This window comes from Anastrepha obliqua, chromosome 3 (assembly GCF_027943255.1).
Source record: "Anastrepha obliqua isolate idAnaObli1 chromosome 3, idAnaObli1_1.0, whole genome shotgun sequence".
In the NCBI taxonomy this organism is placed as follows: Eukaryota; Metazoa; Arthropoda; class Insecta; order Diptera; family Tephritidae; genus Anastrepha; species Anastrepha obliqua.
This window is the reverse complement of record NC_072894.1, coordinates 144,989,093-145,133,271: the sequence shown is the minus strand read 5'-3', so window position 1 is coordinate 145,133,271 and position 144,179 is coordinate 144,989,093. Positions and strand designations below refer to the sequence as shown.

The 144,179-nt window shown below is 36.0% G+C and overlaps 1 protein-coding gene across 5 annotated transcripts; it reads right to left on the bottom strand.

The window, feature by feature from the left end:
* Nucleotides 1–27,784: 27,784 nt before the first annotated feature.
* LOC129243092 (ecdysone-inducible protein E75) lies at nucleotides 27,785–140,317 on the bottom strand. Of its 5 annotated transcripts, XM_054880208.1 has the most exons (8): nucleotides 140,240–140,317; nucleotides 138,533–139,249; nucleotides 137,776–137,890; nucleotides 135,590–137,710; nucleotides 70,548–70,636; nucleotides 52,683–52,827; nucleotides 37,614–37,852; nucleotides 27,785–32,251 (listed from the first exon to the last, which is right to left on the bottom strand). In XM_054880208.1, the coding sequence occupies exons 4-8, from the start codon at nucleotides 137,265–137,267 to the stop codon at nucleotides 29,705–29,707; spliced, it is 4,698 nt and encodes a 1,565-aa protein (XP_054736183.1). In that variant the 5' UTR covers nucleotides 137,268–137,710; nucleotides 137,776–137,890; nucleotides 138,533–139,249; nucleotides 140,240–140,317; the 3' UTR covers nucleotides 27,785–29,704. The 5 variants fall into 5 exon arrangements, with proteins under 5 accessions (XP_054736183.1, XP_054736186.1, XP_054736185.1 ...); XM_054880211.1 differs by lacking the exons at nucleotides 135,590–137,710; nucleotides 137,776–137,890; nucleotides 138,533–139,249; nucleotides 140,240–140,317 and adding an exon at nucleotides 118,739–119,404; XM_054880210.1 differs by lacking the exons at nucleotides 135,590–137,710; nucleotides 137,776–137,890; nucleotides 138,533–139,249; nucleotides 140,240–140,317 and adding an exon at nucleotides 84,060–85,235.
* Nucleotides 140,318–144,179: the final 3,862 nt, after the last annotated feature.

Here is a 144,179-nt window from a genome sequence, read left to right as displayed (position 1 = left end):
CCTTGCGCCTTATTAATTGTCATAGCGAAGGCAAGGCGAATAGGGAACTGCAAACATTTGTAATCAAATGGTAAACCCGTCGGAATCAGTGATCTTCTCCTTTGTACTTCCCTTTCAAAATTGTTGCTTCGATAACGTTACCCATTACCTTCTTCAAAGCGAGTCTGGTACCGTCGCAAAGTCGTGGCACATTACTGTTGCGCAGCAATAATCGGTGCTGCAATTTTTAATCGTAAATTATAAGGTGGTAGGCCTGGCAAATCGAGTGAGTTTAAGAATCCAGTTGGATAATTTACGACATCATCTTGATCAGTAATAGAGTCCATTGACTTATATGCAACTATGTCACCAGGTATTTGATCCAAAATAGCTGCATTTATATCATTGACGTCCTTATTTTTCCCAGCTAAAATTGCTCTTTCGCTGAGCCAATCATGGTTTTTGTAATGTTGAACTATGTTTGGAAATACACTCTGTATCAATGCCTCTTTAGACAGTGCAAAAGTGCAGAAGTTGTTAGGCAATGTAATCATTCCTGTTGGATCGACAGACATTTGGCCATTTCCGATTTTCAGTAATTGGTTTGAAAATTCAGCTACTGATGGATCGTTCTGTAGTTGAACACGTACGTTTGTAGCAAGTGTAAGCGTGTTTACATGTCTCCATAAATACGATGATTTTAAGCATGCATTGATTTCATCTGCAGCCGTAGATTTTGGGATCACAGGTAATGTTTGCCTGAAATCTCCAGCCAATAAAATTATGGCACCTCCAAAGACTGATTGGCTTCCTCGTAGATCTTTCAAAGTTCTATCAAGTGCTTCCAATGGTTTCTTGTGTGCCATAGTACACTCGTCCCATACGATGAGCTTACATACTTTAAGAACTTTTGCCATTCCAGATGTTTTCGAAATATTACATGTTGGTGTTTCATTTACCTGCATATTCAAAGGCAACTTTAATGCAAAGTGTGCTGTGCGACCGCCTTCCAGTAATGTAGCCGCAGTTCCGGAAGAAGCGAGTGCCAATGCAACGTTATTATCTGATCGAAGTGTTGCTAATATCAATGAAATCAAAAAGGTCTTTCCTATTCCCCCAGAAGCATCCAAGAAAAACAATCCATCAGTTCCATGGCTAACATTATTCATGACTGTATCATAAACATGTTGTTGTTTATGTTTACTCCCCGTCGAAAAAAATTTACAACTTAGCAACACGACACAAATCGTTTCACAATAACGAAAAATTCGCATATTTATTCAAAAAAAGTTGTACATATAAAATGAATGTTAATTCGAAACTTAATCTAAGAATCGAGCAAGTTCTGCGGCAATTTTCACTAAAAACACAATTTGTACAATATTTTAATTTTTTCTTTTTTTTATATGAAGAAATTATTAAAAAAAAAATTTTTTTGCTAAAAACCTTCTCCTAGTGGATCCCTATAATATGAAAAAAGAACGAATAAAATTGGCCTCGTATCGGCCCAAAAAAATGCGTACAAACGAACATCATTTCATTTTTATATATATATAGATGTATGTGTATATAATAATTGACGGTTATACCTTTTCTAGGTGTTTGGCCGAGCTCCGCGTCCCATCGGTGGCGGGGTTTTTCGTGGGGCGACCGCTATTATAAAAACTTTCTATCATTTGGTATTTCATGCATTGATTATCGAATCTGCGCGCTCTGAACTTACTCGTTTTGAATAAATCAATTTTCAGAAAAAATAAAGATTAGTCCAAAATACAGGGATGCCTTGGTATGTAATCGATCTGCTGTACACAGTCAAAGTGAGAGTGCACCTATTGAAACCCCCTTTAAGTGTGTGTCTGGGTGTTTATTGAAGAATGCATTTATTTCTACCGCATGAAACTGTTGTAACCCTTTTTTGAGTAATGATTTCTTTTCTTTTCTAGCTTCCATAACACTTCATAAGCAGGATAACTGTGTGTTGAAATAACTTTGGTTAACCATGCGTTAAAGTGTGCATCAGATATGTTTGCAGTTTTGTGGCAGCGGAGCAGTTTCTTTATTATACTACATCGACTCTTTTACTGCCGGTACTTGCCGTTCGTGTATTTTCAGTAGAGAAATACGTATTTTTCTATGAAAATTATTCGTTTCCAGTAATCCTTACCGTTTTTTTGTTTGTTATGCAAGTAAAAAGTAGCGTCAAGTATTTGCCTTCCTTTTGCTATCGCTTCCGAATACTACTTTATAAGAATAACAAACTCAATTTAAAATATTTTCAAAATTTTTCTTTTGCAAATGCAGCGTAGCTCCAACACAACACACGAAAATGAAGTAAACGAAAGTGAAGAAAACAAATCAACAAATTAACTAAAACTCATTCAAAGAGAAAACTATAAATTTGCAAACGCATTTCCGCGCTTTCGTGCGCACACGCTCAACAAAACCTCTGAAAACTTATCGGTAACTATCATCCTCCAGCCGCCTCCCGCTGCTTTCCTTGCGCATAGACATTTTCAAATGGCGCACCACTGCCACTGCCACTGCCACATCTTTGTTAATAGTTGAAAATGAAATGTTTTGAAAAACTATAAAATTTTTTTCATTATATTTTTGTACACATAAAATGAATGTCGATTCGAAACTTACTATAATCTAAGAATCGAGCAAGTTTTGTTTTGCACAATATTTTGATTTTTTCTTTTTTTTTATATGAAGAAAATATTTAAAAGAAATTTTTTTTTGCTAAAAACCTTCCTCTAGTGGATCCCTATAATATGAAAAAAGAACGAATAAAATTGGCCTCGTATCGGCCCAAAAAAATGCGTACAAACGAACATCATTTCATTTTTATATATATAGAAGATAGATGATATCACATTAAAACAATTTACCCTAATCTAAGTTGTTCCAAAAAATATATATTTCTTTTATGTGCTTTATTTTCACTTCATTTAATAATGAATAACATTTTATTGAGTTTTGAGACGTAACATACATTTTTACGCTAAATGCGATAGGATTAGGAAAGTCAACAAAGTAATTAATTTTCTATACAAAAAAGCAATAGTTGCAACTCCGTTAGGAGTTGCCTGATCTCCCATCGGGCGCGTCCCAGGTGGTGGATAGGGAAGCCCTGGCATCACAAGAGTGGCCTTCCCTGATGGGGTGGGTTCAGCACTCGTGTGATGACTCAAAGTTGGCATAGAATCAGGGTGCCATCCGCGAACCAAACTGGCTAGGTAAATGGAAAACAATGGTTTTATTACTCCAGGTGGAATCCACACAAGTGGCAATCCACCCGCTTCGGCGGCAGGGGCATGGATTCTGGAGGCCCCAACCATTACCCAAGTCTCTCAGCTCTACGAGCGAGAGCGCATCCTGGAGGAGACGGGGGTTGCTATCGCAATCTCCTCTCCTTCAGAGTCTGAGAAACGTTTCCCTGCTTCGGAGGGCCTGAGTTGTGAGGTCTCTTCGGTGGCTGCACGACCTCCCAAAGAAGCAGGGAAATCGAAAAGCGTGGCAAGGAGGAAGAGAAGAAAGCGGCGGGCAAGGCTCATGCGGGAGAAATCCTCATGTGGCTCTGCCGGCCCTTCTGCGTCTGTGTCTTCCAAAAGACCTCGGTCAGCGGAAGTGACACCCACGGAAGCTATCGAATCCTCGGTGGGCACAGGCACTCCCAAGTTGTCTCGCTCCCGAGGTAAGCGGAGAAAGACGGTGGCTGAAAGCAGCACACCTTCCTGCCCTGCGGTTGCCGCCAATGGCCGAGCCACGACCCCCAAGGTACGAGCGCGGTCTTGGCGCCAGTCAATGTGGCGGGAAAAGGTTCTGCTGAGCCACGTCCCTATCGGCGCCTCAACAAAATGTCCAGCACAGTTGTCTGCCCGGCGAAATCTTCGTCAGTGGAGGATCGGGAGCTGGACCTTCGCCCAAGCACATCCAAGGGTGCGGCCAAGCCATCCTATAGCGAGAAGGCTGCTGGCCCACGACCTGTGGCTGTGATTGGAAAACTGGGGTCTGACCATCAGCTGACGGATGCAGAAATCAAATACTGCAAAAGTCAACTCATGCGTCGGGTTATTGCCTCCGGTCCGGAAGCCAACGCGAAGGGCTATGAGACAAAGGACGGCACCATAAAGGTGACGTGCGCTTCTCTGGCCAACTTCGAGTAGATCAGGACCGTGGTCAATAAAGTGCCTCCCATGGGGACCACTCGCTTCGCAGTCTACAGCGAGGAGAGTGTACCCCTCAGGAAGGCCATCTGCTGGATTCCGGATCCAGACCTGTCTACGGCGGATGTCCTATCCTGTCTACGTGCCCAGAATCCGGGCATCAACACGAGGCTTTGGCGAGTCGTCTCGTACACCAAGAGCAAAAACCGGGAAGGGAAGGAAGGGGCTGCTCTTGTGGTGCGAGTGGATGAGGCCAGTGTTGATGTCATGGGCTCACGGCACGGGAACCGTCTGAGTCTCTTCTTTGGGACGGTCAGTTTCCATGTCTTTCCCAAATGATTGGCTCGGACGATTCCTGTAGCTACCGTCCCTTACCGTAAAGTAATGCACTGCACTACTAAGTAGAAGGCTTTCCCAGCTGCACACATTACCCCACATAACAGCAGTGCAAGAGCCCTGGGTCTTTAGGGGCCGTCTCTTGGCTTAAGTGCGCTGAAAGGGGCCACGATATTATATGACAAGAGTTCTAGTAGACCTAGGACCGGTCTTATAGTATCATCCCATCTCACTGTGACGGGTCTTGAGCAATTCTGTTGTCAAGACCTGGTAGCGGCTGAGGTGGGTTACAGAGGTAGACGCGGATAGTCGAAGTTTGTGATTGCATCTGCTTATTTTCCTTACGATGCTCTGGAAAAGCCACCACCCCGCAAGGCCACTAGTCTCGTGAGGTTCTGTGAGCGGCGCAGTCTGGGCCTCATCCTATGTTGCGATGCTAATGCCCAGCATACAATCTGGGGCAGCAGCAAGTGCAATGGACGGGGCTCTCGACTATTCGAATTTATCGCGTCCTCCTGCCTAGACATACATAACAAGGGCTCACAGCCAACGTTTGTAACGGCTAGAAGGCAGCTTGCTGATGGAATCTCACTTTCCTGGTAATCAGATAAGCATCAGCCGGCAACAGCCCTTATTGATAGAGGCAGTTGTCAGAGCTGTTACACCTTCTCGGCATGACTGGTTCGTTGCCAGATCTGTGGTGAATGAAGCCGTCATTCGATTTGCCATCAAATCTTTTGGCGGCTACAAGTCGCCCGGACCAGATGGCATATATCCTGCCATGCTGAAGGAGGGTGCAGAGTTCGTGACAGCAGCCCTGAAGAAAATCTTCTCGGCATGCCTGGCACTGGCTTACATACCACGCTCTTGGAGGATGGTGAGGGTCGCTTTCATCCCAAAGGTTGGAAAAGACGACTACACCAGTCCCAAAAGCTTTAGACCCATCAGCATGACCTCTTTCATGCTGAAAAGTCTCGAACGACTGGTGGAACTGCGCGTACGTCAGAAGTCGCTGAAGGCTCACCCTCTGTCTCTATTTCAGCATGCCTATCAGAGTGGAAAATTCTGCGAGTCGGCACTGCAAAACCTTATTGCTAGGGTAGAGCTGGCCATCGACAGGAGGGACTACGCTATGGGCATTTTTTTAGACATAGAGGGGGCGTTTGATAATGCCACTTTTGATAGTATGTGTAACTCTGCTAGTAGGCACGCGGTAGACCGGGTGCTAGTAAATTGGATTCGTTCGATACTGGCCCAAAGAATCGTTTCGGTGCGAGCAGAGGAAGATCTGTTGGTGTCATCTGGGGTTAATAGAGGCTGCCCCCAAGGCGATGTGCTGTCTCCATTGCTCTGGTGCATGGTAATCGATCCTCTTCTCACCACCTTAAACGATTCGGGAGTCTACGCACAAGCATATGCGGACGATGTTGCTTGTTTGGTAACAAGCCCTTCGCTTATGAACATCTGTAGGAAAGTGCAGAAAACTCTGGATCATATTGACACTTGGTGCTGTGCGAATGGGCTATCGGCAAATCCCGCCAAGACTGGTATTGTCCTCCTTACCATAAAGAGGAAGCTTGATGGACTCGTTCTGCCAAAGCTAAAAGGGATCACAATCCAGCTATCCAAGGAAATTAAATATCTTGGAGTAATCCTCGATAGTAAGATCCTATGGAAATCACACGTTGAAACAAAGACATCCAAAGCACTGACAGCTTTCTGGCAGTGCAAAGGTGTCTTTGGGAAAACGTGGGGTCTCTCTCCTAGCAAGGTCCTATGGATCTACACGGCTATGATAAGACCCATTATCACCTATGCATCAGTGGTCTGGATGAGTAGACTCTCTGTAGTGGGAGTCAGGAGGACCTTATCCAGACTACAACGCACTGTGGCCATCTGTTGTACCGGAGCTTTTCCGACTACTTCAGGCCCGGCACTAGATGCTCTGATTGGTTTACCACCACTTGATGCTTTCATCCAAGGAGAGGCCTTGAAGGCCATCTGCAGACTGAAACACAGTGGGAATTGGTACGGCCCTTGTCCGGCATTGGAACACAGAGAAGGCATGGACATCGATCCAACGATTCTCTCCATGCCCCTTGACTCCATGCCATCAAGAGTCGTACTTGAAAAGAGATACAGTGTAGTGCTACCAGAGGCTCAGTTGTGGGGAGACTCATAAAATGAGCCCGGTAAACACTGTTTTCGCATTTTTACGGATGGCTCCAGGACCGAGCATGGCTCTGGCTCTGGGGTCTACATGGAATCCAGCGGGACAAAACTGCACTTTGCTCTTGGAATGCATGCATCTGTGTTTCAAGCGGAGGTGTATGCAGTTCAAGAAGCAATGAACTTTGTTGTGGAAAAACGATGGAGAGGCAGATCTATATGTGTCTGCAGCGACAGCCAAGCTGCGCTTATGGCCTTAGACAGCCCTCCAACCACATCAGGGGTAGTGAAGTCCTGTAAATCAAGGCTGAACTATGTCGGTAAACATAATAGCGTGATGCTAACATGGGTCCCGGGACACGTGGGTATCGCGGGTAACGAGACCTCTGACTCCTTAGCTAAGATGGGCTCTGAGGCCAACTTCTTTGGCCCAGAGCCCGCTTTGCCACTCCCCTCTGCGGCCATCACGGCCACGGTTAGCAAATGGGTAACTACCACCCACAAGCGAGCTTGACAGGCTGAGAGAGGCTGCAGATGGACAAAACTGATGTTACCTGTCATGTCCGATCGACTGTCGCAAACCCTTCTGTCATTAGGCAGAGGGGAGTGTAGACGGCTGGTTGGACTGATGACGGGCCACTTTCTGTGGGCAAAGCACATGGAAAGGTTGGGCATCTCAGACAGTGCACTCTGCCCAGCTTGTGAAGAGGAGGATGAGACGGCGGACCACTTCCTGTGTGTCTGCCCCGCCTTCGCTCGAATCAGGTTTGAGGTCTTTGGCACTGATGTGTTAAAAAGCGACCATCTTGGCTCCTTGGCACCACAAGATCTACTCAGATTTCTTCGGAGATCGGGTAGATTTAAAGAAAATTAAAAGGGAATCCAAGTGTAGTACAATGGACTCAATTAATGGCTGAGTGCTGCACTTGCTGTTGTCCCGACAAAAAAAAAAAAAAAAATAGTTGCAAGAATTAAAATGCGGTTGATGAGTAAAAAAAATCATCTTCGCGGGTGAAAAGTGATCTGCACAAGCAAAGGATTGCATCCGGCAATGACTCCCCAACAAATGTTAACAGTCGTCGATTGGAACTTGAATTAACGGTCCCGTTCCTCATTCTGCCCTCTAATAGCATATAACATACTTTCCCATGTTTTTAATATTAATACACTTAATCATGAAAAAGCACAAAACACCACTTCGATCAAACATTTCATTTTGCCAATAAGAACAATTAAATTTGACATTATGCATTCGCCTTTGGTTCGACATTACACCCAACAGGCCGAAAAAATAAATAAAAAGTCTCGTGACATGTAATACCACCTTGATACAATAGATTCGCCCTGGGTTATTCTTTACTAAATCAGTGTTCTCTGCCGCTCTTTCTTAAGTGCATGAAAGTAGTTTCTGCCGATGTTTTTGATTATGACAAATTGTTGAGTACTTATAGTACTTAGTACAGATCCTTAGTTCGACCCATTTTTAACACGATTTTATTAGCTCGGGTTGTATGTATGTATGTATGTATGTACGTATGAATGAATGTAACGGAATCTTTGAGCTTAATTTTCACTGGCTTCTAAAAATGCCGATGACAATGCAATAATTTGATAAAAGTTTTCCATTATCCTTATTAGGATTGCCAAGATTAATATTTTCTTTTTTAGATCTTCTGTAGAAGAGTAAGAAAGACAGAGCTAACGCGCGGTCCGCGCATGCCTGCACTCTCCGAGTTACCCTTCCTGATTTCGGGAGTCTACGACTTACTTTTTCGAATTCGAACTTGCTCGGGCACGCGGCACTGCAGTACGAATAGAAGGCTAAAACGTTTTCAGGGTAATTGCATTCTTACTTTGTATAGTCTTTACACATGCGTAGATACTACAAGTCTCATACACGCAAATTTACTCTATTCAATTTTCATATAAGATGTAATTTTGTTAATTACAATCAAATAATCAAAACATAAATTTTGAAATTATTTTACGGAACAAAATTTTGGCAAGTAAAGAAGGAGTTTATCATGACCATAATTTCATTTATAAAATTTTATCGATGAAAGTACAATTCAGAACAAAAATTAACTAAAAAACCAAACTGGAACTTTACATCTCGTTTTGATTGTGTCAATATAATCCACGGTCTCCTTTTTCTGTGCTGAGAGTATCTATTCTGTGTCAAGGCCAATGCTGACCTATCTTTGGACATATAGTCGGCAAAGAAGGAATTAAATATAACACAATTAAATCGGACTATAAATCACTGACTAAATGAAAACAATAATTTTCATTCAGAAAAACAAGGCTCGACCCTTAATCAATGATCTATATGGGAATAAAAAATAGTTAAAAAAAAATCTAAAAAACACGCTTTTATTGTTAATCGAACTAAAAAGTAGAAAATAAATTTTAATTACAAAGAGACCTATAATGAAGTAATAGCAAATCGAACGATCAGTCATAGTCAACTACCTCAGAACAGAATTATAACAAAAATTAAGATGCAAATAAAATAATTCAAATTAGAGTTAAAAGCGTGGGATGCATTTTGCTTCACTTTCATAACCTTCTGTACATAGGTAGTTGCCAATAGAATGATTGCAATATTTACTAATATATATCAAGCATCCCACGCTTTTAACTCTAATAGCACATATGTATTCCTAATCCAATTACGTGTTTTATTACCCTACCTCAAAAAAGAACTGTCCGAACACCGACTGCACCAATTGTTTCGGATAATCGGCACTCTACTGTATATATACAATATATATATATTAGGGCGGGTCGATTTAAAAATCCCTCATTGCTCTGTGAAAATCGTATTCTAGGGATCAAAATAAGAAACTTTGCCGAAGGAACCATACCTCTAAAATGAATTCTGATGTCCCCCAATTAGGGTCGAACGAAAAATTCCACTTTGACCCATTTAGAGTGCTCCAATCGAGTCCAAATGTAAGACCAACCCCCACTAACTTTGGACGCTGATCCACCCATGCCAGTGGCACACCCCCTGGAACTTCCCTGGGGGGTTTCCCATACAATCATTTCAAAATATCATCATTTTTGGCCTTTACATGAGAAAAGAAACTAAAAAGTTCGACCCAAATTGGGGGACATCAGAATTCGTTTTAGAGGTATGGTTCCTTCGGCAAAGTTTCTTATTTTGATCTCTAGAATATGATTTTCACAGAGCAATGTGCGATTTTTTTGCCTCCCCACAAAAGGCACTAAAAGTTCGGCCCAAATTGGGGGACATCAGAATTCGTTTTAGAGGTATGGTTCCTTCGGCAAAGTTTCTTATTTTGATCCCTAGAATATGATTTTCACAGAGCAATGGGCGATTTTTTGCCTCCCCACAAATCGACCCGGCCTAATACATATATATATATATCTATATATACTTATATGTATTCGTATATATAATTAATTATAATTTGTAATGCATAAATGAAGTAAAATTTTAGCTGATAGTAGTCTTAGATGCTATCCCAATATTTCATGCAACAAAGTGGATTTTGTTAGTATAGATGCGCGTCAATGTCAATGCCAACAGCTTTGTTCCATTATAACCCCCACTGGGATGTAAACAAGTACATATACTTGTACACCTACTTATGAACATATGAACATGAACATTCAAAATACATACATATGTATGTATACCAACCAAGTAGCTCAATTGCTGTTGAAGTGAACGTCATTGAATCCTTGAAAATATTTCGCTTCCAATGCCCACGCTTACAAAAACACCAAAGGAACGATTGCGCATGCACTTCTCCTAAATATCATATTTATATTATCTCTGCCTATTACATAAAGAAGAGTAAAAGCTTTGAAGCGACTGGAAAATAAGTTCATTGCAACTTGCAATGTATACCAAAGCGGTCAAGTACAAGGCTTTATTTTGCCTCTCATTGGGGTTATGAGCGGCTACATGCTATTGCGGTTATAATATCGCACTTGTTACGTTAAAGCGTAACAACTCAAAATCTGAACATTTTCAGTAGAGACGAAAAACTGTTTCCGTAAATATTAATAATATAGGTATTACAAGGGAAAAAATATGTAATTGCACGAAAATATCATTAAAAACAATATAACGGTTGTTTCATTCTTATTTGTTTAGTAGTTGCGCTAAAATAACAAATTTTTGAGTCGTTACACTTTTCCTTTTCTTTTTGAGTTGTTACGCTTTAACGTAACAAGTGCGATATATATGTACATACTATACATATATAAATGCAAATAAATGTGCCTGTATCGTTGAACTGTAACATATTCGTATACATATATTGCGCAGCAAATTGTATACTCTCTTGCATAGTGAAGAAAACTATTGTATTAAATTTGATTTAGAATTGGCAACTCAAGTTATATTCAAATATGAATTTGTTTGATATATTTACTAATTTTTATTTACTCTTTAGTATTTCGCATTTAAGATGATTAGAGTTGTAGTATGCGTTACATTCGATTGCGATATATGTATAATAAACATTCAGTTCTTTTCAATTAAAATGGGAGCCATTTGACCTTCGCCTCCGACTAAATAGGTAATCGCGGCAGAAGGACGCTTCAACCGTAAATTTTCTGGTTGGCAAAGAGAGACAATGCTTGAAATTATTTGAGCTTCTTCTCTTAATTATTTATTTCTCTCTAAAGAAGAAACTTTTGGGAAAGCAGTAGTACTACTAAGAATGCTCAATATTAGAGAGTATATCACTTTTAGAACAACCTTGAACTTTAACTAGTTAAATGGGAGGGTCATGAGTCATTATACCTCATAAATAAAGGTCTTAAGTACGTATTGTTTATAAGCTATGTACATACATACATGTATGCATAAAAACCTACATAACTTGTACATATGTGCATATTTCAAAGTTTTAACGCATAGAATACAGCTTCATATTGACTTTCTTCTTATGGTTTTTTTTTTAGTCATTAAATGATGTGGGTGTGCCTGAAATAAAGAAATTTTACTCGCTGTCAACCCACAGAAACAACATATCGTAGCCGATGTATTGCAACAATGGTTGGCGAGATGCGGTTTAAAATCTGGAATTATTCATTGCAAATGGTTTTTTGAAAAATATTTGATACACTTTTACTTTTACCATGATTTTCTTGGTTCTCTGGCTGGAGATTATGAGTGACAAACAAGTACTGGCAGTAGGTTCTACGTTTCATTTCCACAGCGGGCGTGAATCTTCAAATGAAAGAAAAAGTGTATCGGTAGATAGGAATTTCATCCTCGAAAAAAATTGTCTAAAACCCATCTGATGAACAGGTATAAAGCTTCAGGGTTCTCCATTTGTAGGAATGCATTGAGACAAACACTACAAATTGAAGTAATAGTACGGAATAATTTATATGAATGTGTATTACGCCAAACCTTATTTCGTACCTCTTAAAACGATCTTAATGTAAAGTGGACATTTTTTCAAACCACGCTTTGCCTTGGTAGATTTAAATTTAATTATTTTATGAAGCGATATTTTCTTTGAGGATTGAAGGAAGACCATTATTTTTCACAAATAACTGGAAGTTGAACTTTTATAAAAGTAATCTACTAATCTTACTCAATAAAAAGGTACTCCAGGCAATAAGGAATATGAAAAAAAATTCAGCCTTTGGTAAAAAAATATGCTCCAAACAATATAAAATAATGCCGGCCAAAACATGCAAATTAAGCAGTTTGCCTACGTGTGTTTACATTAACAATAACAATGCTGGAAGCAAGTTGAATGTAATGGCTTTATTAAAACACCCCAGGCTTACACTAAATCTGAAAGATGGATTTTTAAAACATAAATATGTACTCCATTACATTACATAGAACACTTTACCCGATAATACCTCGGGTCTTCACGATAATGCTATACTAAATTTAAAAAAATGGTATTTTTATAGTGACAAGCCGACAGATATTTTGAGGAAGTTCAGAAGCAAAAAAATTATATTAAAATTATTAGCAATATGAAGTTCGATGAAAGGTTCAAAATGGATTTCAAAGCCATTGAACTGTGCCGAAACGATATAATACCATTTATATATAATTTATTAACTATTGAGGTTTCATAAAAACTGGACCTAGGTAAAAATATGGAGAACAATTAGGAGATAAAAACTACCTTAAATCACTTAATGACCCTATTCAAAATCGAATTATTGAAATTGTAAGGAATGAAGGCCACACACAATATTTTTTTAAATAAAACAAATGACAGTTTACAACCAAAACGTGTTTTTATCTTAAAGTTTTCTTTGCGGCCTTAACCAAGTGAATCAAAAATTTACACTTGTCCAGGCAAAGAAGGTTTTATTGTACAACAAGAGTAATCACTTTTCTTATAACAATTTTCTTTGACCCCCGATCAAGTCAGTGTAATGTAAAAAGTACGATGTCACAAGACCAATTGAATGGGGCAGCATATCTTTATATACATACTTATGGTATATAGAGAGACTTAAATTTCTATGGTGGAAAGAATTTTAGAAAAATCGATGAAAACAATTGAATAGTCGAAATAAAATTATAGTCGTTTTTTCATGCGACAAAATGCCTTTATTTGTTTCATTATGTTTGTACTTATTTAATTCGTTTTTATTAAAGAATGTTTTTTTATTTGTTTATTATTAATGTTTTTTTAGTACATTAAGAGAATTTTATACAAAACCGCTCCAAAAAAATGTTGGTTGCACGCCAGCTTAGCACAAATAAGAGATCTTACTCTGTGCAATGGATTGCAGTTCAGTACGACATTTTCATGATTCACTAAAGTCACATTTATAAAATTTCATCAATTCATTAATAGGTAGGTGACGGAGGGCCTCCGGTCACCTTCGTCATGGAAAAGGTTTTCATAATGCATACACTTCCTAATGCATATTGGGTTTAGTTGCATAGTTTAAAAATTTGTCTGCTTTTGGCTATTGTAGCAAAGTTTGGGTATGATTGCATGATTTTATGTTTTACACCTTGGCTTTGACTTTTCTCTGCCCAGTACATAGCCGTTCGCGCACATTTGTATATACATATGATATGAATTTGTACCCATGCATATTTGTTCCAAACGAAAAACTGGTTTGCAAGCAATCAGTCAGGCTATGTTCATGTCTCCCCTACGCGTTCTCCCGTCTACTGATGAAAGTTCAACAAACTTTGTATGCTCCGAATTCAGGCCAGTGACATTATGTTTCATCCATTCGTAAGCTCACTGTTTTCGATTTCATTTTGCTTTTAGCCGATGAAAACTTCGTTTAAAATCATCGTTGTCACCAGCCGCTATTCACTCGTCAATTACTACGCGCAATCGGTTAGTTGCAGGTTTCCAGATATAATATGTATATGTATTGTTTCTGTCTCTTTAACTTTCTTGTGAAGCAGCTGAATTTTCGCTATTCATGTTGGGGCTTACAATACTGAACGTCACTTTCTTCGGTATATTTTGGATGTACTTTACTTTCTATTTTCACGTATACTTTGTTTGTTGCTTTTTAAATAATCCACATTCATATGTACATATGTACGTTTGCGCCATAGGGTGGGCCCTAAGTCCATGAAATTTTAAGTAACATAGGGCTTGTTCGAGTCTTTATCAATGCGGTAATATGCGGAGGCGTCATGCTCGATACAACAATTTTGCAATTTTTGCGAATGTCAAGCGTTCGGTCACTGCGCAAAACTGGCATCAGCAAAGTAATGGTAGAAAAAAAGTAAGTAAAATCGCTATTTTTTATTTTTCATCAAATTATCATAATTTATTGTGCTCAAATGAACACTAATGCACAATATATACATTCTTTTCATTGAATGTTTCAGCATTCGAAAATGTGGGAAGTGTGTATTGTCCGGGTTAAACTGAATGATCTTGAACCAATTTGTCCATCTTGTCTTTGTCCTCTTCTTTAAAATTACGGTAAGAAGTCACTTTCTTTTCCGCTGAAAGCTTTGACTCGGTAATGAAAGTGGTCAACGTTAGACACGTTCATTGAGCTTAACTTCGATTTGCGCAAGCTGTTCCGGCCTCTGGGATTGCTGCAACATTGCATTATGGACGAACGAATCATGCTTAAGCTCCCACTGAATTTTCAATATTTCCAAAAAATCCAATGCCAGAAGTATAAGGTGGTGCAAAGTTAATCAGCTAGAATTTTGTTTTGAACTTTTTTTTACTACATAAAAACTAAAAGGATTTTAACTGATGCAAATCATTGTTTTGATCTTACGCGTTCCATTGCTTGTCAATCTGTTTAGTTCACAAGTGTCAAATATGATTGACGTATAATTATAAGTTTTCAATACTGTGATTAATTTTGGGCCCATCGTAGTACTGAGTAGCAAAATAATCACTGGAGATGAGTCTACGATGTTATAAAAACGCGCACTGGAAGTACTCGAACGAACGTTGGAAAACTAGCGCAATAATCAGAACCTCTTTGTAGGTACCATGATACTGCTGGCCGGCGATTTGTGATAATGAAAGTGCTCCCGAATATTGGTGTAAATTACAGAAAACTTGTTTAATTGAGCGAACGAGCCACTTTGGTGACGTAGATGATTTGAATATAACAATCACAATCATATTTCTGGCTAATTGCATTCATATAAATCGATTGATTGCGATATTGATCCAGATGCAGTCAAGCACCCAAATTGTTCTATTTTAAATTGTTTTATTTAAGAAAATATTAGTTTGGTTGGATATTTTATCTATGGAGCATGTGCGCATTGGAGCACAATGAAACAGTTCTAACGATAAAAATCACATCAGTATATTCGGAAATTCATCCTTACATTCAATGCTAAAATTTGCACCGGCTATGCGGGGCATGGGTAGCTAATATAGTTTGCATTAAATTTTATGTGACTTCCACACAGCTCAGATGTGGTGAAAGGTAGATTTTGTGCAATATATAAAAATAAAAAATAAATAAATAATTGGCGCTTTATGGGTGTTTGGCCGAGCTCCTCCTCCTATTCGTGGAGAGCGTCTTGCAGTTGTTGCATAAATGAAGAGGCCTACAGTTTTAAGGCGGCTCTGGAATTTTTTGCATTGGGATTAGTTAAGTTAATTAAGGCCGGCTAAATTCTGTTCGGAACGCACTTTATTTCAAAGTTTTAATTTCAAAAATTTTATTTTGGTTGGTTGTTACTTTTTGAAATCAACCCAACTCATAAAAAAGTAAAGTTATAGCTTGTAACATCAGACGATGGACTTAAACGTAGCCTTAGCATACAAAAAAGTATGAGTGAGTTTCTTCGATCCCAATAATATTTTAGTCGAATTTAAACAAGGTGGCGCAAATATTATTAAGTCATTATCGAGATACACGCATTACCAAAAAGGGGTGTGGCACCGCTTTTTCGTATTTGGCCTTATTTATTACTTTTACCAAAATTGAATAATTTTGGTTCATTTATATCAGAGATTTATTTTTTTGAAAATTACCGTTACATAAGAGCTGAGCCCATTTACCAACCAACCTTGGACAAAGAGTAATATTTATACTAAGTTCCATTTAAATTTGTTAATTTTTGATCGACTTATCGTGCACACGGACAGACGGACAGATATGACTAAATCGTCTTTTTTATATGCCTCAATCTATCTCGATTTTTTGGCAACTTTTCTTTTAAACATGTGGCAACCGTGCCTACAGCAGCCTCTTCAAACCGTTGTTCTTCTGTCGCGTATAAGCCAATGTCATACTGCCCATTTCTTTTGTAGTGACCTCAATTAGGTGATCAGGGCTTTGGGTGCCTCTCTTGCTGGTACTGGTATTTACAATATTATAATTTATTATAAACAATTATAACAGCCTATAGCAAAGAGTCTCTAAAATATTTTTCAATTTTTTGCTTTGCTTGAAGGATGGTTTTATCCCACAAAAAATATTGTTTAATGAGAATTTGTTGCAAAACAAAACTGACTGATAAGTCAGAATATTATGGTGCGTTTCTAATTTTTATGGGACATTTTGATTCACTCTCTTATGCTTGATATTCATATTTGCATTTGCATAGATATATACGCATACATATACGTGAATGCTTACACATAACCATAGCAAAGAGCGTTTGTAATGATTCCCTCTTAAGTTCGCTTAAAAATATCAACGTTAACTTGCAAATGATTAAAAAGAGCGATTATAAAAATCGATACCCGGTCCAACAACAACAAAGGATCGCACTTATGGTGGGTTGAAAAAGTGAAAAGCAGGTCAGTGAACGAGTATCGCTCTGTATAGGTAATGAAACTAGCTTTCATTTTCAGTCTTGATTTCATTTCCAAATATTTTACTACATAGTGTGAGTATATGAAGATGTACATGCATAGTGTTATACTGTTTCACGAATTAGTGAATTCGATACATGTCTCCGTATTAAAAAAAAACAGGTTATATTTTTATTACATTGTGAGCGGCAAAATGAACACATTAAGAGTGCTCGGAGTTGCTTGTTATCTAAGGTGTTAACCTTTAATCATTCTAAATCTAGAAATTTTCAACACCGGTCATGTGGTTATTGCTTATAAAACAGTAATAATATATACATATATATATATATATATATAATATAATTGGCGCGTACACCCTTTTTGGGTGTTTGGCCGAGCTCCTCCTCCTATTTGTGGCGTGCGTCTTGATGTTGTTCCACAAATGGAAAGACCTACAGTTTCAAGCCGACTCCGAACGGCAGATATTTTTATGAGGAGCTTTTTCATGGTAGAAATACACTCGGAGGTTTGCCATTGCCTGCCGATGGGCAACAGCTATTAGAAAAATGTGTTTCTTAATTTTGGTGTTTTCACCGAGACTCGAACCGACATTCTCTCTGCGAATTCCGAATGGTAGTCACGCACCAACCCATTCGGCTACGGCGGCCGTAATAATAGGTATAGTATATAGGTACATATATGCACATATGAAGCAAGCAAGCAGAAACCCGAAAAATACATGATTACAATATCATGAGCACGAGAAGAGAACGAGAATACTGACACTGCACAGCTCAAAGTTACAAGTTACGATACCCACGATATTTCAAAAACCAAATCCATTATATGTAAGTTCTTTGAATTAGATCAATTAAATTTACTCGTTGAAGTATGATTTCTGACGGAATCATACAATTTCCTATTTAATTTTTGAATTTTTGAATTTGTTTGACTTTATGCTTCTAAATTTAGCAAAGCTCTTATTTCTAATAGCAACATAGTGCGCTGAAACTTTCTTTTTAGTTACCAGTAAAGTTGTTAATGGTCGTTTAGTGCGGAAACTAACTTATGACCATTTATATTCATGTACATATGTACAATTTACCTGAGTACGCCCATGCCCCATTCATATACCACATATTTTCGTTTGCAGTTTGAAAACAGCAGTTTCAGCCATTAATATTACTCTTTTCGTATATAAATATGAAATGTGCAGTTACAGTGTGTACACATATACCATGTACACATGTATACACACATATTATTATATGTATAAGCAGTCAAGCACGCCGGAATATGTAGCACAATACCCCGCTTTCGAGGTTTAAGTTTATGTTTTTATCATATATTTATGTAAGTGGTTGTGTGCATATGTTTGCATAAATGGTTTTTTCTCTTGCAATTTCGTTTTCTTTGGTCCAAACGAAAGTGAAGTGCCATGTTTGGCATCATTTCGGTGCAACAGGGAAAACTCATTACTGCTGCCAGGCAATGAACTCGTGCACCACTCGTGCAGTGAAAGTGATTTTTAAATGCATTCAAAGTTTTATTTTATTCGGGCTTGTATGTTTAAGTTTATACATATGTATGTATAATGGTGAATCTGTGTAAGTTTAAAACTATTGTGCGACGTATCTAGCAATATTAAATCAAAATTCTTTGGTAACAAAGTTAATATTTTCTTCTTCTTCTTCTTTCTTCTTAATTGGCGCTGTAATTGCTTACGCGATTTTGGCCGAACTTAACAAAGCGCGCCAGTCGTTTCTTTTTTGTGCTAAAATATTATAAAGTTACCTTTTACATAAGCAAACCAAACTATGGTCACAATTAACTATACATGTGTCAATTTAATCGTTTAATTTCTTTTTCCCATTTTTCAAGAATAAAAAACACTTGGCCGCTCAGCGTGTAAATCGCTTTATATGTGATAAGTAAAGCTTAAGGTGTTTCTAGTGCAATGCTCCAGCTTTAACTGAAATCTGCAATACAAAGAACAAGATTTGGGCCCACTGAAACGTCCAGTACTGTTTCGAATAACAGAAGACTTGCATGCAGCGTTGTGCGGATAGGAGAGGGTGATGATAAGTGAATATGTAGGTATGAAATCAAAGTAAAGTAATTTACAGCGACAGTCTTATTAATTAATAGTCACTCCTCAAATGAAATTAAGTAATACATATATTCAACATAGTTTTCTTCAAATTCAATAGACTTATTTGAATGATCTTACAATAATTGTATGCCATCTCTGTAATAATTAATAAAAATAAAAGTCTTAATTTGAAAATGTATAAAGAAAAATATATTAAATCTCCGTTGGCGTAAAGAAGACGGCAACCATGAGTGCATTTAAAAATTGAATTGAAAAATACCCTAATACCAGCATGTATTCTAGGCGGAACTACTGGCAATTGGGGAAGCTTGTAGGCTACTAATCACAGATTTCTCTTTTAAGGGCACTATCGCTATTGTTCGCAATCCAGGCACTGGATTCGGCTACAACAACCTTTAAAGTGGTGGAACAAAGTAGGAATAGCCTTACCACCTTGAGTGAAAACCATAAAGTAACCTTAATCTGGGTCCCGGGTCACCGGAACATTGAAGGTAACGAAAAAGCAGATGAACTGGCAAGAGGGGGATCTGCCATGCTCTTGCAGAACCGGTATTCATACCATTAGGTGCAGTCAAGAATGCAATTTCCCTAAAATACCTTCGAATCGCGGATTGTAGATGGAGAGACCAGACGAAATGTAAAATAAGCAGGACGTTATAGCAATCGTCGACATTGATAAACATGAAACGACGGGACGCCTGTAGACTAACGGCAGTCATAACTGGCTTTTGGTCTATCGAAGAACAAGCTGCCAAAATGGGCATTCCTAACAACGCATACTGTTATAGTTGTAAACAACCGAAGAAAAAGGAAACAATATTCCATTTCCTCTGTGAATGCCCTGCCCTATGGAAGGACAGAATGGGCAAACAGCTGTGCGAGAGTCACAACACATACTGTCATAGTTGTAAACAACCGTAGAAAATGGAAACAATATTCCATTTCCTTTGTGAATGCCCTGCCCTATGGAAGGACAGAATGTTCGAGGGTCTCGAACAACTGTCTGGCTTAGACGTCAACAGCCAAATAAGGTTCCTAAACCGCACAGACTGGATATAGTCTTGCTGTAAATAACTGTTAAACAAGTTGGTAACGAGAATGTGGCAACAAAATGGTGCGGAAGCGCTAGTTGGCTTCTGGATGAATCACCACTCTAACCAACCAATACTACGCGATAGCCGCAATATCAACGCAGCGCTGCCTTTCCTTGACCCTGTCAACTTGGACTATTCTCCAGTTATCGGTAGAATGTCTTTCGTTACAAAGTTGGATAAGCTCAAAAATTTAGTTAGTTTACCTTACATCTTGGACCAGTCCCGCTACCGGTTAGGGGCATCAGCAAAAAGGTCTGCCCTCGGAAGCTGCCCCACAGAAGAAATGGCTTCTTTGTAAAGTTTTACCGATCTCTCACCGGCGCAAGATACAACCTTCACATGGGCTTGAAGCCAGAAAACCAGTGCCAAGCCAGGTATAGTCTTATAGACTCGCAAGTATAGCCTTATAGACTTTAGAGAGCCTCATTAGAATGAACTTCCAGTTATCTGGAGATATGATTCGGCGCGTTTATTTATAACGCTTGAGCTGGGTCCCTGTAGGACGTGTCATCCCTTCAAGAGATTTAATTCGATGGGTTTCGCCAGACATCGGCTATTTTATATATTTACCATATATTTGTTTCCAACTACACAAATCCCTTCCCAATTTTAAATCTATTAAAATAAGGCCTCTTAGCTTAACCTTTAACTTTAACTCTAGATAAGTTTGATTTCTTGGAGAGATATAATTAACATTAGGATTATAGAATACCTAGGCGATAAGAGACCCTGTGGGCCCTCCCGAGACCCACTAGCCATGTCCAACAGTCCTAACGGTTTTCGTCGAGGTAAGTGTCCTGTGGCAAGATACTATTGGGTATAGTATTGTACTTATATGATGCTATAGATGTGGGTATTTTACACCACTCCTTGCCATCTTGAGTATTGCGCTACGCAAACACCTTTCTTACCGTCTTTGTATAATTCAGGGTGATCCGATTATTCATTTTTTATGATTACTTACAAAAACATTTAATTTAGCCATTGCTTCATTGATATTAGGATAGTCGATAACGTGACTATCACATGTGAGAAGTCATATATGAAGCAGAATGCAGTTGCCGAAGCACATTCGCAGATCCTCGGGCTAAAAAGACATACGCTCCGTCACCACTGGAACCATCAGCATCCTGTTTCACAAGTAGAATTTAACTCCAGAAGCGTTTTTATACTAGCTCGAATTGAATTGCAGAAAAGTGCGGAATTTCATGAACAGCATTTTATGAGCCTGACTTAATTGTTAACTGCGGAGTGTATGTATGTCCGTATGTACATAAGGTTAGATGCGTAAGAGCTTATGTACATTGCAGAGCTTTGGATGTCGGTATGTACTTATTAAAAGTAGAACTTTACTCTCTTATATCCACAGCAGCGCATGTGTGTAAGTTTGTCCATTTAAGCGTGTTCCCAAACGTACCTGTATTCAAATGTAAATGCATATAAAGGGTGCCCGGGGGCAGAATTAGGTTTTAAATTTAAAGTTTCTCCCTAACCGCTAAGTGTGTGAGCGAGGAAGGACTGCACTGTTCGTGCAGTTTATTTTGTCACCATGTCGCAGTGGACCGGTGAAAATGGTGCGTTCGCAATCGAAACGTATTTTATGGAGAATGGTTCGTGTGCCACTGCTCATCGTAGATTTTGTTCAAGTTACAATATTCGACGATTGTGTGATGCAAGGTTCTAGGCACCAAGTTCGGTGGCAAACAGTGCAGGCCCCGGTCCCATTGAACTCGTCGCTACAAGTTGATAATGCGCATCAGTCCGTGCGCAAGATAGCGACTACCTTAGGACTTCCAAAAACTACTGTTCATGATTGAGGAAGCTTCAAAATCCTGCAAGCGATTAAACCTAATGACTACAATGCGCGTAAAATTTTTGCGACACAATATTGGAGTGATTTTGTACGGTAGACACTATCTTTTGGAGTGATTAAGCCCTTTTTCATTTAAATGGTAGTGTTAATAAGAGAAATTGCCGTTATTGGCCACGTAAAGGATAGAACCAACTATTAAAATATCAACAACTACTTCACAGTAGCTAAGTGAGGGTTTGGTGTACATTGTCAAGCAGTGGAAAAATTGAGGGCAAGTAATTTCTGTGGACGGTGTCATTTATCGGCGCATGCTGAATGATTATTTTCCACCAATAATTAAAGAGCATCCTCCCTTGGGTACACAAACGTGGTTTTAGCAAAATGGCGCCATGCCGCACACGCCCAGAAGGACCATGGCGATTCTGTGTTATTTCTTCCCTAACAAACTGACAAGCTGTTTCGGTGACATATTCTGGACACCCAGTGGCACCTCAAAAGAAATAAAACAAACGCAGTGACCATCTCAGCAAACAAAAATATCGTTCGCGAGGTTAATGACATCTCGACATCACTTCTCCAGCAATATAGCCTATATTCCAAGAATGTATTCGACGCAACGGTCAACATTTAGAGAACATAATTTACTTGTCTTCTTTGTGATAGTTATTGAAGTAAACCTTTATCATTAGTAGTTATTTCATAATTTAGCTTTTGATTACTAATTCTTCTACTGGACACCCTGTACTTAAATATGTATGTATACATATGTATATATATATCTTCTTATTTAGTGAGCATGTTTTTATTTATTTTTTATACTGTTGCGCGCGTGTTCTTATTTTTTGTGTATTGATATGTGTGCTGCTAATTTTGTCTAATCAGTTAACCTTGAAATTTCTTCAGCGTTTAATAATTATTGCCGCTGTTGCCATTCTTGATTTATAGAACATACATATATGCGTGTGTATGTACCAATTATTGTGCTCTCTCGCTCGCAAATATTTACACACACACAAAGACTCAATTCAAGGTCACTCAATTTTGACTAAAGCAATATTTGTCATTCATTAGTAACCAAATTCGTGTACATTCGCAGGGGAAAACGCGTTAAGCTTTATTACTTATCGTGTAGATATGCATATGTATGTGCATGCAAAAGTTATTATAAATTAATCACTTTTTCTCTCAGACCTCCTTCTGCGTATAAATTTTAAAATAAATTTTCTGTAGTTTGCATCGTACAAGTTTCTGATTTTCGAAATATTTAGAATTATACCATATAGATATATACAGTGCACTCGCGATAACTCGAACTAATTAAAACAGGCGCTGTTCGATTTATCGAATTTGTTCGACTTATCAATTGAGTGTGCTATGTTAAAAAAACAGTCATCGATATCGATTTTTCGATCGATTGTTGAAAATGGAAGCCAGTAGAAAATTTCTGTAGTATAGTTTCGTTATACGAATTACATTTTGGTCCATTGGCTGGATCAATGGTGTCGCATTCGGCGGCATAAACATAGTTAAAATTAAACCATCCTCGGACTTTAATTCGATTTCGTTGGGATGTGATTGGGCATTCTCAATTAGAAAAAGAGCCTTCTCAGGTAGTCCCCCATCTTTCAAATATTTTCTTACCTAAATATTAAAGTCATTTAACTTGGTTAAAAAAATTGTTTTAATGAATCTGGATTTTACCTGCGGCACGAACGAATTATGAAACCAGTCTTTGAAAATCGCCGAAGTCATCCAGGCTGATTTGGAATTTTTGTACTCCACCGGACAGTTAAAATTTTTGAAAACACGAGGATTTCTTGCTTTGTCAATAACGAGAAGTTTAAGCTTATGGTTGCCGGTAGCGTTAGTGCAAGCCATAAATTGCCTTATCTTTCTTTTTTATAAGACTTATGGTGGACTTGGCTACCCCATATTCTTTCGCTAGAGAAGTAACACTACGTCCACGTTTAATTTTGTTAAGGACTTCAGCCCTCTCTTTTAATGTTAAACACTTCAACCTTTTACGATCCATTACTCACGTGCACTGATACACCACAAATGACAAATTTAAAGCAATTTGGTCAATGCAAGATGTTGTTCCCAGAAAACTAACGGGATATTAACGCCGAAATATTCATATGGACAATACACTAGTATACATATAATTTATATACATATACTATTACATATGTATCTACGTACAAAATGTACATGTTTGAAAAGAATGTGTGTACAAATAAATTTGTTTTTTTGTTCCAGTTATAGCGCTTTTTTATTGTTCGAGTTACAAAGAAGTCAATAGGGGAAAAAATGTGTTCGAGTTAGCACGTCGTTCGACTTAGCGGCTATTCGAGTTACCGCGAGTGCACTGTATATATATATATATATATATATAATAGCGCGTACACCCTTTTTGGGTGTTTGGCCGAGCTCCTCCTCCTATTTGTGATGTGCGTCTTGATGTTGTTCCACAAAATGGAGGGACCTACAGTTTCAAGCCGACTCCAAACGGCAGATATTTTTGTGAGGAGCTTTTTCATGGCAGAAATACACTCGGAGGTTTGTCATTGCCTGCCGAGGGGCGAACGCTATTAGAAAAATGTTTTTATTAATTTTGGTTTCACCGAGATTCGAACCAACGTAATCACGCACCAACCCATTCGGCTACGGCGGCCGATGGCGGAATTATACCATAGAATTAATAATAATAGAATTAGAAAAGTTTACAATATTATTTCATCATGCTTAAGTTAAAATGGCTGTTAATGTGGTTATTGATGGATTAATTCCTCAAACCAGGTTGGATAACGAAAAGTGACCACCATTTTTCGACGGCTTCTTCTTAGGAATTTATCGCAGAAATATGACACGTGGTAAAAACTGCGCATTTTAATTTTGTTTAAATTGAAAACATCAGAAACAGGGCGTTTTCCAAAACTTGTGTATACAACGTAAAAGTATCGCATCAATACTGTATAACCTTGTGTCAGTAAAATATGGATACTTTGTAAAGTTATGCCTTGCAACCCTGTTCACGTTTTGGAACATTTTATTTCCTTTGAATATTATTAGAATATTAAAAATGAAGTATCAAATAAAATTATCATAAAATGAAAAAAAAAAACACTTTTATTCAAACTTACCTTTCTTCGTTTTCCTACATTTTTCATTGTACATGATACTTTGTTTGAACACGAAGCAACAGGCATTTTGGAAAACGCCCACAGTCAACGTTCTGTAATAAGCTAATATTAGGCCTCTTTTATTCGCCAGTTCTCTACTCGGCTCCCTTGTCGAAAAAGTTGCCTATGAAAGCACAACAAAGCAAGATTGCCCGCTAGCGAGTATGGGTATACTCATAAAACTGGTATAACTCACTATTTTATAATCAAATGTAATTTTGGGCAGCTCTATTCCAGCGCTGCCAAGATACATAGGCCTATTATACTCGCTACAGATTTCTTGCAAAACCATGTATACCATAAAACCATATGTACCATATTTGTATTGCCTTTAAGGGCAGCTCCACTATAATAATAATTTACACATACTGTTTAAACCTTTCAAAAATGGAAAACATGCAGCTTTGCGCCGCCTCCGAACGGCAGATGACTTTTATGAGCAGCTCTTTCATGGCAGAAACATACTTGGAGGTACTTATCGTGAAAGGTGGTAGGGATTGAAATCTCATTTCGTGACTTGACCTATTTTTTCATATTGTTTAGCTCAATTGAATAAAACCTCATACTTACGGTGAGCATTATTATTATCGGTCGAATTTTCTATAATGGGCGATACTAGTTGAATTATGACCACATCGGAAATTGGCAACTGAACGTTTACTTCATGCAAATGTAATCTTGTTTATAAGATCACTACTAACAAGACCATCGGCATCCATAAAACGATTCGAGAAGTTGGCGTCGCAACTTATTAGGGATATTTCAAGCGGCATTTCTGAAAGCGTGCATCAAAAATGAGTTTTCATACTCTTCTTTTAAATTATTATTACACTTTTCGATTTTTTTATATGCAAGTTTATTGGTTTTTATATTCATACAACAAAAAAGTTGTTCTTAACCTATATTTTACAATTTTAAATTATGCCCACAATGAATATACGAATATACGAGTATGTATGTTAAAAAATAATAATAATAAACGTATGCTTTGATTTCTCAGTCCGACACCGAACTCGTTCAATATGTGTCCAAATATGTATACAAGTATATTCCAATTCACAAACGAGACAAATTATACCAATGGTATCCAATTCGTGAGCTGTCATAACCATTGCCACAATAGATTAAAATTTTAATTATTTAAACTTTTACCTCATAATTCATGTAATGTGTTTTATTTAAATATTTGGATTTAAATTCTTTGTTACGAAAATATATGAATCCCGTTTTGAAGACAATCAATGCTGCTCCTAAAATCTCATTATTTTTATTTGTTAAATATTATCATGCGATATCTACAAGAATAAGTTTTCACAAGTTCTTCAATGAATTAATTTTGGCAGGCCATACATTACACCTGAATCTAATTTTTACGCTTATATGTAATGTATATATAAGTAAGTATATAAGTTTATGTTTATGGCTGTATATAAGAATACATACATTTAAGAATGTATATCAGTGATTGACATTCACTTGTATCTTCTAAAAAATTTTAAATACAGTTATCTATCGTTCTTAGCATCTACACACATTTATATATGTACATATGTACGCTTCATATACTCATTATTTGACATATATAAGTATATTCTTTAAAATCGCAGAATTCATCTAAAAGTATTAAAATTAAAGGTCCTGCAATTAATTACATCCCTTCAAAACCCGCAGCATTATGTAGGAAAGATGTCGACTTTGCAATCAGATCCGATGCACCCGATTAATTTCCAGTAGATTTCCCTAGGATCGGAACCTATTGACCTAATACATATGTATATATATATATTTGCATATCGGTATGTATGTACTTGCACACATTTCTAAAATAGTTTCCAATTATAAGTAGGCGTTCTTTAGCTTATGGTGTATGTATATGTACATATGTACGTATCATTAGTAATTTTTGTGCTAATTAGTTAAAACTTTTTACATATTGAAGGTTTATCCACTTGTAATTTGTGATATAATAAGCTTTATACATAATAACGGCTCTTAAATATATCTATCTTTTAGGACCTAACCCAATAGTCCTAGCCTCCTTCAAAGTGTTAGCGCCTTTAAATCAAGTTGCAAACATACCTACATACAGGGTGGCTGATGAAAGCCTGCTTATGCTGAACTTAGTTCACTAGTTTTGCGTGATGGCTAATTTTTATTATTTTTCTTTTTAGAATTTTGGTTTGAACTAAACATTTGCTAATGTTTCTTTTTAGTGAATTTACTAAGCAAACTCAGAAAATGATCATAATGTGCTGGCCAATGCCAGCATGCTTTGCTTCGAAAACTCTCAAAAATAACAGAAATGTAATGTAATTCTTGAGAGTTGACCAAATGGCAGCTTGCTTCTCTCGCTTCAAGCATTTTAAAGTTTCGAATAGATTCGAAAATGTTCCATTTAGCAGCGCTTTCTCGGCCTTTGACACAATTTCACCTGTCCCTTCGTTTTTTCCCATTATGCTGACAGCATTCAAAACTACCATTTGGCCAGTGAAGTTTTCAAAAGTAAAGCAAAACAAAACAAAGCATGAAAGACTAAAAAACCGGCCTGCACTAAGGAAACAACTAGTTCTTTATACCAAAGTATTAATAGAAAAATGGAATTTTTTAAATAAAGAAACATAATCATGCATATCAAAATATCAGACTACTAAAAAAACCATCAAATAATTTCAAGATCCAATTCATAAAAATTAAACACAACGATTTTAATTTGTTTTTTAATTTCTGTATATTTGAAAAAAACGTCTGTTTGTTTTATACCTACTACAAATATAGTACTAATTATAATAAATATAATAGTAGTTTCTTTTTTATCCTAAGTTGCAATAAAATGAAAGTTTTTAATAACTTTAGTTTATATTATGTAATTTAAACAAATACATCATCGGTCAATACATTCAGAAATTGTAGACACATACACACTGAAGGGAAAACTATTTTGAAGTGTTAAGGGATCTTTTATGATTTTTTCTACTTCAACAGCGTCTATAATTTTAATATGTACAAAGTATTTACATTAAAATCATATGGAACTTCCTTATACATAATAAATTTTAAAAATTTAGAAAACAATAATAATTATAATCATATATGAAAATTAACATACTAAAGAGAATTATCACGCGAACAGATAAATAGTGATTTTAATTAATAAGGATAAAACAAACCAACGAACAATAAAACAATTTTATCAAAATAATGGGTTGTTTGAAGTAAACTGCATACAGAAGCGAAACATAACTTTTTTCTGCATGCATAATAGGAAGAATTAAATATTAATTAACTTTTCATTTATTTAAAAATCTCGCAGAGTTTTCAATATAAAAAATATTTCCGGAATAACATTTGTTTCCAGAACTTGTAAAATAAATAAAATCAATTCAGTAGAATTCCTCTCTTTCACTTATAAAATTTTTGTAAACATGAATATGGAGCTCATCTAAATTGTGTTTTCTATAACTATATGCATAGGTGTTCATATGTTCTCGAGTGCACACCTGAACCTGGTTTAAAAAGTAACAGCAACTGCGTTTGTTACACATTTATATATACATATATATGTAGTATGTTGCTTTGAAGTTATGCTGATTTTTAATTTGAAATCATTATTTATCCTTGAGGATCATTCACACAACGATACTGTAAAGGTTCTTTAAGATTGCTTAATATATGTACATATCTGCTCAATGTAAACATAATACGGCAAACGAGTCTGCTTACATGCATATGTATAGTATAATATCATATCGTTGTGCCAATTACCTTAAAAGTAGTTCATTGTCTTATGATTAAAATGATTTGCCTTCAATCTATAGATAATCTTTAAAAGGAATTGTAGCATAATATTTGTTTTTTGTGTTGTTAAGGATATAATTTTTAATCTATATTGCATGAATTTTGTACAATTTTTATGTGCTTTAAAAATACAATAGGTAATTGTTAGGGTTTTGATCGATCAATAACATTAAGATTAATATTATTGCCAACTGCAACCCTTAAGCAAACATTTTTTATCGAAATTGTAATTGTTATCAGCATCTTCTTGTTATTCACTCAATTCATATACGGTGTTTCTACTTATTTAAATACATAATTTACATATAGGTATGTAGTTACTTATCAACTGTTATTAATATTAATTTTAAGTGATTTAAGGAAATTATATATATCCATGTATACTTATGTATGCACGTTTGGTTTAACTGATTTTAATGTGCTTCCACAAATCGCGTTCTCATTCACGCCAAACACCATGCAACACCGACTTATTGAATATTTACTTTACAATATTTCATTATTTATTTATTTTTTCATGTTTTTATGAATATTCAGTCTCGCTCTTTTTTGTTGTCGTGCAAACGTTTATCATCTAATTTTAATAACTTCGCATGTACACGTACATATGTTTGAATATAATACATAGTGGATGTTCCTTTGATATTCATCATCAGTTCTGATACCACATCGAGTTTTTCAAGAAATCTTTTTCAATGCAGTATTTTTCATTTTTTTAGATTAATCTCAAGATGTCTTTAATACACTTATGAACATTCCGAATACTCTTCTTTGCATGCTCTACATAAATACATATACTGAACTTATTCACTAACCCATTTTTGATGCTTACGCCTCTAGCATGACTTTGTGAACCTGTAATTGCTGCGAACTATTTGCGGTCACAGTGGTCACGGTTTGCGTGGGTTGTGCATTAGTCGGTGTAACAGTAACATCGGCAGATACGGTAGGATATCTTTGTGCTGCTGACGCAGCTGCTACCAATGCTTGCAGCTTAGTGGGTGGTGGTGTTGGCGACTTTTTTGACAAATTCAGCGGTTGCTGTGAGTCGGCAATATCGACTTGTAGTTCTAATAGACGTGGAGGCGAATGAAGCGCTGATGGTGATGGGCGGGGTGGAGATACTGAAGTAGAGGTGGAGTGTGGAGACTGGAAATATTGACAACCATTTGATGATGATGATGATGCTGAACCATTGCTGCTTGGCGAGACAGACTGCTGACGATGATTGATACTCGTTGTTGTTATAACAGAGTGGCCGTGCCATCGCGTAGCTGTTGTGCCTAATGTGTTTGGAGGTGGCGGCGAAGGTAATGTAATTGTAGTGGTTGAAGGTGAAGCACAGTTAGTACTCGAACAAGAGGGAGAATTACTTGAGGATGGTGATCCGCCAGAGTTGTAATGGTGAGAGTTTTGGTTCAATGAGGATAAATGCTGCATTGGTGCTGGACTACGACTTCCGGGGTTGTTTGATGTGCCGGAACAAGATGATGCTGGATCGCGCATAATATAATTCTGAATTATATCAGACCTTTTAATTTGTTCAGGAGTCATTCGCGGCTCTGCCATTAAAGATTTAGCCAGTACTGAATGAGTGCTAGACAAGGAAGATTGTTGTTGTGGCTGAATGATACCACTGCCATTACTATGATTACAAATATTAGTAGTCGTCGCTTGACGCGTTAAGTGCATATGCAACTGACTTTGTTGGTGACAATTTCCAGCGTTTTCTGTTGAGATGTGAGGACGTGGGGATGATGCTGGTGTTATAGTACATTTAGAAACAACAACAGAAACCGGAGCAGTACTCGAGGTTTGAATAGATGAAGGTGGAGTAATTGCGGCTGAGATTGCTTGCGCGCTTTGTACCGGGATATTTGTTTGCGTAAGTGTTGTGCTTGTCTTCGCGCTGCTGTTAGAACGGTTAGATGTGGAGCTGGGATCCGTTTCTGTGGTTTCGAACTCGCGATGGCGCAATGCTCGAAATTTTTTATGTGGCTTGTACGCTTCATCCATTAGTGAGTTCGTATCGTAGAGCGGAGGTGCTTGCAATACTCGTTTCAATACGGGCATATCGTCAACAATTTGACGCTTGAGCGTATTTGACGAGTTAGCTAGGCTATTTGATAATGATGTGGATGTCGGAGCGATAGGTTGAGGTGAACGGACGGGTGAAACAGATATTGTAACTTGACTTGTGCTTGCTGCTGCAGCATCCGTACAATCAAGGGCGTCGTCGACACTAGAACGTGGGCTGGAACAAGAAGAACTTCCGCCAGAGCTGACTGCTTTGATGCCACAATCGTTCTTTTCATTGCCTGACTCGATGCCCGAATCAGTGGGTGAGTCTAATTTGCGATATCTATTTGGCGTACCAGAAGTCAAATGATGATGTAACTGCTGGTGGGAATGCGAACGAACAATTGGAGTAATTGTTAAGCCATTCTGGGTTAGATGTGCGTGAGAGCCGACTATGTCCATTTCAGCGGTAGAATCCCCAGAGGAGCCAGAGTTAGCTCTATTACGCAACGGGCACGAACCTGATAATGATGCGGCCAACAGGGGGGCTGATGATGCTAATGCAGATGGTTGTGGCCCTTGTTGATTAGTGTGATGGTGGGATGTTGAATTGGTAGATGAAGTGGTGTACTCTAAGTCTGCCGACTCTGTACTTGACACGGAACCAAGTGGACTTTTTGCCTCAACATCCATACGCGGATCGTCCCAGTTAATTACAGGGCTCTTCACATTCGTTGATTGTTCATCGTCCATTGTCCACATTTGTTGTCGTAATAGTTCTTTGTGCTCTGTACGAAAAACAACTAATTTCTCAGTATGAAGAGTGCTTAGTGTTCGCAAATCGGGCATTGTTTCCAACAACTTTGCCATGAAATCAGGTTGATCGGCCCGATTCTGGCTTATGACTTTCTGTAAGCAACCTTTCAACCGGCTATACATCTTTTCGATCAATTCAATGTTGCGCAATCCAGGTCGATCGGGTGTGATCAATACGATCGCACAAAATAGCCCGATCTCGGCATCTGATAAATTCATCGAATTCATACGTTCTGCAAAATTAAATGTTGAATCCACTAAAAAGCGAGCATTGGCCCCGTTCTGTATTGCATCGCGGCGCATCACCTGCCCATTCAAGCAAATAATACTATTGATGGAAGAATCGAACATGCAAATCAAACGCACGAATAATGCATCAAAAAGACCGGCCTTTAGCAAAGTAAATTTGTCATCTTGGGTAAGAAGTTGAAAACCAGGTATCATACCGGCGAAATCAATAACCCCACGAATAACATGGGCAAAGCGTTGAGAAAACTCTTGCTCCGATTGTAACTCAGGAGCAGGATTGAGCGGACAAGCCTGTAAAAGAAAAAGGAAATCTTAATTAATAATTATATGAAATATACTTGTACAACATTTAACGAGAATGTGATACTGATAGGTCACATTTTTTGCAAAGAGCGACAATTCTGAACACTTCATTATCACAAAATAGATAAATACAAGTATATAAAAAAAGTATGCATACAAACGAAGAAAGCTTCATTAACACATACAGCCATATTAACTACGTATTTTGCTTTCGTATCTACAATGTTAAGGTCCAAGTGAAGGTCATATTCTTTACAAAGGTTTTATTATTCACCGTTGGCAATACATTTGAATCGATAACTACGAAAAAACCACCACTATTTTTCAGCACATGCGCCGGTTTTACATACATATGCATAACATATGTAAGTATATATATGCAAATCTTCATATGTATTCCAACGCGAGAACAATTTGTGATAAGAGCTTTTGCTTGTGGCAGTAGCATCTCTGAGAGAACTCACAATGGCAAAAGCTTATACGGTTTGAAACACATAGTATAATCGTATTTAACGAACAAAATGGGAAAAGCCGTCGAAATCGGAGAACCACGCAGTAGAAATAAAGAGCATAAGCAAAGTTTTTTGGCTTTTACACCTTAGAATGAAAACAAAGAAAAGCTCGCTGATTGAGCGTGTGTCTATAATTAAGTTTTGCGTGTGCGTGACGCTTCATTCTGATATTCTAGTCAAGGTCGACGAACTAGAGTTCAAGGTTTTACCTTCACACGACACAGACGACTACAAGAATAAACTACATATGCATATACTCGTATATGCATATGCATTTCTGTATCTGTACAAAAAAAGTTGTATATACCTATACAATTTTTTAAACTGTAATTAGAAAAAATTGTGCAGCCTTGGCGCGGAACAAAATTCTGTTTCGGGCACGTCTTCACATAGGGTTTCAGCTCTGTTCATAAATTAAAATTTGAAAGCACCCAATTGAGCATAATTCCTTGAACGTTGCGTATGGAATTTGGTCTTGAACTTGGACTTTATTCACACTCTTCTTGCTGTGTATTGTATTTTCTGTCTCTATGTATGTATGTATCTGAACCTGCTATACTTGCACACGGGAACCTGCAAAAGTGTTTGGCGGCTACTAATTTTATTTCATGAGTTTCTAGCACACTGAAATAATATGACCCTTTTCTCCAAAATATACATAAATCCTAATAAAGTGAACATATGTATGTGTGCCTATACACATACATACTCCTGGATTCGCAAATAAGCTATATCAGTGCTAGCGTCCACCGCTTTCAGTACATTTCACTACAATTTAATTAAAAAATATTGAAAATACTGAATGACACTGACAAGTGCAACTGTTACTCGAAATAAGAAATATCACAAACGGAAAGTTAAGAATTTTAAGCTTAGGAGCAAAGAAACTGTTTGAAGTTATTAAAGATGTGATACGCCACCCAAATTCTTTCGTTTCTCTTTCTGTACAAATACGCATAAGTTTACATATGTATATCGAATGTAATTACACGCGCGTTTATTATTATTTAACAAGAATATATGTACATATATATGTGTATATGCACGTATCTGCTTATATTAATTTGCACAAATGAAATGAGAACAGCCAAAATACACTTCTCAAAAACATTGTCAATCGTTCATACATATAATATACATACATAAGTATATCAAAATATGTATTTCTATATGTGGTGTTCTGATATGTTTATATGAACGTGTATGTATTGTATCTGTATTAAACAAGTAGCCATACTAATGCTTGAGTGGCAGACAGACCAAAATGGGATGGCGATGGTCACGACAAAGGGGAGGGATATGAATTGCAAAAATACTGAGCTGCGAAATAATTTCCTCGTATTTTACAAGGTCATGTGCGCCATGCTTTTATTCTGTGTAGGTTTTTAGTATGGGTTTGTATTTGAGCATTTGCGCGCGTGTGTTTATTTGTATGTGTGGCTACTTTGAGCTTGCTTACTACTCATTTGTTTGTGTTGATGTCATTATGACGTCTGTTGGCCGAGATAAATGCGCATGTGTCTACGTTGGTATGGAAATCGCAAAATTGTAATGGGTTATTAGTAGTAAGTCAACTAAATTGACAACCTATAATCGTGTGCGGTGTAAGACCTATGACAAGGGGAAGCAGCTAATATACATATGTACATATATACATGTGCTTGTATGAGTCAAAACTGTGATTTTGTTTTCCATTATATATGTACATATATTTATCCAATTGAAATAAGAGAGTAGAAGTTTAATTTCGTTTAGTATGAATTCGCAAAAGCTGTTTCAAATTTTTTTCTGTTTTTGTTTCATTTCTCAGCGTCGTTGTGTTTTTTATTCTTTTCTCATCGAGAGTCAAATTCAAGGTTAAAAAACCTTGCCACAAGGTTATTTCTGCGCTCTTATTCTACATCGTAGGCATGTGCAGTATTTTTCATTGTTGTTGTTTCATTGCTGTTTTAGCGACGTGTCATATAGCTTCTTTATTTTCGTTATTCTTGATGACTGTTATAATATTTCTGTGCAAAAATTTAAATAATGAATATTTGCCAGACTTTTTTGATCCTCTGACTTTTCATTCTTTCATCATATTTTTTTTTATTTATTTATTTAACTATGGAACTCAATTATATTCTTACTAGCTAAGCACTTATCAATAGGGTCTATAAATTTGCATACGACTTAGAACCAAGTTTTTCAATACCGCAAATGAGGGGTCGATATTTTTGACATTATTGAGTTCACTTAAAATTCGCGCAACCACTGAATTTATAGCATATTGAATTTATTCAATTGCACATGAAACGTGTAGAAATGGCGAAAGTTTCCAAGTGCATTAGTACTTGTTAGTATGTTTAATACAAAGGAAAATGACAAAAGTGTTCTTCTACTGCCTAGTGATGTTAAATTCTGGACCTAAGCGGCCTTTCGTATACGTTCAATTCTGTTTACATATGTCAATGGACTGGAAGGGCTACCAGATAAAAGCAGGATATTCTAAAGGGGCCATAATTAATGCTATATACAAATTTTAGAGAGTGCCTGAGGTAGGGATCTGAGAAATGTGTACAATTATGCCTACACTCCTAGGTCTGCAGTTTTCAGTTTAGACCCAGGAATATGATGAGTATAATCCCAAAATGCTATCAAAAGCCTTTGAAAAGTCTGTGCAGATGATAGGAAGCTTCGGGGCTTTGCTGACTCGGGCTTAAAAGGCGTCTTGTTTTAACAACAGGCTCAATAATTTCGAAACTGTTGTAAATTTCGTAATAGTACTATAGTTTGTAACGTCACTCTTATTCCCACTTTTAAAAATTGGAATTATTTCAGTCTTTTACCAATCCTGCAAAAATCGGTCAGCAGAGACCAACCCGGTTGTAGAACTGACTGTCGTGAGAATGATCGGTCATCAGCAGTGGTTATGGATGAAAAATCTGAATAGCAAAATTTTCTATTTCTCCTGCGGAGTTGACATATTTGTCTCCATAAAACAAAGAGGATGGCAAACTTGAAGTCAGATTTAGCAAAGGCACAGAAGGCTTTCGAGTTCTTTTCAATATTACGTACAAAATTTGATTTGTCAAGCTTCCTAAATTCGGCCAGCATTATAAAACTTTTTTATATATTCAGTAACTTATTGCAACGGCCTCCAATGGGTTGGTGCGTGACTACCATTTGGAGTTCACAGAGAGAACGTAGGTTCGAATCTCGGTGAAACAAAAAAATTAAGAAAAACATTTTTCTAATAGCAGTCGCCACTCGGCAGGCAATGGCAAACCTCCGATTGTATTTCTGCCATGAAAAAGCTCCTCATAAAAATATTAGCCGTTCGGAGTCGGCTTGAAACTGCAAGTCCCTCCATTTGTGGAACAACATCAAGACGCACACCACAAATAGGAGGAGGAGCTCGGCCAAACACCCAAAAAGGATGTACGCGCCAATTATATATGTACATATATATTATATATAAACTTATTGCAACGATTTTTCAAATGCTGGGGTTTTATATTACACCAGAATAAATTGTGTTTATTGATAAGAAGTATAGGAATGTATTTCACGCCCAGGCTAATTAGTGTGATTTAAAAATTAGCAAGTACTTTGCCCTTTATAGTTACCGTACCCATTTTTTCCTCCCTAAATTGCATTTGTGCAGAGCCAAATTACTTTGTTATCTGTTGAAGGCTAATATTTTATACAACTACTTGCAGTTTCTTTTAAAAATACATACATATGGTATATATACATTCTCAGATTAATATGGAAAGTTCCTGATATCGAGTTTTTAACTGATTTCCATGATTTCTTTCTAAATATGCTTTCATTACAGAGAAATCATAGGTATTAAGTAAATTATGTTGCTGTAATAAGCTGTATATGTACATATATATTATATATAAACTTATTGCAGCGATTTTTCAAATGCTGGGGTTTTATATTACACCAGAATAAATTGTGTTTATTGATAAGAAGTATAGGAATGTATTTCACGCCCAGGCTAATTAGTGTGATTTAAAAATTAGCAAGTACTTTGCCCTTTATAGTTACCGTACCCATTTTTTCCTCCCTAAATTGCATTTGTGCAAAGCCAAATTACTTTGTTATCTGTTGAAGGCTAATATTTTATACAACTACTTGCAGTTTCTTTTAAAAATACATACATATGGTATATATACATTCTCAGATTAATATGGAAAGTTCCTGATATCGAGTTTTTAACTGATTTCCATGATTTCTTTCTAAATATGCTTTCATTACAGAGAAATCATAGGTATACCTATGACGTATTAAGTAAATTATGTTGCTGTAATAAGCGCAATATACATATAGTAAACTGGATAGAATCGAAGCTGAAACTGTGTGACGAGTGGGACAGAAAATACCCTTAACTCTAGAGATACTCGTACTAAACTTTGCAATCCAGTTCGAGTAGCAGACTTTATACCATAATTTTATTTCAGTAAGCTAAGCAGCGGCTCTCCATATTGCTCATTAAATAAAGTGTAGTGAAACAAATTTTTAAATATTTCAAAAAATGTCAATCTCTTTGCTAATGCTTAAAAATGAAACTATTTTACTTTTGTGTAAAATAATTTCAGTTATGGGTAAACTTCTGTTCAAGGCGATTTGTTGCAGGATAGTATTTTTTCTTTACACTTTACTCTTTTGCTTTTTTAATCTAGGTCCCGTGAAAACCCTTAATATAAACTTATTATGACCTCCATCTGATATATAGTTAAGAACAGCTAAAAATCGATTTCAAAATCAGGTCCTTCATGATCATGTCAGAATTGTACTTTTGTTACTAATACGTTTAAATCTGAACGTTCATATATATTAAAATTTACCAATAGCGTTGGCATTGAATATGAGGGGCACTCTCTCGCCCTTTGACGCATGGCAGCAACTTTTTCCTTTGTAAACTCGCAAGTTTCCAGATGGGCGCGCAGTACAGCAGCTATCAGTCGTGGTTGATCATCCAGCTCTCCTGCAAGCGCACGTTGTTGGCCACGATTCTGTGTGCTTTGTTGCATAGCAGCTAAGATACGCGCTTTCTCCCTCTTTGGGACTCGTCCAAATCGCACAGCTACCAATAAAAAGAAAGCGACATTTTAATATAAATTCCAACAAAACAGTTTTTGGTTAGTGTAATAATTGTAAATGTATTATACATACACAATATCTATGTACATGATAACTACACTCTTCATTTTTGCTACATTTTAAAAGGTGTTTAGCGAGACAATAAATACGTATTTTGTCAATGTAAAATATTTATATTCTGATACTTTAATCAAAGGCAGTATTATATCTACTTGAATTTCTGTAAGAAGATGCTAAATACTGTGAATTCCCCCACTTTGAATATTTGATTTGTCATGTTTTCCCTGTGGCCCACGGATTTGGCTATTCGGTTAAGATTGGTAAATGCTCCTATAAACCCCAAGTTTAAATGAATACAAGTATAATAACAATAATAGTGTGGATAAGGTTTACATAAAAAGCAAAAAATAAGTAAACAGTAATTTCAATTAACTGCCTAGTATGATTTTTTATTGTTTTTCTACTGTATAAAGCCTAAATTTTCACTTTCTTCTCTTTTACTTGGCATAAATACCATAATTGCAGCAGCATCAATCTAACGGCTGATTTCACCCCTACTTGTAATTATACATACTTTTAACTACCATTTAACACTACCAAAATATAACGAATATGAAGTGAAAAATAAGCCAAAAGCTTAAAGGCTGTATACTCGCCGTAAAAAGTGGGACAAGAGGTCGAAAGCTCCTCACAGGGATACATGCACAATAAATATACTCAAAGATTGCGAGGAAAAGAGGAACTGATAAGACAGAAGCGAAAAAAAAATATAGTCTAATCAATTAGTAATTATTCGTTAACTTTCTTTGATTTTATGTTATTGTAGAAGTTAGAAGAAGACGGTAATTTTTATATTTTAAAGGCCACAATCGTTAAAGAAATATATGTATAAAGTTTTTTTAAATTGTGGGTGTTAGTACATATATTCTAGATAGTTATAAGTGTAACTGGAAAATATTGGTTTAACCACTCAAGACTACCAAAAAATGTGATGAAGATCGCTAACTTTTGTGTGTAACACTTTTCCTACAAAATAATTCGAAATTCAAAGATACCACCTAGCGAAATTGGTAACAAAAGTGAAACATGGAGAAAAAGCATATAATTACACACATTAATCTTCACACTAAAGTAGAGTTAAAGTGAGAGGCAACTGGTTACCAAGAAGTCAACAGGCTTATTACTTTGCGTCTGCGCATTTAGTTCGTTGCACGCCCCAGATAAAAACGAAGCGTACAAACAGCAACGAAAGCGACGATTATACCAATGAAGAAATCTCACTGGCATACATTTATACAGGCCGGCGAAATTCGGGTCAAATGAAAACGAAAATGAAAACTTTTCTCTAGTAAACATATTTTTGTAATACGAGAGAGAAAAGAAATCGTAAAATAAAAGAACGAAAAAATACAATAAAAAAGAAAGTAAAAAGCGGGCGCAAAAAAGTGAACGCATGGCACAAAATGCTATTAACAATAGAGAAGAGATATGGAAGGTAAGCAATCATGCCAATGACAAGTGGGCTAACAGAAATGTTTAATATAAGAAAGTTGGCCAATTCGCAATACAAGTCTTATAAAAAATTGCGCATATAGTAAGATATATGAGCGTATGTATGTATATAAGATATGGGTATACGTTTAGATCGCACATTTTTTTTACCCATTACTGTAGTTCGATTTGTAAAATTTTACGCCGAATGTAGTTTTGTCTGCATTCTAAATAAATGATAATTGAACCACACTTACGTGCATTATGGTAGTTAAAGTTGCCCTTAAGTATACTTTTTAGAATTGGCAGTTCCTCGGCCATCTTTAATTGTATTTACTTTGATAACTGAACGGATGTGATTTTTTGCATAAAGCTCAATTATTTTTTATATCCCCACACATAGATTTTTAGTAGCTTATTTATATCATTTGCAATTGAAAATGATGTTGTTGACTTTTGCTATATACAAGCTTCGGTATATGAAATTTTTCTGATCAGGTACACATTGTCATTACCACTTTCTCTGAAAACGACATTATCTATTTCTTCACACATTTAATATTAACAGGAACTTTGTTTACTTTATTTTTTAGTTGTTACATATTTTTAATGCATTTTTGTACCAACGTTTCCGGCTTATACACTGAATACGCATTCTTGTTGAATTCGGGTAGTAAGGTTTTTTTTGTAATTTTATTTTTACTTATTTATTAGTATTATTATTATTTTTTGAGATATTTAATTCCGGGCAACAAAAGTTTTCATCGCACTCTGAGCCAGAAATAATTTATTTGAATCATATAGATGATTTTTCTTGGCTATATTTATTTTTAATATTCTGTTTGATATTCATTCATGTTATTAAAATATAAACTTATATTGAACTACATATACATATATCAGAATTATTACTTTGAAAACATAGCATTTACACTACACAATTTGCTTCCTTTATTCGTTTTGTTTCTTGCACCTGGTTTATATTTCACTTTTTCATTGATATGAAAGCAACCGTTTGATACTAACATAACAAAACTTGACAAGGTCTCGAACGCGACTAACTGTAAAAATCAGAAGCATATTATGAATATACCAAAAAGACAGTATGGACAAAAACGTAACACGAGATACACGATACAGAAAGCAGAGGTAGAAACAAGGGCAGCACTAAAAACAACGTCTCGTACAATACACTCATGTACAGAGTGAAGCTAAACATTCAAAAGAGAATAATCAATCTCCACACCACATAAAAACCACAAGCCTAACCTCACCACACCAACTAAATCACTTCTGAAACGTGGTAAATGAACTTGGAAAGCTTCTAAATGCCGCTTGCGTAAATATAATCAAAACAACAGATTGATAACCGCTGTTGGAGAAGAGAAATTTTAATATACAAGAGACTCGTGCTCTCAGCCTAAATCTCTTTAAAATAAGCATTTCAACTTTCATTTAAAGAGTATTTATTATTTGAAAATATGTGATAAAAAGTTCTCGCTACCAGGCGCTGTGACTCTCTTCATCTAATACGGCAACTTCATACTACCTGAGAGAAACATTTAATAAAATACTTGTTTACCAGAAGTGAGAGTATCAATCGGGCACTGTCGTTTATGCCACCAGATTAAGAGACTTGATAAATGAACTTTCTGGCTTATGAGAATGCTAACATAAAGCTCTCTAGTCTCTAGCTAGCAACTTACAGCTTCTCACCACAAATAGTGATTACCCCACTAGTGTGAATAACCGCATAGAAGTTCAAATATTTTTCTATAAACTAATGCTTGAAATCTATTCTATGTATGTATGTATACTCCTATATTTCCAATTTTATCCTGAAGTTTAAAAACACGAACAAAGGATTAATACTACTTATAGCGTTCATTGAAAGTCGTATACATATACATACATATATTTGTATGCATGCATATTTACATATGTGCCTACTTATTTCCAATATCAAATTTTTTTTTATCTGCTAATCCATAAGAAGTGCCATATATCAATTATAAGTGAACTTCGAACATTTCACGGTATATGCTCGTATTTGAAGCTGAATTTAATTTTTCTTCATTTCGCTTGAGGTTATTGAACTGTCGCTCAATGCTCTGGTGAAAAGTAAAAGTAAAAAAGTGTAAACTAGGTATGCACTAGTTCATTATTTGAGTAAAAAGTGAATATAAACAATCCTACTCCCTTTCTCCTTTTTAATAGACGTGAACACTTACATACTCGTATGTCTGACGATTCTTAGAATTATTGCAACTAGTGGCTTCAGCCAAAAAATCGATTCAATAAATATACATATATCTAAAAAGAGTAAAATGGTAAGTGTTCTTTGGTTGGCACATAATTTGCTTTACTAAAAATATTGGTTGGCACATAATTTCCTTTACTAAAAATATTCGGCAAGTATTTTCACAAACATTGATGCCTTATGAATATTCATCTTATTATTTAAACAAAGGTCAGCTATCGCGTAAGTGATTAGTGGCTGCCAATAGTGGTCAGTGGCTGCAGTAAAGGCATAGATAGTAGCTATTATTTTCAGAATTTTTAAAAAAATACAATCGAACAATCAAGTTGTGAAATTTCTCTATTTTTTGTAGTATATTTTCTGCTCTGATCTTTTTGTCAATGTGAAGAAACAAAATTTATATTATAATACACTTAGCGAACTTTTACCATATACGGGTGGCTAATGAAAGCCGCTACCAAAAAAAAATTGAATAACTTTTTTTCTTTTTAAGTTATCTGTTTCATTTTTGTTTTAGTTTGCAGATTGATCTTTAAAATTTATTAAAATGGATAACTGGGACACGCAAACAAGAATTTGGATAGTCCGCCGCTATCACGCACTGGAGTCCGTAGTTTTGGTACAGAGAGAGTACAGGCGGATGTTTGGCGGCGATCCCCCGAGCAGATGGATCATAATGAGACTGGTAAATAATTTTGCTGAGCAAGGAACAGTCGCAAGAAGGCCTTATCATCGAAACCCACCAGTTCGGACGGAGGAAACGATCGCTGCTGTAGCTGCAGCTATACAAAGCAATCCAAGGGTTTCAACAAGAAGCTTATCTGCTCAACTTGGTGTCAGCCGACAGTCTTTGCAAACAATAATGCACAAAGATTTAGACTTATTTCCCTACAAAATTCAAATGGTTAACAAACTGAATGCAGCAGACTTGCCGATTCGCTTGGAATTTTGCCAGAAGATCCTGCAAATGGTGGAAGAAGACCAAAACATGTTAAACTGCCTTTTCATGTCTGATGAGGCCCATTTCGATTTAAACGGCAATGTGAACAAACAAAATTGTCGAATATGGAGTACTTCTAACCCACAGATACTCCACGAGACGGAATTGCATCCTCTTCGCGTGACAGTGTGGTGTGCGGTTTCTTCACGCTGTATTGTCGGGCCTTATTTTTTTGAAGAAAATGGTCACACCGTTACGGTTACTGGAGACCGTTATTTGAAAATGCTGAAAGAATTTTTCTATCCAGAACTACGCCGTAAGAGAATTCCTTTCAACTCTGTGTGGTTTCAACAAGATGGGGCAACGTCTCATACAGCCCAGACTGTTATGACAGAGTTGCGACGAAAATTTCCCAATAAACTGATTTCAAGAAACTCCGAATTTCGTTGGCCCCCCAGGTCGCCTGACCTTACTGCACCTGACTTTTTCTTGTGGGGTTTATGTAAACAAGAAGTTTATAAAACAAAGCCAACAAATTTGGATGAACTAAAACAATCCATTCGGGCAACAATTGCGGCTATTCCTGTCGCAACTCTCAAAGCAGCAATGAACAACTTTTTACTAAGATGCAGCACTTGTGTCAACGAGCATGGGGGGCATTTAAATTCAATTATTTTTAAAACTAGTTAAGCTACATTTAATAAAATTTAATGACCTTCAACTTGAAAAAAAAAATAAATGAATTCCATACACTAAAAAAAAGTTATTTGAGTTTCTTAATGTAGCAAAATTCATCAGCCACCCTGTATTTATAACTCCGCAGTAAAATCTTTACAAAAAGATGCATTTAATGGCTCCGCTATGATTGAAACGTTTGAAATACAATTAGGGCTATCAAAGTATGTATTCTATGAAACACTCACTTGTCATGACCATGTTGGCTAGTAGCTCAAAACTTAGAAATTTTGTGATTTTACTGCAAGTCATATATATAATATAATATACATATGTATATACATATGTATATACATATATACATATGTTATATTTGTGTACGTATATCGAGAATGTACAATTTTATGCGAATAAAAAATCCAAGGAAACCCAATCAATTCAGTCTATGTGTTGGAAAGAACACTTACCTTCCATAAATTTACTTCGACTACTAGTGCACACATACACATACACACATGTATAGATATTCATATGAATTTACCAGTGCACGAATACTACGTCAATTACTTGGTAAATGTGGAACACACACCATGACCAATGACTAAGTGTGCCTGCCTGTGCGTTTGATTGCAATCAAGAAAAGTGAATGACCGTGCATGACCCAGATAAATGTCGCTGCACTCCGAAACAAAGCAATAGCTTTTGAAGGCGACGCCACCAGTCGAGGAGGCATGTGGCATTTTGCTACATTCGCTAACATGTATGCACATATGTATATATATTTATGTAGTATGCGCGTATCATATATAGTACATATATATATAACCACAACTTGGGTATAAGTTCAGAACGCTTTAGTTGCAATGACAATCACATATACTTTTTAAATGTATACGAAAATATACTCAATCGCTATACGAATGAAAAAGAGAGAGGTTATTCTAGTTCACATGCAAAAATTTGCAGTATCGCTAGCCACAGCCGATTGTAACACAAAGTGCAGACATACCTATGCATGTATATATATATGTCTGCACATATATACATACATAGGTAGTCAAGAGTGGAATTGCATGCGAGCATTGCCACGAAGGAGGCAATTTGAAATCCAGTCAAACTACGTCAGCGGCAGAGATGCTTAGTACTTTTGCAGTGCCGACTTTAACTAAAACTGCGACTGCAACTGCAGCGCTGAGTGATAGGTGCAACGAACGGCATTCAGCTCAAATGCTTATGCGTATGAGCATACACCTCGACACATACATATGATCATACATAAAGTCTATCAGAATAACCACCATTGCGAACCAATATCGTTTCTTGTTAATAAATGTTTCTATTTTTTACTATATGTATGTACACACTACGAGAACCTGTGTATTTCGATTATTAGAACGAGTGATGGGTGCAACGAACGGCATTCAGCTCAAATGCTTATGCGTATGAGCAGGCACCTTCACACAATTATACAGTCTATCAGAAAAACCGCATTTGCGAACCAACACGGGTTTTTTAGTATTTTTTGAATAGGCATATTTACATACTACGAGCACCCGCATATTTCTGTGATTTTAATGTGTATTGATATATGAACACTTTCCATCAATTTAATAAAAAAAAAATAAATAAATAATTGGCGCGTACACTTCTGTTAGGTGTTTGGCCGAGCTCCTCCTCCTATTTGTGGTGTGCGTCTTGATGTTGTTCCACAAATGGAGGGACCTACAGTTTCAAGCCGACTCCGAACGGCAGATATTTTTATGAGGAGCTTTTTCATGGCAGAAATACACTCGGAGGTTTGCCATTCCCTGCCGAGGTGCAACCGCTATTAGAAAAATGTTTTTATTAATTTTGCTTTTACCGAGATTCGAACCAACGACCTCTCTGTGAATTCCTAATGGTAATCACGCATCAACCCATTCGGCTACGGCGGCCGATCAATTTAATACATACATAAAGTTATAGACTTAAGTATGTGCATAAGTACACATGGTCATCCTCATTTTAGTATTAAATCCATGCTTTTAGAAATTAAGTATAACATTTATTGTTCCGCGTATTACTTATGCGACTGGTAATGCTTAAAGCAAAACAATAGAACCTTCGAGAAATATGAAGTCATTGAACTTTTCCTTTGCTGAGGTGCATACTGAATGAGTATAATAGTGGAGTATGTCTATGCATGTGGGTACGCAAATATATTATAATATATGTATAACATATAATATAATTATATAGTAATGTGTTTATTTACCAACTTTATTTATATGTACATAATATATAAATGACAAAGCTAAACCAACCACATATGAAATCGATAAAGAGGTTTCTCTGAGACTGAGCAACAAATAATATTTGCAATTATTTCCATTCCTCAACAAAATTGAAAGTGAATTTTGAGTCGAATTGCTATAAAGGCATTGCACTTACATTAAATCTCACTCAAAGCAGTAGAAAAACTCGTTAGCTATTCGTTCGGTTAATAAATCGGGTGGCCTTCTCGCAATTCGTTTGGCAGCTCTCTCGTTTCATGACTCGAGGTTGTTCAGTTGTATTTGTTTGTTGTACGATGTCTCATTTGATAAAGTTGCGTAGCTGAGGTAAATGAACCTTTTGAAGGTTCGACCTATTTAGCACAAACAACACAAAAAACGTACATACACATACATGTATCAAAAAGCTAAGTCATCAGCTATTGGCGGGCAAAAGAGAAAGCGCGAGGGGAATATACGGAAACTTGTTTGTTACGTTAGCATGTGTGATCACTTTAAACATATGTATGGAAATGTACATCAGTATTTGTGGGTATGCACTCTGGTCCCCTTTCCATGCCTAATTTTTATCAATGGTTCATATTGAGCAGGGATGCAACTCGTTAAAAGTTTTGAAAAAGGCTTACGTAATATCTCTATACATTTTTAAATACAACTGAATACAAATATTTATGCATAAAGAAATTGAAACGTTCTATCATAAAGCTATGCCAAGGACAATTTTTAATGTAAGTACTTACATACGTTATATCTGCATGAATGTAGATGAATAAGTAAAATACACTTTTTATAAATACTAAATTAAGACTTGAATTATCTTGCCAGATTTACTATATATTTCGCGTAATAAAAAACATTATCTTGTTCTAACAATACCTTTGTAATTGTCTTCAATAAAGTTCATACGCGACTACATTAATTTCAATGATTTTTTTCAACTTTTGAGGACTACGACAATCATAAAAATCTGGTAATTGTAATCTGGTCGTTCTTCTTGCGCATAAATGCAAAAACATTTGAGTGCATACAAGCATGGCCTGACTACGACATAACAATGCAATTTCAAAAATTTAGCACATTCATTTTGTTTATGAATGTAAGCCAAACAAAAAGAGGACAATGTATTATTTACTTTCAACCCGTTTAACCTCGAGCTCGATTGAGTTATGTATTTACCTTTTAATGGAATAAAAGTGGTTAGTATTAAACTAAAAACATTTCAATTTGCAAGAGGGTCATATTTATACCAGATTGGTATCCTTACAATTGTGGGGCTTTTGCCATTTTCCTAATATATAATATATGAATACATGTATGTGTGTATGTATGTATTTATATTTGCTTATAGTGCCATATATATTTGACTTGTAATGCCAAAACAATATTGAGTCTAAAATTTTTCTTCTTGAGCGAACTAAATGATTACTAAAATTAGTTTAGAAAGATTTTTACTAAGTAGGGAGCAAGTACCGCAATAATCGATGTGTGCTACTGGGCTCGAATTTAGTGGTGCTATGAAGAGCACCGACATGCATATTACCCAGGATATAAAATCATCTGGAAGCACAATTCGAACCATTTGCGAAGTTCTAAAAAAAGGTTTATAATGCAAATTACATTAAATATTGTATTAAACATATTTAGTAATATGGTATGGTAACGCAAAAAATATCCAGAGGGAAGTGTCGTCAATATATGTTCCAAATCCATTTGTAGACGATTGAATGAAAAAAATTACGTGAAAGCAATATCACTTACTACAAAAAAATACCAAACATTAAGACTGTTGTTCGCCAAAAAGCACATAACAAAACCGATGAGTTTTTGGAAACGTTTTGTGGAGTGATAAATTGAAGCTCTGTGTGTCGGATCTGATGGAAAAAGGTATGAGTGGCGTCCACCGAACAAGCAGGAACATGCACGTTAATGCAAAACTCTATAAATCATCTCCGTGGTAATGTTATGGTATGAGCATAGTTTTTCTGCCTTGGCGTAGATCGAGTTCAAAAGCAAAAAACCATATGAACCAAGGCCTTTATAAATTCGTCGTAACAGACGTAATGATACCACATGCAGAATAAAATTTGGTCTTACAATGGCGTTTCATTTACGAAAATATTCAAAAAACAATCTTGAAAGAATATAGTACTGATATTTTAAAGGGACTTCGCCATAACCGGATCCTAACCCCATTGCGAACCAGTACTGCATGCAAGGAAATAAAAGACTGTGTGAAAGTTATAAAAGCCAGTTTTAATCAAAATTGTAATTTAAATTATTTCATTTTAATTTAATTTATTCTAAAGCAAATAATTATAAATACATATCTAAATCGCGACAGCCATGGCAGCCCGCCCTTTCGTCTATCAGCTGTTTATCATTCCAGGGATTGGCAGTGTTAAAAAGTACTCAAACGAGTTCCTGGCTTTGCTATTTATTTTTCTTAATTGCGTTTATTGAAAAATGTTCGCTTTCATGTTGGCAACTTTTGATTTTGTTTCGTTATTTTATATTTAAATTCGATTATTGTAGAGAAAAATGGGAAAAACAGTGTCAGTTGAAATACAACAATGAAATCAGAGCTGATTTACACATCTTAACTAATTATGAAAATATGTGAAGCGCAAATTATAAAAAGAAACTCCGCGAAAATTAAAGAAAAATATCCCAATCTATTAAAGTATTTCTGCATCAACATAAGTCTTTTTTTAATATAAAAGTATACATACATATACGTGCAAGCAAAAATATACATGTACATTGTTATGCATATGATTTAGCTTCAGCGTCTATAGATAAACATACATATATAGGTTGCTATGTATAGTATGTATTCACTGTGATAACTTCCCGCATTCGTTTGCTTATAATTCGCTTGATTTTCGTGCGCTGCGGCGTGTGGTTCGATAGCAACAAAAATGGCTGACCTAGTTTTAATGTTACGAACATCAGATGCGGTCAATGAACTCGCACTAGCAATGACGTCGGCCCACCACACAACTATAGCCACAGCCATGTAGTGGAACATAGATTCAAATTCAAAAGCGAAACAAGGGATATGAAATTGAGGCGAACTGCTGAATATTACTGTGTAGGCGAATCGGCCATGGGGGACTTTCGTAAGATTTAAACATCAATGGCTCCTAGATGGTGTCCATAGCAGCAACTATTCACCCTGCTCTGCTATACGAAGCTTTCAATACTTTCCCTATTACACTTTTTCTTTTTATTTTTTTATAAATCGTCGGCATTAAAGCTGTGTATGTGTGCGAGTTTCAATTTCAATTTCATTTCACGCGCGGGATAGTAAAAAACAACATCAACAATAACAATATCGAAATTGGCATCGGTTAGAGTAATTATTAACGTAATAGAGAGCGAAGAAAGCAGCAACTGAACATGTTTATATGATTAAACACGAAGCCTCAATGTAAAAGTAGATCTTACATGGTTTCAAAAAGTAAGCCGCGCTGAGGCTTCACTAAGAAACTGATCGCCCTACTCTGCAAATTAAAAAATAAATGATACATCCTCTATAACAAAAAATCTAAAAAAATTAATTCCATATTATTTAAAACATTTTAACTTGATTTAATGAAAATACATTTATTTTTTATTCAAAAACTCTTTCTGGTTTCTACATATTTATATTAAATTTTTCCCCTATTAATAAATACCCTTAAATGTACGTATGTGTAGGTAAACCTGAGTTATAATCTAAACTTTCTACCCTCTTTCGATTCGCCAGTTCTCTGCTCGCTTAACGAACAGGTGGTAAAGGGAACAACAAGTTAAGTAAGCAAAAGAGACTTTGGACGAGATTAGTGCTTTCAAGCATATACATATAATGGAGATATTGCACAAATTGTGGGTGCACTCGCAAACAAAAACGTTATTACTTAGTACTTATTCCTTGATACTTGTTTTGTGTTACTTAATTTCTACAGGCATTTTTGGTTTGGCTACTTTTTCTCTTTTAACTATTTTCTTTGCTATCTATCAACGGAATACTTTAGTGATGACATATACAAATGCAACAAGCGACAAGTTGTTTTATTCGTAAGACGCTAAGTGGTTGGCGAATCGAAAGCAGCTACTATTACAAACTTGCGATTATTGTTAAATACTGAAATGATGAAATTATATTCACTTTCTTTTTATGTCACTTACACCCGTCGCTCAGCACTTAAATGCTACCTGTACTTCTGCCAAAAGCAACCACGAAAAAGTGAAAGTGTTTCACGTTGGCCACCGACCAAATATTTGACGCTCCACAAATGGTGTCCAAATAAACATATACATACATACATATGTATGCAGACATGAGTATTAATCAGCGCGAGCACAGCTACTTTAAACTATTAACTTGAAATATGTTTTCTGCTTTTACTGCTCGGAATTTAGGCTGGTTAAATACCATGCATGTACAAATTTCTTATAGATATATATTTACACATGCATACATACGTACTCTATATTCTGTTCGATATATTGAGCATTTAACTAAAACATGTTAGTTTAGCTCTACTGTATAAGTCAATACTAAATTAGCCTTCATTTCTGATATACATGCATATATATGTTACGTAAATACATATGTATAAATTTATACATGAGTATATGATATGTGTGGACCTGTGTATATATAAAACTGTTTATGCATGGAGGAACCTACAAACGGCAGATGGTTTTCATGAAAACCTTTTTTATTTTAGAAATACACTCGGAGATTTGCTTGTCGAGAGTCGATCACTATTAAAAAACGGTTTCTGCCATTTGGTGTTTCGTGTCAAAATGGGCTTCCAACCCGGGACCATTTGCATCCGGCTTGTTAAATAACACTAGGAAATTTGTGAACAGCAAAAAACATCCTACTTCATTTGATGGAAGCGGCTTAAATTAAAGGCGCATAATTATTTGCGGCATGATTAGTAGTGTTGTTAGGTAAATAGAAAGATACTATTTTGAAGTTGGAAAATTCCTGCTAAACGTCAAACTGCTGGATACGTACATAAAACTAAGGCGCATCCACAGTACATGACAGCGGCAGAATAGCTGATTTGGTGGTCTCACTGACAAAGTGATCGTTTTTTTTGTTGTTGTTTCCTTGACACTCAACGCACCAAATTGCAAAAAGAAAATACGTGAAAAAAATAGTTAAAATTTGGGTTTTGTACTAATGCTATTATATTGAATCAAACGAATCGTCCAATTGCTAGAAACGGTACACACGTGAAATGAAATGGAATAGAGCAACTGTAAGTAAATGTTAAATATAACCGATTTCGGGTGTTATTTGCAATTTTTCCAATTTATAGTATTGATTTGAAGGAGCTACCAACGTAAAGTTATGCTTAGTATAAAAATAAAAACTAAATTTCGAAGAACATTTTTCATCATGGCCATGTGTTCCAGTTTTATTTTGGGCTCACCAAGTAATAGATCATACATATGTAAAGGTATTGCACAAATACATTGTAGTAAAAATTATGCCTGAAACATACGTATATGGAGGTCATAACTGCATTTGAACTGGTCGAAATTAAAGTGGAAGGGTTGTCAAAGCCTAAAACAAATGCAAAAACTCACAGACAAAGCTGACGGTTGGAATTTTTATTTTTTTAAATCAACATGATATACGCACATCAATAAGATAAATACATACACATAATACATCAATGTATACAAATTGTTTTGATTTTAAATTAGTCCCACAATCCTTAGTTTGCTTTTACCATAAACTACTACAATCAATGATATTCACCCGCATATTTTCTAATTTAGGGTGGACTGGTACCGTTCAGTACAGGGCTAGTTTCGCGCTAAACGGTTGATATAGGCAGATACCGAGATACCGTGAGTTTGAACAAAGCGGATGGTGTGTATGCTAAAAACATCCAAGCTGACAGTCGGCATGAAAACATCGGCAATGGTATTCGCTCATTTACTCGTTTACTCAACGAGGGACCAGCAACTGGCTTTGAGTATTTTTTCGATATGTAACTATATGTGCTTATCTCGAGAGGGTTTTATTTGAATGTGTAGTTTTTTTGTTAATTTATTTACAAAGTAGTTGTGTTTACACATATTTGTATGCACGAGTATTCGTATGTATTTGTTTTCGTTGTTCAATTTGACTTGTCTCGGGTACTTTATCCGTGAATAAATTGGGTTAAGTGCGGTCGTTCAACCCTCGACACAATTTTATAAATCATGCCAGCATGATCGTGGTTGTTGTGCTACATTTATTTTTCGGTGCTGATGAGAAGCTATGCAAAATTACTATTGCTCCCCAAGGACTTTTTATATGAATAATGATTACGAGCGACAACATTGTAAGTACAAGAAATGTACGGATAAATATTCACCTCAAAGCTATATATGGGTGCATTTGCCTTCGTAGTCATTGTACTTTTTAACCAAACATTTGAACAGTTTTAAAATAAAAATTTATTCCTATTGCTATTTTTTAATTGTGCTCCAATAAATAATACAAAAACGTGCATATGACTTCACATTTATATACACTACGAGAATTTTATATATAAGATATGCACATATTGCAATCTACCATATTATGTTACGTATAGTCACCCAACTCTGCCTTCCTTTACCTTATAATTGTAATTCGTAATGGCTTTGTTTTTATTGTCATTGCTTGAAAAATTTCGTTCATGGTTGGTCAACGAACTCATGGCCGGTGCACACACATTTAGTTCAACCTTATGAGTACATACACATAACCATGCCTGTACAAGTATGAGCGTAAAACTCATGATTTTAGAATTCATAGCTGCGGGATGTTGATTTTTGCTTTTATTGTAGTTCATGCTCTCGTCAGTTAGATCGGCGGAGTCGTTCGTGTTTTTTATTCGTACTCGGAGACAATGAGCATGTAAACCTAGTGGTTCGGAGCGAACGTCAAACTCTCACTATACGTACGTACGTACTAGTGCCATCGTTTTTTATATACTATATTTTAAAAAGACCTCCAAACCTTATAGTCATAGTCTTTGAATACGCATACCCATATAATTTATAAGCATACTTTTATACATACATATGTATGTTTAATACAATACCCAGTATTCAGTGCAATCCTTATCACAGGCATACAAATCTAGTAGATAAAATGCATACATGTATATGAACAAATACAACAAATTAAACTCACCATCACGACTCATTCCTACAGCAATACATTTTTTCAGTCGACAGTACTGACAGCGGTTACGATTAATTCGTAAAATGCTACATTGCTGATTTTTTGTACATGGACGATATTGGATTTTTTGCTGAATGGAACGTCGGAAAAATCCCTGCAATTAGAAAGGAATAAAATTTGGTAATCAAACAATATTAATTAAAGCAAATATAATAAATAACAAAAGCTCAATTTTGCGTGTTACAAGACATTTTATATAAATTTTAAAAGCCACACAACGTACGTCAGATATGTTATTTTCATTGTCAGTCTTTCCCGAGTTGGGGCCATGTTGTGACATCGTTTTCACACAAGAATGTATGGATTCATCATTTGGACCACCAGCCTCCGATGTAAATTTAATAGAAGTTTCTAAGTTTTCATCGAATCGCTGACACAGATCGTTCATAGTGGATTGTTCAAATTGCGATTGCTCATGTGATTTGCTGTGGACCGCGCACAGTTCATCATCACAGCCAAAATCGATATCCGGCGAATGGTAATCACTACATTGGCAAAACAAATAACTTGCATGGTCCTCGAGAGTACTATCCTGCTGCAACTTTAGCTGCTGCGGCGTACATGTGCAAAAATTCGTCATAATGCTCGTGGACGATTGGGTGCTTGAATTGCTTAAGAGCGAAGAATTGCTATCGGAACTATCACGCCGACTTTGCTGAAGTTGTTGCTGTTGCTGCAGAAGTGCAGTGATCTCCTTTTGGGTATGTTCAGACAAGGCATATTCAGATGACGCTATTGCTTCATTGAATAACATCTTTGAAGTACCGCCTTCCATTTTCTCACAACTGTTTGTTATTTTTTCTGCCGTCAATATTCGTTGCTGGGGTTCGGTGATCAATGATTCCGGTTGTATCTCTTTTTGTAGTTGTTCACGTTGCTTCCATTCCCTTGCAAAGCGAATTTTTTTCCACGGGCAGTGGTATTGCTCATAGCAATCGTTATTTGTACCGAAGGTCTCCGCATCGGCTTGTGGAACCGATAATTTATTACGGATACCTATTTTTTCCATGGTTTCCACAACTTTTTTATTGAGGTCAGCTATTGGGGGGTTCCTATTTTTCGTTCTGCTTACATCTGCACCTTTATCAAATACACTATATTTTGGTTCTGGTTCAGAAATGTTATTTGAAGTATTTTTAATGTTACTCGCAGTGTCAGTTTCAACCTCATAGTTTCGGGTAGTGGGATGTTCGACTAGCAAATGAGGATTTATCTCAGCTGACTTCAGTCTTTTACATTGAGTGGCAGGCACATCGTGCAATACTTGCTGCAGATTTTGCTCTTGCAAATTCGTGCAGCCGTGTAGCTCTCGATTTTGTTTCACTTGTATTTGATTATTAATCATTAAATTATGAGCACCTATATCTGTTCTTTCGCTTTTGGTTACTAGTTTCTTTGTAATGGGCTCCGATTCTAAAAGTTTGACCAACGCAGAATGCTGTTGCTTCAACTTTTCGCTCTTTGTGGGCGCAATACATTGACGAGATCCTACAAATTGTGTAGCCTGTTGCTGTAAATTTCCGTTAGGTGTTGATAACAAAACTATTTTCGTTAATTGGGGTTCCGACGGCTGCATTGAATGTGATTTTAAATGCTGAGGCTGCGATATTTCTTGCATATGCAATTGCAAAAGTTGACGCGGATTTTGTGGCTGCTGCTGTTGATGTTCATTGGCGTTTAATTCTTGCGTTGCACAAACCATGTTTCTAATATCACGACTATCCCTAAAAGTTGTATGCAAACTTTTTCGTTTATATCTTTACTTTAAGGAACATGTTTCTGCTTCAATATTTGTTAATTTATTATTTGTTTGCTTAATAAAGGGATTTTATTTGGATTATTTTATTACAAAATTTCCCGCCAAATGGCGATTGACGATTAGTTAATCACTGATTTCCACGTTTTACTTCAAACTTCTCCCTCTCATTTGTTACTTTTGGATGAGTAAATGTTCACGAAGTTTTTTTTTAATTAAAATTGCGCTCTAAAATTTTGTCTTTTTGTTTTGCTTTCTAAATTATTCTAGTTTTGTACGATGGGTGTTGCACGTTGGGTTGCAAGTTCGTTGCTATTGCAATCGCAATATATTATATTATATATGTATATATAAATCACTGAACTGTTTTCGAACGCTTTGTAACAAAATTTATTTGCAAAAGTTGTTTTGCCTTATTTTTCATTTATTTACTTATAGTCTCTTTCAATTAAAAACCCCTTCAAAGCGTTCGCACATATAATGAACCGTAGCGTTTGACAAGCAAATTGCGAATGATTTGCTCAACTCAACCTCGAATTGTTTATTCGTTGTTGTGCTCGTAACAACACGAATCACTATTCCATCTACTCTATCTACTCTTGACTCTTGTGTTGTCGCTTTTGCTGTAGCTATCGTCGATTCGTTGTTGTCTTCGGTGTTTGAACGAACCGAGCTAGCTAGCTGCGAGCAATGACCCCCAAACGAGCACAAGACAACTAGCTAATGTTGAGTGGGATTCGGAATTGAGTGTGGTTTTTTGCATACATATGTATGTATAATATTCAGTATCCAAATATCTACCCCACTTTTTGGTGATTGCAGGGATCCTGTATATACTCCCGTAAATCATAGTTGCTTATGCTATAGTTTATTTATGTTATTTTAATCTATTCAAATTTTTATTAAACTATTCATCGTATTCTGAGTGTATATGAGTGTAGATTTTACAAATTTGTGGGAATTCCTACATAACCCTTAAACCTGCGTATGAATCTCTATCTCTAAATTCGAGTGAGGCTCTTACTAGCAACCGGAGCTAAGCGATAAGGATTACGCTTACCAAAGATTATGATTGCAGAAATACTCAGAAGTTAAAAATGATATACTTTGTTTGGGATTACTCAAAAATTATTAATTAGGAAAATTTTAAAACTGAAATTATTATAATCATTCCTCGAATATTTATTTGCGATTAAAACAATCGTAATCTTAGAAGCAATCATTTCCATATTTTAGCTCTGTTAAGAAACAATATGAATACGATTTTATTTTTTTTTTTTTTTGAGTAGCGCCTCTTTTTGGTTAAAGTGCGTCAAGAAAATACATATTGTAACACATTATAAAATGCGTGTTCTAGTAATGGTTGGCGAAAAATCGGCCTAATTTTTCAACAGGAATGTACGAGCCAATTAGATATGTATGTATGTATATATATATGTATATGAGAAAGCATTGGATATTGATGTATACTTACATATACATATATGTATTTATGCATATGTTTGGAAACCTTATATATAGGGGAAAATACTCAACATCGTGTGCAAAAAAAAAAAATTTTAAATCAAGCGATTTTGAGCGGCTTCAAATTCACAATTTATTATAGTAAAATTTAATGGGCTATAAAACTGAATAACTGCAATTTTCCAAAGATTGTAATTAAAAAGTTGAAAAATTTGTTGGCAATTTGCTTGTACAAAGTTTAGAACTTTGGTTTATATGGTTTTTATTATACAATGAACTATATTCTTATAGAAAATTAACGTATGAAAAATGTTGTTAATATTTTAAACATATAAAACGCTTAATTATATGAGTATAAATGTACATATGAATTTTGCACATAAATCCTAGATTCTAAAGTGATTTGCTGCGTCCGAACGACAGTCGTTTTTATTAGAATTTTTTTGCCGCCGAGGGGCTTTCACTATTTGAAAGAACACGTTTTCTTCCATTGATAGGAGAACCCAAAAATCAACCCCGCTATCATTGTAAGCGATTATAATAATTATACCCACTTCAATATAATTAAAAAGTTGAATATTATAACTTTTTAGAGCCCGACCTGAAAATTTGGTATTTATTAATACGAATTAAGAAAGAAAAGTTGGCAGATGATAAGTGTGCACTTGTGTTTTGGCACTTTTGTAACCGTTCTCACTACCGAAAAGTTCAAAAGAACCGTGTGCCCATGTTAACATTGCGAATTTCAAAAAATAACAATAACGGCAAGGTACCGACCTAGTATGGAACCATGGATGCAACGCCTCCAGTGAATCAAGAGTGCCATGACGGCGTCGGCATTGTTGCTTATATTAGTTCAACGAACTCCATCATTGTCGTGACCCAATTTTCGGTCAGCAACCTCGAAAAGTGGAGCTCGTTTGTTCACTCACTGCGTATGCCCATTATATTCAGTTCGTTTACAATAGCACACAATGATATACATAGATACATTTGTATATATTTACGAATATAGACGAGTAGCCAGCTTTGCATACCCGCCCTCTTTGATTTTGTTCGTAACAACTACAATAACGATAGTGATATTCTGGCTCCCAAACATTACATGAGAATAGTGTTTAATCTCGAAGTATGAGTGTAAATACTCACACCTACAAATTCTTTGTAAATATTGCAGCTCTCAGAATGCTAGTAGCTTGTTTGGTGGCTGCATTTAGCTCTCACGTTTTAAATACCATGAAAGATTTTACGAACTAGCCTGAGTAAAGAATGCAATTCTACTGCATACATTCAAATATTCATTTATATTTGTACGTATATATGCATAAGAGCATTGGTCCTAAGTTTACGCGGCCATTTTAAAGTGAGAGGCACCGAGTATGCACTTCAGGAAGAACGCAGAGCGAAAGGTGCAAACGTTGGTGAGGCATATAGTAGAAATATGCAACTGGGGTTCACTTTAGCTGCCGAACGGTCAATGACATAAAATCGTATAGTAAAGTGCGCACTGCACAGACTCGTGGCATGAATATTTATTCATACAGCAGAAAGAACTAGAAAATTAGTTTTAGTCGCTTTTATGAATTTGTTGATCACTTTTTGCTCTACGTCAATCCATATAATAACATTTGGCGTTAGTAATATTGCTGGTGGTGATGAATTCTGTGTCTGAAATCGGAAATATCGCATTTAAAAGTCATGTTACTAGCACTATTACTCTACACTGAAACCGAATATCGATAGTTTCATTGCAATCCTGGTAAACTTTTCGCAGTTTGAAATCATTTCAATTATGTCGGATAAGAGTTGACCTGATTTAAATAATATTTGAAATTTTTATCGTACGTCTAATAATCGCCAATTTGGAGAGAAGGAAATATGTATGTACATACATATATTCGCATGTATAATTTGATTAGTAAAAAATATATCAGGTATTTTTAAACTTGAGTTATTATTCATTACCTCTTTTACGTTTAAATTGCCCTCATTTGCATGCTGCTGCAATGTGAATAAACTCTTAGCGCAAGAGAAACAGTAGCTAGCAGCAGTACAACCGCCAGTATTGACCGCGATTTATAGTACAGAGACGATGCTCGATATGTTTCCTCCTTCTAGTTGCACTCATTCATACTTGTAAACAAGTTTTCAAAGAAAGTGAGAGGACTTTTCATCTTCACTTTGCCATCTTTCGTACAGTAAATACATTTGAGATGGAACCAGATTTGAAAATAGTTGTATTTTCATAAGATTATAATGAAGCATTTGTATGTTTAATGAAGTCATATTTTAAAGATTTCTACGGCCGCCGTAGTGGAATGCGTTGGTGCGTAATTACCATTCGGAGAACGAATGTAGAAATTGCGGTGAAACACCAAAATGAAGAAACAGTTTTTTCTAATGGCGGGCGCCTCTTGGAGGAGCAATGGCAAGTGTCCTCCGAGTGTATTTCTGCCATGGAAAAGCTCTTCCAAGGAAAACAGCTGCCGTTCGGAGTCGGCTTAAAACTGTAGGTCCGTCCATTTGTGGAACAAAATCAAGACGCACCTCACAAATAGGAATAAGAGCTCGACTAAACACCCAAAAAAAAGGTTTAAGTGCTAATTGTATATATGTATATATATATAATAATATAATAGTAGGAGATAGTATATGAGCTACAAAAATTTTTTCGTCAGCGCATTTGTTATCCTGCAAATTCATTTAAATTTCAAAGAATTTTTCAACTATCAACTAACTATGTGGTATAAGCTTTAAACAAATAAATAGCACAAATTTAAAACCAATATATCTCAATGACTAGCACGATTGTATAAAAACCCGATACTGAAATATGCAAGAGTATGAGAATGCTCACGGCAAAATGGGGCATTTTCAGTAATTATATTTACTCTAGAATAAAACGCAGCCTTTTTATGAGTCTTTATCATTAAACCGGGCATTTGTGCGCGACAATATTCCGAAAACACACGTCAGAGGTAGTGAAGTAATGGCTTCAAAGAGAAAAAATTGTGGTGCTTAAATGGCAGAGTCCAACCATAATTTCATAGAAGGCTTATGGAATTTCGTCAAAATAAAAATCGCAGGTAACAATTTAAAAAAAATTCTTGATTTATAGGACGAAACTTAGAAAGGATGTTACCGTATACCAAAGGAAAGATGTTGGAAGGCAGAGGATGAAGATGAGAAAATGTGAATAGAAAATCCACCTTTTCTAAAATTGCACAAAATACTATCATGCTGAACATTTTTTTAGCGTTACAATTTTTTTTTATTAAACATTTCCCTTTATTTAAACCATTTTCAGTCGGCGCTATTTGTGTTTCCCTGTTGTTTGACATATTATCGAAGCTTTCGCTAATTAAGAGGAAAATGGAGTTTACATTTTCTAAATTTGTTTCTTAATATGGAAATATATAATGCTTAACTCAAAACTGCACCTTTTTTATGCTGCTAAATGTTTGTGTTAAGTAATAAATTAACTCTTTGCATACAAATACCAGGTGTGCTATTTATGTGCCCATGGCTGTATGTATGTATTGTATATGTATGCACATTGGTTGAATACCGTGGGTAACCAAGCAAATATCACGCTGAGGATGATAAGTATGATATATTTTTATTTTATTAATGAAATACAATTTTATTGTTTATTTAAGAATCGTTTTATTTATCAATTCCAATATCTTTTATTTCCTCCCTTATTTTATGCCATACTTGCGCCATACTTGTTCTTACTTGCGCATAAATTTATCAATTACATTGTGTTAAAACCTTAGAGATTTGCAACCACATTTTTGTATACATACATGCATTTGTATATGAATATAAATGTGTAAAATGATAATTTTTATTGATGTGCTAATTGCTTGACCACACACTGTAAATGTTTCAGAATCTTAAAACAAGTCACAATTTCACTATTGACGTCATTTACGTTGTTTCCCCATACATACACAGATTTTCTTATATTTTCATATGGACATATATGCATGTAAATATGAGTCCCCACATAGCCAAATTTTTGAACACACCTATATTTTATGTCCCCCATGCAAATGCATTCATGTGTAGCTGGCAGACAGAGTTCATTTACCTCGACGATGGACACAGTTCCATTCCGACCTCGTTAGCCAAGATAACCCGCAAATAACATTTCTTGCAATTGCAACTACATGTTGAGCTTGAGAGTCTCTCAAACCAAAACACATATACAAATATCTTGCTACACTCATCACAGTCATGAATATATCAATGCATATGTGTGAGAGTCTCCACACTTATATGGGAGAGTGTAAATGAATTGAGTGGAAGTTAATAAGGAGAATCTCAGCTCATTCACCCCATGAAACTCCGTACTGATAAAGTACATTAAATGTACATATGTGCATATATTTATATACATATATACACACATACATAAATTCAGAGGAACTATATTTTGTTTTAAATCACTGAGTTTGAAACTTCAAATAAGCGCACATAAAAAGTCTACACTTTTTAACTATGGTTACTTGTTTGTATTAAACTTTTACATTGTATTATTACGATGACAGTTAACTTTATTAACAAACATTCTGCGTTTGAACCCCTCATCACCCTCACCACATGACGACGATACCCAAGGTGGTGTCAGCTACGTTCATTGTGCTAATTTTACTTTCCTACCGGGGGTTGCTATTTGCTTTGACCTACTTAGCAGGCAATGCACCCAAATCTAGCAGCATAGCATTCAGCCGAGAAGATTAAGAAGATGCGTTACATAGTAAGTAAATATGTATGTCATTTAATATGGGATTGCCTTCAAGCTGGGTTCCATTCGCCGAATAATCGGTGGCATGCGCTGGAAGTAAAAGTGAGCATGACTTTTGTGGAAAAATCTTTTAGTCTAGCACTAAGCAATGGTAATTATAACAACATTTTTAATAAAAAACTCAACGAATAAACTTCATTCCTTTCAATAAAGGCCTAAAAAGGCGGCATGCGGCGGGGGACCTACCCCACAAATTGGAGGGGGATCTCGGCTAAATACCCAAAAGAGCATAAGTATATAATTGCATACAATACATAAAGATCTATAATTATGTTACATCATGACCTTAGACAGTATTGAGTAAAACAAAATTCTATTTCGTGGTGCTTAAGGAGTTTACAAATGTCGAAGTCTCGTAGGGTTATCAATAAATTATAAAAGACTGCAAGAAATCCAAAGAAAACGTCAAAAAGCGTAGCTCAGCCAGGTCGGCTCCGTTCAGTAACCTCACCAACACATTGCAGATTTTGCTCACAGCTGTAAATGACGAAAGAATGCATCGAAACAGCACGAGATTACACATAGATATACATATACATATACATATGTCCATCCATACATACATACATACAACCGCCAATGCAACTGGTCACTGAGAAGCGAATAAAGGCTGTAATAGAGGCAACACATGCGCATCAACCAAAGCAACTCTCTGTGAATCGTTTATAACCCGACAGGAAAATTTTCGCTCTGCGCAGAACTTAGTAACAACTAATAAAAAAAATTAATTAAGGGTATAATATTATAAGTAAACGTATAAGTCAATCATCTTGCTTACAATATGTTAACAAAAATATTTTTGAGAACAAATTTGTATACAAAATTATTTTGATGTCGATTTTAGGATATTAATTGCATTTCCCATTTGTCTGCCTTTCTGCGAGATCCATGCGTACATACATACATTTACATTTACATATGTATACATTGTATTAGGAGGTAAGTATTTATAGAACGTTTTTCGATGGTAATTCAAGCTACCTACAAATGATTTTGAATGCGATAAACTCGGTAGATTGTTCCATAATCATATTTTTTGACTTTCCTCTACTTCCAGAATTATAGAGAAGAAGACGCCCTTTCCTACGAAATAAAATCGCGTTGGGCCTATTAATGGTTTATTTATCCAGGTGAATTTATTTGCCATTTCATTCCTATGTTCCCTGGAACCCATAGGAAACGTACTTGGTTGTTCTGACCTAAGATATTCAGTTTGTCATCGCTAATCTTTCTTTTGGGTAGACCTTCGCTTGAAATATATTACATATATTTATATTCTTGCCAGCGCTTCCGAGTCTTTTTCCCCGAACTGCAGACATCCCCCCCACGGTGAGAGATCCATTCATGTATCATGTTATCATGACCAAGTCTTTTTATTGCCCAGTCCAATATTGAAGCGTTTGATAAAACTGAGCATCGGTATTATCATGAATCATGACATTGAAATGCCAGGAACTAATTCCTTGCTAAAAATTTCATACGAATTTTGATGAACACCTGAGTAAATAATAGCTTGGTTGTTTAGGATAGCCCTCCTCGCCTGATTTTCGATACGAATATGAAGAGTTGTGAGTTCTAGATGACTCCCGATTGATGCTGACATGCACCCATAGCACCTGTTATGCATACACACGAAAGTCTCTATAAGCTTGCCCCTTTAATTATTACTAATTGATTTATGGTGCGATTCTCCTAGACTGCTGCCCTTCAAGAAACCATAGGTCTGTCTATAGCCGTGCAGATCTATTGCCATATCCAATGGCCTTTCTCGCCATATCTTCTGTGTATGCTTTTCATAGCATTTTTTGCTCAAATGATTAGATAAAAATGTTAAAATAAAATTCTGAAATATTGTAAACCTTAATTGTTTTTGGTTGTTTTACCAGATTTAACTTGATTTACATATAAAAAATCTATTAAGCACAGTTCTTTTTCTATTGTAAAACTAAAAAACTCTATAAAATTTGTTTTAGTGCCATCATAGGGGTCTTTAAATAAAAAACTGATATAAAAAAACCATTCCCAAGTATGAGTTTGTCCATCTACGTCTCAGTACAGAATAGAAAATGCGTTTGCATGCATTGGCCCTCCAGTTCGCGACGCTACTACTTCATCTTATCGACCATTGCGAAAGTGGCAGCAACGCAATCTGCAGTGGAGTACAATTGGTACTCCTGTGTAAAACTTGCTTGTTGTGTATAGTATAGTATAAATTCACAAGAAACGGAAAATTTCGGTACTCGTGCGTCTCCCTGCAGGGATTGTTTTATGTATACTCATCCGTTTGCTTAAACATTCACTTGGGTTTAGCTGCAATACCATTGGACAATATTCAAGCCCAGCCCGACATATGTACATATATATGCATTTAAAATGACCAATGTCCAATGTAATAACTGTGTTTGTTCACGTAACATACGTACATACACATGTAAGAATATGCAAATGTATGTATGTACATATGTATATTGTATAACGCAACTGCAATTATTCGTATCAATTGTAATGCAAATCAGGAATGCCGTCACATCAGCCAACTAAGCCAATGAACTGACTTCTATTTTGAGAAGAAACGGGATTTACAGCTAGACCCATAGATTGCACTTCACTTGGTGGTGCTTTATTGTAACTATAAAATCGGTCATTCCTTTCATGCATTTCACCATTGCATAGAATTAGAATTAGAATTCCGCTGTGTTTCTAGGCAAGTACACACAGACGCACTAATGCACGTGTGCAAAGACGTACTATATGATACCATAATAACAAATATGCACATATGCAAGGGTGACGATTTTGTGGGGTAAAATGTAATGTAATATATATATAGGTAAAATGTAATAATATATACTGCATATATATATATATATATGTGTATATATTAGTGGTGCGTACACCCTGCTTGGGGTGTTTGGCCGAGCTCCTCCTCCTATTTGTGGTGTGCGTCTTGATGTTGGTCCCCAAATGGAGGAACCTACAGTTTCAAGCCGATTCCGAACGGCAGATAGTTTTTATGAGGAGCTTTTTTATGGCAGAAATACACTCAGAGGTTTGCCATTGCCTGCCGAAGGGCGACCGCTATTAGAAAAAACGTTTTCTTCATTTTCGTCTTTTACCGAGATTGGAAAGATTCTTTATGGTTCGGATAATTGATCTGAACAGCTATTTTCAAAAAATAAAGGCTGCATTAAAATATTTTAGGTTTTGAAAAAGAAATCACACTTATAAAAAGACAGTAAGGGAAAATTTGTACTATAGTATAAAGATTTAAAAATGTATAACGATCTGCCAGCAGATCTAACAAGCCCCAACGGCTTACGAAAATTTGGATTAGTGAAGAACACTGGCGGAGATCCTTTCTAGTGCGGTTCTGGAACTTGTCCTTTCAGACCGCAAGTAAACTGCAATTGGGCTGCTCGGAATTATGTGCAAAAATAAAGATTTGTATATACTTCCATATGTGAATATGACTTGTGGTCACATAAGTACGTGCTGTCATCTTTTTATAATAAACGCAATATTTTCCATTCGAAATTTATTTCACTAATTTATTTTAAAAGTATAGTTCATGGTATAACAAAAACCAAAACAAAGTTCCACAATGAATATTTCTTTATTTTGCTTTATTTTTCAATGTATTTTCATTTGGTTGCTATAAACATACCAGACTTCTCTTCTGTTTTTATTGCTTAAATTTAGTTTTATAATGTTGACTCAAATTTTTGGCGGAATTTGCTTTGGCAAATGTTTGTCCGAGTTCTTCCTTCGATTTGTGATCTACGTCCTGCGGTTTTACGCCACCTCCGAACGGCAGGCGGTTTTTTATCAAATAGAAGTTTTTTCATGGAAGAAATACACTCGCAGCTTTTCCATTGCCGAAATGGGACCGCTATCAGAAAAAACTTTTTTTCCATTTGGTGCTTTCATGCCCAAGCCCGGAACCTACCGAATGATAAACCTGCACAATCCCATTCAACTACGGTGGTCGCCACGTGTAACTACAATAAAGCAGAATCATTAAAAGGCATCAGCCGCAGTTCGTTAAACGCAATTAACCAGCACGCGGATTAGTGTGTGCTTCACAGAACTAACCTGCAGTAACGCGAAAAACATTGATGCATATCTATAAATGTTGCCATGTATGTATCTTTAAATGAGTTTATGCGTAAGAGTGTGTACAACTTAATCGCGTTTTTTTGCTGTATTATACAAAAAAGTTTGCATAGAAAGAACTGAGAAATTGTGAGAATAAAATATTTAGATTCGTACATGTGTATGTATGTATATTTACATATATACATATCTACTACTATGTGCTAACTATCCAGAAGCGCTTGCTGACAAATTGGGTGGTTTAAAACAATTGCTAGTATATGACTTTAAAGCCTAATATATTCTATAGTGAACACAGCATTTAACAGCAGTAAGTCGTTTTTATGAAGTAATATTTCGTATATTTATTTAAATTAAGTAATACAGGGCGCATATGTACATCAAAATTTAAACTGTCACCTATATTCGCATGAAAATATGTACATAAAGTATTTTAACGATAATTAATAGAGAAGTAACGTAAAATTAACGAAAATTGCCCGCTAAAAGTATCGGCAACAAGATGGCATGGACCTCACCTACCGACACTATTTGTTTCGAGAAATTTAGCTGTTGTAGTGGCTGGCTACGGCTAATGCAGCGACTGCAGTTAGGTATGACACGGCAATTGCGACTAGTACTGCAGTTGCAATGAAAGTACCGCACAGTGCAATGACTTTCGCACGTCGCAACAATGTTGAATATATGTATGTATGAAAGAGTCTGCAGTCGACCGCATGACAACATCAACTAACGACTCTTGAACGACTACTCATACATATGTACTTATATATTATATGTGTAGGAGTTTACACTTATTTACTTATTATCGTACAATACGAGCAATGTTCAGTTAACGAATAACGATACGTTCTATGTAGCATTCGATTGAAATCTGCAGTTTTTCTTTACAAAAGGTGCCAAATTGTTGTGAAAGTGGTGAAAGCCAAACAACCACTGCATATGCGCCATAATGCTCTTTTTTAATTTTTTCGGTATATTACGATACACACACATATATATGTTGTGTGTTTGTATTTCGTAATTACTATTATAGCTTAAAACAAAATAAAATTTTTATTTCGTTGCATACTTCAAGGAGTTTGGACAACATATGCCAGTTGTTAATTTTGCATGAAGGCAACTGTTGCCCCTAAATATATGCAGAATAATATAAGCTTACTACATAAGTGAGAGCACTCTAACTTATTTTTACATTTGCGTACAGATAGACTTCGCATTGAGGCATTTTCTCTTTATATAAATACATACATAAATATACATGCTCCCTCATTGCTGTCACTATATAATTAATTCCTTCATTTTCATATGCGCATACTCTCGCATAAATACACGCATACAAGTGCGTCACATAACTTTGATAAACATTATCTGCCCAATTGCTCGCTTCGGCTAAAAACTCTCTCTCTCTTATGTACATACATACGTTCTCTCGTCTTTGCCTAGTGTTCTGGAGAGTACACGGGGAATTTATTTAATTGAACACATTTTGTGCAACACTGTGCCTAACCTAAATAAATGCAAAAGGTTGATGACACATATCGGTAAGTGCATTGAACTGTTTTGTAGTAAAACAGGGCTGCGAACTTCACATGCCTCGCAATCGCACACAAATATTTATATATACATATATATATAAGTATCTACATAAAATATATGTAGTTCTAGGGGAATGCAATGCTGTACCATCCGCTGCAGTTGAACGTTAACGTGACGTAGTGAAGCATAATTCAGGATATCTTATTGAAGCAAAATTTTACCGCCAAGACTAAACTTAAGTAGTTTTCAATCAATTTTAACGCATATCAAATGTGGTTAAACAATGAATTATTTTAGAGGTGAATTACGTACATATGTATGTATGTAAGGATATTTTCGTATGCAGAAAATTGCGATATCTGTAGTCAAGTGGATTTGTGCGTGACATTCATTGGGTTATGTATTCGATTATTTTGAAATATCAAATGATCATCAAAATGAAAAAAATTCTGAAACCCCCGAGTGTAAAACTGTAGGCTGCTCCTATTGTAGGAGACTTAAATATGTAGATAAAACACAAATAAAGGGAGTAGCTCGGCCAGTTCTCTAAATACATTTTCATGGGCATTTACATAATCAAAGGGGGATTTACTTTGTTATTGTGCGTTTAGAATTATACGAGTAATTAATTTATTTTCTATTCAATGCTTACAAGGCTACAGATGTCAATTCGGATGGCATGACATACTTATGTTCACATATTATAAAGAAATTATAAACTTTAAGTTTCAGTAAAAATGGAGGCAAGGAAATTTAATTGTACACTGTACAGGAAAGTATTGTGTAATTTGGAAGAGAGCACCCAACTCTGGAGCACACTATTACTATACACGTTTACATATATGTATGTATGCAAGTGTGATTTCCTCTCCAAAATCTTTCTCTCTTCGCCACTCACAAATTCCCTTGCTATTCTCACTATTCTCTTTTTGTATTGGCGCTGTATAACAAAAAATTGGCATTGAATGAGTTCATTAACATCAAGCCTGGTCAATTACCGCCACGCTCGCTGAGGCAAAACTAACAAAATCTGCTGACAACTACAGAATGAGGCAAATAGAAATATTTTTGTATGCATATAGGAATGTACATACATATAAATGTGCAAATGCCTCTCATGTAGAAACAAACTATTGCGACTAAAATAAACAAGCACATTCGCTACGAAATGAACATATTGCAACAGAAGGCAAGCATATGTACATAAGTATGTCCACTGCCTACCTCCACCCAGCACGGTTCGAACCTATTTTAGACGGTCTCGCTTGAGTTTTCAATTTCCCGCAAATTATCTCAAATACCTTAGTTTTGTATGCGTATTTTTTTTTAGTGTTTTCAAATTAAACAAAACCCATCCTTATAAAAACAAATATTTAAGTTTTTCATAACAACTCCAAAAATATGTGAACAAAACAAATTCAACTTTTTGAAAACAAAATGTAAATTATGCTAAATTAATACTTGGAGTAATCACAATGGGTGAACCAAACTTCTTTCGCCCAAGTGGGCCCACTCTCTGGGCAACCATTACTACCTAACCTAACCTATTACTTGGAGTAAATCTATGGTTTTCAGCGGAATTGATTGCAAAGTCTTGTGATGTGATGAAGAGATAATCGGAATTTCTTATTTATTCACCTATTAACCAGTTCCCAAAGTTCTCAACCAGGTTGAGATTCGGACATTTCATTTTACAACAACAACTCGAAAATATAATAACTCCACCGTTCCTTACTATGTTCTTACAATACGAGGGTCGCATCGTTCATTAACGAGATTTCCCACATAACACAATCCATCGCTCCCTATTAAATTAAACGTAGACTCATCTCAGGAAATTTGTTTTTCACAGATATCCTGGGTCTTTGTGCTGGACGCCAACTTCGTAAGGAAACTTTCAACAAGCGTTTACGGACACTTTAAATCTTCAAAAATTTGCGACGGTGCAATTTTAGAAATTTTGTTTTGCGTGCTGAACTACTAAGGTGTGAGTCCTTTGACTTATTTTGCATGCTCGACTGTCTCGGAGAACGGGCAATACCTTTGTTTTAACACACTTATTAATTGTTTTCGACATGGCACTTTCGTGTATAGTATACAAGTATTTTGTAGAAATGCTCTTTTGTGTTGTTCCTTATTGATATTAGGAATGATCTTTTCCCGAGTCTTACTCCAAACATGTCTCTTGCCATATGAAATTAATGAACTTCGTTGCTATGCTTACGCAAACACCACAAAAACTAATGATATTTAACATATGAATTATATCAGTTTAATAAAAGTTTATGAGCTGACCTTTCACGCAAAGTACGTCATACATTTGTTTCTAATATGTTCACGACCTTTTAATAATATATTAATTAATATATACGAGTACATATGTATGTATGTGCATGTACATATCTGTATGTTAATCGCCTCTCTTAATCGAAATATAGTTTTATGAACAAATAAACACGTAATCGTGTGTTTCGTTAGATATGAACAAGTTTAATGTATCAAAAAGAACCTCATTTTAAAGAAACAAATCAACTTGCTTCCAAAGAGGAAGTAACATGCGCAAAACTAGTAAAGAAAGGTCAATAGACACCACGAAGGTCTTTCAGTCCAAGTCATTCACTTGATTTCTTTATTATTCACACACATGCACATGCACACACATTTATGTGAGCATATAGAAAACTAGTTTATACAAGAGAGTCAGCCTCTGATTTTCCAAATATTTAATTGAGGGAAGACCTGTTTTACGCTTCCTACCTCATATGAAACGTTAAAACTAAATCCGTCTCACTAACCTTGGACCAGCTTCATTCATCATTAGGGAAGTTTAAATTGTAGAATATATTACACAAGTACAATGAGAATAAAAAATTCTAATTTTAAAAGAAATACATACACACGTAGATATGTATGTGTAAATACGAGTAAAAACCCTTAAGGCAAAGGTACATACTCAATAAATATTCGAAATTTTTTGAAATCAATTCATATCCACAAATTAAATTAAATGGTTTTAAATACTTCACGAAGATAGAGCGAAACTACTTGCTATGAAGAGGCACCCGTGCGCATGAGCCCAGCGCTCACCGGCCTAATAATTATGATATATATGTATAGGCATATGTATGAATATACGAACACACTCTTATGTATCTCCATTTCGAGCTCGTAAAAGATTTATGTATGTGTGAATTTAGTTTTGTCTGCGGCATAATGATGGCGAAGAAACGAGTGTGCAGCAGTATTATGAAAATAGCCGAAAACAAGGAAAGAGAGCCAGATGTGTTAGAGGGGTTTGTATGTCTGCTAGGAAAAGTACTATTTAACCAAAATTTAACCTTGAACTTAAAAAAATGGAGTTTGAACGATTGGTTGTTGATTATAAATTACGTCCGCGTACATATATTTGTATATGAATGTATTTTGTATTTGAATATGTATGTACATACTTACTGAAGATATTAATAGGAAGGAGCTTAAAAATGATAAATAAAGCACGTATATAAAACTCAAAATATATATACATATTATACATATATATGTATGTGTATGCACTTAATATATTTATACACTTTAACTTTTTTGGCATTTACTTATTATTTTCGTAATGCATACATATGTACATATTAACACTAAATTCATGTTTGTGTTCAATATATTTAGAAGGTTGATAAGAAATTTAATGACATTTTTTACATTAAAATAGTACTAGATGCCATGCATGTTTTTGGAAAATATTGATTCAGAGCTCTCATTATTTTTTTATTCTAAATCCTAAATTATAAAATGCGAAGAACTGTTGTTTAACGATTATTAAAATGGCAAACGCGATATGTATTTTCTTTTGTATATATTTACGGAGCTCGCCTAAATGGCTTAAATGGAAGTTATACATAGTACATAGGTATGTAAGTACGTCATTCATCAAACAAGAAAAGAAGTAGTTCCATTGCGATATACTTAATATGGCGACCGAAAAATATCAATTGAACTACCTTCTTTATCCTATGGATTCAGTTCCTTACATTCTACTGACAAATTAGTGAATTAGTGAAATGAATAAAAATTGAATGAAAAAAAATGAATAAATTTGTTCGTTCGTCAATTTTACAAGAATGGGCTTACTCACCTTGCAACCTTCACAGGAATGTACACCATAATGAAACCCAGACGCCTTATCGCCACAGACGCGACACAGCACTGTTGTACCATCGAATTCTGTAAAATTTCAAATAGAAATAGAATGTACATATAATATGTATATAACAAACTAAAAAATGATATCACACTGATCAAAGCCAGTGGTACACAGTTCACATTCGCACCCCTTTGATTCAGCTTTATCTTTTTCATATGATGCTGACAATACACAGGTCAACAACGTTTTGTTCTAGGAAAGTGTAGGGTCATTTTCGAAGTAATTTTTTGCGTAGAATCCGAATCCGGGGTTTAAATTGCTCCATCACGTCAGGATTTTGAGATATCCGAACCTAAAAGTGCAAAAACGCTGTTTTTGCCCATTTTTGAGGTTATGTAACTACGCAGCTTTTGCTCTTCATAAAAAAGTAAACATAGTGCATAGAAATGCGATATCTCAGTGAAAAATTAAGATATTTGAGCAAACTCAACGGTATTTAAAAGAGGAAGACTTATAATTTAAAATACCACGTCTACTTTTTTATGAAGAGCAAAATCTTCGTAGCTACATAACCTCGTTTTTTGCCCTTTTAGGTTAGGATATCTCAAAGTCCCGACGTGATAGAGCAATTTAAATCCAGGATTCGGATTCTACGCAAAAAATTACTTCGGAAATGGCACTACACTTTTATAGAACATTCCGAACCCATTTTTTTGCAGACCTGTGTAATCTGAAAGCTTGCGAATTTTTCCCTTAAGTAAATACTATGATAGTATTTTTCGTACTATTTTGCGAAATATACACTAACAATAAAATAAAATAATAAATATGATAGTTATTTTTAATGCGTAGCAACTGGGAAAAATAAAACTTAAGGTGGCTGCTAATAATTTAATAATAAAATAAGGTTTTTTGTTATACTATATCTCCACAGGCTAAGACTATAGCTAGGCTTCTGTTCTTTATTGAATGCAGAAGCTTCGGGGTAACCGCTGCACTATTTTCTGAAACAATTTTTTCTCACTGTTTTCTCTGTTGACTTTTCATTAGGATCAAACAACTGAAGACTAAATATTAAATATCTAATCCAAGACTTAAAAATTGTGCCTGTGCCTTCATATATAGTATACGGTATACTCATATGTGTACATGGTGTTTATTCATATTCGGAAAAATAGTAAGGAATACGTATTTTAAGAAGATCAAACTTTAACTGCGTTACGTGTAGATTAATATATTTGAGTTAGATAAGGAAAACATCATTACAATACTGCACGTTTACAACTTTCGCACAAGTTGGGTATAATTTCACTGGTGTGTTAATTAAGTTCCAGGAATTCATCAACACAAAATTATTATCATGACCGGGAGAACCCTGGATAATAATCCGAAGTTGATCTTCACACCGGAAATGAGTGCCAGCAACTGCTACTGCAAGATATGTATATATGATTAAGAGATCAAAATTGCCTGCATACATGACTTGAACATCCTCGCTTTTGTTGGACGCTTCCTATCATTTTCTATTCACAAATAGCCGGGTACCGTCTCACGTGTTCATCGCTCGTAATTGTTAGGGGATTTCCTATTGGTCTTCGCTTAATTTGAAAAAGGCACACAAGAAGACTAAACTTGCTATTAACTTCAAACTTCCTCCTAAGGGAAGATACCCTCTTTCCGAACGTGTATTGCAATAATATTGCAAATTTTCTGATCTGCGCCAGAGGCTGGCAATTTTCGTGTTCTTTTCCCCTCATAATCATAGGGTACCACGTAATTTTTTCAAAATGTTGCACTCTAACCAAGCGACAGGTGAAGGTGAGTGTTGTCCATTTGATTTTAATTCATCTCTATACACAATTTCGCCAAAATAGTTGCGCGAAAATCTTAATGAAATTTTTCTTCAATTATTAAATGTGCAATATACAGGGCGGATGACAACACTTTCGTAATGTTACCGTATGAAGTGGTGACATTTTTTTCAAAAAAGAAAACACTATTAGATTCTCTTATAATTATATGCTCACACGAATATGTACCTACGTTAATGTTCAGTAACTTGTTTTCACACATTTTTCCATATTTGCGCAGTCGCTGTTATTCATTAATAATTTATCATATATACAAACATACACACATACGTTAAGTAAGTTCGTAACACATGAGTACTCAATGATCATAATTGTATAGTGGAAAAGAGTAAAACTGTATATTTGGGTGTATAAGTAAGTATTTACGTAACTGGAATAAGGAGAAGAAAGTTGCCAGACTAATTTCGTGTTTGTAATAGTCAAATACACATACGAGTATGTAGGTATGCATGCAACACAATTCATTTCGCAATAGACAGGGTTTTGCCTTGAACTTGAAATTTCGGGGATACATTTTAGTAATGTGAAGTAAATGAAGTGGAATATTTAAATAAACTCTGAGCGTGAGCATAAAAATTATTTACGTACATACATATATTCGTATTGTTCTGCTTACTCTGATTAAGGGTATTAATAATGATATATACTTAAAATACTTAAGAACCAAGCATTGGCATATTATTGGCAGATTATGTATATGCGCATCTTTTATCAAGTACGGTGCCCTAAAGGTCCTTTTTGCGCTTGAATATACTTGCTGTGATCACATTCATTGGAATGTTTCATTTATCTATTTATGTATCTTGAAGGGTTCGCATTGATTTTTTGCGTTTTAGTAGGAGCCCTGATATTTTTGAGAGAAATATACTTAAGAACGATTCGGTCTTCGCCCAAAATTTTGTGAATTGCTTTCTGTTCTATATTGCAACTGGTAAGGCCGCCGTAGCCGAATGGGTTGGTGCGCGACTACCATTCGGAATTCACAGAGAGACCGTTGGTTCGAATCTCGGTGAAAACACTAAAAATTAAGAAAACCATTTTTCTAATAGCGGTCGCCCCTCGGCAGGCAATGGCAAACCTCCGAGTGTATTTCTGTCATGAAAAAGCTCCTCATAAAAATATTTGCCGTTCGGAGTCAGCTTGAAACTGTAGGTCCCTCCATTTGTGGAACAACATCAAGGCGCACACCACAAATACGAGGAGGAGCTCGGCCAAACACCCAAAAAGGGTTGTTCACTTGGAAAATGCAAGGTCAAGCACGTTCTGATACTTCAAAATGTAATGTTACCTTATGCGGAAGAGAATTTACCGGTGATTCGAAGCTCACTTACCGCTTTTAGGTCAACCAGTGACATTCCATCATTAATTTCGTTTATTCTTATGTTTTATTTATAGTTTTTCCTATCTATTGTATTGTAAAGATATGTACACATACGCACAAGCTAAACGGGATCGACATAGTTCGCCGTTATATGTTTTAAAGTACTCGTTTATTATTATATAGCCTCAAGCATAGATGACTAGATGTGAAACTCTTTTTCTCGTGAGAGCGCTGAAAAATGTGCATTTTTTATAACATTTTCCAATATTGCCACACCGGTAGAAACATGAATTGGGTATTTTTGAACGAAAGGTCTGGAATTTTTAGTTTCCACACCACCATTGAGGTTAGTATTTAGTGTACGATTGCCCAATAGCCTTATATCACTCGTAAACACCTACATATACTAAAAATAAGCACAATCCGTATGAAATATGTACATAAATAAGCAAAAAATTTAAAAATTTATATGTAAATGAAATTATTTAAAACTGAAATACAAAAGTAATTTAATAATAATAAAGTAAAGAACGCGAAAAACATAAGTTATAATTAAAAACATGACTTATTGCGATTTTTTAATGTAACACAGAAATTGGGTAACAAAAAAAAATTCTCAAGCAACGAACAGAATAAGTTAAAGCAGATTTGAATTTTTGTAAAATATCTCAAACACAAATTCAGTTCCCTTACCTACGCTTTTCAACCATAGAATATTTACGTATATACAAATTTACATAAACCAACATACAGTTTTCAATAAAATTACATTATGTACATAAGACTAATTAAATGTAGAAGTCGAAAAGGATATAACGAGCTTTGGATTCTACAAACTCACTTAAATTCAAATTATTACATTTCAATTGAATTAATTTTAAGACAAATAATTATACACATTTCAACACGCCATTTCTCCATTAAGCAAAAACGAACTGTTTTCGTCTGTTATTTTTGGCGCGTTTCTTCTGGCAGTCTACCATTTCGCCTATCAGCTGTTCAAAATTCCATAATGTGTGAGTGCTGCCAAGTTTTGAAACGTCCTCATGGGCGCGCTCTCTCTCAAAATGAATAAGTTTCACATCTAGTTATCTATGGCCTCAAGTTAGGGAAAACTTTTGTATTAGATTTGCAGAAGTGCCAGGCGACACAATTATAAAACGAGAAGCCAAATTGCAAAATCAGCTGGGTTAAAATTAAAGTAACATTTACCTAATACCTAGAAATATTCACCTTTTTCATTTAATCAACAGCTTAATCAACATTCGTGTTGCAAACAAGTTGTTCGAAGACAATTCGATTACCGTTCTGGAGTGGGCATCTTCGAGTGCCGAATTAAATCCAATAAAAAAAGCACACAGTACGCAGAATATCACAAACTTGGATCAATTATTTGTAAATGTCAAGGGAATCCTGTTGAACGTTGTAGAGGCTTAATAATGCCAATGCAAGGGCGTTGTGCAGCAGTAATAAAGCAAAAAGGATTTTCAACAAAATATTAATGGGAAAGCATCCATGAAATCGATATCCTTTCGCCTGTATTTTTTATGATTCGACTATTATTTTGCTTCGATCTTAAGTATTTTTCTCGAAGAATTTTCGAGTTGTATATTAACTTTTGTACATAAAAAAGACTGATACAGATTGAAAACTTTTTATATTTATAAAATAAAACCTAATATGGAAAACATTTAAGTGATGTTTTTGAAACAAGTTTCTAATGGAGAGAACTGGGCATCTCTCTTAAGTATTTTTCACCGGCTGTACATACATACATATGTATATTTACCGATACAAACTAAAGTAACATATTTGTTCGTACATACATAACATATTTACATATACAAATGTGCTTATAAATGCAAATGAATTTATTTGCAGGTTTTGAATATAGAGGGTAAATGTTATATATTTCTATATATATATATATAAATGCGTATGTATGTATATGTATTTTCCAATCTAATTAAAATCCTACATTCATCCAAGCCGTTTATGTATACATGTCTTTATTTACGTATGTACATATATATTGCCACATTACGAGTCGAGGGCACTGACATCAAGCTCTGCCGTTGGATGCGTTTTCAAAACAAACCAAGATAATAACACAATCGACGGGAATAATAACTGTGAGCAAGGAGCATATTCAGTAAGAAACGTGTACAACCTACCACTTCATAACCCCCTGGCTTTCCTTTTATTTCCATCGACAGCTGGCAAATGGAGATCAAAGTTGCACTTATACATGCATGTATGCATGTGTATGTATGTATGTTTCTGTGTGCACACCAACGTCACTCGAAGCGTCGTAGAGACCGTATTGTTGTTTCTCGCATTTCCGTTTTCTCTTTACCCATTCAGTGCATTGCACTTGAACAGAGTTGATAAAACACATACTTGGATTCACACAAAGACTCACATCTATACATACTTACTGTTCATACATACATATATTTAAGTGAATATGTAAGCCTCTATCCTAGGGTGATCTCACTTTTTAACTTTCGAGATTTTTCAGCCAATACTACCTTTAAAATCTGATTTGAACGATTGAGTGGGAAAGAAGAGTAGAATGCCAGAAATTCAGAATAATGTAAGTATTTTTTTACTAGTGGCAAGAAATATGTATTAAAATTCATAGGGTAAACAAGTTAGTTGTCGGACACTTAATTTTTTCAAACTCTTTTATTTCTCTTACACATAGGCTTCAGCAGTCGGACATGCTTCTTCATATTTATGGAACAAAACCGTTATTTAAAAAGGCTAAGAGAACATTAATTAAAAAATATTAATAATTCATACATACAAAAACCTTAATTCGCTAAAACATGCATTACAAAACCCTCAAAAATTCAATTATCTAGTACATTGCAATTTGAACAAACAAAAGATGAACTTGGAGCCTTTATACGCATATGAAAGTTCCTTCAAAGAAGCGTACTTAAGCTGAAACCAAACTAGCCATGCGTCGGAACCAACGGTTTTTAACGAAACGCCTTCTAAGCCAGTCACAAAAACTTTATTACAAGTTGGAAATGTAATTTGTTTAATACAAATTGTTAGCCAAATTACATAGCGTCCCTCGAAAGATTTAATGCTCAGTCATCCTCTATCTCCACAGACTGTAGCAACGTTAGCATACCGAAGTTTTCTTTAATAAATGTTATATGTAGTAATTTTTTCGAATTCGACGTCTAAGAGTTAGTCATCAAAATGATGTACATAGTGTGGACGTTTCTAATCGAGTTATTCACATTCTTACATATGCACAAAGAAAATTTTTTATCACGGAAAACGGATACTGTCTTCACCAAAACTCACTAAGGTTATTTCACCACCTATTATTTCATCGCCTATTGGTTCAAACCAGAATCGCAGAAACGCACCTCCTTGTTTTAGACGTGTTTTTTTCTTTAGAAAAAGGAGGTAACAATATATTTTGATACCTCGAAATTAGTAATATGACATTTTTGTTGCGTGCCGCAATCATAAATCGTTAACCTTGAAGGTTTCATTCACATCAGTTTAATTCCTAGCCCCTGCTACAATGGCTCTCATATTGTAGATACGAAAATTTTATACATGTGTTCGCATATCACCCATAATGAACATAGAACCCTTTAGGAAAAACCTAAACTACCGAGTACAATTTCACGAGTTTCGAATCGCTTCACTTTTCGAGACGTCACGATTGTTTTCCGAAAAGTAAATCACAAAATGTCACTTCTTACCCGATGCCACCCAAACTTCGTTCGGTTGATTCGAGGCGGAAATGCGCTTTTTCAAATCCAAGAAATAAGGGGTTATGAGTCACAAAATATATGTATATATATTTATATATGTAGATTTATGTTGCAGGCTATTTTTATGTAATCAAATAAATAAATAATTGTTTGTATAATATATGATGACTATTAAAGAATTGAACTTAATAAACAATCTCACATTATTTGTAAAGTGGTTAGATCTCGATGTTTTTCAGAAGTAATTGGCGTTATATTAAAATTGAGGCAGTTATTTACAAAAAAGTTAAAATTTAAGCAAATTGTGGAACAAAAAAAAATTAAAATTTCAAACACATTTAATTATTGGACATTTTTTCTTTCCATCTTATATATATATATGTATGTATGTATATAGATACACTAAGATGTAAGTGATTTTCGATTTCTAAATTTATGGTGTACGGTTGTTTCTAAATAAGCTTTCAGTCGTCGTAAGGGAAATTCTCAAATACCGTTATCTCGAAAACAGGAGCCAATCTTATAAACCGAAGGACACCATTAAATTTCAAATGCCTCAATTAAGTAAGATTACCTATCAAAACGTTTGCCCAAATTTGAATTTGCACAGTGTTATTTAGTACCTTCATATTTTATTTATAAAGAAGTGTGTTTTATATTCAAAACAGGATAATTTCATAAAAATAAAATAAATTATGTATTCGAACCAAAATCACTCAGAACAAAGAAGTTGGCTATCATGAAGACATTTTAAATCAAAAAACTTGAAATGCGAAGGGTGTACTGGATAACATACATATGTACAGGTATATGTACAAGTAATACTAAAATTAGAGATGATTCCGAAAAGTATTAGAGTTTCTTTTCTTCTTTGACGCTGTCAAATTCTGACGACAGATATCACGATTCATGCAATATGACTAGCGAAATGGTTCACAATCGCTCTGAGAAAGAAATTTGTTACAATATTCAAGTTTTCCCTGCAGGGGAAGTAGTTCGCAATTTGCTTTATTTTGTAGTTTGTGAGGTAATGGGTATCTGTGTCGCGATAAAAGTAAACGAGAAACAATAAAAGCAACACACATAATTATCAACATCGGAGTGAACTGGCGAATATATGCTTATTCTCGTTCTCATAGGTAGGTTTTTGTTCTTGTATGCCAATGAAATATAAATAGAGGGGCAATAGCACGGAAATAAATAAAAACGCTGACCTTGGTGTTTACTGTTTTGCTTTTGCGAATGATTTTTACTACCGCTACATATGCACACATACATACATTTGTGCATATGGATACAAGTATGCAGAAGTATATGCAAAGTACGAATTGTCGTTCAATAGAAGGAATATCAATAGCTAAAGGGAATATCAACATATTCAAACTTGTACTATATACATATGTATGCATGTATGTACATATATAAGTAAATATGCAAACATTTCATTGCTCATCCATTTACGGAAACACTTTTGCCTTATCACTGAAAATATATGTGTGTAAGTACCTGTGCGCATACAAATAATGTACATATGTATCTATATTAATGAATGATATAAATACGTAAGTTGTTGTTATTTCATTTCATTTTCTGTTCCTTTATTTCATGACTTTTGCAAGTTCAAAAACCTTCTAAAGGTCAAATAAAGTTAAACGATCACTCGAGGTTATGCATCGGCTCGTTTAAAGTGTCCATCGTCGTGAAGATACTAATGTATGTATGTAAGAAAATTAAGTGTAAAGAATAATGATTAACAACCCTGCAGGTTCATGCACGATTATTTTTGGGATTGGTGGATTCATCTACAAAGTGGAAGCGTGAGTAAAAATCATTGTAGGCATATGTACCCGTATTTATATTATGTGTGTACAGTGTCGGATAAAACGTATTGAACTAAGTAAATAAAATTAAACAAAGACACTTAAGACTAAGTTAAATAACTATTGTTCATCATCGAATACGATTTGAAATATTATCAAAACAATTTTTTTACAAATTTTAAACAAAGAAAAATGGCAAAAACTGAGCGACAAAATATTTGGTAAGCAATTTATCATGGTAAGCGTCGTAAATACCGTTATTAGTCCACCATTTTGCGTGTAATGCGTAGTTTAAGCATTCTTAGACTGTTCAAAGAAGAGAATGTGCAAGTGGACTAAAAGTTATAAGGCAGTTAAAAAGCCATTTATTTAACGAAAAAATCAATTGAAACGTTTCCAACGTGCTCCAGAATCAATTGGTCAGTTAAGCGCTGGACAACTGTGCTCTTTCGTATGAATCAAAAATTAATTTGAAATGAAAAAAGTTCGCATCCATCTCATTAAAAGTAAAGGTTTTGCTATGAAATATTATATAATAATATTTTGTCAAATAAGTGGAATTTTCTTCGTATATGATGTCTTCGAGGGAAACAAATTCAACGATTGCCTATGTATCCTTAAAATAATTTGATTATACTACATATATTCAGGCGGCCGTCGTAGCGGAATAGGTTGGTGCGTGACTACCATGCGGAATTCACAGAGAGACCGTTGGTTCGAATTTCGGTGAAACACCAAAATTAAGAAAAACATTTTTCTGATAGCGGTCGCCCTCGGCAAGCAATGGCAAACCTCCGATTGTATTTCTGTCATGAAAAAGCTCCTCATAAAAATATTTGCCGTTCGGAGTCAGCTTGAAACTGTAGGTCCCTCCATTAGTGGAACAACTTCAAGACTCACGCCACAAATAGGAGGAGGAGCTCGGCCAAACACCCAAAACGGGTGTACGCGCCAAGTATATATATATATATATATATATATACAGGGTTGGCCATATTAAACTGACCCATTGAGTAACCCTATAACTTTTTACTGTAATTTGAAATCTAAGGTTTACGTCAACAAGCCAAAGACACTAGGCGCACTTAAGGCCAATATCCGACGGGAAATAGCCGCCATATCGGCCGAGACGCTGGCCAAAACTATGGAAAACGCCGAAAAACGGGCACATTACGCTATACGAGCTAAGGGCGACCACTTGCGCGATATCATATTCAAAAAGTGATGTAAACGAATCTCCTTGAACTAAATTAAATGTTTTTCACAATGAAACACAAAAAAATGTTTCTTTTTCCATATTTTTTTAATAATCACATGGGTCAGTTTAAGATGGCCAACCCTGTACATATCCAAATACGTGCTAAGGGCGACCACTTGCGCGATATCATATTCAAAAAGTGATGTAAACGAATCTCCTTGAACTAAATTAAATGTTTTTCACAATGAAACACAAAAAAATGTTTCTTTTTCCATATTTTTTTAATAATCACATGGGTCAGTTTAATATGGCCAACCCTGTATATAGGGTTTTTCAGTAAGAGCGCTTCAACTTTTGAACTTTTTTGAATAAAACACAAACGGTTTGACTTTTTTAACTAATTTTTTTTTTTATTATCGAGTTTGAACATATACATTTAAGTATGAAATTCGATTTCTTTTGCATGACCACCGCGTGCACGTTTTACGAAGTCCAATCGTTGAACCCAATTTTCGACCACTCTTTTGCATAAATCGGCCGAAATTCCAGCAATTTCGCGTTCAATATTGGCTCTGAGCTCACAAATCGTCGCCGGCTTGTTACTGTAGACCAATGACTTCACATAACCCCAAAACGGGACGGCTTGTTAAATGGACCGTAAAATGGCCGTAATGCTCTTAAAGTAGCAGCAACAGAACGATTATTTTCATAAAAAATTTGCACGATTTGCAATCGTTGCTTAAGTGTGTAGCGTTCCATGATGAAATGTATACTAATGAAGTTTACAAATGACAAGCGAAAAATAAAAAATATTGCGTCGTTCACCCTCCCTATCGGAAAAAAGTTGAAGCGCACCTATTGAATAACCCTATATATATGTATATATATATACAGAAAGACATGACATTATATACATATATGTATACAAATAAAAATATATACACAGCAGAAATACTATGGGTGGTTTGTCATTGCCTTTTTAACAGTTTGGGGTACCCTCCTTGGGTTTCGACCTCACATGCCCTCTGTGGGTTTCGAACCTAGGTACTACCGTATGGTAGTCACGCACAATGCAGCCGAATTACCACCTGTACATATATAATATAAACATACCATATATTATTTCTATTCGTGCGAATGTATTTGCGCGTAAATCTCACTTACTGTTTACTGTTACCACCTCACGCATGTCTGAAGGCTATGCATTTCACATCTACATACATTATAAGTACTATAAATATATGTATGTATATACATTTGTGAATGTTTGTTATGCAAGTTTTGGTTGCACTCAAAAAGTTCATTCCCACTTTCAAGAGTTCTCAATGTGATAGCGAACATACGAATACGAGGGAAAATAAAAATAAAGTTTATTGACTTATTGGGGAAGCTTTTATGATTTTCAATCGATTTCTGACCTCTATGAACCGATAATTCAACTCCAAACAATTTAGGTATTCAATTTAAATCTTAAATTCGCCTGGAATGAAAACTTTCGATTTCTTTTGAAGTCACAAAAAAAGCTTCTCAATAAACTTTCCATCACCACCTACAACATTGAATTCAAGACATGCATACTCGTACTTACGTTTTGGGAAAATTTGCAACACACACTCTTACATAAAGTGAATTACATATTTTAAAGACATTGGAAAGGGAAAACAAGCAATAGCAACGGTTTCCATTAAGTTGCAGCCAAGACCATAAACACTTTCTCCCATAATAATGTGCATTCACCTCTTATTAATGACAATAGAAAAACGCCGTACGAATATGGAAGTAATATACGTATTGTGATATCGCCCATGTAAATCAAGTCGATAAAAAGCCCAGTACAGGCAATTACCTATACATACATACATATGTATGTATAAATAAATATATGTATTACGCATGTAAAAAATTCACTTTTAAGGACACAGTTGAGTTCACAAAGTACATGGAATGCAATTGCTTTACACTTTAGATGCAACTGGGTCATCCTCCATTAATACTTTAGCTAAGCCTTATTGTCAGTCATATGGGCATACTTATGTATATACAAGTACATATACAATAATTAGATATAATGTACACGCCAATAAGTAAACAAAAATTTCACAAGTTTGCATTTCAGCAAAACGAAATGTGAGTGATAGAATAACGAAATGCCAAACTACTTGGCGGATTTAAATTACAGAGAGTGATACCACCACGGTTGCTGACTTGAGTACCTGTTAGAGTGGTTTAAGCTACTAAGAGTTTCACTTTCAGTTTTTAAAGGCTGGAAAAAAGAAGTAAAGTTAAATAAAGATATACACATGCTATACGCACACACATATAAGAGGTATATGCAGTCACAGCAGTCAAAACAAAAACACCCATCCCTGCTTACTATAGATATTCAAGTGCATCGTACCTCACTATCATTGCGTTTAGTATGCATGTAAAAGGGAAACAATGAACTCACTGGGCGACTTACAGACTGGTTGAACAGTTCAATGAACTTTTTAACAAGCGCCGATTTTCATTAGCAAGCATCAGTAGTGATGTTGTTGATTGGACATAAAAATGTGTGCGAGTAAGTCGATAAGTATGGATATGTGCATGCATACATATATGCACATGTCGTCTTCCCAAAACAATTATATTAATATATTTGAATATTTATAACAGCACGCATACCTTTTAAACACTGTAGGTGTGCGTAATACATGCGAGTACATAAAACGGGAATAACACTGATTTAAATTTTTAAATTCAAATACATTTTTATCAGAACCGGTTGGATTGCAATTTGACAAAACTTCCGCCTCAGAGAGAAGTCAAAAACCCAATGAAACAGTTATTCATACATTGTTCAAGTTTAATTATTTTTATATTTCCCAAATTAAATCGCTTTAGTCATATGCCCATCTGTCCAAAATGTAACATTTGGGTGGAGTTGAATTTTGATTTTTATGTTTCAAACTTTATTGTGACATGCCAGAGTTCGAGATCCTATTTGTGATCATTTGATTAATAAAAATTAATTAAATATGCACTGTAACAATAGCTTTATATGACATAAGAGGTGGAACTTATTGAATAATCCCAAATTTAATCTTCAAACTGCTCGCCCGCAATTACTACGCTTGCATTACCATTCTATAGTTTCTGATCGAAAGGACTGCATTGCAGCGCATTAAACAAGGAATTTCGGGCTAATAGAAAAATATGGTGACTTATGTGAACGTTAGAAATGTATTGTTATTATACAGTAGGAAAAAAGTTAAAATTTAAATTTAGTTTTTCTACCTATATTTAAAACAATTTGAAGCAACTAAGCTGAGTTGGCTTCAGCACAAACTATCGTAAAACAAGGTTTTTTCAGGGTTGTTGTTGTTGAATATTTTTTAGAATAGTTTCTCGACTATATTGAATAATTTATGGCTATATTGAATAAAATAAGAGCAGTAACAAAGAAAAATATAGCACTCATACACAGACAAATATATTTATCAAAGACGTGCAGATATGCAAAGGAAACGGCTGAAATAAAAATAATTGTATTGAAGAAAATATTTACCGATGTTCAATTCTGGCTCTCCTTTTATCGAGCTCGCTACCGTAGTATCCATAACTGGGTAAGATTTTATATATTCAGGAGTCTGCGGTCGCGAATCTACTCCTGCGAAAGAGACACTACTCGTTCCAGATATATTTTGTTGACATACTTGTCTGTTGGTGGCATTAACACTATGTTGTTGATAAGGATTATTTTGTGAGTAGCTCTCAATTTGCATGGTAGAAGGCACAAGATCCGTTGTACCAGCAATCGAGTTATTAGAGTCTCTATTATTATGCGACACATAAGGCCCATACACACTATTTCGTTGAATATTTTGTTTTAAATGGGATGCTTGAACCACCACTGTGCTATTATTAATGTTACATGTTGTCTTGTTTATATATATAACATTGCTGTGAGGTATTTTGCAGGCAGTCGGCGAAGGAAAAGATGAAGTTCCAGAGTTTACGGATGTTTGGACATCTTTTTCTAAACCCGAACTAGGAATAACGGGGAGGCATACGGCATTCGAAGATATTTGAGTATTTGTTTGGTCATCATTTAGCGCATCGTCGGCAGCAGAAATACGTGATAAAGATGATTCGATAGAAGTAACTTTAGTTGAAGGCAGCTGCGACCCCTCCATGTAGTCAGCCATACGATTATGTGCATGTGCATGAGAATTTTCGGTGAAATTGCTGTGATCTTGATGAAAACTACTGAAAGGCACAACTTCAGAAGACCTTGGTAATACTTTTGTTTGCTGATAGTAAGTGGAGGCACTTGTATTTGGTGGCAACTGTAAAGCATTTTCTAGATGTGAACGCCCAACTACGATTTTAGAGGCTGATGTAGTACTTGAGGCTGGTGACGCTTGCGCGACTATTGATTGGTGCTTATTTACTCTAAATGAGTGGAATTGCATTTGATATTCCGACACATCTTCAGAATTTTCCGGATAAGATGACCGAATAACCGATCTATTTTCAACTTTATTGTTACTATTTCGAATCAGCTGACATTCACTTTCATCTTGAAAAGATGACGCCAATTGCTCCGATGTGGAAGTTGATAAACGCGCACTTGCACTTTCACTGCTAAAATGACAGTCGGAACTGTCGGCAGACATAACAATTTTCATTATGATGGGAATATTTTTAAATACAACTTTTCTTAATTGGTTTGAAATGGCTAAAGATTATAATTTACATCATTTGCACTCAGCTTTTGAATGGGTTGTAAAGGAATTTGTTTCGAAATTTCTATTTTATATTTTTATAATTCATCTAAATACCCTCCACATCACTGTTTTTATAAAAAAATAAAAATTCACTACATCTCAAGTTGTCAATAATTTTAAGAACTTTTCACCATGTGAACACAAGTATAATAATATATACATATATAAATTTATTTGATACGTTTATTTTTGTTATAACTTGTATTTTGTTGTACAAGCGAAATAGAGTAAATTCCTCTGACGATCACTGATCACTCTTTTTTTTATGGAATAGACTCAAACTAAAAAGAAATAAAACCACAACACGACCGCACCAAAGCAACGACCCGTTCGTCATGAAGCGCTGTATGTCAATGAAAGGAAAAGCAGCGTTGACGTTGGATCTTGTTCGCTTCAGCTCGGTTGGAATTGCTTTAGTTGGCATCACGGACCGGAGCCAAATGTTAGAGTAGAGCTAAAAAATGACGACCCTGATGATTATGCGCCTGTTCATGTGGAGTGCGCCCATGTTTGTGAGCGTAAAGACCGACCCTGATTACGCTCTTGTGTGCTCTTGAAATATCGGACGCGTTTTATTTATATTGCTTATGCAACTACATAGCAAAAGATAATGTTGTGTGGTTAATACATGCAATACACAATAAATATATACGTATTTGTGTGTACATATTTCTCGAGTAAACAATACAACGAGCGATCTTCAAGAGAGACTGGTGAGAGAGGGTTTGCGTATATAATATTTATATTTAATTGTTTATGAGCGTACCACATGCACACATATTCAATGTATGCATGGATACGAAAACACTATTTTTCGCAACACGTTTTCGATGCGTTCGTATTCACGGACAAAAAATAGATGCGATTATTAACTCGCTTTAACACTATCGACAGTGGATATGATCTCTTAAAATTTGTATATTATATTTGCTACTAAGTTGAAATGAATGTAAGGTGAAGCTATTTAATTTCGCTAGTTTATATACGTAATTACTTTTGAACTTGCCATAATATTCACTAGACGTCATATATGATCTAATCACTTACATATGTAGCTAGTTTCATTGGACTGCTGCCATAACCACGATAAGAGGGGTAGCTATTGCATACTAAACAGTACTGAAAATCTTCTTTTCAGCTTTCTTTCGTATTCAAATTTTCGTATTTCAAATCTTAAAGCTTTTCCGAAAATTACCAAATGGCGCCTTTCCTTGAAGGTACAGCAGAATATGTAGAGGGTGGACCACAATTTTTCAACGTAGAAACAGAGAAATATTTTGGCGAAGATCGGCACACACGCGGAAAAGCTAGGGTTACCATTTAACCGCCATTGCAGAAGCTGTGGCGACCTTTTATAGAAGGAGACTGTTGAGCACTTTCCGTGTAAATGTCCGGGTTTGGTAGCTAGACGATTGAAGTCACTCCTTTCTTCGACAACCTGGGGCAGTGCGCCAACCTAAATCCCATTAATCTTCTCCATTATATCAACAGCTCTGGCTAGCTGTAAATACTTATCTGCCAGTTGGAGATCTCATAATGGTATCAAAACAGTGCTACTTGAGGAGTGGCAGACTGGCCTTCAACCATTTCACCTACCTACCTAACTTCAGACCACAAGTTGACATTGTGTGCCCTTGTGATTTCTTAACTGAAATTGTGAATGCAAAACGAATTATAAATTAAAGCAGCCTTTGAGCAGCTTTCACATATGCGATGTTATAGGGATACGTGCTAACAGAATGATTTCTCCTTAAGCTTTCTGTTCGAAATGATTGCTTAAATAACGATAATCCCTTTAATATAATAATAAACTAGGTAAGTTTAAATTACGAAGCAGAATTATCGGCGAACCAATCTTCAATCGAAGATTCTATTGCTATTGATCGGAAAATGTTTTGGCTATAGATTATATTGATTCTTCTCGCATATTGATACTCCGGATGACATTGATGACATATGTATTATATATATTCTACAAATTTCACCATAGCAAACATCTATACGTACATATGTATAATATATGAAGTGTTGTAAGCGGGCTGTTTTTACATCCCTTTTGACGAAATTTCCATTTCGGATTTGAGTGGTTTCGGAGATTAGTGTAAAAGAAAATTTTATACGAGCTCTGTTACAATGTGATTTTTAATAGGATTTTTCAATTGTGTTACTACTACAAAAAATGCAAATTTGAACGATTATTAAACAATTTTGAAAACTTTTCTGATTATAAACCTATACAAATCGCGAAAATTATACTCGAAGATTAGTTTTGTTTTTAAATACATATGTGTATGAGTTTTATAAAATTGTACCTATGGAAAACCCTATCTTGGCGCTTTTTCATAAACAAATGCCCAAACCTTGGCAGTATAAAGTATACAAATATCAATACAACAACAATGCCAACAAGAAAAAAAAACCTCGATGAACATGCTCTTCAGTCACATTCACTTGCATCTCTCTTCCACTCTCCCATTTCTCTCACTGATTTTTGGCCGTGTAAAGTATTGAGAGAGAGGAAATTTGTTTTTAAGAAAGTGGCAAAATTGAGCTTATTGCTACATTTTAAGATCAATGCCCCTCCGTTCAATGCACTGCTTTTACTGCAAACAAAAAGGATGAAGGAAAATTGAAAACAACAACCAAAAGGAATTAAGTGGAACATATTTGAATCATCTATATATATACTTGTACATCTGTAAATATCTACGCACATATGTATGTACATATTCCTAAACATATTATGTTGGTGTGAGTATAAATACGATAATTTTTGTAATATGAACAAAGGTACCTGCATATACTTATATATGTGTGTGGATATGCGTGTATGTAAATAAATAAATAAAACAAAAATGACTTTACGAGTTCACTATCTGTGAAGTTCAAAGCCACCAAAACTATGCGAACGATGCAAGCATAAGAATACTTTTATTCAATCACAAACACGTACGATGCACCCTAGAGGGTGCTATTTCGTTGTTCTATTATCTTTAAGCGAGTATTTCACAAATTGCTAAAAACTGCGCCGAGGCATTTACTGCATCTATGTATAAAATGTTGGTGCAGGTTCGTTGATATCTGCCGTATACTCTCTCTTTCTCTTTGTTCTCTTAATGTTAAATGAATAGCTTTTTACTTTTAATTATATTCACTCAAATTTTCTCCTGCTTTTCCCAATGTTATTTTTTTATACATACTATATGTATGTACGTATGTATGTACATTTCTTGTTTTCGAAATTTTAGTCACTACATACTCAGTAGGAATTTTTATGACTGAGAAGAAAAGATAAGCATTTTGAGCTTACAACAAGAAAAATTCAACAATCAGGAGATTAGCACAAGACTTGGATGAAACTAGTTTGCCTATGGAACATTTTCCGAAAGTCATAGCAGCCTTCGGTTCTCTTAAAGAATAAATCGTTCTTAAGAAATGTGAATAGGGCCAGTTCAGGGAAGATTAACAAATACATATCGGATCCAAATTTGTGATATTCTGCGTACTGTGTGCAAAGATGTGCTATTGGAAATAAGTCGGCACTCGAAGATGCACAATCCAGAACAGTTATCAAGTTGTCTTCGCAACACTTTTTTGCCACACGAGAAGTGTGTTGTGAATCATTTTCTTATTGAAACTTGCAAATCTCCGGTAACTTCTCTTTTGCATAAGGTAGCATTACAATTTTGAAAAACCTGAACGTACTTGAGCGTATCCATATTACATTCAATACGATGAATTGGCTCGATGGATTGACTGTTCCAGTAGAACCAGCCCCACACCATTATTGAGCCTCCCCGTGCTTTATTATTGGTGAGACGAACTTGAGGTCGAATGCTGCAGGTTTGGTCACCGCACGTACTCCCTACCAAGTGGACCAACTCGATTTTTTTCGCTTCATCACTGACTAAAATATAACGCCACTCTATTTGAGTCCAGGATATCTACTCTCGAGCAAACTCAATTCGGCGTCATCGTTGCGATGCTGTTACCAATGACTTCTTTTGTGCAAGTCGACCGTGAAGCTTTGCGTCTGCCAATTCAAGTGCAGCTTTTCTTTTATTTATTACCTTTTCCATATTGTCAGCAGGACTTTTCCAGGGATCCTGTTTTGTCAATCTGGCTAGTAGTCTTTCGCGCTTTCTGTTTTCTAGGAATGTTTTCTCCTGTTTTAAACTAAAAAAAAATCTTTTTATAATTCTTTTTATAATAATTGTTTAAATTTGTAAACAAAAAAGTGTTTACTATTTTTGAAAATCTTTCTATTCTTGTAAACTACTACGCCGCAGTTGACTAAATCAGCAGTAATCACCTAGAATTATAGCAGTTTCCAGAAATACGTAAATAAAACAAAGAGAGCAAAAAGTCAAAACGTATTACGATTCGTACGAAAGTGAATGACCTCCACTAACCGCCAATAAAATCACACTCATAATAAGAATCAAAAGAATGCCTTCAAACAGTCAGCCACAAAATTACAAACACATGCACAAGTTCGCTCCCTGGTGCATAAATATGTACAAACATAAAAATGTGTATACCAGCATAAATCAACTACGGTTTATAGGAAGAAAAAAACCAAGTTTGCGATTTTCGATTGTTAATTTTTACTTTCAAGTTCTTTATTCCCTCTTTCGTCTTTCGATTATTCGACTAAGCAGCATAGAGAATTAAATAAACAAGTATACGACCATTTTTTGTTCTAGTTCCACCAACTTAAAAAAAAAACTCTCTTAGGGCTAATTAGAACTAAGGCTATTAAGTGTAACCGGTTTTGCAAATTTTTACTTTAGTTGGAACAACTTCGAAAGTCAGTTGAAAGCAAGAAATGTTACAGAAGCTGGTTCAAGCTTGATTCTTTTGCCTCAAGAAAACTCCGAAAAGTGAGCTTTTGATAATCAACGACATTGTTAGTAGTCGGTTATAAAATGGGATTTGGTAAGTAATTTTGAATATTTTTAGTGGAACTGGGAATTAACAATGAAAATAATAAAGTTTCTATTCTGTATCAAATAATCATTTGAGTATTACAGTTCTCTCTCGATGACTTCAGTATGATGACTTCCTCATGTATGTAATAACAGAGAAATGTTGATGCTGAGTCGGATATTGAAGAGATTATAAAAAATAAAAGTGAGTCCAAATCCTTCACTGTGCCCGTCGTACTGTGCCCCTAAAACGGACAGTGGAAAAGAACTTGAATTTCCTTCGGGAGTCCAATTCCCGTAAGTGGTCTGTGACAGAAACAATTTATGTCTAAACTTCACTTATACAAATACTCGTCTGTATAATACAAGTGCATTTCCTCAACTCCTTATGTGAGCAATCTTAACTTACATATATATTATAAGTATATTGTACAGTATACCTCTGATTGAAGATTGTCCAAACCTTGGATTTTTGGTCAAATAATATAAATTAATCCTTATGAACATTATAGCTTGGCAAATTAAATACATATTATTTCGTTTGTAAATGTTTCTCAAAGAGATGAGTGTAATTTGTGGGTAAATGCGAAACTTGAATGAGAGAAAAATTATTATCTGGTCTGAGCGATTGGCTACAAACACACTCAATCACATGCAGTACTTTATGTTCCCCACTTTGGAACAAGAGGTCGCTACACTTCAATATTCATGGCGTATTGTGTATAGGTATACATTGGATGCACTCATGGATATACATACATATGTAGGTACGTTTTTCCAAGCCATTGTTGATCAGACGCATGCGTACGACAGCCTTTTAGCTATCCAAACACGCGCTTCAACAGTAATTGCAAAATGTCTATGTCGATCAATGAACTTAATGCTTTGGCTACGAAGGTTTACGTACTTATAAATACTTTTGTGCATATACATACCTATGTGCATATGTACACCCATTGACAGAATATGTACGTCTTCTAAATTATGTTCGAAAGGCCTTTCAACTGATATTTATTGAAAATCGAGCTTATTTTAATAAACTTGGATCAATGTACTCTCGACTGTATTAAAATAAAACTTAGGATCAAGGAACACCACAAAATACGAGTGGAAAGCGCATTACCATATGCGACCTGATTAATAGTGTTGTAAAGTAAAACAACGATACTATTGTGTATGAGCCGCTGGAAAGTACTTGGAAGCTTTCAACTAAACGTCAAACTGCTGGACACACAAATGACATCAAGGCGCATCCATACAAGGGGATAAGTAGAGTAGCTGATTTGCTTTTTTCTTGCTATTTTGCTGATTTCAATGTCAATGCTTTTTTGTTGGTGTTTCGCTTATTTGTTTTTATTCTGCTAAAATCTTAGCGCCGCTCAAACTCACGTTGAAACTAACTCTGTAGGAGGAAACGCTCCCCATCAAAACAGCAAAATGCAGAATAAATACCATAAGTTATAGTCCCGCAAAACTTTAGAAATATTGCAAAATGACGTCAAAATCTAATAGAGAAGTAGCTCACGTAGACTTCGAAAGCATAGAAAAATACTGTCCCGAACATTAAAACAAGAGAATTAGACAATAAACCTTTGTAAATTGTAAAAAAATATATACTATACAAGCATTTCGTAAACTCTCCGTCGGGCCAGATTTTTTCGACTTTGGACGTGAATTTAACATATTTCTATTAATTAATTATTAATTTCTATTGAGTTTCTAGGTGTCTTCCTAAAATTTAGTTTTATATCGATTTTTGGATATAACCTTTTAAAGCGAATCCTCGAACAGGACGAAAAAAGGCCAGACCTGGGTGCCCAATCGAAGGTTTTGAAAAAGGTGTCCAACGAAGGGTTAAAAAGTTCTAATACAATAAATATTATGCTATTTCGTTGCTCGGTACCCTAGAGAAAAGATTTAAGAAGAACTGAATTAAAGTTTATTTTTAAACAAGATTGCTGGAATGTATCGAATTGTTGGATAAATATCCTTCAGAGACAGGAGTTTTTATTAATAGCACACATTTTTTCAGTTAGGCTTAATCGTTAAATTTATGAACAAGCCCATGACTTGGAGTTGGATGCAGACTAAATCACGACAAATTTATCAATGTTCAAGTCAAACCTTTATAACGGGTGACAAAAATATTCTTAAAAACAACTATCTTAAATAAATATTTGACTGACCGAAAGGAATGGTCAGAACTCTAGTTGAACAGATGGGTACTGTACTCAATTTGCTTACAGCTATGCTCCCGAATGTTCCAAAATGAATAGGCCGCTGCTGCTTTCAATTTGGAATGCCAATGCTGGATGCGCCCGCACAGCTATGAAGCGGAAGTATTTCTAGCAGATAAAAATATTGACATAATGTTAATGTCTGAAACACACTTGACAGATAAATGTTACGTAAAAATTCCAAGATATGAATAATACCACACAAATCATCCTGCTGGTACAGCAAGAGGAGGCACGGCCATCTTAATCAAAAGTAATATTGCGCATATGGTTCATGGAAACACTAAAAATTAAAGTCTACAATCGACTGTTATAACAGTCACAGATGAAAAGAGCTCTCCTCTTGTGATTGCTTCTGTGTACTGCACTCCAAATAAATCAATAAAAAGCGTCGAATATTAAATGTATTTCAAATCGTTGGGACCTAGATTTATAGCAGGTGGCGACTACAACGCGAAACATCCGCAATGGTGCTCACGCTTAATAACTCCAAGAGGGCGCGAACTTCTCAGAGCAATGTAGGCTAATAAATTATTCCGCGTCTCGACAGGACAACCCACTTACTGGCCTAGTGACCCAAATAAAACACCAGATCTTATAGATTTTTGCATATGCAAAGGTGGATCTAAAAATCAGGTCTCCATAGACACATGTCTAGATCTCTCATCAGACCATTCGCCATTGCTGTTAACAATAAACTCTTGTTTTGAAAAAAAGGAAATGTCACCAAAGCTGCACAATAAAATGACAAATTGGGAATACTTTAAGGAACTGGTCGAGGATTCACTGTGCCTAAATATTCCACTAAACTCCAACTCTTATCTGGACACGGCCGTTGAGATTTTCAACAACTGCATTCAAAGAGCTGCGTGGACCGCTACGCCGGAAATTAAGCACACTCACGCTGAAGCACACATTAATGATCGCGTCAAAATATTAATATCAGAAAAACGCAAGCTTGGGCGCATATGGCAAAGCACCAGAAACAAGAATGACAAAAAAAGCTAAATAAGCTCACAAAACAATTAAGAAACACTATAAGAGACGCAAAAGACTCAGAGTTGCATGAATACTTATCTAACTTGTCACCTACGGAAGCTACTCACTTCTCACTGTGGAAGGCAACGAAAAAGATGTCACAACCAACGCCTCACAACGCAGCGATAGAAACGTGTAATGGAGATTGGGCAAAAACTGATAAACAAAAAGCAATAGAGTTTGGCAAACATCTATCACATGTTTTCCAACCATTTTTGAGTCAAAGTACGGAGGTAGACTCAGAAGTTAACGAATTTCTCTCAGCTCCGTTTCAAATGGATCTTTCGACTGTACGATTTACCAGGAAAGAAGTTAAATACGCAGCAACCAAAACTCTTAAAACCAAAAAGGCGCCAGGTTACGATCTAATAACTATTAAGGTTTTAAAAGAACTCCCCATATGTGGATACAAATTCCTCACCATTATATTTAACGCGATGATCAGATAAAAGTATTTCCCAACTCAGTGGAAAGTTGCTGAAATCATCCTTATATAAAAGGCAAGGAAGACCCCGAGCGCGGTCTCCAATTACAGGCCAATAAGTCTATTGCCTGTTGCCTCTAAACTCTTCGAAAAGCTGCTTTTAAAAAGGATAAATCCAATAATTGCGCAAAGGAATCTCATTGCAGCCCACCAATTTGGTTTTCGTAAGTACCATAGAGGAAGTTAATTGTGTGTATGATTTCGCTAGACAAGCACTTGAGAGGAGACAATACTGTACAGCGCACAGTGGTCAAGTAGCCCGACGTTTTGGTCAGAAAACAATAAGTCAAAGAGAAATAGTACGATTTTGATGAAATTTTTACATATAGGGCTTTTTGTGTCGCTGATTCTGAAAATGAAATCAGAATTTCAAAATGGCGGACCAAAAATGGCGGACATTTTTCGCGAAAAATGTTCAGATTTTACTAAAATTCACATTACCGAGGTTTTTGGGGTCGCTGATTGTGAATATGAGATCAGAATTTCAAAATTCAAAATGGCGGACCCAAAATGGCGGACAGTTTTTGCGAAAAGTTTTCAGATTTTACTGAATATCACATTTGATTTTTGGAGTCTTTTATTTCGACAGTAGACGTACGGGGAAATATGTCGTGAAAAATAATGCACTTAAACTGAAAGTGACGTATCATACATTTATTTATGAAATGAACTTAAATTTTAATAGGAAGAACATACATTTATTCATATCTCCTCGTCATTGTTCACACCAAGGATGCTGTCTGAAAACTTCATTAATGTATATAAATTAATATAAATATATTTATATTAATATAAATTTATGTAAACTATTCACCGTTACGCTCGTTGAATCGTCCAACAAGCTTTTATTATTCTCCAGGAAACGATTTTTCGTACTGCGAGCATCTTTCCATTTCTTTTTCAAAACAGAAATAACTTTTATCAAAGCCATTTTTGATTTTTCTTCGATAACATATGAAGGTGTTGCGTCGTCCATTAGTTTATTACAGATAATTTGTATTAAATTATCAAATTTTTCTGACCGAAAAACATCATGGATGGCATCTAATATTTTCCTCCTTGTCCATGAAAAAATTTTTCTCTTGAATCCTATTAAAAAAAAAAATTACTTTAAAATAATAATTTAATTACCATTTAAAAATACTTATTACATTAATTATTTTATTATTATTATTATATAATTTTTTAATATTATCAAAACATGATTTTTATCACTCTTTTGCATTTATTAATAATTATTTATTGTTTTAATAACAATATTCACTATAGAAATTGAGATAAAAGTAGAAATAAACACTCTGCATATATTACATTCATTCTTAACATTTCCCAGGGATACACACAAATAAAACCAGTTTCGGTAACTTTCCATTTTGGGATTTTTGGCCAAAACGTCGGGCTACTTGACCACTGTGCAGCTTCATTTTTAGATATAACGCAAGCCTTCGATAAAGTCTGGCGTGAAGACCTGCTATACAAGCGTAAGCAGGGTTCACCGCACAACTGTTATATGCTCATAAAATCATACTTGCAAAATAGACATGATCTTGTTAAAGTAAACGCCGCAACCACTAACCTTCACGCAATTAGAGCAGGTGTACCACAAGGAAGTGTTCTAGACCCCGTCTTGTACACTTTGTTCACCTGCCCCTTTGCAGACCTGCCCCTATTAAAGAACACATACACAGCCACGTATGAAGATGATACTGTCGTCATGGCCAGGAGTACCCTTCCCTCAATTGCTTCTGATTACCTACAAGAACATCTAAAGAGTGTTAGCGACTGGGTGAAAAAATGGCGTATAAAAGCTAACGAAAGCAAATCGGCGATCACTACACTGGCTAATCGGCTACAATTCAGCACTTACACTAAACAATAAGGTGCGTATCTACAAATCTCTTCTGAAACCGATATGAACGTATGGAGTTCAATTATGGTGCTCCGCATGTGTGCTAATGCATGCAAGGGTTTGTACGAAACGAGATATTGCACCGTGACCTAAAAGTTACGACAGTTTTCGAAGAAATAAACAACCTCAGCCAGAGATACAGCAACCGACTTGCGACTCATCCGAATAACCGAGTAAATAACCCTTCCAAGATAAGCTAGTCTTCAAGATTAAAAAAAGAACAGATCTAGTTTTCGTATGCCTTAATATTTTATATCCGATAATTTGTAAAGTACAATGTTTTCCTCACTGCTTTTCTTCACAAATATTTATAAGAAAATCAGATATATGTAGTTGCGGTACGCCTTGATACTAATACATATGAATGTACGAATACGTACAAATGTACGTGTATTATAATGCAATAATTTGTATAATGTTTTCCTCACTGCTTTTCTTCATTTCTGCGGTTCGCTTAACTGGTCAATGGTTCTCTAGTTCATTGCCATCAAGCATGGGGTAACTAACCGAACCAACAAACGCAACAGCTGTCCTCCGGTGTGAGTAGTCGCAACATTCCGAAAGCAGCTTTTATTGTTGCCTTGCAACTTTGGCGTGAATTAGTTGGAGTAGAGGAAAATATGTTGTTTCTCACTCTCTTTGATTGGGATTTGCTGACTTGTCACGACCAATATTCAGTTTTCACATTTGGTTAAGTGTTACGAATAAGGTTATAACTTTAATATTTTTTAAACGAAATTTTCAAACCCTTAAAAAAGATCTTATAATAAAAGGTACACTTGCGAATCCTTCCTTGAAAGTTGCTTGGAGCAGGCTTCTTTAATTTTTAGTGTGCATCTTTTTGTAAGCTCCCAAACAGAGGCCTTGATTAATAACACTTTATATGACAGAAAAACTCGCTTCTGATACAAAAATAACAATTACTCACAAGTTATGATTGTATATGTAAATCTGGATAATATTTAAATAATTGCACGAATGTTACAGTTTTGCCGGTTTTGCCAAAGATAACCACTCCATACAAAGTTCCTAATCTACGAGTACATGACCAGTTTTTCTATTGTCAAATTATGAACAAAGACGAGATGTTGCTTTACATGTTGAAGAATTTCTGAAAGAATTGGGCAAATCTTTATGCGCCGTTCACAAATTTCTAAAAAACAGATTAATTTACAGGAAATTGAAGAGTGTAGATCAGCGAAAAATTCTAACTACTTACTAAAAACGACTAATTTCACAAGTAGTATCAAGTTCAATGAAAAGTACGGCAACAATAAAGAAAGCGCTGGGCTTACAAGTATCAACCAGAAAGATTCTGAGGTCTATTAATGCTCAGCCCCACATTTCGAGCTAAATTAAAAAAAGGAGCCATTCTAACTAAAATATGTACATGAGAGTTAAAGTGTAAAGAGCTCGTAAAACGGAATATGACACTTATTTGGAAGCAGATAATAGCATAATAAATAAAGTTAAATTTTATTTAAGGTATTTTTGCTTTTCAAATAATTTTTTTAAGCAGATGAAATTCTATCTTGTTTTTGGCGCGATTTTTGAAGGGAGCCATTATGCTTTCCCGATCGAAACTTCAGTGGCGGTTCATCGATAGCGTGATCCAGCCGTACACAGTCATTCATGTCAGTAGATTAACAATGTATTGGTTTGAAACACACTTCGCTGAACTGCTTCACTGCCAGCACCTTCTGTAGAGTAGTGGAAACTGTATAAATTAAAAGCAGTTCGTAATCGTAAGAGGTTAATAAAATTTTGGTTTTTCCAAAGACTGACCTTAGCATTTTGTCACAATTCATTATATGGTTATTTACATAAAGTCATTTGTTAACTAATCTAACGCATATATCCACGACTCGAAACGCAATTTTCTCTGTTCTTTGGTCTGTTTTGGACTGTGTGTTTTGGGTCGTTATCCTGTTGGAACCAAAACGTTGTAGATAAGCCAAGATTTTCGGCACTGTTAGAGATTCCTTTTATTCAAACACCCCCTTTTATCCATTATCGATTCTATCATATAAATTCTAACTGATCCGCACCACTGGCGCCATGCGTCTCCTCACCATAATTCCAACACCGCCGTGTTTGACTGTACCAACAAGATTTTGTTTCGTTAACATTTTCAACAATTTGATGATGTAATGCGAATGGTTAACCCTTACCATATTATTATGATGCGCTCTTCTCGGACCGACAGTGTTCTTGGACGCCCAGACCTGGGCTTACATGTTAAAATCCCGGGATGCTTGCAATTTTCTCCTACGCGTAGAACAGAGGAAAACGTCATCCTAATAGCTTTGCCAATGTTTCGGAAACTATTTCCATCTTTCTACAATTTGTAATTATTTTTCTTTCGGATGAACTATTTTACTTCCTTTGGTTGCAATGTTTTCATGTTATTACCACTTTTAATTAGAATGTGCAACTGAGTTCGCTAGCCCATCAATTGTAATAACAAAAACGAAAAAAACCCCTAATAAAGTAACGGTATTATTAAAAGTATCAAAGTATACGCAGACTTTCTGGTTTCTATATTTACATGTTGCTGCACTTACTTAACGTTATGTAAACAATGAAGTGAGAAATACATATTTTCTTTTATTTTGCTTTGGAACGTACGAATGTAACGAAATAATAAATAAATAAAATATGTTTTCACCTATTTATATAGTGTTTTTAATAAATTTAAAAATATTTGTAAGGTGACTTTATGGGCTATGAGTAAGTATATGTACATATGTATGAATGTACATACACATATGTGCATATGTAGTTTAAGATACAAGCCAAATTTATACCAAAGCGTCCTAAATAAATGGTTTAAAATACCTTCAGTTAAACACTTAGCGCTTATGTATGCCATTTATTCTTGGAAATAAAGTGAAAAGTACAATCCAATTCTTGTTTGTGCAACTTTTATTCTCGCCCCGGAAACATTCGAACATTTTAGAAGTTCAAGGTTAGTAAACTCACTACTTGCTCTCACATAATAATACACACATATGTATGTACGCTCATAGACAAGAGAGAGATATAAACATGTGCGTGCGGATACATACACATAGATACATATGAATATACCTTTGAATATATGTGTACATACATACATACATACATACATACATATAAATATATTTGGATATGCTTTCTACGAACTATATCTAAATACAGTAATATAAGTTTATATGCACAGTGATGGATAAAAGTCTACATACACCCCCTGCCGTTGGTGTGAAAGTCCAACAAGTTTATTCAAAAATGTGTTGATACAGTTTTATTTGAAACCTTTTTCTAATCACAATAAATAGAAAATAATCCATTCTTTAATATAAAATAACGAAGTTAAGAGGAAAAAACGCAATGGCAAGCCTCCGAGTGTGTTTCTGCCATGAAAAAGCTCTTCACAAAAATATCTGCCGTTCGGAGTCGGCTTTACACAGTAGGACACACAATTTCTGAAATAAAACCCGTGAACATTAAGAAAAGGGGATCGATTTTTGGCAAACCTCAGTTCATAGATGAGTCAAAGTTTAATATATTATGTTTGACAGCGATGGAAGGTCAAATGCTTGGAGGAAAATAAATCTGCACTTGCGACATCTGTGGTTGGAAGAACATCAATTATTGGAGTCACATGGATCATTATAATCGCTACCCTGTACTCGAAGATATTGCGAAACCTTTTGTGGGTAATTTTGAACTTGGTGCAGGTTGGAACTTTCAACAAGATAACGATTCAAAACACATTATGCACCAAGCCACTTAAGCACACCAGCGCAAAGCCCATATTGAAATATTAGTGAACATGTTGGAACGTAAAATTATAAAAAATCAGGTTTCTAACGATCATATGCTCAGATATGAAGATAGTATAACATCTGCAGAGTTGACATACATATTTAGTTGTCACGATGCCACGCCGGTTTCAAGCAATGAGTAATGCTAGCGATGGACCAACTAAATGCTAAAAAGCAACAGTATCTAAATTAAGTGAAGTTTTCACACTAAAGGAAAACTGTTTTGTACTGTATGTAGACTTCTGTCAACACTGTTTTTGTTTTTCGCCATAACTTTGTTAAATTTTAGTTTATTTTGATCAGAAAGAGGTTTCAAATAAATGTGTTGATATATTATATATAAATTTTTCAATAACAATTTTGGACCCTGAAACCAACAACTTTGGTTCATCACTGTATGTATGTATAAGAAAGTTAAAATTAATAATAAAACTACAATACATACAATGAATAAACAAGAATAATTCAACATATAAACATGTACTTGTATGCTGGGTATGAACATATATAAATGCATATATTCAAGTAGGAATATACTTACATATATAAAGTAGGAATATACTTACATATATAAATTGAGCTTTGAGATACAGTAGAAACTCGATTCTTGCATATCTCTATTCTTGCCACACAATTGTTTTCTTTTCATTGCGTATGGAAATTGTTTACCTTGATACTTGCAAAATTTTTTGTTTTGCCTTTCCCTTTTATTCTTTTCACGCTGTATTTTTGAGAATAAAGCTCGGGGATCTGAATCCGGTCCAGGTAAAAGAAAAACTCTTAATATTTCTGAATTTTCCAAAATGGAAAAGGCGCTTTTCAATTGGTTTGCGGAGAAAGCTAGTAATGGTTGGGTTGCAAACTTTGAAAAGAGAGACGGAATACGATGGCTAAAAACTTGCGGAGAAAAGTTATCAAATAAGACTTCACCAATCCATTATTGGTCAAATTTAATAAACAATTATGAATTTAAGTTTGACGAAAAAACAGAGTCTGCCTTATTTTGAAAAAAAAAACTATTTTAATTTGCATCGAAAAATAACCCAGTACTTGCGACAACCTCGAAACTTGCACCACCCCGAATTTTTATTAGATGCAGTAATCGTATTTGTACTGTGTATGTATCTTCTGCTCAAATATGAACGAGACGGTATCAATAAAACGGTCCGCGGATGACAATGGCAAAAATAAATTTTTTGTTTTTTGATAGGACTGTTATAAGCTTACATGGCAAATTTCAGCGTGATATATCACATAGTTTGTTTTCTGTGCTACTGTAAAAAAGTCAAGCTCGAGTGTGTTCTTCGAATTTAACGATGGAAATTCAAAGAATTTGTTTGAAATTTTTTTATTCCAACAAAATTTCGGCTTCAGACGCCTTAAAAATGTTGCAGACAACCTATGGGGACTCTGCTCTATCGCGTGCACGTGTTTTCCAGTGGTACAAATCGTTCAAAGAGGGCCGTACATCGGTTGAAAACTTGCCTCATGAACGTCGTCCACCAACATCAGTAAACGACGAAAACATCGGAAAAGTAAAGGAAATTGTGCTTGAAATTCACACAAATCGGTTAACGCTGAATATTATTTAGACGTTTTAAAGCGTTTGCGCGAGAACATTCGTCTTAAAAGGAAGGAATTGTGGGACAACAAGTCATGGTTCTTGCATTACGATAATGCACCAGCTCACACATCACGTTTTGTTCGCAATTATTTGAACAAAAATAATGTTAATATCGTTCCGCAAGCACCGTATTCGCCTGATATGGCTCCATGTGACTTTTTCCTGTTTCCCAAGCTCAAGTTGCCGCTCCGTGGAAAACATTTTGAGACAATTGAAGTCATAAAAGAGAATTCGAAGAACACACTCGAGCTTGACTTGTTTACAGTAGCACAGAAAACAAACTATGTGACATATCACCCTGAAATTTGTCATGTAAGCTTATAACAGTCCTACCAAAAAACAAAAAATTTATTTTTGCCATATGTCATCCGCGGACCGTTTTATTGATAGCGTCTCGTTCATATTTGAGTAGAAGATACATACATATATGTATACTATATATTTTTGTATCTAATTAGTTGTTTACCAACTCAAAGTAACATCTTTTATTTTGTTTCACTAGTATTCCCTGCTACTTATGGTATGTATATTTTTTTCTTCCTTCTTAGGTATTCCCTGTTGCTTAAATTATTTGCGGATTTATGTACATAGGTATGTTAGAATAATTTTAACATAGGTAAACCATTTCATTTCCAATGACAACAGCAGCGCAAATATCTACATATGTAAATACAATTGTTAAGATCCAACATGGCTTGTAGATGAGAGAATCAACATTTAAATATAATTGCGTACACGCACGTACGCACATACAGTTGCTTACTCTGAAATATGCCGAAAAATATTAGGTAATGTCAATGTCCGAACAACCTTGAAAGAACCCAGAAAGGCACAAAAGCAACATCGCTAAGAGAAAAACTTCATTAACAGCTCCACAATGACAACAGAACAAGCACTTGTTGAAAGAGAAATTTTTTTTATTTACTTTTGCTTGTTTATTAAGAATGGGAACTGAAGCAACAATATAAGGAACAGAAGATTATTCACTTCATTTATATATACATACATACATGTACATTCCTACACATATGTGTTCGGATTAGTAATAGTAAATATATTATGTACAGGAATGTAGATACCCTGCACTGCAAAGTCTTTACATTTGAATATGTATTAAAAATGGGAACTGAAGCAACAACGCACGGAATAGTTAGTGATTATTGAGAGTGTCCGATTGATAAATGTCTGCAAGTAGTTGGAAAGTGGGAGGATGGTTCCATGTGTAGAAGTCCACGCAAGTGGGGAAAGTTACTGATCGCCATTCACTTGGGAATGGCCAGGACGATTCTTCTGCATATGGTTCAAGCAGCTCACAACGGCCGGGATTAGCCCACGTATCCTCTGGGTAGCTTCCGAACACCCGTTCGGGAGTGAGCTAAAGTGAGAAGGCGAAACATTCCAGGATAGCTGGTTGTGCGTTGGGTTTGGGACCCGCCACTTAAAAATCCCCCCCAATGAAAACTTTAAAAAAGCCTCGGATGAGACCTCCCTATACTGATGACGACCCCTGCAAACGAACTAAGGACTATGATTTGAGGGCATGCACCTGGAATGTCCGGTCCCTTAATGGGGAAGGTGCCTCTGCCCGGCTGGTTGATGTCCTCGTGAGAGTAAAGGCTGACATCACTGCCATCCAAGAGATGCGATGGACGGGGCAAGGAAAGAAAACCATAGGGCCTTGCGACGTCTACTACAGCTGCCATGTAAAGGAGCGCAAATTCGGTGTCGGATTTGTTGTGGGAGAGAGACTTCGTCGCCAAGTACTGTCGTTCACTCCGGTGGACGAGCGTCTCGCAACAATCCGCATCAAAGCACGTTTTTTTAACATATCGCTAATTTGCGCCCACGCCCCGACGGAAGAGAAGGACGATGCGACCAAAGATTCTTTCTACGAGCGCCTGGAACGTTCCTATGAGCGCTGCCCCCGCCACGACATAAAAATCGTGCTTGGCGACTTCAACGCCAGGGTGGGCAAGGAGGGAATTTTTGGTCCCACAGTCGGAAAATTCAGCCTGCACAACGAAACATCCGATAACGGACAGAGGCTGATCGACTTCGCCGGGGCCCGAAACATGGTAGTCTGCAGCACCAGATTCCAGCATAAGAAGATTCACCAAGCCACCTGGCTGTCTCCTGATCGAAAAACACGAAACCAGATCGATCATGTTGTGATAGATGGAAGACACGCTTCTAGTGTATTAGATGTACGTACGATCCGAGGACCCAACATTGACTCGGATCACTACCTTGTTGCAGCCAAACTGCGCACCCGCCTCTGTGCAGCAAAAAACGTACATCTACCTACGCAAAGAATGTTCGACATCGAAAAGCTGCAATCACAACAGACAGCCAGAAGATTCGCCACTCGACTCTCACTCCTGCTCTCGAAGAGCACTGCCCAACAAACCGGCATCCACGAACAATGGAGCAACATTTCTCGTTCTCTACGTACCGCCGCCGAAGAAGAAATCGGATTCCGGCGAGCCCGAAAAAACAATTGGTACGACGAGGAATGTCATGCTGCCGCAGAAAGAAAGGATGCCGCCTATAGAGCCACGCTGCGATCGGGCGCAACGCGAGCCATGTGGGATCGCTACAGAGAGCTGAAAAAGGAAGAGAGACGTATTATCCGACAGAAGAAACGAGAGGCCGAAATACGTGAGTGCGAAGAGCTTGAGATGCTGGCCAACAGGAACAACGCCCGAAAATTCTACCAGAAAGTTCGGCGGCTTACAGAAGGTTTCAAGACCGGGGCGTTTTCCTGTAAGAACAAAGACGGCGAACTGGTGACTGACGTACAGAGCAATCTTAAATTATGGAGGGAACACTTCTCGAACCTATTGAACAGTGACAGCTGCGCATGTCACCGAGAAAGTGAAGATCCCGATACCGCAATCGTTGACGACGGAATTGTCGTTCCGCTACCCGATCATGACGAGGTGAGAATAGCGATAATGCGGCAAAAAAACAACAAAGCCGCGGGCGCCGACGGACTACCGGGTGAGCTATTCAAACATGGCGGCGAGGAGCTGGTAAGGTGCATGCATCAGCTTCTATGCAAAATATGGTCGGATGAAAGCATGCCTGCCGATTGGAATTTAAGTGTGCTCTGCCCAATCCATAAGAAGGGCGATCCTGCAATTTGTGCCAATTACCGCGGGATTAGTCTTCTAAATATCGCCTATAAGGTTCTAGCGAGCGTATTGTGTGAAAGGCTGAAGCCCACCGTCAACCAACTGATTGGACCTTATCAGTGTGGCTTCAGACCTGGAAAGTCTACCATCGACCAAATATTCTCAATACGCCAAATCTTGGAAAAGACCCATGAAAGGAGAATCGACACACACCACCTTTTCGTCGATTTCCAAGCTGCATTCGACAGTACGGAAAGGAGTTACCTGTATGCCGCGATGTCTGAATTTGGTATCCCCGCAAAACTAATACGGCTATGTAAGATGACGTTGCTCAACACCAGTAGCGCCGTCAGAATTGGGAAGGACCTCTCCGAGCCGTTTGATACCAAACGAGGTTTCAGACAGGGTGACTCGCTGTCGTGTGACTTCTTTAACCTGATGTTGGAGAGCATCGTACGAGCCGCAGAACTTAATCGCTCAGGCACAATTTTTTATAAGAGCGTACAATTGTTGGCGTATGCCGATGATATTGACATCATCGGCCTTAACAACCGCGCTGTTAGTTCTGCCTTCTCCAAACTGGATAAAGAGGCAAAGCGAATGGGTTTGGTGGTGAACGAGGACAAAACGAAGTACCTCCTGTCTTCAAACAAACAGTCGTCGCACTCGCGTATCGGCACCCACGTCACTGTAGACAGTTATAATTTCGAGGTTGTAAAAGACTTCGTCTATTTAGGAACCAGCATTAACACCGATAACAATGTCAGCCTTGAAATCCAACGTAGAATCTCTCTTGCCAACAAGTGCTACTTTGGACTAAGTAGGCAACTGAGTAGTAAAGTCCTCTCTCGACGAACAAAACTAACACTCTACAAGACTCTCATCATGCCCGTCCTAACGTATGGCGCAGAAGCTTGGACGATGACAACATCCGATGAAGCGACGCTTGGAGTGTTCGAGAGAAAGATTCTGCGTAAGATTTTTGGACCTTTGCACGTTGGCAACGGCGAATATCGCAGACGATGGAACGATGAGCTGTATGAGCTTTACAACGACATAGACATAGCGCAGCGAATAAAGATCCAGCGGCTACGTTGGCTGGGTCATGTCGTCCGAATGGATACAAACGCTCCGGCTTTGAAAGTATTCGATGCGGTACCAGCTGGTGGTAGCAGAGGAAGAGGGCGGCCTCCACTGCGTTGGAAAGATCAGGTGGAGAAGGACTTGGCTTCACTTGGTGTGTCCAACTGGCGCCGGTTAGCACGAGAAAGAAACGACTGGCGCGCTTTGTTAAACTCGGCCAAAATCGCGTAAGCGGTTATAGCGCCAATTAAGAAGAAGAAGAAGTTGGAAAGTGAATATTGTTTTGTACCAGTTCCAAAATGAGGACTATTTGAAACAAATATTATGGTGCTCACACTTACCAACGCAAATGTACGCCCGTATCAGCTGACACGATCAAACTTATGAAAGCCCCATGTAAATCAATTCTCACCACCGTTCCGTTCCGTAGAATCGTAGAGCGTTGTTTCATCGTGTCAGTTGATACGGGCGAACGTTCTATTATTAAAAAGAATACTACTTCAAACGTTAAGGATGCACAAACAGGCAATACCGCTTACAAGCGGTCAACAGTTCGGCACGAAAATTCCTAGTAGGGCATGATTATTTATTGTTTGGTAAAGTTTTTTAAATAAATCAGTCGTAATACAGCCTTCGCAAAAAAAAAATATTCAAGCTGGCACTTGTGAGATCAGCGCGCTGCGCTGTGCGTTTAAAAATAACAGCTGTATTTCTTCAAACTTTTTTAATAAGAAAAAAAAAAACATATTCATTTATTATTACGTAACGTAACACATTCATTTAAATATTACAGGTATAGTTTTTTTAGCGATTTTGAAGGAATCGACTGATTCCCGGAGTTATGACAGAAGTTTCTTCACGATAAAGGCCACCAAAAACTGAGATCGTGTTAGGGATATACGAAAAAATCAACGCAACAACTTCATTGCCGTCTGAACAATGACTTAATGATGAAGCGTAAGAGTAAATAGATGTGAAATTAGCGGGCAGAATTCTGCTGCTAAATCCCCGATGACGTGACAGCCGAATTTACTCTCGCAACTTACTCTATCGGATGGCCAAACCTTGTGAACTATCATCGTTAAGGACAGTAATTCTCAGAGGACAAGAAAGTAGAAATACACTCAAAAGTGTGCGCTTTACTACCATTCGGTTGCCTCAAGTTCGACACTTACAGCACATAAAATATTAAATGATAGAAACATTTATTTGTGAAAATGAACGAACGTAAAAAATTATGTGAGTGTTTGAAATGAGTTTTTTTTTTATTTAAAAAAACATCTGTTCTTTCCGGAGCTTGAACTGAGGTTTTTAGAATGCAATGCTCAGGTTCTTGCCACTTGGTATATCCTACTCAGCGCCTTCAGAAATATATTCACTTTTGCATCCAGTTTATTCATCACTTTCGCAGAGAAGTCGTTAACCGCCAGGCAAAAAAAAAAAAACATTAATTCCCCTTCCGTAGAGATGCAAAAGAAAATAAGGCGAATTTTAATATATGTATGTATATATAATATATATATATATATATATATAATTGGCGCTTACACCTATTTTGGATGTTTGGCCGAGCTCCTCCTGCGTCTTAATGTTGTTGCACAAATGGAGGGACCTGAAGTTTTAAGCCGACTCCGAACGACAAATGGTTTTTTATGAGGAGCTTTTTCAAGTTTTTCTATCATTTTTTGTTTCATGCACGGAGTTTCGAAGCTACTTACGTGCTGGCAAAAGGTATTACGTACCAATCCATTCGGCTACGGTGGCCGCCAATATATGTAATATATATAATATAGCTTCCCTTAAAATACCGACGCTTAAAAAACTTCCAAATATTATTCTTAAAGATTTTCTAACCTTATAAATAAAATGGCGGCCGCCGTAGCCGAATGGGTTGGTGCGTGATTACCATTCGGAATTCACAGAGAGAACGTTGGTTCGAGTCTCGGTGAAACACCAAAATTAAGAAAAACATTTTTCTAATAGCGGTCACCCCTCGGCAGGCAAAGGCAAACCTCCGAGTGTATTTCTGCCATGAAAAAGCTCCTCATAAAAATATCAGCCGTTCGGAGTCGGCTTGAAACTGTAGGTCCCTCCATTTGTGGAACAACATCAACACGCACACTACAAATAGGAGGAGGAGTTCGGCCAAACACCCAAAAAGGGTGTACGCGCAAATTATATATCTATACTAATATTATAAAGAGGAAAACTTTGTTTGTTGGTTTGTTTGGTTGTAATGAATAGGCTCAAACACTACTGGACCGATTTTAAAAATTCTTTCACCATTCGAAAGCTACATCATCCACGAGTAACATGGATTATATTTTATTTTGGAAATAGGGCTCGAGATATAGGTCAAAACGTGGACCCGGGTAACCTTCGGATGTGTATGTACATGGGTATCAAATGGAAGCTGTTGGTGAATGCTTTAGTCCAGAGTATTTTTCATGCCGCTCCGTGACTAGGGTCTCGAGATAGAGACCAAAACGTGGACCCTAGAATGTGTTTGTACAATATGGATATCAAATTGAAGCTGTTGGTGAATGCTTTAGTACAGAGTATTTTTCATGCCGCTCCGTGATTGGGCTCTCGAGATATAGGTCAAAACGTGGACCCGGGTAACCTTTAGCTGTGTATGTACAATATGGGTATCAAATGAAAGCTGTTGATAAGTGCTTTAATACGGGGTAATTTTCATACCTATTGATGACTTCTTCTTCTTAATTTGCGCTATAACCGCTTACGCGATTTTGGCTGAGTTTAACAAAGCGCGCCAGTCGTTTCTTTCTCGTGCTAACCGGCGCCAGTTGGACACACCAAGTGAAGCCAAGTCCTTCTCCACCTGATCTTTCCAACGCAGAGGAGGCCGGAGCGTTTGTATCCATTCGGACGACATGACCCAGCCAACGTAGCCGCTGGATCTTTATTCGCTGCACTATGTCTATGTCGTCGTAAAGCTCATACAGCTCATCGTTCCATCTTCTGCGATATTCGCCGTGCAAAATCTTTCTCTCGAACACTCCAAGCGTCGCTTCATCGGATGTTGTCATCGTCCAAGCTTCTGCGCCATACGTTAGGATGGGCATGATCTTGTAGAGTGTTAGTTTTGTTCGTCGAGAGGACTTTACTGCTCAGTTGCCTACTTAGTCCAAAGTAGCACTTGGTGGCAAGAGAGATTATACGTAGGATTTGAAGGCTGACATTGTTATCGGTGTTAATGCTGGTTCCTAAATAAACGAAATCTTTTACAACCTCAAAATTATAACTGTCTACAGTGACGTGGGTGCCGATACGCGAATGCGCCGAATGTTTGTTTGAAGACAAGAGGTACTTCGTTTTGTCCTCGTTCACCACCAGACCCATTCGCTTTGCCTCTTTATCCAGTTTGGAGAAGGCAGAACTAACAGCGCGGTTGTTAAGGCCGATGATGTCAATATCATCGGCATACGCCAGCAATTGCACGCTCTTATAAAAAATTGTGCCTGAGCGATTAAGTTCTGCGGCTCGTACGATGCTCTCCAACATCAGGTTAAAGAAGTCACACGACAGCGAGTCACCCTGTCTGAAACCTCGTTTGGTATCAAACGGCTCGGAGAGGTCCTTCCCAATTCTGACGGCGCTGCTGGTGTTGAGCAACGTCATCCTACATAGCCGTATTAGTTTTGCGGGGATACCAAATTCAGACATCGCGGCATACAGGTAACTCCTCTTCGTACTGTCGAATGCAGCTTTGAAATCGACGAAAAGATGGTGTGTGTCGATTCTCCTTTCATGGGTCTTTTCCAAGATTTGGCGTATTGTGAATATTTGGTCGATGGTAGACTTTCCAGGTCTGAAGCCACACTGATAAGGTCCAATCAGTTGGTTGACGGTGGGCTTCAGCCTTTCACACAATACGCTCGCTAGAACCTTATACGCGATATTTAGAAGACTAATCCCGCGGTAATTGGCACAAATTGCAGGATCGCCCTTCTTATGGATTGGGCAGAGCACACTTAAATTCCAATCGGCAGGCATGCTTTCATCCGACCATATTTTGCATCGGAGCTGATGCATGCATCTTACCAGCTCCTCGCCGCCATGTTTGAATAGCTCAGCCGGCAGTCCGTCGGCGCCCGCGGCTTTGTTGTTCTTTAGCCGCATTATCGCTATTCTCACCTCGTCATGATCGGGTAGCGGAACGACAATTCCGTTGTCAACGATTGGGGTATCGGGATCTTCACTTTCTCGGTGACATGCGCAGCTGTCACTGTTTAATAGGTTCGAGAAGTGTTCCCTCCATAATCTAAGATTGCTCTGTACGTCAGTCACCAGTTCGCCGTCTTTGTTCTTACAGAAAAACGCCCCGGTCTTGAAACCTTCTGTAAGCCGCCGAACTTTCTGGTAGAATTTTCGGGCGTTGTTCCTGTTGGCCAGCATCTCAAGCTCTTCGCACTCACGTATTTCGGCCTCTCGTTTCTTCTTTCGGATAATACGTCTCTCTTCCTTTTTCAGCTCTCTGTAGCTCTCGGAGAGCACTGCCCAACCTATTGATGACTAGGGTCTGGAAATATATGCCAAAACGTGGACCCGCGTTTGCACCGAATTAAACCAAACTTACACACATTGTTAAGGAGGTATTGAAGATGGTTTCCGTATAGTTTGGATACCTATTGGTAGATAGGGTCTCGAGATATAGGTCAAAACGTGGACCCGGGTAACCTTCGGATGTGTATGTACAATATGGGTATCAAATGGAAGCTGTTGGTGAATGCTTTAGTTCAGAGTATTTCCATCCGATCCGTGACTAGGGTCTCGAGATAGTGACCAAAACGTGGACCCTAGAATGTGTTTGTACAATATGGATATCAAATGAAAGCTGTTGATAAGTGCTTTAATACGGGGTAATTTTCATACCTATTGATGACTAGGGTCTCGAAAAATATGCCAAAACGTGGACCCGCCGTGTCTTTGAACCGAATTAAACCAAACTTACACACATTGTTAAGTAGGTATTGAAGATGATTTCCGTAAAGTTTGAATACCTATTGGTAGATAGGGTCTCGAGATATAGGTCAAAACGTGGACCCGGGTAAGCTTCGGTCGTGTATGTACAATATGGGTATCAAATGAAAGCTGTTGGTGAATGCTTTAGTACAGAGTATTTTTCATGCCGCTCCGTGACTGGGGTCTCGAGATATAGGTCAAACCGTGGACCCGGGTAACCTTTGGTTGTGTATGTACAATATGGGTATCAAATGAAAGCTGTTGATAAGTGCTTTAATACGGGGTAATTTTCATACCTATTGATGACTAGGGTCTCGAAATATATGCCAAATCGTGGACCCGCCGTGTCTTTGCACCGAATTAAACCAAACTTACGCACATTGTTAAGTAAGTATTGAAAATGGGTTTCGTAAAGTTTGGTTGTAATTCGGAGCACTGGCAACGGGTACAGCGTTCTTTTGAACCAGCCATAATGTCGCTTACTTTTTTAACGCTTGGGGCGGAACTGAACTGTCAAATTGACAGTGTGAGTTACAATGTGTCAATATTTCTTTCTGATTTGGATGCCATAAGGAAAAAACGTTAGTGCAACATGTAAAAATTGTTTGTGAATTTTTTTGGAGTGGATTTTGGAACAGTGAATAATGTGAAATCCGAATGAAATTATTTTTTTTCGTTTTTTTTTTTTTGAAAAATATAAATGGATAATGGTTAAAAAAGCTCCAATGCTTAATAAAACATATAAATTGAAACGAAAAATTCATTCACCGGGTTTGCTAGTTATATATATAAGTATCATAAGTATCGTCGGTCAACAAGGCGTTAAGTCAAAGTCAAACACACTTGTGCTCACATCAATAAGTTAGCTCATCTTTTTACAATATTCATAATATATTTCATGCAAAAGGTTTTTTCATTGATATTAAAAAAAAATTAGTTCAATGCATAATAAAAACCTTGTAAGTGAAAGTTCTACATTTTGCAGAAAATTAAAAGATTCAAAAAAAATCTCATCAACATTTTCAACATTTTTGATTTTTGACAATTGTTTTGCCTTACGATATTGAGAATTTTCTCCCATATGTATGTATGTATGTGTTTTACATGTTCGGAAGTCTTTTGCTTTATGTATTTTCATTTGGTGATATGTTATATCGTTCTTATATTTGGACGTCTGTGTTGAGGGTTAAAAAGGATTGATTGAGATATCTTTCGGCATTCTTAGTCAAATGTTCAGTTTTTAAGGAAATCTTATGCACACACACATATGTATGTCCATATGTATTTATCCGCTATGTATGCAAATCGTCCGCTTGCATGTTTGTGATTTCGAGAAAAGCTTTTCTCATAAGCTTTGAAAAGCTCGAGCTCTGTCGGTAGCGTTATGTAACTTTAAAATATCAAATAGAACTTTTTCGCAAGTCTGCAGTGATTACACACCTATTTATGTATATACAATATTGGACACAATTAATTACTCCTTACATTTTCTCCTATCGTTTTTTATTTGTTATTTTTTGTATTTAGTTTAATTTATTCATTTTTAATAACTACATGCATGCATCTGCACTTTCACGAACACAACAAAAAAAACTACATAAAAATACATATATATATATATATATATATATTATATAATTTCACCTGAATTTGTACTTTTCCGAACTTTTCTTCCTCTTGATTCGTGCGATAACCACTTAAGCGATTTTGGCCGAGTTTAACAAAGCCCGTCAGTCCTTTCTTTCTCGTGCTAACTGGCTCCAGTTGAACACGCCAAATGAAGGCTTCCACCAGATGGTACCGCATCGAATACTTTCAGAGCCATTCGGCGGAAATGACCAGCTAACAGAGCCACTGGATCTTTATACGCTTAAAGACAAAACTAAGGTGTTCGTCGAGAGATAACTTTACTACTCAATTGCCTGCTTCGTCCAAAGTAGCATTTGATGGCAAGAGAGATTTCAAAGCAGATATTATTATCGGTGTTATTGATGGTTTGAAAATAAATGATGTATGTAGATACCAATACGAGACTGCGCGAATGTTGGTTTAATAATGGGAGGTACTTCATCTTACTATCACCACCAGACCCATTCGCTTTACTTCTTCATCCAGCTTAGAAGAGACAGAACTAACAGCGAGATTGTTAAGACCGACGATGTCAATATCATCGGCGGCATGCACGATATTTTCCAGCATCAGGTTAAAGAAGTCACACGACAGCGTGAAACCTCGTTTGGTATCAAATGGCTCGGATATAGACTTCCCAAATCTGACGACGCTATTGATATTGATCAACGTCATCTATCATATTCGTATTAGTTATGCAGGGATACCAAATTCAGACATCGCTTCATATAGGTAACTCTTTGTGTTGTCGAATACGATTTAAGATGGTGTCTCGAGACTATCTTTTCATGGGTATTTTTCAAACCTTGGCGTATTATAAACATCTTGTCATATCAGTTGTTTAATGGTTAAGTTCAGTCTTTCGCACAATACGCTACATAGGAAAACAGTTAGTTGTAAGTCACAGAGGTGATACTTCGGAGCAATTGCCAGGAAAGGGAAATTGAGAACCCAAAGTGACGTTTTATTTTGAGAGGTAGCTTCGAGTTTTTAGTAAACCAATTTTTGCTTGCAACAATTGCTTTTTAGTCGGAAAAATAACTTTACAAGCATGAGTTTATACTCGTACAATAAACAAATCAAAAACTGGGTTTTGATAAATCTGTAGCTAGAAAGTTTAAATGGAAATAAGTTAATATAGAAAAAGTGTGCAACTATACTTAGGACGAGGCATAATTCACAAATTTCCATTTCCATCAGAAGCATTGAATTACGCGCCAGGAAAACTTTCAAGCTTTATGTTTTTCACTTTTGTTTGATACTTTCTCATTGAGAGGAAATGGTGGTAGTTCTCAGAAATTCTTAGTGGAAGAGATTGTACACAGAATAAATGTTTCTAGCATACTATAACTATTTCTGTAACTGTGCACATATGTAAGCTTACATTTAATTAAAAGCTTTAAGTTTTGAGCGCCCTTCACAAGTAACGCTAAAAGCTTATGCTATGTTCGAAATCCCAGCGAATCAAGCTTGACATACACGGTAAAATAGGGAAAACATGTTTATTTACTTATCTACCATAATTTATTTTGTTTTGTCTAATCAATACAAAAATTGTGAAAATTTACAATAATGTAATATATAAATGTACAAAAGAGTATTGAAATATTGCAAACATATGTATGTAAATTTGTAACCGTAACTCCTATCTTTAACTTCACTGGTTAGTGTGTGTATTAAACGTAATGCTCGTTCACAATATATTTAGCGCACATGAATGAATATATATCAAAGATGCTTATAGACATTACGAACTTATACTCGAATTTGCATCGGCAAGTAAATAAATGAATTTAGATCGAGGTTTTCGCATTGCCACATAGCGAGTGCATTCAACTTGCTCTACTGTGATTACATTGCGAATTGTAGTTAGCAGTAATGCTCTAGAGGCATAAAAATGTACATATGTATGTATGTATGTATATGTCTTGCCTTAAAAAACACTCTCTCACACAGCACTCCGCTTCTATTATTTAAGTATTTTATTATATTTAATGTGGAATAATTGAGTAAGTTAATGTTTGCTGCGAAATACCATTTGACATTCAAAGCCTGAACTTAAAGTGAAAGTATATAAGAAAAGCTCTGCAAACACAGGCGACGGTTACTAGTAGCACACTATTTTTAATATTAAATAAACCCATAGGCGTGTATTCCATTTGTAATGATAAGACGTAATTATGAAGTACCAATTGTAATAAATATACACGTGTACATATGTATGTATTTCATTAGGATTTAGGGAATTTTACCTCAGGATTGTTACTTTTTCATACAAGAGCGTGCACTAACATACATATATGAGTTTTTACCCCGGAACGCCATCCGTATTTTTTGTACACAATGGTGTCGTCGTCGTTTGACGACAATTCCATATTTAAAGTTCCCCAAATAGTCCCCACAATAAATATTGTATTTTTGTGTTTAGTTAATTTCTAATCCAAAAAAAGAAATCCATATAACTCCATACCTTTTAGAACTTAAAAATTTATAGCAAAACAAACGACAAACACGTGAGAAAGTTTGAAAATAAGATAATAATTGCATATAGAACTTAGATATTATATATTTATAAGTACATTTATAATTAGTAAGTATGTCCTTTGTTAGGCGGCCAGCGTAGCCGAATGGTTGGTGCGGGACTACCATTCGGAATTCAGAGAGAACGTAGGTTCGAATCTTACTGAAAAAGAAAATGAAGAAAAAGTTTTTTCTAAAAGCGGTCACCCCTCGGCTGGCAATGGCAAACCTCCAAGTGCATTTCTGCCTTGAAAAAGCTCATCATAAAAAATATGTGCCGTGTGGTGTCGGATCATAAATGTAGGTTCATTTGTGGAACAACATCAAGACGCACGCCACAAATAGGAGGAGGAGCTCGGCCAAGCACCCAAAAAGGGTTAAACGTCAATTATACAAATAAGTATACAATTACAATTACATAAATAAGTATGTCCTTTGTTGTGCATGGATGAAAGAGCCTACACTTTTGAGCTGCTTTCGACGGCAGATGGCTTTCATGAGAAGCTTTTTCTTGGCAAGATAGCTTTGTCTGCTAGGGAAAATCTCCTGTTTCACCTTATGTTTCATGTACACAGTAGGCTTCAAACTCTAGGATTACCCGTATGATAGTCGCGCATAGCTCACAAGTAAAACCTACTCGCACATACATTTACATTTACTTGCGCGCACATATACACTTGTTTACATACTTATATGTGCGGCGGTGCAAAAAGCTTTTGCATATCGTATAGTGTATATGGCTCCGTTATAAACACCTTCATACTCGTGCCTCGATTCGCTACAACATTTATAGTTATACTTGCGTTGCTGTGGTGCTTTGAAATTGAAGGTCGTACATTGGCCCAGTGCGTTGACCTGTTGGATTTGCCCCAGAACTTTTTCAGTTCAACAATGAGTTAAATCAATTGCATTGCATACGTTTTGTATCCAAGAATATACAGACATATGTATCACACATACTTGTATGAACATCTAAAAGGGACAGGCGATTCGTGCTATCCGCCCTTGAAACGATTTCAATGCTCCCACTATAAGGAGTTTTAATATATTTGGCTTATCTTAAATCTATTCGTCTCATTTTAAATAAACCGAGCTGTTTACATATTTTTGCTCAATATGACACAAGATGGAAGAGATGAGCTCCTTTGCAGCAGATACACTATATATGGTATAGTCTAAAAAGTGTGACAAGTACTAGTTTTCACCACTTTTGGTGAGACCCATTTTTAAAAAAATCCAAAGCAAAAGTATTACAATGGTTTTATTGACCATATGCTAGACGTGTGAGCTTCATAAAAATTAGTCATCTGGGATATGTCTAAATGCTCAACTTATTTTTGAAGTTCTTAATAAGCGTCCTACTTTTCAGCTTTGTTAACATACCACTTCTTTTATTAAATTATATACAATCAATGTACAGTCATCAATGCATTTATGACAAAATTATTTTCTACTTCTAAATATTAATAATCAATCGTTACTTACAAACATTCTTTTACCTGCAGTTTTAAGGGGTCAGTCTACTTTGGAGACTCGAAAAAAAGGCTATATTCGTGATTTTTTTTTTGAGAAAACTATAAATGATAGTAATATAAAATTTGTTTGATTTATTAAATAAAGTCTTAAAATTCAGAAATAAATTTTTTTTTATTCAATTTTATAGTATTTTTAGTAAAAAAATAGCAGTGAAGCGTAACGTCTCAAACATGGGTTGGTGAGGCAGCTCCATCAGAACTCAAGAACGGCTTGTCTGAAACAAAAAAATCAAAATGTTTCAGATTCAGTAAGATACTGGCTACAAAATGACCCTCGGATATTAGGTTTTAATGAAGACAAAAAAAATGGCTGATAAAAATGGAAAATTTTTGATAGAACGGTTTTTTTTTCGCATATTTAAAAAAAATATATAGTAAAAATTTAAAATTTCAAAACCCCCGAGCGTCAATTTGGTGCAAATTATGTCTAGAATAGGTGATCCAAATTTTATGAAAATCGGTTGATTAGTTTTTGAGATACAGTGGAGCTAGATTTTGAAAACGTTGTTTTGAGAAAAACGCGTTTAAAGTTTTTAATGCACGCTATACGCGCAGGTAGACGAAATGATGTTCAGGTAAAAAAAAAATAGTTAGAGTGCTCGGATTTTCTTAAAATTTTTACACAATATTTCTGGATATATATACTTTCAAATTATGCAAAAAAAAAAAATTGAAAAATTTTAAAGTGACAAAGTAGACTAACCCCTTAAAGATGTATGTATGTCATAAGTATGTATAAAGTGTATACAAATTTATAAATATATAGAGTCTACCAGCGCAAAAGCTTTTGTAGTAAAGCCCTCCTCCCACACCACTATAAGTCCCTGAGTCATCAAACGACAAATGACTTCAATGGCTTTGGCCTTGGAACGCTTTCAGCGTTTTCAACGTTCATTGACCTAACTAGCCGTCATCGCTGATATGCCTGAAAGTATTCCATTTCTATTATATATGTATATCTACATATGCGTGTGTGATTTTGTGTGAGTGTGACCCAATAAAAGTGAATAGTTGCTAGAAAGTATATTCTGGCTTGATATTTTGACGCTGTTATCAGTTTCAAAACAAGCTGATTTCAAATCCACGCGAATTTAAGTCTTTAGCATATACATATGTATGTAAATACACTTTTTTAAGTATAAAGCCAGAAAGATATCCACACATCCAAATGCACTAGTCGCATACGAACATACGTATGGATATGTATGCAAAAATACTTTCATATATCGCTCATTTGCTGCCAGAGTGTCATAATCCAAAAACAAAATCTCAGATAAGTGTGCAGAATTGATCACAATCTCCACGTTTATGCTTTATAAAAAATTCATAGCGATTAGTAACAAAAATATGCTTACAATTTTTTCAGTGGTTTTTTCGTTAAAAATAAAAGATTATGTTAATGTTAAAGCAGACATTTGATGCAAAAATAGTTTCGGATGACACATAGCAAAATATTACAATAAAACAAGTAAGGAAGACTAATATAATATATATATATATATAATAATTAGCGCGTACACCCTTTTGGGGTGTTTGGCCGAGCTCCTCCTCCTATTTGTGGTGTGCGTCTTGATGTTGTTCCACAAATGGAGGGACCCTACAGTTTCAAGCCGACTCCGAACGGCACATATTTTTTTTTATTTTGGTGTTCCACCGAGATTCGAACCTAAGTTCACTCTGAATTCCGAATGGTAGTCAACCCATTCGGTTACGACGATAGTTCTGCAAAAATATCTCAACTTTAGCTTGTAACATCAGGCGGACGTATGGAAATTTTGTTTTGACATATAAAAAATCTGGCCAAGTTTTTATCCGGTCTCAATTAAGTTTAATAATAATTTGAATGAGGTGGAGAGCAATATGTGTACGAGTTTTATTAAGACTTCACCGAAATGCACGCATGTACCTAAAAGTGGTTGAGGCACCACCCATTTTTCAAAACTTGCATTGTATTTATTTTTTATATTCAGCATTTGTGGCAAATGGGTTGCCCCATTTATGTTATTTGCAACATAGATAAAATGTTATTTCTTATTTGAAAATGGCCGTTATATAAGATGTGAGCGGTATCATTGACCGATGTTTCCCATTTTCAATGCGGACCTACGCATTTTACCAAATGCTTGCTCGAGTTAGTGTGCGTACGGCCGGACGGAACTGCTATTTAAATCGACACTTTTCATCATTCTGACTCTTTTGGTATCCAATTACTTCCATATATATAAGTATATGTTATGCGAACAAATTATAATACCTGTTTGCACAAATGCGCGCGGGTACAAAATTAATAATCGTTTACTTTCGCAGCCGCAATAACAACGCGAGTTTGAAGCAATTCGCTTTAGCTTGTACGTGTGCATGTTACTCGTACATATGTATGTATATCTTATGTAAATGAAATTAATTTACAAAAGGAGTATGCTCATCAGTTTAGATTTTTAGAGGTGCACTCCCCAGCCCTTTTAATGATATGCGAATGATATGCTTTCCCAATTTGAAGAAGTACACTGCACCAAAAATCTGCTTGAAAATAATTTTACTTACCGGCTAATACGCGGTCAATTAGTCTTTCCGCATCATTTATCGGTTTGGCAACAGTAAAAAAATTTCCTCTTTTGCCGACAGTCATTTTATATATGTATTAAATTGTGTTTTTCAACGCTCTCGAATTATACTTAGTTCACCGACGGTTTTTAATAATAAAAAAGCATTTGGTGGATAAGCAATAGCAAACGACTATTTTCCTCAGATTATATTTGAGTTCAAAAAGTGTCATAAATAAGATTTGTTATTATGTTGCACTAAATTTGTAAACATAAGCACTTAAACTTATATGTAGGTACCACACAATACTGCTAAGTTTCCGCGAAATGTTTCAAGACTTTTTTTCGAGTTTTGTTTTTTGATAAGTCTTTATGCATTTTCATGAAATTAATTTCACACATTTAAAACTCATAATATACCCTCTGCATGAGACCTGCGAGAACTATTTTCCTACTTGGCCTGGCGAATATTTACAATGGTATTGTTGCACTTCTTTAAAAAACACAACCAAGGCGAAGTAGTTTTCATGCATCTTAATCAAGAATCTTTGGCGGCGATTCAAATAAAAACTGATTTTGTTCAGATTCACATATGCATATCTTTATACCAGCGTATATATGTAAGTAAATATAAACTACCCACGTTGAATTTTCTAAATAATCGCAAATTTACGCAGACCGATGCACTATGTGCTACACAATGATGTGCTGTCCTGTGAAGTGCTGATAGAATAAGATTTCGCATTCAGACCGCATATGTTAGAAATAGCATTAGCAAGTGGGAACTTGTAAGTTGTTGACGAGTTTGTTGCACAAAAAGCTAAAAAGCTGGAAAGCTTTTAACATTGAGCTTTGAATTGTATGTAGCCATTGTAGCTATTACTGTACCACAACCGCAGTAGCCCTGCATAAACATTCTAGTGGCTGAAGTAGAGTTTATTCAGTAGATTTGCACTAGTGCGACGGTGACTGAAGTTCTACCAGTTGAGATATGACATATACGTAGTAAATCTTAAAACAAACGACTTTTAACTAGGCTGTTCTTGGTTGAGTATGGATAAAATGAATTTCCTACTGATACATGCACGGGCTCACAGCATATTTTGTGCAGCGCATACCATCAATTCTAAAGCTCCTGAACTATAAAACTAAGAGGCGTCTTAAAGAGATATTGGCACAACTAGACTTTAACACTTATCTCAATTTCTTGTGAGAATTTATAAGTGTTTAAATAGCAGAAAACTAATAAACCAGAAAATACTGCTTAATTTCAGAGCACAGCTTATTTTATGCAGGCACTTGTGATTTTAAAAATGTTTAAGTAAAACGATTTTGAGATTTTTTAATACTTTAATCAATTTGACATTGAGGGTATTAGATCAGACGAAGTATTCATCCATCCCGTTTCCAGATTCTCCATTAGGCAATGTTTTTAAGAAATCTTGAGTTGTCGGAATTTATTTTCCTGAATAGATCACAAATTTTCAATAACATTACAGTGTGGTGAGTGTGCCGACAGCGCCATCAAATGTGGACAATTGTATGATATATTAGCCAGGATTAGACAAAACCCGTTTTGTGTTTTGAATCGTTATCCTGATGAAATCGGGAACTAGGCTTTTCGTAATCTGCAACAAACTACAATATCTTTTAGAATCTGTAGGTTATTAAATTTGTCTATTGTTCTTCTAATAGTAATCGCCCCTCGGCAAGCAATGCACATGCACTGTCATGAAAAAGCTACTCATAAAAACTATCAGCTGTTTGCAGGCAGCGTAAAACAGGAGATCCCTTCACTTGTGGAATATACCAAGACGCACACATAGGAGGAGGAGCTTTGCCAAACAGCCAAAACGGGTATAATCGCCAATGATATATATATCACGTCAGTCCATCAGTTCGTGCGTATTTTACCCATAATTTTACTTTTATACGATTTTTGCATACAAAAAATTATTCGCGGAATGTAACGGAACTATATTATATATATTTTCTTTGATATATTGTGCATTCAGTACGTTATTTTAATCGCGGATAGAAGCACGTGTTGTTAAAAAATAAAATGGAATCTTCGAAGGCGTATAAGAAGGATATTTTGTATTTTTTGTATAAAAGTGGTAAAAATGCAACATGCTGCTGCGGAAATAAACACTGTTCACGGAGAGGATACCGTGAGTGTAAGGACTGCGCAAAAGTGGTTTTCAAAATTCCGAAGTGGTAACTGCGACGTGGAGGATGCCCCGCGTGCTGGTCGTCCTGAAGTCTTTAATTCCGACGCCTTGCTCGAACTCGTAGAAGCTGAGCCAAATTTGACAGTCGATATGATAGCTCAGAGGTTACATTCATCGCATGGAACAGTTCACAGGCACCTGGTTCAGTTGGGAAAGGTTTCAAAGCTGGGAAAATGGGTTCCGCATAGAATTTCCGTCGCCAACCTTCAGCAGAGAGTGAATGTGTGTTCTCATCTGCTGCAATGGCTTGAAAATTGAAGTTTTTTGAACCGTATCGTTACTGGCGATGAAAAATTGTTCCTTTGCAATAATCCTGTTTGCAAACGCCAAAGGTTAGATAAAGATGAAACACCAGAACCGACCTCCAAAGATGGCCTTCACCCCAAGAAGATTCTCCTGTCTATTTGGTGGGATATGGCCGGTATTGTTTATTATGAACTTCTGGAACTAAACCAGACGATAACTGCTGATTGTTATTCCCATAAGCTATCAAACCTGAATGAGGCACTTAAAAAAAATCGGCCGTCTTTAGTGAATAGACGCAAAGTTTTATTTCACCACGAAAACGCAAGACCTCATACCGCAAGGCAAGCTGAACGAGCTCGGATGGGAGCTAATGCCGCATCCCCCATACTCTCCGGATATTGCACCTTGTGATTATCACCTTTTCCGTGGACTTCAATCCCATATGAGTAACAAGAACTACTCCTCAAAAAAAGCTATAAAAATGGATATCGAAGCTTATTTTGGCTCCAAGGACAAAAAATTGTTTGAGCAGGGAATTAAAAATTTGCCTAAACGTTGGGAAGACATTGTAAATAATGAAGGAAAATATATTATTGATTAATAAATACTTTAAACATCTCTTTTATTAATTTTAAAACCACCTTTAAAAAACGCACAAACTTATGGACTGGCCTGATACATACATATGTATATTATATACTTATATGTATTGTTGTTTTAACAGACAGCAACCAACCGGCACTAACAGTCGACTTACAAGCCCAGATCATCACGCCTCCATCCCTCGCCATGTTTCATTGTCGGCCTCAAATTTTATTTTCGGTGTATTATTGGTTTATTCGAAAGAGCTATCATTATTTATGGGACACGACTTTATTCGTGTGGCTAGCTTGGTTGGCTTCGCAGTAGCTTCTCCCGTTAATACACTTTTCTGAGACCTTTGTGGAGGATTCTGGTTTTATCTCACAAATCTTTTGCTCGGTATTCGCTTTAAGAGCCTGAATTGTTAATAGATTATTCGCATAACGACAGTCTTTCACGACACTCTGCAAAAAAATGATAGTGGCGCGCTAAAGATCGATTGTGGTCAAGGCTGTGTGACATGGCGCGACGTCCTGCGCCATAGATCACCAAAGTTTATGTCTTCTTTCTGACCACAAAAATCGTTTATCATGACTCTGCAGTACTACCCGTTGGGTAGAGTAGTTCTAGTAGGATTTAAATAACAGGCTATTAATGTCACACTCCAAAACCCGCACAAAATTGTTACTCTCTTAGAATGCATTGGTTCTCCGACGATAACGTGCACTTTTTCCGATTTCCAGATGAGGTAGTTTCGTTGTTAAACAAAAACATCAATTTTGTGTCGAAACACAGTAAATTCCATTAACTTACCACAATTCCGATTAATTAAAGATTTATTCAGTGAACTTAAAAGTTAAGGTCTATCTGAGTTTAAACGAGGGAGTCATCACCTATGGTTTGGAGACGGTAGATGTCAAACCGATGCCAAGAGGAAGTCTCTGCCATCCGCAGGTGCTGGGAGAAGATATGTAAGCCCATAGTTGAAGAAGCTCTTGTGGACATGGGTGTGGAATGTTAGCAGTGCTGAGGACGCCCCTTCATTACCGGAGTCCGCCGTAAGGCATCGGGCTTCTTTTCGACTGGGGGAAAAAGAGGCTTACCGTCTTAGAGAGCGAGGACGTCAATCTTGGCTGACCAACTCATGACACATATCGTGACAGGTAAACCAAAATCTTGTATGTTCATCAGGAAGAAACTTAATGAATGTTTTTCGCTTAATTACAGTAGTGCAGGCATTATAACTGTGGATCTGCAAGGATCAGACAAAAAGATATGGCTGATATCGACCAACATGACACATGAGGGAAAGGTAGATCCATCTCTGACGCTGCTAAGGAAGACCCTACTGAGGTCAGACGCAGGAAAACTTGCATCATCAGAGGTACGGACACGAATTCCCACAAAAACTGCTGAGCAAGTTGTTTTTCTAACTTGCTGGAGGAGATGGTGAGAAGACGCTACAGGGTGATTTCTCATGTGGATTACATGACATATATTGTAAGAGGGAAATTTGTCGATATTATCTACGATGGTTATCTAAACGCATTTGTTAGTTGGACCGTAGATTACGTCCTATCGGCAAATCCTCTCAAGATGGAACTCGTGCTATTTGGGTTTATAATACTATGATAAATGCAATTCTGTTATGAGGGGACTTTGTCTGGTAGTGAGAGATCGAAGATCAGCTTAGAATTCATGCCCGTGACGACAACTCAATATAAAGTGTCTCTAAGTCCAAGCAGAACATTCTCCACTTACTTTCCAAAAAGGGAAGAATGCAGGGAGTGCAGCACTTTAGATAAAGCCTGGTGTACCAGTTCACGGATGGCTCGAAATTATATGAATGGGTTGGCAGAGAAGTATTCCGAGAGGAGCTTTCCACCAGGCTCAAGTTCTGGGACTCGAAATTAGTCGGGAAATGCCTGACTTCAGTTTCGATCGCATCCAAATTTTTTGATATTAAGCTGATCTGTGTACCTGGTCATAGTGAGATTGCAGGAAACTGGAGGAAGGGAATCTGTGTGGTGGTTTTTCAGCGAAATTCTGGCTACTGGAAAGGTGGGTTTCACGTCAAACTTGTAAGGTCGCGAAATTCTTCCGGCCACGTATGGATGGAAAGCGCTCGAAGGGTCTTCTAAAGCCAACAAAACCTTCTTTCTCGAATTTTGTTGGTGTCCTTACAGAACATTTTTTGCAAGATATACACGCTGTTGGACTTCGAACCATTTTTGCGTCAGCTCTATGGAGGATTAGAGGGAATTACTTCAGTTCTTCTCTTTAGTTAAGACCTTCGGTTCTATCAGGATAACGACTTGAAGCAAAAACCGGCGATTGTACAAAATTGGGTTATTTGGAATTGTCCAAACACCAGGACAATCGCAAGATTTGAATGTTATTCAGGGCCTGTGATCGATTCCAGGTAAACAGACTCGAAAACATTAAATTCGAAATCAAGCTGACCTTAAAAAGCCGTTAAAAGAGGAATGACAAGAAAGTTCTTCTGAATATACATATGTATCATACTAAGAAGTTTGTGGAGGCATGTAGGTAGGTAGGTTGAAGTGCCGGTCTAGCACTCCTCAAGTAGCACTAAAGCGCCGTTTTGATACCATTATAAGACCTCCAACAGACAGATATCTATAGCCAGCCAGAGCTGGAGGAGGAGATTTATTGGATTTAGGTTGGCGCACTGCCCTCGTGACTAAAGTAGTTATAAATATGTAATGTTTTTAGGACGTGTTATTTTGGCTGGGTTTTGGCGTTCGCCTTGTTAGTTTGAGTTATGTTTTTTGTTTTTTTGCCAGGCGGCCGTCATAGCCGAATGGGTTGGTGATTGACTATCATTCGGGAGTGCATAGGTTCGAGTCTTCGTGCATGAAACTGTATAATTATAGAAAAAATTTTGTCTAATAGCGGTCGCCCCTCGGCAGGCAATGGCAAAGAAAAAGCCATGAAAAATCTCCTCATAAAAACCATTCGCCGTTAGTTAAGGAATGATTTCATTCACAAATAATAAATAAAAATTGTTAAGTAAATTCTAAGTATAATCATGCAGGGCTGAACAAATCCAAACATATGTATTTTAAGAATACCGAAAGGTAAACATATTGTAAGAAAAACCAGAGATGAACATGTTTTTCCTAAACAGCAAACAAAGAAACTAATATACAAGTCGTGTACCTGAAACAGTGAGATGAGGTTTAAGTATAAATACGTTATTTTCCGTTTATCTCTTCATCGGGTTAAAAAATTTAATTGCTACATTTTGTCTGTGAGCCAAAGTACGTTAAATTGACAAATCAAACTATTATATTTTCTACTTTCAATCAGCAACTGAAAAATTGTTCATATGATGATGTATGTACGTATGTACTTCCGTTTATACATATGTATATTCAATGGAAAGGGTTTACAAATAATTACAGAGTAGGATCCAGAGAGAGAGAAAATAATAAAGTATCATCCACATCCATTTGTATGCCTACATATAATGGGGAGTAAGAAAAACAACATTAAAAAAGCGCAAAAGAACCAATCATGAAATACACAAAATTCCATTTGGCCCAGATTATTTTGAAGGTCACATATTATCGACGGTCGTTCACCTAGTTTATACAAGAAGCTGTCACATACATACGCATCTGCACACACGCATACATCTATGTTTATATGTAAGTCTACATAAACATGCCCGTATATACATATGTACTTATCCAAAACATGAAAACAGCCAGTAGAAAATTTATACCTACAGAGGCTAAACCTCCAGTAGTTGGGTTTCCTCCAAAACTACGACATGTGCGTTCGTAAGTATTTATTAAAATATTACTGTAAAACTTTAAATTTGTCAAATGCGATGTTGTTGAAGTTACTAACTATGAAAGTGAATGCTACAAGTTGGCTAAGCTTTTCACTACTGGGAACGTTGCATGTATACATATCTAAGTACAAGAGTGTATTGGAGTAACCCCACGTATATTCACCATCGTTGTACTCTCACTCTTTTAAGTTCTGATGAGAAAATTGCGTGTGCGTGTGCGTGAATTAAATACATAAACATGAATGCATACGTGGGCATGTATAAGCACATACTATAGCCGAGCAGATTTAGAACTAGCCCAGGACTATCTGCTTTTGAGATAGTACCACGCCACGCGCCGTTCCCAGCAATTGCGTTTGATTCATTATTTCCACGTGGCGACGTAATTGGCTTTAGCCAAATGAACATTAGCGCAAAATAAACACCAGGAAATTTGGCGAATCAAGTGGAGAGCAACAACACAAAATATCTTACATGAGTTGATATAAACGGTTTGAGTTTAAAGTACATAAAACAAAGAGGCTATTCGGAATGAGACCCTTGAATGGGCTGGGAAATTACAGGTAACCGTTAAACTGCTGGGTATGCAAATAAAACGAAACAAAATGGAGCAACTGTAAAGAAATGCTAAATTTAACTGATCGCGAGTATTTTTTAAATGTTGGATGACAAATACAACGACATACATATATGTGCATGCTCGTGTATATAATTGGCAATTACACCCTTCATTGGGTGTTTGGTCGAACTCCTCCCACTATTTGCGGTGTGCGTCTTGATGGTGTTCCACAAATGATAGCCAAACAATAATGCTATTTAAGTAAAATTATTGACTGCTCTTTCCTGATGTTATACCTTATCTACCTGCTTGACCACGACCTGACCATACACATTGGCACTCTTATTATTATTAATGAGCCATAACGCACTACGACCTCTTATATGGTCTATTGTGCTTGATCTCAACCCTAGAATTGGAATTTCAGTACCTCTTCATGCATTTTATTCTATATCTCCAATGGACTTAGAGTCGCACAACCTAGGTGTACATGTCTTCGTGTTGCGAGAGCTGCACATTCGCGGAGTTTCCTGAAGACTACATTGCCACGTATAGCGTCGAGGGAGAATTTGTAAGTCCTCTCTAACCAAATTTAGGAGTCTATTTATTGCTCTTCTGGAGGGAAGGATAAACTGTTTAGCCTGCCTCTGTTCTGGACTCTCTATCCATGATGCCATACTCTGGTGGTCATTATTGATTTATGTGTCCCTCTTAGTTCCATGCTGATTTTTCGTGTATTGAGCATGGACAACACTCAGTGACTCATCCTTGGATTTATAGCTCTGCTGAGTATGGCTTGTTGCACTGCTTGATGAGACCTACTGACACATACCCCGAGATGTCAATAAAAGCACATCCAGATTAATTTTTAGGGCGCCTCTTATTCTTTTATAGTATGTATGTATGTAGTTTCCGTATCATTAGACCCCATTAAGTTCTGGTAATTTATATGGACTAAACTTAGATATAACTGCTTGCACTCGTTCTGCCATGGTAAGCTTAGATTAGATTTAGATTTGCGGGGGTTGGACAAGTCCAAGCACTCAGTCAGGAAGACCATTGTAAGCTTAGTTGCAAGGCTTTAACCCGGAAAATGTATTTCAAGCAAAAGTTTGTTCGATTCTTTTGGATTCTCTGTAAAGTTCCCATCTTTTTTAAGGGCAAATATAATATTATTTGTTAGTTCTTTTAAGAGGACTTTCTGAAGGCTTAATTGGAATGCCTTGATTTCACTAATCCAATATTCAATATTCAACATTAAACCAATCAATTTTATTACTATATATTTTACCTACATTTATATAAATAAATTGTACTCTGTTGGGATGTGAGAAGCTTGATTCGTACATAAATGAGGAAAACTAAAATATTTTTTTGGGACTTAATTCCTTCAATTCAAACTATCGTTCCTCCTAGAGATGGGAATGTTCTTATACATTAAAAATTTTGCTAACCTGAAAGTCCTTTTTCATGTTTAGAAAGGGGAAATAATAATAAGAACAGCAACAATAAAAACAATATTAATACTAATAATAATGTCTATCCGCAAATTGTAGTTATTTCATAAATCTTTTGAAAGCCCTTCAAAGGTGAAATTTCACAGGACAAGCAGCACTGCTTTGCATTTCTCTAAGTATCGCGAATTCAAAGCGATGCGCCTTTTTTCATTTTGTATGTTTTAAATACACTTAAGTATGATATGTACGACAAATGCATTTAGTTTTGGCACGATTTCTTATTTGATTCGAAATGTGTATTCTTATGAATAAAAACATATTCGAGCCTATTTACATAAATATTCACTGAGTTTTATTGCGAAAATTATTCGTCCACGTTTTGCCGTAATATATTACAATAAAAAATGTTCTGAGTGATGGAAATCTTTATTTTTGCGCATTCCCTCGCTTACCTGTTTGTATTCTGCAGCTGTTGTTGCAGTGCTGCAAAAATACGATTTAGGTAGCGGGGCAAGAAATAAGGAAATTTAGTTTAAAATCGGAATTCTCTTTATTCTTGTTATTGTCAAGAAACGTGTTAAAGTATTACTACTGCCGCGACGATGACTGTCACTGTTATTTTTGTCTCCTAATTTCACTCAACTGCGGTTATTCTTCGTGAAAAGTAATATAATCTTATATATAAAATAAAGTCAACTTTTTGTGTGTGTTCGCTAACCGGCCATGTCTTTGCACCGAATTAAACCAAACTTACACACATTGTTAAGTAGGTATTGAAGATGGTTTACGTATAGTTTGGATGCCTATTGGTGGATAGGGCTCGAGATATAGGTCAAAACGTGAACCCGGGTAACCTTCGGATGTGTATGTACAATATGGGTATCAAATGGAAGCTGTTGGTGAATGCTTTAGTACAGAGTATTTTTCATGCCGCTCCGTGACTAGGGTCTCGAGATAGAGACCAAAACGCGGAGCCTAAAATGTGTTTGTACAATATGGATATCAAATCGAAGCTGTTGGTGAATGCTTTAGTTCAGAGTATTTTTCATGCCGCTCCGTCTCGAGATAGAAACCAAAACCTGGTACTGAATAAAGAAATAAATACAGTCCAATCGTGATAGTCCGACACATACGGGACCGACTCGTTGTCGGATTATCAAATATTCCGGACTACCGAAGGTTCCATTTAATGACACGAAAATACAGAAAAAAATCACATCAACACTGTCAGAAATCGCGAGAGAACTGGCGTCGTTCAAATTTAATGACAAATACGTTGTGACCGGGAAACAAAACACAATCCCCCTCTGCTGCTCTGCTACGACTGATCAAAATAAAATAATGCCCATTGCATCCATAGACGTTATGAGGTTGTCGGATTACCGAACGTGTCGGATTAAGAAATGTCGGACTATCACGATTGTACTGTAATATGAGAATAAAGGAATAAATAATATGAAAGCCATATCTTTTCTGTTCTAATCCATATCTATTCTATTTTAGTGTGCCCAGCGAAGCGGGCCGGGTTTGCTAGTAAAATATATAAACAAATAACTTATACAAAGAGTAAGTATGTATGAAAGAGCTCTTTAAGATCGGTTGTATTTTTAAATTCAAACTAAGAACATTTACTTATCCGTTTATTGACCTACATAGAAGGCTGGTCTACAACTTATGAATGATAAATCAAGTTTTCCAAATGTCTACCGCGTGCTCGTTTACAGAACTAGATAATGGTGATAGGGACTCTATCTGGGTGATTTCGCGCCGGATGTTATTTTTCAACGTTCAATAATTCTTGGTTTAATCACTTAAACACCATTTTTGAAATGGCTCAAATGGCTCAGTTGTTCAAACCACCAAATTAATTTATTTATTAATCTAGAAATATAGTACGGGATTAACATAGAATTGCAAAGGACTTTTTTAAGGAAACTTTCATATTCCTCGTACAATGCGCTAAAGAAGAAATGGGCAGTCAATCACAACTTGGACAATTAGAGAGCTGCGTTGACACTTGTGTTGCCAATAAAAACTATATACTTGCGATGAGAGAACGTATAGAAAAATCCAATACGCAATTAATGGATTGTTGCATTGACATTATAGCATTGTCGCACCGTCTAGTAACCATATATGTAGCTAAAATACCCATTACATCAACAATTTGTGGTTCCCGTCATTGAGTGTCCTACAGTTTTATGCCATAACCAAACAACACGCCGCGCCTACTTTATGGTAAATTTATATTAATGTATCTATAACGACTTAATAAAACCCGCACAAACTTGGTACACATTTTGTCTCCCACCCCTATTTAGATCCGACATAAATATTATTGGGATCGGAATGTGAACGTGGTACCCTTTATATGCTAAAAACTGAATTTCTGTCCGTATGATGTCACAAGCTATAGCTCTCGTTGTTCAAGAGTTTGTTTGATTCCAAAAAGTAACAGATCATAAATTCCGATCCGTGCCAAATTTAGTACTCCCTTACTTAAAATGTTTTTTAGCGGTAATACATAGATGTAGAACAGTTTTAAGTCGGAATACATATGTATGTATGTACTTATGTACCTGGCAGGAAAATATTGAATTTAACATTCCTTCTTGTTTCTTTCTTACAAACTGTTGGGTTTTTCTACAGTTCACTCATGGTAACGTTTATCTGATTACAGCTGTATGTATGGAGCTATTCACACAAATTTCATTCAGGGTAGTTGTTAAACGCATGTCTATGTTGAAGAGTACGAAAACCACAACACTTGCCTTTCTAAAATAATATTATGAATATACATATATATGTATGTATATATTTTATATACGTTCCGAAAAGCAAAACTCATATGACAGTAAAAGTTCCTCCTCTATTCGCAAATAGCCCAAGTTTGAATTCGCAGATATGTACACACGTCCAGATACTACATGTGCATGCAAGCATATATATACAGCGAAACAGAACTTCCGTGTTTGCTAGAGGGAAACATTTTCTCAGTCATGCGCATACTTTTAGCTGCTCACTTGCACTCATTTCTCAACTTCAAACTTTTTACTCACACATATTTATGCGCTTTTTCTCTGCATTTTATAATATGTACACAACCACAAAAATTGCTAGCGCATTTCATATTGCAGACGGAGAGAAAGCTAAGAGAGCAGCGTAATTTTTTGCTCAACTCTTTGATGATGTGTGCGCACGTTTATTACATCCCTGAATATTTATATTTATTTTGCTAGTGGTAGTGTGACATTGACATTGAATTTTTAGAATATCACAGACATTCAGTTTTGTATTATATTGTTTAAGCCAGTTATACCTTTCATGAAAATGGTGGTATACATTCTCTCAGAATTGCACAATCTGTGAAATTTTGTTAGACAGCTTTGACTTTGGTAGTTTTTGTTTTTGTTTTTAGATCTAAAAACCTTTTTATTAATTATTTCTGGAAATTTGTATATTATATTGTACATTTAAAATTGCGTAACTTTGACAGATTCTTGATTTGTTCATTTAAAATTATTTAATAAAAAAAAATTTAAAGTATTTTCCACGAATGGTCAAAACGAATGTACAATATATTGTACAAATGTCCGCAAGGGTTGCAAATGAAGATATTTTTTGAGTGGTATTTCCCAGAACATGACGATAAAAATCCGGCATGTAAAGGGCGCACCTATTTTATGTGATCCAAGTGCAATATTCACCTATACATCGCTCGTGAAAAATAGTTTCGCGTGATTTTACAAAGTGTAAACGTAGATTTTTCTTTACAAGATTATTTTTTAAATGAGAACACAATGAATTCCTTTTGTGTTTATAATAACAATAGGAAGTAAATGTATTTAGTGCTTTTAGTATATAGAAATACAAACTTCCATAAGTATGCCTTCAATTATGCTTCAATTTTTAGCTTCTTTCCGGACAATGTAAAATATACTGGACATATTTATTTTTCACTGTTGGGAATCTTCTGGCCGTCTGTTGTTTTTGTAGGTTTTCGATGTCGAACATTCTTTGCGTAATTTTATGTACTATTTTTGCTGCACAGAGGCGTGGGCGTAGTTTGACTGCAACAAGGGAATGATCCGAGTCGATGTGTGTCCTAACACAACATGATCGATCTGGTTTCGCGTTTTTCGATCAGGAGACAGACACTTTGCTTGGTGTTTTTTTTTATGCTGGAATCTGGTGCTGCAGACTTCCATGTTTCAGGTCCCGGCGAAGTCTAATTTTTCGACTGAGGAATCGAAAATTTCCTCCTTGCCCACCCCGGCGTTGAAGTCGCCAAGCATGACTTTTATGTCGTGGCGGAGGCAGCGCTCATAGGAACGTCCTTCTCTTCCATCGGGACGTGGGCGCAAATGAGCGGGATGTTAAAAAATCGCGCTTTGATGCGGATTATTGCGAGACGCTCGTCCACCGGAGTGAACGGCAGTGCTTGGCGACGAAGTCTCTCTCCCACAACAAATCCAACACCGAATTTGAGGTCATTTACATGGCAGCTGTAGTTGACGTCGCAAGGTCCTATGTTTTTCTTGCCTTGCCTCGTCCATCGCATCCCTTGAAAGGCAGTGATGTCAGCCTTTACTCTCACGAGGGCATCAACCAGCCGGGCAGAGGCATCTTCCCCATAAAGGGACCGGTCATTCCAAGTGCATGCTCTCAAATTGTAGATCTTAGTTCGTTTGCAGTATAGGAAGTTCTCATCCGAGGCTTTGTTCCTATTTTAATTTCATATGTAGATATGTATGTATATCAGACCCAAGTTAAATTCTGTTTATTTATTCTAACACATTTTGCGTTTCTCCGTGTAAAAAATTAATTTGGTATAGAGATAAGTATAAGTGCATTGAATGCATTTGCATATATTAAATTCAGGCACAACATAACGCTAAATTCAAACACACGCATACGAGTATGATGCACATACAACAGTGCCGTTATATAACCTTGTTGTGTTTACATTCCTTGTTTATTTATTTCCTGAGTAACATTACACCACATGTTCAATTGTAAAATAGTTTTAAAAAGGTGAATAAGAGCACTTACTTATGGGCAAAGCGGCAATTAAATAAATGTTAATACCGAAATCGGTTCTGAAGTGCATTAGTCGTGCATGAAAGTCATATGGCCGGTCAAGTAAGTCGAATTTTTTCATAACTATCAGTTGTAATATCTGATGAGTTTAAAAATAATCACGCGAAGTATTGTAATAACTTAGACTCCGGGGTGTAACGGGTCTGCAATATATTTCTGTTACAGCTTCCGAATCACACTTTGTTATGCTAACTGTCATCTAAGATGCGTACATACAAACATACATTGTTGAGATTTTAGCAAAAAAAAAATAGAATTATTCAACGGCAACAATTCCTAAACTTATTTCCAAAAGCTATTCCGTATCTGAAACTCCAGGCTTACCATGCAAGTTTACTATTGTAGTATACCGATATAAAAGTTTAACCAGTATGCGGTGGTGTAGTGTAGCAGGTGATATTGTTTGTTGTCTTACGCCAGGGTCAACGGGTTTTTATTATGCACCTTTATTTTTCAATGCAATGTAATCCACGTTAATCGTGTTAAGTGCTGCTACAGACGGTAGTTAGCATGTGATTTTGAACCGTTACATTAAATTAAATATTTAACTTAATAATAACTATTATGTGTTTCAAATTCAAACTGTTTAGCATTTACTACCATTTCAGGTATTTATTAAACATACCAAGACAATGGGCATTGCAATGTTTTGTGATTCAGTTGTGCTTTTTGAATTATACTAAGCCAACTGTATATTGTAGCACCACCTTAACTTTCCGAAATAGAAACGGTTAGAGTTCCGTTATCAAAAATCTTTACGTAATGAAGTGTGATGCATTGAATACACTTTGTCTGTTTAGCAAATTTATGAGATCTCAATATTTTTAATGTATACGAAATTGAGTTATTTTACAAAACGATACACGATTACGATTCATATACTGCGTTAGGTTAAACATATCGTTCTCTAGACAGTTCCCTTCTATGTTAATGCTTTGATGAATACAACTTGATTTTATATATTTTAAATTTTGCTAACATTGGAAGTTCTCACATGTTGACTCGAATAGTTCCAACTAAGCTGGTTCTAGTTTTACAACTAATTTTTCAGATAGAGGAATACTATTGTACATAATAAAAAAAATATGCCCTGATATAATTCTTCCTTGATGAAGATGTGGTTCGGCTAAGTTTAAAACGACAAAATTGTGCAAAGGTACTGAAGTTCGTGTTGTATCCTTGTCTCAGGGTACCCAATTATATGGTAGGGGAACCCAATTTTAAGGTATTTAGATTGAACATCTACTGCCAAAAAAAACTTTATACATATGGATATATGGGGATTTTTGGCATATATTGTGTGAATTTCCAGCGGACTTTAGTAGAAAATAGTTGTCCATCCATTGAAATATTGAAATATTGTCGTGAGGTTTATAACAGCATTAATTCCATATTTAGGATATAATTGCAAATTTTTCAGAACGTAAACGTTTAGATCGTTCAAGGTCGTCATTCCTTGGACCACAAGTAAAGAGAATTTAGCGAATTGCTTCATATGATCCCCGAGCATGCTAAGCGAGGATGGCTTCATGGTTGAAATGTTTCACTCTACTTTTAAACTACGATGTGCTTTTTCTTTAGTACAACATTTCTACCATATGTTTGGTTATAATCAAATGAGATTCATCGCAACTTTCAGATGCTACGCCTTTTGCGACTTTCTTTGGACTATCTCTCACAATCCTTTAGATCCATAGCATAGAAATTTGTGGCCGAGGTACTACTTTGGAGCACATTTGTAATTTGTCAGATATTCAGGCAACCCAATCTGATAATACTTACATAATAAGATCTAAACATATTGAGCAAGGCCACGGTGTCCTCAATACCCTGGGAAGAAGTTACACCATCGTGCTGGGCTGGGTACCACGACATAAAGGTCAAGACGACTACGAACAGGCATTCTACGAAATTATGCGCTACCACAAAACCTGATGGGCCAGAACCCTTTTTCAGAAATTCAAAAGGAAAGGAAATGATCAACGATGGGAGAACACGGAATTCATACGATACTACATGGAAAGTCTAGGACTGAGGCAGGCAAAGCAATTTATCCTTCATTCAAGAGGAACGTCAAGTATACTTTTAAATCTGTACACAGAGAACTTACAAACTCTCATTGGATACTATATGGGACACGCTAGACTTCGTTATCATTTCAAGAAACTGGGCTAGGCGATCGAACGGCAGATCATAACCACTATGAATGCTCAGCTAGAAGAAAAATCAATCGCCTAATTGATGTGACTCTGGATCCATTGGTAATAGGGAACGAAAAGCCGATAAAGTGCTCAAGATCAACTACAGACTCGAGGTCAAGCAAATGCAGCAGTACACTATGGCCCGATAAAACTAAAACTAAACTAAGTGTGGATTGCTGCGATATCACCCCAAAGAAAGACGTTGCTACAGATCAAACAGGAATCATGTTATAACCAACTAAAGAAAGAACATTTTTTCGAAGAAAGAAGCAAAGACTTTTAAGCGCTTTCTTTCCTTATAAAATTATTGCAACTATGGTACTTCGTACTAAGGCTTTGAATAACGACCGTTTTTTCATCTTGTTTCAAAGATTTGCAGTTCCTCGCAGTTAATTTAAAAACAATTTTTTTTATTCAGGGTACCATTAATCTATGTACCTTTTTCGCATGAAAGCAATTGATATATGGATACACATACCTACCCTATTTAACGTCATTTTATGCTTTGAAAAAATAACATTCGGCATGAAATTGCCAAGATAAACCCCCAATTTTGCCTAAATTTAATGAAAAGCTTCACAAAAAAATCAACTTCGGTAAGCTTGCATTTACCAATCCTGAGGTGTAGGGTGAGAATGTTATTCATCACTTACCTAAATCTGGAATGGAGCTGGATGGTTCCTCACTGCTGTGACAGCTAAGACTGGTGCTTCCCCCATTGCTGATATTGGGCAAGCCAGCAGAAGGAGCGGAAGAGTTTTTGACTTTTGGTGGTGGTGGAGGCGGTGGACGCATGGCAGTGTTACTGTGACTATGAAATTGAGGATCATTGTTGTTATTGTTATTGCTTATACTGCTGCTGGTTACCACGGGTATCCGAAAATTTCGAGATAAGTTAGGTATCGAAGGTGCTGCGACTGGTGCGGACTGTGACGAACTATTTTCCTCTTGTTGGTGTTGTGAAAGGTGATATCGTTGTAACTGTTGGTGTTTATGATGGGCGAAGTGAGTATGCGGTTGTTGTCGAGGGGAGCCCATTGCAGCCATTGCGCACGATTGGCGTGTAGTGCTGACGATGTATTTTCGCGTGGACGACGATAGAACGTACTGCTGATGTTGCTGATTACTTGTTGTTGTCAAAGAGGGATTGATCATTGCTTGTGATAAAGATGTTGGTGCTGTGGCTGATGAAGTTTGGTGAGGGGGTGGTGGTGGTGGAGGTGGAGGTAGCGGTGGTGAGTTGGCTATATGTCTTTGATATTGTTCTGAAACATCGGATAATTGCAGTTGTTGTTTCCCATTGTGTATGACGAATTGTGTATGATTTTGATGTGTTTCAATTGTATTTTGTTGGGATAGAGATAATGTAGATATACCGTGAGGTGAGCTGGAAAATCTACGCGCTACAACCGGAGAATTAGGAGCGGAACGCGACTGATGATGGTGTATTAACGGTGGAGGTGAGACCGAATGACGAGATGTTAAAACCGATCCAGACGTCTGTTCTTCATATAACCGGCCATCTCTAATAACCCGTACATGTTGCTGTAGGGTCAGCGGAGGTGGTGATGGTTGAGGCGAACGGTTTGAAGAATACTGTTGCAAAGACTGTTGGGATGAAGGTGGTGGAGTGCTCGAATTATTGTTTGAGCTTACAATAGAAGTGTTACGCTGATAATGTGATGGGCTAGCAGAATGACAGCGTTGAATAGGCAGATGTGACGTTGTATTAGTTGGTAAGGATCGAGTAATTATAATTTGCGGTCCAACATTGGAATCTTGTTGTAAGGATTGTGGAACGCGTTGAACAGCCTGTGCACTTGAGTTGGTAAAGGACTGTTGCTGTTGATCCTTTGTGTTGGATTGTTGTGAGTAAACGTGCTTTATAATCGTGCCCATTTCTCCTTCTATTTCACGGGTAGAAGTTGGCCGTTGAATAAACTCAACTCGTGGCGTCAAAATAATTTTTTGCATGGTGTTAGAGTTGGTTAGTAAACCTGCTCCGGGCTGCCTTGGTTGCACTGTTTGTATCTGCACATGTTGGTAATTAACAGCTGGTGAGGATAAGGTCTTAGCTACAGTTTCCTTCATATTCGGTTTTTTTGTTACATTTTTTTCTATTATATTATCCAAACGTAATTCTTTCAAGTCACTTGTGTTCACATATGACATTTCCAAATCGATAGGCTCTGTTTTAATTAATTTTGAATAAGACAATCCACTGCCAATTAAACTATTTGTATTGGAATTGTTGCTGGTCGTTGTCGTGGTTTGATTGTTGGAGTTCGCCATTGTAGCAGTTGCTTCAAGGCATTTAAATTTCTTTAGCATTTTGTCTATTGCAATTATATTACAAAAACAGACTTCAATGTGATGGTGATTTAGCAATCTAATTATAGAATATAGGAAAATGGATCCGATAAGTGTGTGTCTTTCGTTCTGTTTTTCCTTTCTCAATTCTCTTTTTCACTGATTTGATTTTGTTCGTCTTAGACTCTATTTAGACTTCTCAGAAAGCTTAATGTAATAGTCAGTCTCTTTTTCTCAGCTTATATTTGGTTGTGTTGATTTTATCCTTCCTCTATGTGTCATATAACATATTTTTCTCTTATTATTATTCTCTCGTGCTTTTTAATATTACCAAGAATTATAAAATTTTCAGCCTTCTAGTTTCAATGTAAATATTCCTATGAATTCATTTCCCTTAAATTACGTTAATCATATCCTTAACTTTATTGCATTTATACACAATATGCTCATTCGAAAATTGTGTTCTGTAAAAATTTGTATGCGTTGTTCATAAACCTGCTTTTAATCCTTATATTCTATTAGTACATACATACGTCATGCAGAACATTCTTCCTTCCTGTTTTCACTCATTAGGAAATATGTTGGTGTTTCGCTTGGTTCTTTTTTAAGATAAAACAATCAGCTGTTTGCAAAAGCCAGAGCATCTAAAAAATTAATTTGAAACATTTAAAATTGCAATATAGGCATGTAATACATTCCATGTTTATAGTATGTACATATATCTTCGATATGTATCAATAGTAGAACTTCTTAGTTATAAATGAAATAATAATATGTACGAATATAGTACTAATAGAGTGGCGCATAGATACCTAAATGGTTTAAGCCGATTTTTGCCTCCAAATGCATAGATTATAAATGAAATAATAACAATCGTAGTGGGGTAAAGCATATGTACAAGTAAATGGGAGGTTTGAGCCCTCTTCCAAGTATGCTGTAGGTCTTGAATTCAGTAACTCTGAAGAGCAAATGGCTTTTTTCATTTTCAAAATTAACGGTTTGTAACACTTTTTCTGTTAAGCTAGGAGCTATGTTCTTTTGGAATGCTAAAATTAAATTTATAATTCCGAACGTTTCACGGTATATAATTTCAAATATTTTAAAGCTTTTTGTCACTAAATGAACTAAATAAACTGTGATATTTCCGCATGGCCAACAGAAAGTTTTGGTGTGAGACTGTATAAAATTCACAAATATAATATATACATTTTACTCATACAAGGAACGCACCAATGTTCATATGTTTATATACTTTTATATTATACAATGCTTCAATACTCACGTACAGAAAGACAAAAGTAATCCCATTCCGGAAGTTAAATTCATAATAACGGCACTCCAAATAGCTGTAGGTATATTTAGGATATTAATATACTCATATGGTGACAGAAATGCTTTCGTTTTCGAATTTATTAATGGTTTCGTGTATTATGCATTATTTATTAGTTATTCTTTTTGTCGAATGCAATGATTTACTTTTTCACAATCACATTTGATGCAATCTCACATTTAAAATATTATCGAAAAATAATGTTTAACAATGTCCTGAGTGCTGAACGTTGTAGTTTCTCATATTATATTTTGCCTCTGGAAATTGTTTCATTGTTTTTATAAAAAATATATGTATGTAATCTCCTTTTATACAAGAGTAAGCACTAATTTTTTAAGTAATAATACTTTTTGGTTTTCTTAAATATGAAGAATTCAAGTATTGTTGCACTCACTCTGGAAATTACATATCTATGCTTATTATTTTTAATTATTTATATATGTATGTAGATTTGAGCACTTATACTTAATAACAAACTTTTAGACAAGTCCCACATAAATGTGTTTTCGCCGGCATGCGTAAATTATTTACATATGTGCATGCCTCAGAAGTTATTGATTTAGAAACTCGCTTCACCGCAATCACTTCTGTTATTTATACATTTTGGATAGACGTAGGGTTGCATGCAGATGAAGACTGTTTGTATTGTTGCACATCGAAGTTAGAATTTCAACTAAAAGAAGAAGTAATAAAATAAAAACTTTTTTACTTTTATTCATAATTTTAACAATCACAATTTGAGTACATCGATCTGTGCCTTCAAGAGCTTTTCATTTATGTTTCACACTCAATTTTAAAACACATGCATATGTATGTCACTGGTCACATTCTTTATGAACTTAAGTTGATTGATTTACGCGAATTCCGATTATTTTTCAACTATTACAGTTGTTTTTATTTTATATCTGCAAGAAACAAGAATTATGATAAAGAAAGCGAAGGCAGAAACTGATATTTAGTTAGATATTATTTTGAGAATTTTCGCAACTACACGTACAATACAGTATGTATATACATTAATACACACATATGCATGTAGATAAATAACGCGTCGAAACAGGTTACTCTCGTATGACAGCTGCCAGAAGTTTTGTAAGATAACTGCAAAAACTGTTGCTGGTGTGCACTATTATAGTATATATGTATGTATTATATATACAATACATAATTATTTATTGTAAATATACGCAATACCATATTTTTCTTACTCTTGCATTAAGTATTAAATCTGTTCATGCCGGTAGAACAACTTCCTTTGGCGAAATTTGTCTGAATGTATATTTCAAATTAATTTACATATACATTCGTATGTACATATAAGGGTTGTGCGTGCATTAAAAAGCAACCAAGTCGATACGAGAATGACGGCAGCGTCGCCGGTTTGACCATGAAAAACTGAAAATTTCTTTGACACTGACATTGCCAGCCTTTTGCACAAGTGTGGGGTGGAAGGGCGAATGGCATTGGATGACAGCTACAACTACAACAAACAGTACTGCCAAGGACAAGGCCACACTGGACCTAATCAAGTTCTTTTAAATCTCCTACAGCCTTTACAGTTTTACGCACACATATCTCTATATGCATATGTTTGTTTACATATATTCGTACTGTAATTGTGTCTACGAATATTATATTTTAATTTATGCAAACTTTTTATTACTTTTGCTTCACTTCAAAAGAATATTAAATTTTTTACTTTCGTTTTCACTCATTTTTATTTTTATATAATTTGGTTAAAAATGTATATGTATTATTAAGTCAATACAGTTGAAACGGAAACAAACAAGTATTTGAAACACGTAATTTATTTTTCGCCATTGTCTCTCTCTTCTACATATTTAAATTGGTCAAATCACATCTGTTCATACGTATACTACGAACTCGCTAATTAATTAAACGAACCTAATCTGTTGCCGTACTTTCTCTTACTAACTTAATGCTGTTCTCGGTATCGTCGTCATAGTTGAATTTCATGTATGCTAATATGCTTTTGTACATGTGTCGTTGCTGTTGAAATATCCGACGTTCTCGCATCTCAGAACATGCAATAGTTGTTCACATAGATATAAAATCAGAGATTGAACCAATGAATTTCGCAAATTTCCGTACAAAAGTAAACACGGATGTATGAGCAAGAAATAGCACGATAACAAAGAGTACTCGCCACACAACCTCACCAGAGGTGAAGGTTAACAAAAACAGAAATCGACCTCACAAACATTGGAGAATTGGAGCACTGCTAGTGTCACTGAAAGAGACTGCTTCTGCAACCAAAGGACAGACATCGACATTTCATGTTCATCCCTGTGCCGCTCTATGAAGGCTCTACTTCCCTATTGTTTAATGAAAGTGAAACTCTGAGAACGTTTGCGCAATATAAGTGAAAAGAGAAGCACAAGAGAAATTAATGAGAGCAAAAAGCAATTTTAGAACAGAATGCGTTGCAATATAAGCACAGGAAGCATACTACGTAGACGTACTCTCTGTCGTCAACTTTGTACGTAAATGTGGTCAAGAGTGATATTTTTGTAGCCTTTTACTCAATAACACGAATTCAAGTTCACTACCACTAGTAGCAAACCACATGCTCCCTGCAGGAAAACCTGAACTTTTGAAATAAATTGAAGACAACTTCGCTACTTTATCATTATCAAAGGCAAACGAAATACAAATAATCCCATTTCTAATACATTATGATCATGGCGTCGTGTAGCCTAATTCAATAAATATAAGCTAATATACCACATTTGAGATCCCATAAATGTATTCAAATGTCGTTACAAATTAGACTTCAAAAACAAAAATATAATTAAATTATTTAAGTAAAAATAAAATAAAAAATCGGAATTTTATTTTATGGTATACAATACCTGTTCAATCGACTTCTGCTACAGCAACTTGTAATTGACACTTCCTAGGATATCGCTATGTAAAATACCCCAGCTGCTAATATGGAAAACAGAAGGAACGTGAACTGCTTAGTCATGGTTCTACTTGTAAATTTACTAGAAGAGTACCAGTTCGATAGTAGCGAATTTCTCTGTAGGGCTTTGTCCTCAACATACAAAAGTTTATGTGTCAATACACATACATGCATATGTATTTCACAAATATATTAAGCGGAATTGAAGTGGGCACGACTCTGGGGCGGATCTACACAAAGCTAAATCAAATATGAACGATTCGTGAATTGAGAGCGAGACAATATAGTATGTACTATTTTAATTATCGACCATATATATGCATACCCCTTAGGAAATCAAACTATATACTTATATACGTACATATATGTAAGAATAGATATTTACAAATTCACGGATAACTTTTAAAAGAAAACAATATACCAAAATATGCCAAACTATAAACTAATGTACATGTATATTATGTATGTACATGTACAAATGTATAGGTATTTAAACATTTATGGATAACCAGGTGGTATGAAATAGAGGTAGAACTGTTCGACATACGGCCCATATAACATTTTTCCCATGTCCAATACAAAATTATTAAAAAAGAGCTCAAGAATATCCAAAGCTCCTGGATAAGAGAGTATAGTATATACAGATGATCCAATACGACACCCATAACTTCCATTTAAACAGTTTCACCGTTTTTCAATTCAGGGAATTTACTCACATACATTTGTATGTACCATATATACATTGCCTTTGGCAAATATGAATCATATGCCATAACCAATCCCACTCTCACAAACCTGTATTTGGCTCTAAATAGTGAATAATATGATAATTAATTAGATTTAAAATAACTAATGGTATTTTCTTTTCTTGCAATAATATTGCATTTGTTCTGTCCTACACCAGTAGGAATAAAATTTTCTTGTCCATTTTATTTGCGTGGTTCAGCGATTTAAAGTTTACTATTTGAAATACGCAACATTTTGACAGGGTGTAGGCAACATTTCGAAATATTGTCATATAATGAAGTGAAATTTTTTCGAGAAAAGAAAACACTAAAAGTGGTGCATTTTATATCACCCCCTTAAACGATATTGTCGCAAGTATCATAGTATGAGAAATAACTCCCAACTACATTATAAAACAAAGATAAATATGTATGTATGCTCAGTGTCGTTCGCATACCCTCCTCTATTTGTTTCCTACCATAAGGCATTCAGTTACTAAATTAACCACAGACGTGGTGATGTAAAAGTTATTTGAGTTAAAGTTATTTAATTTTGTTGGTATGCAATTTTATTTATTTTTAATCATCAGATGTGTGGGAACATATGATAAGAAATATTTTACGAATATACTCGTATAGTATCTTAAAAACATAGCATCTATTACTCAGCAGAAAAACCGTATATCGAGAATTCACCCTCTTAGCCCGCGGTTAATTTCTATAATAATAAATGGTCTAAAATTGTCAACTTTTTCTTGGCAGCGTCCGAGCCAGGATTAATTGAGTACTACATCTGAAACTGCATTTTTCGATGCATGTCGTATCTTAACAATGCATTTCACTATTATTTCGTATGTATGTATATGCAAGCCTCGGTTTACCTGACTTTATGTTATAATGCATATGCGCATGCATACCCAATTCAACACATGCCTTGAAGCGACTCAAAACTTAAGTGATGTTCAATGCACTTGCTCAAAAGCATTTTATATTGTCTACACTAGCAATATAGTCAATGACACAAAATATCATACTAAGATGCTTGTATGTACAAAAGAGAAATACATTAACATGCATGTATGAGTATATTATGTGATACTTATTTTCGTTGAGGCGGTGCCCATGAAGAAATGAGTGGATCTACCCAATGACCTTAACACTGATCCGAAACACATATTGGTTACCAAAGCCTTCGAAGGGAAATTTTGCTCTAATAAATTCTTCATACAAGAAAGTTTACTGTCAAGTAGATGGTTGCCAACATTCCTTGCTAAATACGTACTAAGTAAATAGATGGTATGTCTGGTGGACAATTATATAAACTTTTTACTCATATTGCGTCACGAGCTCTAGAAGCACGAGTACCTTCATTACTTATTTGATTAACATATCAATTTTTACTTTTAATAATAAGTGATTTATTTTTATTTAAAGTTTTTATCTTCTTATTCGATAGCACATTGGTTAGATAAAAATTTGATGGAAAGCATCGTTGAACTTTGGGAGTCAAATATAAAAACTATTTAGTAAGTTTCAATGCATAATGGCAACACTAAAGAAAGAGAATAAGAGAGAAATTCGAAGCTCTCCGGAGAAACTCACAGACTTATTTTCAAGTTCACTCTCACCATATTGTTTGATTAACATTGCACTAACAGTAATTTTTGGTTACTTTTTGATATTTTAGGGGAGTGAAATAAGAGGTGGTTTTTATATTATAGTTATTTTAATAATAATAAGAGCTTTGTCAAAGAAATATTATTTTCCTAACATTTATTAGTTTCATATTAAATTTTATTTATTTATTAATACTACTTTTTTTTCTATTAAATTTTTGTAAACAAAAGCACTGTTTATATATTTTTATAGTCACTGAAAACTCGCCATATATCTGTCATGTAGAAGAGTAAGCAACTATGCACGAACGACTTGATGTCGCTTTTGCGACTAAA

Bases quoted from the DNA above. Each gene is read 5' to 3' on its own strand.
- LOC129243092 (XM_054880208.1), bottom strand. From the start codon at position 137,267: ATGCTAAAGAAATTTAAATGCCTTGAAGCAACTGCTACAATGGCGAAC. The intron at 70,637-135,589 runs GTAAGTGATGAA...GAAATTTTACAG, and splicing joins CAGCTCCATTCCAGATTTAG to AATTCGATGGTACAACAGTG. The intron at 32,252-37,613 runs GTAAATTTTAAT...TTTCTTTTACAG, and splicing joins ATTCAATGCCAACGCTATTG to GCTTGTCCGCTCAATCCTGC.